Source organism: Ylistrum balloti, unplaced genomic scaffold, assembly GCF_031769215.1.
Source record: "Ylistrum balloti isolate Yb309-2 unplaced genomic scaffold, AGI_CSIRO_Ybal_v1 Utg370452, whole genome shotgun sequence".
Classification (NCBI taxonomy): domain Eukaryota; kingdom Metazoa; phylum Mollusca; class Bivalvia; order Pectinida; family Pectinidae; genus Ylistrum; species Ylistrum balloti.
In genome coordinates, this window is record NW_026782300.1 from 313,466 (window position 1) to 457,644 (window position 144,179).

Genomic DNA, 144,179 nt, shown 5'->3' on the forward strand with positions numbered 1-144,179 from the left:
TACAGGATCTTACTTGGTGGCGGGAGCTGGTGTGTGTTGAACACTAAGGGTGTGCTTGTTACACTGATTACAGATTAAGATATTGACTCTTTTTCCACTAGATTAGAAAGACGATTATTACAGTATTGATGGCGTTATGATTGTTTGTCACACTTTATAATTGTGTTCATTTTAACAAGAGAAGAATTTTTTCAATGTTTTATTCAAAACTGATAGTTATGCTGTTTATTTAATTTGTGCACAGTTAGTTCCATTGTACTAGTTTTAACAAATGTAAAAATATTTATTTATTCATATTAATTAATTTATTTATTTATCTATACAACATTGATGATCTTGCTGTTTTATACAAATATAACAGGTAGTACATATCTAGTTTGCACATGTACTTTACACCGACTAAACCCTTTTAAACGTTTCATGAAATAATCACAAGATTTGTGTAACCAAGTCTGATGCAGAATCGTGAAAACTATTTAGTGTTCGCTTTAGTTTGTCAAATGAAATTGCTGCAGGCTTGTACAAAGATACATCTCCAAAGCAATATTTCTTATCAAGCATCTTCTCAATTTTTTTCATGCCTAGATGAGAATTTGATCAGTGCTGTTGTTTCAGTGGAAGTTAGGTTCAATTCATCAGATGTTACGTCAGTAATGTAAATTTTTTGAAAGAGGCCATTTTGCTACAGTGGTCCGTGTGATGAGATATACTGCATTCGATTTCTGTAGATAAGTGATCACAGACACAAGTTCATCTCTCGTCCAAAGCAAATGTATTTTCCTCCCCTAAGACCTGACATTTTAGATGCACCTGCTGACAGATGTGTAATGGCGGACACAAGCGTTTTTAATGTTTAGAGATGGTGAGATGTCATTTGAGTACATATCAATTAAAAGAATTTTCTAATTAAGAGACTATGCTAATTTGCACTATCTTTTGTATTGTCCATCTGTTCTTGCGATTCAAACCAATTCATTTCCTAGTAGTGTTACAAAAACCATATTGACATCACACAAAACTCTATTAATCATTCCAACAATGTTTGACAAAAACACTTTAGTCATGTTATTTGAGTAGGATTTGTCAGTGGTTTTTATATTAAATAACATTTTTTAGATCCAGGTTACAAAATCATATCATAATTGTCAGGTTACAATAATGATTTAAATTATTATGTCAAAAGTCTAGGTTTCCTGTTCATCGACCATGAAAAGTATTTTAGGCAAGTATTGGAATATGACAAAAGAGACAGATGTACTTTCTTTATACATGATTTCTATAGGAAAATATATATACTGCGGTAAATTTGTTTTATCGTTTTGTCAAATCTTGCTTCTGTCATTGTGAAGTCATTGAAGCTTGACAGAAATTAAATCTGTATAGTAAGATGTTATGGTTGGGCTACTGACACCTGATGTTGACGATTTTCTGGGTGGTGAATTTCACAGGAAGTGATAAGTAATCGTGTGTCGAGTGTGTATCATCCCATGTTCTGAGTGAGCATTTAGTCGGCGATGATGACACAGGTTATGGTAGGTACAACTTTCATATGATATCTCTATTTAGTTACAATGTAGCAGCTGAAAGTTTAAACTTGGGCTTTGTTGGCTGTTTATATATATAGCCACACAGGACAGTAATTTTCAAAGCATGAAACATGACTAATGGAATTTAGAACATTGTTAGAAGTAGAAATTTATTTAACATAGAATCATTTAGCCTTCACCTGTTGGCAGTCAGATTTTTAACAGCTTGATCTGTTGTTCCGATTTGACTGTCATAACTGTTGATCAAACTTTAGAAGGGATAGACATTTTTCCATGGGCAGAGAAAGATACCGATATAATTTGTTTTAAAATATATTTCCAAGACATTTTACAATGACGCTATATGTGTTTAAGCCTTCACACAAATCAGAAAATAAATTTATATTATGATCAAAAAATGTTACTGAAGCTAACAATATTGGCTAAAAATTGTAGGAAATGTCAGTTACTCACAAGTTTAGGTCAGAGAAACACATCCCATATTGATGCTACAAGTTTGTTATTAGTCGTGATACGCTATTGATCAATTTTGCTAAACCACCATCCTTACCACTCGTCCCTTTTAGTTTAAACTTTGATCATTTGTTTCATTAGATTGTAGATCAGATGAAATAATATACAAAGCATATTTCCTAAACTTGTTATACAATATGATTTGCATTTAATTCATATAAGTTTGTTATTAAAATTAGCAATTGTACGTTTTAAACACACCATGCAGACTGTTGCAAACATTATACAGTTAGTCTGCTTGATGAGTTCGTTTTTTTGTTTATCGTCTATTTTCTTCAAAAACAGTTTTTGATGTATGATCTAGATATTCTGGTCACAGTTGATGAATTTAAAGCTGTCACAGATGCTTATATGGGAATTTTTAATTCAATATGTTTTTCTTTGTGTTGTTGAGTCACGCGAACCCTCTAAAGTCTGTATAGTTTTTAAAGATTTCACATTGTGTATACAAGTATTGTGACACTATGTGGTTAGATAGCATGTTGGAACTGTTGTGCGTAGAAGTATAGGTTACATGTGGCATGTACATTGACATCGTAAATGAAATGTATCTGCTCGGATCAGATAACTTTATTGGAAATTGATTCAGTGACATACATTACTGGTTGATGAAATGTGATCACCCAGAACATTTTTTTATATATGACACATGTGTATCATTTTGTATCAAAACACATTTTATGTATTGTATATTCTAAAGGTATTTTAAATCTAATTTCTGTTAAATAGATATAAAAATTATATCCCATAGATTTACAAGGTTAACTTCGACTTTTTATTTCGGTAGTATTCTAGCACTGATAATTACACCATTGTTGAACAAGTTATTATAATAATATAATTATACCAATCTTCTGGGGTCACAAACTTAAATGAGGCAAATTATGATAAATGTTTATCGATGATTTACTTTAACTGACTCACAAAGCGCGGCACTGGTGCATTTCTTCTATAAATCGTCAAATATCCTGTTTCACTGGCGTATACATGAATCAATTAATTCCATTGACAAAATCGGTAGATTTCATCGGTAAAAAAGCAATGCTGGTGCCATAAACATTGATACTTCGATATGGCGGTGTATAACAGTCGACATTTTAATTACGGAGTGACGCTGGTCATTTCTGGATGAACAAACACAACTTACGTCGAACAATAGCCCAACATTTGATCTGTATCCTGTGTTGTCATGTAATTGTACGATATCACATGATAGATGTATTGACCAAATATGGGAATGTTAGTTGCACCAGCTCAATTAACTTTGTCAATTAGTTGACTAATGTCACAATGAATAATGAGTTATAGATTTAACCTAGATAGATACAGATATAGCATACTGGGTTTCTGTGTGTAATGAATTATTTATCTCACTTCTTTGTTGGAGTTTTTTTCAGGTTCAGGTCAGAGAGAGAGAAAGAGAAATGAAAATGTTGAAAGATGCTTTGTCAATGAATGATATGCTGTAAAAATATGTTTTATTAATTAATCATTCAGTTGGTAAGAATTTATTAAGTTCATGCTGCCAAATGGATGTAACTTTATAGGTTGTATGTTTTGTTAACATAAAAAAAGGAATATCTGTAGATGAATATTCCATCCAGGACCCATAATAAAGAAAGACAAGTGGTCAGATTCTAAAGTAAGATATCAGAACTAGATGTCAGGTCCCTGTGTCTCTCAGTTTCCAATGTATAAGCTGGACTAATGGAAAGATCTCTTTGTAAGCCATTGGTCAGTTTCCTTTAGGTCAGATGTCAGGTTAGCTCACAGGTCCAAGTGTCAAACCATTTCTCAGGTTCCTGTATCAGGACTTCTGTCAGGTCCCTGTGTCAAACTGTGTCACTGTGTTGTCTTTGTGTCGGACTTCCTGTCAGGTCCCCGTGTTAGGCAAATGGTAAGATTCCATGGTGAGGTGTCAGGTCCCTCTGTCGGGCCTTCTATCAGGTCCCTGTGTTAGGCAAATTGAAAGATTCCATGGTGAGGTGTCAGGTCCCTGTGTCAGACCTTCTATCAGGTACCTGTGTTTGGCAAATTGAAAGATTCCATGGTGAGGTGTCAGGTCCCTGTGTCAGACCTTCTATCAGGTCCCTGTGTTAGGCCAATAGTAAGATTCCATGGTGAGGTGTCACGTCCCTGTGTTAGTGATTAGTCGGGGAAACACTGGTACAGCCTTTCACCTACAGTAATCACATGAAGTGGTCTGCTATAGGACAGTAACCGAGGACAGTAACCACAATGTTATACACAAATTCTGGTGTTATTTCTGTTATCCTATCCCCATCTGTAAATGTCATTGACTTTATTTAGGTTAGATTGTTGATGAATAAAATGACTTTCATATAACAAAAGGTACAGCTTCCATACAATGGAAAAGTGATACTGGACTTCCATATTGGTCAGGAAATATCACATGATCCTCCAGCAGTGTGTCTGAAATGATTTTCAGTTACGGTGTTACATTCTAATTGATTTTAATTCACCCACAAAACGAGACAAAACCAATGACACCGACATTATATCTAGTCGTTTATTTTAATCTGATTCTATTGTAAGGATCATGGTATGGATCATTTACTACCCTTCACAAGATTCTGGATTTCTCTGTTTATTTGGGAATGATATTTCAACCACAGATCTACACAGAATTATGTCCTATTGCTTTGGCTTAAGTTTTCACCTGATAACTTTCTATTTAAACAGGATCCTTTTTATTCTATATGCTTTTTATACCTTCTTAACCCTGACTCTTTCTAATGGTAGCTCCCACTATTAATACATACCTACTTAACCTCGACTTTTCTAATGGTATCTCCCACCATAAATACATACCTACTTAACCTCGACGCTTTCTAATGGTAGCTCCCACCATAAATACATACCTACTTAACCTCGACCCTTTCTAATGGTAGCTCCCTATGTTCCCTGATGACTCTAGCACTAGATATTTAATGATGTTGCCTGTTATAGATTGTGTTCAACTCAATTTCACATACAGCCATATTTGGAAAGTACAACATCATCCTCAGGTTTGTGATACAGATCTACATTGCCACCACCAACATGACATGAGGAATTTTCCTTCTTTTGGAATCAAAGGTCGCTATAATGACAATTTTCTAGAGTCAACATGCAGCGTTCGTGATGTGTACTGGTGTGTAATCAACACCAAACTTATAAATAATTAATCGATGCTGCAATTGATTTTGATAATATTGTTTCGAGTACTGGATTTCCTCCTGGGACTATTTGTATTTATTGAATATTCACTGTGTTAGACCTCCATTTTGAGTACAATCCCTCCCTGTCCAACCAATCACACTTACACAATTCATCAAACAGTCAAAAATATTATTTTGAATAAAGCCATTCTTTGATATAGGGATCACAGCTTCACTATACTGTAAAAATTTAACTTTTTAGGGGAATTTATTTTTGCTGGTACTCACAAATTCATGTATCCAAGAACTTTTAGAATAAGTATATGATACATTGAGCTATATATTCCACGAAATCAAATGCCAAGGGAACAGTACGTATTTTTTTTTTAACCACAAAAATAAAGCCTCCCAAAAAGATATGCTTTTACAGTAGGTTAGATGAAGATAGGATGAGGCCAATGAAAAGCTTGAGTGTCATCTCACTGAACTGTTGTAAACTGTATACAGTAGCATGACATATTAGTTTCCTGATGGGACAAACCAGAAACATGTTAATGAAGATGCTATAGAAAGCAAAGCAGGACCTTGATCTTCTAAATTTGAATTTACAAGTAATTTTCTTTTATCAACATCAAACACTACGATATGCAGTGAACTAATTTCCCGCGAGATTTGTTATAAACCCGTTTTATGGTATGTGTGAATAAGATTTCAGTATCAGAAGACATACGATTGAATGCATTTATAGAAAAACAATTCACACTTCGTAATTCTTTTTATAAATTCTGTTGTATAAATTCACAGCTGAGCTTGATGTTGGTCCCTGTAGCGTTTCTATTAGATATTGACTCCCAGCATAACGGCGGTAAACACAGATAATATGAACTAGATTGAACCACATAATTACAGATAAATGTAATGATTTCACTGTTTTCTATTGTAAAGGGCTCATCAGGTCTGTCTGTTTAGCAGATGTCACAGTTTATTTATCATACAAATACTTTATAACCTTCGGGAGGACATATTGATTTTTTTTGTTGATATGAGTATAAAACATCATCAATACAGCATTGAACGAATTATTTACCAAGCCATCATTAAATCTCGGGGCAGCAAATCTCCTTGAAGGCTAAATAGGTTTACCAACTAACAACATTGGGATAAGGTGAGAATTAACCTTTTTGAAGCAGATCAATATATATAATGGATTTGCAATTTTTCATCAGTATTTTTCTTTTTTATCTTTTTTTTAAATAACGTAGAGATTACCTCAGGTTACCATGAGGCAGTAAATACTTGCTGCTTACACAGAAGGCAGTGATATATATGAGCTCTGTCACCTTGGTACATACACAGTTTCACTATTCTAGATCACAATACACGTTTGTTTAAGGGATTGTAATATCTCTCTGGCCCATGTTATATATATATAATATGCTGTCTGTTAAAATGGAAAGTGTTAAAATAATCTGTGGGTTGTTTCCAACAAAGCATGGCTGATTGACGTTATTGTAAGACGAGTCTATTGGACTCATTGTGTAATGTGTAACGAGGACAGGTGTTCATTTTAAACCACCTCTCCAGGTAGGTCAGTAATTACTGGTGTCGTAAACAGGCTGGAAAAAACAGCTGCGGAAACAGACAGGACACGTAGTCATATGGCCACTTACAGAAACGAAGGCTTCAGATGCACATTGATGACAAGTGGCTGATTGTCTGGGTATCGACTTGTCAGATAGCGGTGAGGAACTAATGTTCCACCTGAGGGGGAATGATTTAATTCTACACTCGACCTCGTCAATACCGATGTTTATGGTACAGATTTATGATAGAATTATACATTTTTACCTGTGTGGATAGTGATTTTAAATCACTTGCCGTTTACATGTTAATGGACTGTTAGGAATGCGCTGGACTTGATCAAGGTGAGACCCTCTTTGATATTTACCTGGTTTATAAATATATTATATGCTGTCTTTGTCATCAAATGTGGGGATCATCTGTCTCCTGTCTGTGTCATGTCCATTTGATGACTTTGTCAGGAAATAATTGGATCACTATTAACATGCCAGGTTTGTAGTCTTTTTATGGCATGCTTTGTGAGTAAAGCTAAACAGGGAATGACTATTATTTTCTATAGATTTGTCTTATTTCCTGTGATCTAGACTTACATTTTGTCTAGTTGGCTCTATAAAAACAGATCAAGACAGTAATTATGTTTTTTTTTTAATCGATTACACATAATTATTCAGACTTCTATCAATCTTTAAACAAAGTTAAAGTAATGTTTAATTTCCAGTTACTTTTACTGAAAAAATATCAAACTTGAATTACCATCCATTAAACCCATGTCTATCATAATAAGCCCACTTGTATAACTTTTATTACCATCTGTTAAGTCCATGTCTAGTATAATAAGCCCACCTATATAGCTTATAATTATATAAAAATGTAACTAAAAAGAACTTTTTTGGTTTTGATAATAGATCCTGATCTATTGAGTTATATTATATATTAGACACTGTCTGATAATGACAACAAGTCTAAACCTTCAGACTGATATCTGTTATACTTGTATATGGTACATTTTAACTATCAATTAGTTAAATCTGCTAGTGAAATATGAACGAGGTAGGAAAATTTTGATACATTCCTCAACTTTTAAACTTTACAGCGTCAACTTAAAAACCTCTTTATCTGTCATCATGAAAATTTACCTGGTGTACCGTCTCCTCTCTGGCAGTACTGTTTTTAAAGTAGTGAACTGTCTCAACTTTCAACATCAGTGACAATATTGACAATTTTTGTTTCTCCTGTTGTTTGCCTTGTTTTGCCATTAGAGAACGTGACATTATTTTGGATTGATCAAGATTTACATGGTGAGTGTCTTTGATGAAGCAAAAGACACCTACCCTTCTGGAACATCATAGGTCTTATCGAAACTCCTTGTGCTTTTTTCATGAGTTTCCATCTTACTCTATCTGGTTGATACTTTGCCCTAGTTAAATTTGAATCAAGATTCTGTTGACATGTTGGTACTTTATATCCTGTCTCTTAGTGATGATATAAATATACCTAGAACATCATGAATGAGTGTATGTAATTCCACAATAAAAAGGAAAACAAATTAAACAAGGAGACCAATGAAATCAGTTTCCTAATAACAATGCTTATTAAGATTTGATCATTGTTTTAACCAAACACAAAAAGAATTAACAAACAAAAAATGTTCAATTTTTTTATGTACACAAAAGTGGAAATCTTAATTGTGAAAAGATAAATACAGAAAAATTATTTAGATTGTCAGATTCTTATCGTGGGTTTAATGTATTTATGAAGGAAACTTCGAATTAGGGTAATTTTTATTTCCTGTAGAAATATATCGATAACGTTACGTAACAATCTCATGTCGGACTTTGCATGTAATCCCTGGTAATGCCATTCAGGATTGGTGTCTAAGTAACCGTTTGATGATCCTGACATTGATGAACAATCACAGTGTATTGTGAAACAAATTAGCATTCTGCTTCCTAACAAATCTTCAGCTGGTTTTTGAAAAGACAGCTGAAAATTTTTTTTTCTCATTAGGCGAGTTTCCGATTTCAAAGACGTAGCTCAGCAAGTGTATATTGGTATCGATTGTTTTATCAAGGAGATGTTTACAAATTAATGTAGTCTATAAGATTATGATGAGGACTGGATAGTGGCCTCAGCGTTAATGATATTGCACATGTTATGTTGTATAGGGAACTTGTTTAATGGTGTAAAATCAATACCCTGGTCTAACAACAAAATCTTTTGTACATTGTGTCACCTTTCCTTTGAATATTTTAAATATTCACCAATATTGACTAATGTATTGGAAGTAATTATTTGCTGGAAAACAATTGTACACATGTGTGTCTACTTAAGTATTTATCTACTATTGGCTTATAGGCGTAGAAGTATCCACGGTCTGATATTGATCGAGTCTATATGACTATAGTTGTTTCATCGTTCTACCTTTAGAAATATTGGTATTTGGTTTTGAATTATTTAAACAGCATTGTTATATATTTTAATAGCTGTCTATAGTTATTTACTTGTCAGTATTGGGGGATTCGCTGTCTAATATTAACAGGCCTTCAAATTGAGTTGTAAAATGAATAAGAAATGAACAGGAATTTCCATTATTGTATAAAAGAGGCCTGCATGATCTAGATATTTCATTGTATCTGATCGTTTTGATAAAGTAACTGTTTTAACAGAATTACAATTTATGAAATTTCAGGCAAGGTTTTCTGTGGTGATGGTTTTGAAATTAACCTGTTTTCTTTTTATGAAAACTGTCTTTAAATTGGCATGATATTTCTTCAAAGAGATTTATCTTCAATGTAAAATGATTGTCTTAAAAAATGATCCAATATTCAGTCCTGGTTCTTGATAGTGTTTGCATGGGATGGGAGGGGGGGGTGGTCAAATGATACCCAATGCCCGCATTGATTCCTTCAAACAAATATTTAAGATTTTTGAGGTAAGTTTAGACAACAGTTTCAATAATAAACATAGGCTTGTATTACTGTTAATGATAAGATGCTATTTTAGAAAATCTCTGCCAAAGAAATTATGTGAATACTTTGTGACGGTCTCTAAACACATTCATTAACAAAACCTAATTTCTTTAAAGGCAATGTTTTCTTGCTGAAACTGTGTTTCTTCATGATTGATTTTACAAGATGACAAATATGGTATAATTGGCTATACAGTATTCCGGTAGATAAAATCATACTAGGTAAAAGTTCAAGTGCCATATAAGGATTTACGAGCATGTAAGAGTTTCAAAGTATCTGAAATAGCCAATAGACTTTGTGATGATCAGTGTTCAGAAATTTTATAGAGTAGTCGTTTGAGGTGTTTACAGTGACATGTTTGTATTTTTCTAATTACTAAATCAGAAATAGAATCTATGGTGACAGTGAAATACACAAAAAAAAGGACATAAAGATTGAAAGCATGAAGATTATCTTCTAAACTAACAATAGTAGATGTTGCCATGGTCGTTCAAAGGAACACCTGTCATAGTTTCATGGTTTTTCAGGTTTTTCGCTGATAAAAGTTGTGAGATTAAATATTGAGAAGGTTTAGAATAAGAAGATTTTCCTGTTATGGCATTTGAGCTGCTTAAATATTCCATCATATGGTAATGTAGGTGGGGATATGTTTTACCTTAGATATACACTTTGGGTTAGGAACCCTAAAAGCTTGTCTGAAATAAATTCACCTGTGGGTAACAAATTTTGCATGGGGGTACGGTTGGGAGGGAGGTCTGTTGGGTATTATCTGAGTTGGCAGTCATTGTGTATTGCACACAGCTTAGTTCACAAAATCATTTAAGTTTTTTGCCAGCTTCTGCCTACATCCTTACAGCAACTGATATTTGGTGCATCATCTAGGCACATACTTTAGACAATTAAATACCTTGTCACCTTTAGGTGATTGTTTTATCTCTTTCTCTCACTGTGACAATATCAGTATGCTATAGTTTTCCTGGTTGGTGCTGATTTAATCCTCCACAGCAACGTTTTCCTGACAGATTTGTGAGAATGATTGTGCCTCCCACTGAAATCTCCAAACAAGTTTTCCTCTGTTCAAATCAAAAGACAAACCATTATATTGAGAGGGATTGGTAAACACTGTGGTGGAAAGGATGAGGAAGAGTAGAATTTCTGAAGAAGTCTTAATGAAATTTTGTTGGCAAAGTTACAAAACTAATAGTCACATTCCAAAGGTGTAAACTTTAGTGTTTCTAAACAGAATAATTATCTTTGACAGATTTATTTCATCATACACAAGGGAGACTCTGTATTAGAATATTTCATCAATATGCTTAATACAATGTACATTTTACTGTCTATTTCATTGTACACGATTGTTATGGCAGCAAGATCTGCTTTGATATCAGATTACATAAAAGTTTCTTTCAACAAACTGCAATCTCTGAGATATTTGTAACAATTTTCTTACATAAATTATACACTTTAATTTTTCTTGAGGAGTGCCTCATTTTAACTGCTGCAATGACAACAAAATTACAAATGAATTTATTTATGCCAGATGAATTTATTAAGTAAAAAAAAAATTCTTCTGATGACACATTTTCCAATATTATATTTATCAGTGTTAACTGGGAGCTGAAACTATTAACTGATGAATATTTTAAAGATTCTGGATGAAAAATTAAATCTTTACAACATGAATAAAACATTATTGGGTGACAAAAATTGGAAATATGTTACATGACATTTTATTGCTATCTAATTAATCATGTAAATGTCAGAACACATTGCTGTAGCATTTTAGTATTAATAAAACATATGCTGGGACTGGAATTAAGATTGGTGATTAGAAAACTACATTTGGCAATTTAAATTTTAAAAATTTTCAGTATATACTTAAATCAAGCTTATATATAGAGAGATGCACAAACAATTTCCCTATTATAAGTTTTCTGAGTGAGGGGATATTAACAGGAAATGTCGGCCAGCCTGACTATTTCCGACTGACAGCCAGTGACTATGCAAGCCTTGGAAAGTAGCACACAGAAAGAACACAGCTGGATTGAAACATCCATGCATGAATGATTCTGAAATTAGCCAGTAGGACAGGCAGTGGGAAGTATAGTTTTTGAGGAAATCGGTTTTGGATTCTGTGGTTTAGTCATACTCGGATTAATCTTGTCAGCTCAGCCGGATGATACACATAATACCTATATAAGATTTCTCATCACTGTCCAATTTTTAGAATTCTTCAGGTGGTCGGGACATCCTTTGTGTGTGGTGAGGATTTAACTATTTTACTGTCTACATGGCTAAACACACTGACGTTTCACTGAGGACTTTGGGACCTTATTCATAGATATGTATAGTTAACCTGTCTTTATATTTGTCTGTCAGTCTTTCTATTCTTCTTCTTTATCCAGCTTTGAACTGTAGCCTTAAAATCCTCTATCAGTCGAGACCTTTCCCTGTCCATTTTTCTCTTCTTCTTCATCCATAAACAACTCTGAACTGTAGCCTTAAAGTCTTCTTTATTTTTCTGTCTGTCTATCCAACAGTCAAGATCTTTTCCTGTCCATTGTTTTTTTTCTTCTTTATCCACAAACAATTATGAACTGGGGTCATTAAGTCTTCTATATTTGTCTGTCTGTCTATCCAACAGTCAAGGCCTTTTCCTGTCCGTTTTTCTCTTCTTCTTTATCCATAAGCAGTTTGTGACCTTCAGAATGCCTATATTTGTCTGTCTGTGCAACAGTCGAGACATTTTTCCTGCCCATTTTTCTCTTCTTCTTTATCCATAAGCAGTTTGTGACCTTCAAAACGCCTATATTTGTCTGTCTGTGCAACAGTCGAGACATTGTTCCTGTCCATTTTTCTCTTCTTCTTTATCCATAAGCATTTCCAGCGTGTGACCTTAAAGTCTTCTTTATTTGTCTGTCTGTCCATCAGTCTATTTGTTTTACTGTCCATCTTAGATATTTCTGTGCAACACAAACCAGGATATGGATTTGTCTTCTGTTGATTTGTGTGCTTAATTTCCTTCCTAAAACATGTATTTAATATTCTGTAACGGTTACATCAGTGTAACATAATCTGTATACATCTTTCTATCAAACCTTATTTATAAATTTGTTTGTGTTTCATAGGATGTTGTTCCTGATGCCTGTGTGATACTGCTTTGTGTAGGTGTTCTGGAACTCCTAGTTATATGCACACCTTCTAAGTTTAAATCTTGTCCATTTCATCCGGGGTCAGATCTGTTTCTGATTCAAACGTTTGTTTTGTACAAATATAATTATAAGGTTTGTCAATCACCTGAATTATATGGTTGTTTACAAGAAATGAAACTGATCACATACACTTACGTATGTAAAATGGGATGTGTAGTCAATGGTATGCTGATGTCATAAAGTGTGACAAAGACACATCTAATATAACCTCAGTTACCTTTAGAGTGCGTTTCAACGACAGCTGGTACAACACTGATGATAACCCGCTTTGTCTAAGGACTGGATTCTAACATGGTGATGTGTTTATTTTACCTGCATTTGATTATCTGCCTTTTAACATCAGGAAGGACCTGCAACTATTAGACAATGAGTGGCAGGCTGTAAGGGGTGGGGGGAAAGTGGGGGAGGGATCAGATGTTGAGGAGGAGTGGGGGGGAGACCTGAGCCATGAAATCAGAAGATGTTCAATTCAGACTTGGAGTCAGCAGATTATAAATAGCATTAATTTATAGATCTAAGCTTTACAATATATATAACAGGAGTATTTATAAGAATGTAGTACAATTTGTACATAACTGTAAGTCCTTTGTTTTGGAAACAGGATATCATAATATCCTGTTATCACAGAAACAATTTAAGGTATCGGAAGCTGTCACCCATACAACGAGGTGAATCAGATTTAAAAGGATGTGGTTTATATACAAGCTCTGAACAAATGCAATTTATATATTTAAGCCCATCATAGATGAATTATTGTTAAACTAAACATTTTTGTTGTGCAGAAATTTTGACCATATGTTATAAATGACAAAACTTTTTAACAAAGTTCATATTATGAACTAGTTGTCCAGTTTATCCAGTACAGGTGTCCATATTGTGCAGGGTCAGATAGAAAGTTGGAATGAAGGCCTGGTCTGTGTTTATTAGGCAGGATAATAATGAAATATATATACGATGACTGAGTTATAGAGGAGAACTTATACAATAGTTGGGACATAGTAGAAGGTCTGGTTTATACAGGTGTCCAGATTATACAGGTTTATATAGAAATATGTAGGATGGGACTCTGTGAAAGGTCTGGTTTATACAGGTGTCCAGATTATACAGGTTTATATAGAAATATGTAGGATGGGACTCTGTGAAAGGTCTGGTTAATACAGGTGTCCAGATTATACAGGTTTATATAGAAATATGTAGGATGGGACTCTGTGAAAGGTCTGGTCTATACAGGTGTCCAGATTATACAGGTTTATATAGAAATATGTAGGATGGGACTCTGTGAAAGGTCTGGTTTATACAGGTGTCCAGATTATACAGGTTTATACAGGGAACTGTTTGTTTTTGTGGACATTTATAGACATTTTAACTGTAACATTTCAAGTAATGATCAGTATGCACCAGGCTTCAAATCAATTAGTCGAAACTCCTCAGAAAGTAAAGTAAGGTCAGGAGGTCCACCCTTATTTTATACATAACCAGTCCTGGCCCAACTGGTCAAACTGATAATGATGACAGCTCCAGTATCCAGATTCACAGAGCTACATGAAAATGTATAAAGTAGGTCACATAATCAAAGGTTGGGTTTATACAGGTGTCCAGATTATACAAGGTTCTGTTCAAACAGGTGTTTGTGAGGATTTTATGCGATGGAATATAAAAATGTCACATTGTCATGAATTCTGAAATATTTACATAATTAATTACCAAGATGGCAGGCATGAAAGTGATCCACACTCCCATATGAAAAATATATACCTCTATATCTTGTTAGCTAGTGATATTTAGATGATTATGTAAACATAGGTGGAGATTAAAATATAGGTAAACATTAGGGTTATTTCAGTGTATCTTCACTGAGGTCACAGATAGATGTGAGAAGCATTTTTACGGCAGGTTGTCTGGATATAACGTAGATAATACTGATATACATGTAGAAATCTCTGTGATTTCTCACTTCCCACTATGAAAAATTTCTAATACAAGTAAGTGTAATTATATCTCTACTTAATTTGATACTGTTCAGTTATTTTAAATAATGTATATTTTATTAGAAGTAAAGTAGATTTTTCAGAATGAAAAGTTCTTCAGTTATTTAAGACCTAATAGGATTGGTCATCAAACATTGTATAATGATTCTGTTGACTGCCATTTTGCCTTGACTTTGGCAGGTACTTTTTAATTGTTTTTTTTTTTTTTTCATTCATTCATTCATTCATTCTCACCATTTTAGACATTTCTGTCCCTACAGCAAGCCTATAGTCTCAATGATATAAAAGCCGTACAGAGCTATGGTCCACCTGGGCTATGAACCATTCGTTATTAAACCTTCAGTGTCTTTTTTTTTTTTTTTTACATTTGAACACACACCTGTGGAAAATCTCTAGCCCTGGTGCAATTAAATTGCTTTCTGTGTATGGAATATCGCGTGTGCACAAGTAGGTTTTAAACACAGTCGTGTGTTATCACATACGAGCTGAGGTTTATCCACAATCAAAACACACATTTTGGATCTGGTCACACGCAATACAGATTTAAACTTGCCGAGCATGAAGATAAGGGACTATTAATAACATCATACTAAAATAGAGAATATATCTACCATTACAACCTTTTTTTATTCAAATCTGGATAGAATAAACAACAACATTGAAGGTGTGTATATTTCCATTTGGATGGAAGTCAGGTGTGTTTGTGGGTTGATGTTGGTGAGAAGGATTGGGCAGATGTGTATAGTGTACCACCTGGGAGAATGCCTCTCAGGTATTAGTCATAATTTTGTAAAGTAAATGAAATGATAATGGTGGAAACATAAACGTCAAGTTGGAGATGCTATGTGTTATAAGTTATTTGTGTCCCTGAGGAAGTGTTGTCACACTTACTGTACAAATGTCTTCAGTCTGTTGAAGATTCCTTTAAGCATGGAGGAAGGCAGGCTTGGATCCAGTTTTATATAGTGTTTGCTGTATGAAGTAAATGAATTTGTTATATTGATAATGACTCTATTTTGCTTTAATTTGTGACACTGATAAACACTTAAATCTTTGATTAATGGATGAAACCGTTTAAAACGTTGATCGTGATTGTTGGATTGGTTGTGATGGATTTGCCTTTTCAAAACTTTGTCACTAATAGTTCAGGTTTCTTGAAAATAATCGGCAAATTCACTTCTGATTCTACATCAAAAGTAAAAACTTTCTTAATTTTCTTGTTTTCCAGATGGAGGAGATTAAAGAACAGAATAAAGATGTTTAAGAGCTAACCAGGATCAAGTCTTTGATAGTCTCAGAATGACTTAACGCAGCCAAGCCAGGACATCATTGATGCATGTGTGTGACTTGTGTGATTGACCATTCGGGAGCATGGAGAGAAAATGGATCTTGATGATGTGGGTGTGCAGCCTTGTGTTGCTAGGCGCCAAGTTGTTACATGGAGAAAATGTATACTCAAAACAAGAAGTGAACCTTCTACCAGCAATGGGAAGTAAAACTACACCATTCCTAAACCATATGGTGATACATGATAATCTCATATATATTAGCGGTGTCAACAGGATATTTAAACTTAGTTTCAATTTGTCAGTTTTGGCTAATGTATCAACGGGTCCACAAAACGATAGTGCCCTCTGTGACCTTCCCCCAACTGGAGATCGGTGCATGCATAAAAAATCCCTACGTGACAATGTTAACAAAGTGCTTCTTATCCATGAAAAAAAGGGGGAACTTCCCTTCCTTATAACGTGTGGCAGTATTTTCCAAGGGGCCTGTGAAACTCGACTTTCCAATAGCCTCCAACTAAACAGAAAGTACTACGGTCAGTTGGACAGTATGAGGAGTGATCTCCCTATACAGGATGTGTATGCCATTGCTGCAGATACAGAAAATGGTTCAACTGTTGCATATATTGCACCAGGAACAAAAGGCAATGATGTGATATACATTGCTTCTACATATACAGGTTCAAATGACCGCCTCATCCGACAAAACATTCCAGCTATAAGCATGCGTAAACTAGGTCCAGGGGACGAGATCTTTAGCTACAACAACATTGACACCTCACCAATCACACCACGTGCCTCAAGTGTTTCCATCAAAGCTAGTATACGTACCACTTTTCTCGTGAATTACGTGACTGGATTTACGTCTGGAAATTATAGTTACTTTGTAACGACGCAACCAAACTCACAAAGTAAAGAGAATCCAAATACGATCACAAAAATAATTCATTTGTGTCAACAAGATGAATGGCTTACTTCTTATGTGGATCTACCTTTAGTGTGCAAAAAAGAAAGCGGCAAAGTGTTCAACAAAGTGACGTCTGCCCGAGTCATTCAGCCTGCATTGATTCTCCAAAAGAACATGATGCTGCAGCCTGGTGCAGAGGAAGTTCTTGTTGCCACATTTACTGATGACAATGAAAAAAATTCAGCTGTGTGTGTGTTTGGGATGGGTGAGGTTCGCAGGAGAGTTGTGGCCAATGTGAGGCTCTGCAGAAAGGGGAACTCTTCAGCAAATGGAGACAGATATATAGAGGGTGGATCAGAGTGCAGATTTAGTGTGAGTATAGTCAATAATGTTTTACTTTGTGTTAATGTCAAAGTTGTAGTCAGTTATCAGTCTGTAAACAATTTCTGCTGTGGCTCTTTCTTGAAAAATACTGAATGTACAGTAAAACGATTAAATTTGGTACAGCCAATATCTAGCACTCTGGAGTCTGGGTACCTAGGTATACAGAGGGTATAGGTGTTTAAGTTGTGCGAGTTGGGAATTCCCGTTCTATATAGTACGTGATCTGGGCATTCAGAACAGGTGAACAGAATTACAGGTATGGTTCATCAGTTTTTCAGTATAATTACAATCACAGGTAGTATTGCATTGTTTTTCGTTCCCTCCGCAATATAGGATTTTCATCAGTATAGAAGCCTATAGTGCTTAAGCCTATTCACCTTGCATGGCTTGTAAGAGCCTGTGACATCATCACACAAAACAAAAAGCTCCTGATTAAGTCGTTTGAGACTACAGGAATATTAAATGTGTTGTAAAAACAACAGACTGTCCAAGCCATTAGACATTGTGTTACTGGTCTGTTGTACAAATTATTGGTGTCAATAAATCATTTCCAGTCTCCAACTTTTCGTTCATCTGTTTTAAGCATTATTGAAAATTTAGTGGTCATATCTATTTAACACTTCGATGGCTAGGCGTGAAAATTGCTAATGTTAAGTGAGCAGGTTCTTCTTGGTCCCTTAAGTTATGCTTTTTTGATTATGGGACTAATTAGAAAAACAAAATAACTGACCGTCGGCTAACTTGGATTTTGACAATGAATGTACTGGATGTATATTTCTCAACTTTACTAAGGTAACATGTATGTTCTTCATGGTCGCTAGTTGTGTCTATTTCATTTTGAGACTGATCAATGATACAAAATGGCTGACACAGGGCCATCTTGGATTTTGACAGCTGAAGTTTGTATCATTAGAAAAAAAAAGATATTTCTCAGATATGAGGTAAAGATTTTCCTTGATTGTAAATTGTTCCCATTCAATTTTTTTGTGTTAGCTCAAGAAAACGAAACGGTTGACTGGAGATTATCTGGGATTTTGACTGTTGAAGAAAGGTTCTTGTGAGCTCTTTCCTATATTTCATTTGTAGGATTCCTTTGTTATCAAATAAATAATAGGAAAAGGGGGAAAAACTGAAAAGTATAATAAGAAAGATCAGTCAGTGGTAGGTGCCAGGATCCCTGTGGGATCTCTTCTTTTCCTGTGCTTGTTGTTGTTGATCAGTCAGTGTTGGGTGCCAGGATCCCTCTGGGATCTCTTGTTCTCCTGTGCTTGTTGTTGTTGTTGGTCAGTCAGTGGTAGGTGCCAGGATCCCTGTGGGATCTCTTCTTTTCCTGTGCTTGTTGTTGTTGATCAGTCAGTGTTGGGTGCCAGGATCCCTCTGGGATCTCTTGTTCTCCTGTGCTTGTTGTTGTTGTTGGTCAGTCAGTGGTGGGTGCCAAGATCCCTCTGGGATCTCTTGTTCTCCTGTGCTTGTTGTTGTTGATCAGTCAGTGTTGGGGGCCAGGATCCCTGTGGGATCTCTTGTTCTCCTGTGCTTGTTGTTGTTGTTGGTCAGTCAGTGGTGGGTGCCAGGATCCCTCTGGGATCACTTGTTCTCCTGTACTTGTTGTTGTTGTTGGTCAGTCAGTGGTGGGTGCCAGGATCCCTCTGGGATCTCTTGTTCTCCTGTGCTTGTTGTTGTTGATCAGTCAGTGGTGGGTGCCAGGATCCCTCTGGGATCTCTTGTTCTCCTGTGCTTGTTGTTTTTATCAGTCAGTGGTGGGTGCCAGGACCCCTCTGGGATCTCTTGTTCTCCTGTGCTTGTTGTTGTTGTTGATCAGTCAGTGGTGGGTGCCAGGATCCCTGTGGGATCACTTGTTCTCCTGTACTTGTTGTTGTTGGTGGTCAGTCAGTGGTGGGTGCCAGGATCCCTCTGGGATCTCTTGTTCTCCTGTGCTTGTTGTTGTTGTTGGTCAGTCAGTGGTGGGTGCCAGGATCCCTCTGGGATCTCTTGTTCTCCTGTGCTTGTTGTTGTTGATCAGTCAGTGGTGGGTGCCAGAATCCCTCTGGGATCTCTTGTTCTCCTGTGCTTGTTGTTGTTGATCAGTCAGTGGTGGGTGCCAGGATCCCTCTGGGATCTCTTGTTCTCCTGTGCTTGTTGTTGTTGTTGATCAGTCAGTGGTGGGTGCCAGGATTCCTCTGGGATCTCTTGTTCTCCTGTGCTTGTTGTTGTTGTTGGTCAGTCAGTGGTGGGTGCCAGGACCCCTCTGGGATCTCTTGTTCTCCTGTGCTTGTTGTTGTTGTTGATCAGTCAGTGGTGGGTGCCAGGATCCCTGTGGGATCTCTTGTTCTCCTGTGCTTGTTGTTGTTGTTGATCAGTCAGTGGTGGGTGCCAGGATCCCTGTGGGAACTCTCGTTCTCCTGTTGTTGTTGACACAAGATATAAAGATATGTCTGCTACATCCATCAAGTTTCATTTCTTTTTCTGCGTTAATATTGTTCAATATTATTTTCTCTTTTTCATCGTATTGCTGAAAAGTGAGTTAATATTCATTTGGGGTACATAAGCAGACCAGCCGCTCTAAAAGTAATATCATCAAAGCATGGAACTTTATACTTTGAAATTTTTGCTACTGTTAAATTTTTACCCTTTTTGTCCATGAAAAAGGATGGTCATATTCAAGATGAGGGCCAACATTTTTAACACTTTTATAACCTTTTTATATAAGCCCCAGAGAATGAAATGAAAATGTGACAAGTTCATCCCAATATAAAGAATTACAGATCAATCACACATTGTCAGAAAAGTTCTATAATCTTACTCAAAAGGTTCACTGATCATCAGTTTTGCTCAGTTTTTGATTTTGGTTCTGCCCCAAATTCAAAACCTTAATAGAATTCCCAGACCCCTTCTTCTTCTTTTCCTGTGTTTGTTTTTTCTTTTAAAAAGACTTTTTTTACCCTGATTTCATGGCCTCCTGCACTAGATTTAACATAGATATTGATTACTAATTAATCTTTTAATCAGTTGATGATTAATTAATATAATGCAAGAAACTGACATTAAGGATTGTTGCCATGAAAATGCCCTATAAAAGACTGAATAAATGTATCAGTTTCATTGATAAAATATTTTTACAACCATTTAGGGTTGTTTTAGGACAAAAGCAATCTAGATCTGCTACCATTGAAGAATAACTTGGCCATCCCTATTTCTTGCACAATTTTACAAGCTTCAATTACAGTCAAAGAAAGACAACTCCTACTACTTATAGTTTGATTTTTTTTTACATTTTGGCTCCAGCATGCCTGTACAGTAGTAGTTACTATCTACATAGTAGGGTATGAATATCAAATCTTATTAATTTACCTATTCACATGAGTTATATCAATTTATCTACAGGAAGACATAATGGCTCAAACATTTAACCCCTGAAACATACAGGTCAATCAGTTTACCACTGATGTTTTCTCAAATTACGTATATACCTGATTCACCTGCCACATTTGTTTGTCAATTCAGAAATCATTAGCGCATCAGTCAAATCACAGACTTGTTATATCTATCTGGGTAAATAACAGATATTTTTCTTATTGTCAGAATATTAAAGGTTGTCTGCCCTTGTTTTTCTCAGGACAAAATGGAGAGTGATGAGTCGTTGCTGTGTTTTAAAGTCCGGTCACGGAGCTTCACTCGGATAGCAGGTATTCTACCAGCGGAAGCCCAGCCTGTCCTCACGTACAAAAATACGACCTTGACATCCATTGCCCTATCAACCACAACAGACTTTACTGTTGCTTTTCTCGGAACTAATCATGGTGACATCAAAAAGGTAAGCTAAAAATATCACAGGAAAACACCTGGTACTTTGGACTCATGATTGAAGTATACTTAATCAGAAAACTTGAGTTTGCAGAAAGTGTTTGTTTTCACGAAATGCTGGTAATAAATTTTGTTGAAATCTTGTTTCAACTTTGCTACTCAATTACACATCTGGAATGATATGTTAGAGTGAAATAAAAAGATTTTCAGGGCAGATAATTTAGGTTCTGTGTATGTTTATATAATCTCTTTTCTGCTGCCTGTGAAATAATATGACAATAAAACATACTCCTTGTCATCATCAGATTGTAATCAACTCCAATCTGAGTGCCACAGAATACGACCAGGACCTGCGGACAGACCTGACCATTGATGAAGGGAGTTCTATTAATAAGGATATGCAACTTGACGCCTCCAATCAGTACCTCTTGACAATGAGTGATAAAAAGGTACAGTTTCCTACTTTCCTTTACACAGTAATTGTGAGCTTAAGCCCAGTTTTGTCTTTGGGTAATGCAGAGTTATCTGTTCTTATTAGCAGATATTGATTGTAACGTCATTTGTTTTTGAGAGAAACATTTATAAGAAAACAACATAATTTTCTCACTCTAATGACGAAACAAGCAGTATCTGCTCACAAGAACAGATAACTCTGCATTATGGAAATAGTTCCTTTATAAGAAGAAATGCATCGACTTCTAACAACTTTTTATGGATACGGCTGTCTTACTACAGGTGGCCCAGTTGCGTGTAGAGAATTGTCAGCGCCATTCAAGCTGTTATGACTGTCTGTCCAGTCAGGATCCTTACTGTGGCTGGTGTACCCTGGAAAATCGGTAAGTTATTAGGACCAGACTTCAGGTCTAATTTGTGTACCCTGAAAAAATTGGTTAGTCAAGTAAGGACCAGACCTTGATTGTAAACCTAGTTAGATATGTAGGTCAATTATTCGATGCAACAATGTGAAAATTTTACTAAAAAGCAATTTTGTAAATGTACTATATATATATATATCAGTAAAAAATTATTGAACTAATCCGCTTAAGGAAATCTCCATAGAGCCTGTGTTGTTTAGAACTGAAATGTCACCCTGTTTTGTTCTGTTACCATTCAGATGTACTGTCCGAGGAGCCTGTTCCAACCCAGACGTTGACCGATGGGCATACGGTCAAGTTGGGAACTGTATAACAATCATGGACATTTCACCTCCCAGTGCCTCAGCCTCTGTGGTCATCAAGGTAACCTCTGACCTATGTGACCTTTCATCTTTTTAGGTTTTTAATCCTAATACTTTGATATTGTGGTTGGATAGTGTGTCTTAAGATTTGTTTGTGGGTAGTGTGTTTTTATTTTGTACACATTTTTTTTTAAGTTTTAATTGCACGGCCTTCTTATGAAATTGATTTCCAGAACGTCTTAAATGTGTTGATATCCACTCTGCTTAGTTAATTTTGCAAAATGATTGATATGAAAGTGAATGAATTTCAGTTTTATTTAAATAAGGCTCCAATGTATTGCGAGTGAAAAATTTAAAAAGTTTGAAGAAGATTGCAGGAATTGCATTGCTTGCAAGCTCAGGATTCTAAATATAACACAGGACTGAGATTGCAGACAGACAAATCTCTCAGTAATCCCATCCTATCTCAACCATCTCCTGAGATTAAGTTCTAATCTGAAACTATTTCCGTTGGTCCTAAAATATTTAATGTGACCTGCAGAAATTTCATCCTTCTGAAAACAAGCTATCTGTTTAAAAAGATTTATTTTGAACATGGGTTGTTTTGAATGGAAAGAATGTATAATCTGGATAAAATACAAAATTTGCATCAACATACAAGCAATTAAATTGTTTTAGAATTCTTAAGGAAATAAAAGTGTACTTTAGCATAAGGTTTACTATGACAGGAAGAATGAGGTGTTGTCTTGTGTCATGCATGATAACATGCATGCCTGGCATATATTTCTACTTTATAGATAAATTCCGTCCTTGTTTATTGCATGTTAGGCCTACTCAGAGTTAGTATTGTGAATCAGTGATATTCTGGATATGATTGTACAAAGTTTTGTTAGCTTCAAATTCTAATAACTGAGATTAAAAAAAAAATATTTTAACAGAAATTGTGTACCAGTATTCAGAGATTTAAAACTATTGTTTTTCAATATATATACAGAAAAAAAATCACAATTTATCACAAATTATTTCTCACAAAAATATTTTAAAAACATTTGGTGAACAAACATCTGAAACTGAGTTGTTGTCAGCTGCATTCATGTAATGATCCATTACATGTATCAAATTGTAATTTTGATTCCAAACTGTAGTTGTTTGAAGTCAAACTTTTAATTTTCCTTAATTTATTGGATATTCAATCTTCATACTTGTCATTATTCGATATTTTACTGTATTATGGTACCAACAAATCCAGAAAATCATGACTATTATATATATATCAAGTATTGTGTAGAATTGTATAATGTTGTTAATGTGATTGCCTATCTTCAGAGATAAAGGATATCTTGCCTGATTAGAAATATCATTATTTAGTGTAATGATTGGAAATTTTTATTTTGATACAGGTATAAATACTGTAATTGCAATGCGGTGATTTTTCAATCTGATCTGTATCTGATATGCTTTGTTGCACCTCAACTGTATTTCTGTCTTAAGGGACCTTCTTTGTCACCATGCACGTCAAGTTAAATTGCATGACTCCAATATTTTTATAAACTCAGTGCTCACAATATTTCAACAACATGATATTGTAATTCTACTTTATACAATACTTTGTGGGGACAATCTGATGTCTCCATGGGACACATAGAAATAAATTCATTTGTTGATGGGTCTGTAACAATCAAATTATATAAATCTTGTTAGGTACACCACATTTATTGTAATTAAATATATTGGAGAATTGCCTGTGCAGGAAATTAATGATAGGTCAGGTATTATTTTCTTGAAACAAAGAATGTGGTTGTTTACTTTAAATGCTACTGTGTATATACAGTTTAGTTTTCCAAAATCATCCGAAAAGAAATGTCGGATTAAAGTAAATGATTGATGAAAATTTTGAACTAAAAAAAAACTGGAAATAGTATCAATATCTACAATAAGTGACACAGAGGGTCCTACCAAGAGACAATGCTATCATATTTTATATTAAAAGATTGCATTTGTTTTATTTATAGTGTGTATTTTTATTGTGATAATCTGGTTTTGTTTATAGTTGAATGGTTCTTTGATTGTAAGTACTAATTCGCTGTCATCGTAGGTGTTCCTGGTGTGAGAAATATATACCATAACTTTTGCCGCTATTAAGCTATGCTGTCAATAAAGGGTTTATTCACAGTTTCGCTGGGTACCTCTCCTGACACCACTACTATTGGTAGTTAACCATCCATTCTAACATCACCATTACAGAATCAGAAATGAACAACATCACATGACAAAACACTAATGTACATTTCATGTATCATATAAATAATCACTTGCTAACTCTATTGGATATACCAGCTTTTCTCATTAATTAAATCGTCACATTCTTTAATCAAAGCTTATATTTAGTTTCATACATTTAACTTTATTTAACTAATAGTTAGAATATAATTCTTAAGACATCTGTTTTATTCAGCTTTCAAAAAATTAATTTTATAGAATGTTTACCTGTATACTTTCAAGTGGTGAAAATATTACAAGATCCTATATGAGTCTTCCAAAAGTATATCTGAGTTTTTACTCTTTTTTTTTCTCCGAACTGAGCATGTGAATTTCTTTAATATGATTATAGCCTGTATAAAAGGGCTTTCCAGCACTTTATCTGTATATCAGCACACTGTAGAAAAACTAACACTATGATTATAAAAAGGTATTTGATATTCTACAACTAACTCTCTTAAATTCCTTTTAAATTTGATATCTTTCCATGGACTAGTAGCTATTCTGATGAAACGTTGAGGTCTTTATTACAGAAACATATCTGTTGCCTAAATCTTCAGTGATATATAAGCTTATAAGATATCATAGATTTTGCTCATGATTTCATTTGTTAGTTTTAATCTTTTAAAAAAAGCCAATATTGGCCATTTTCCAATGTTTAAGTCGAATAGTTGTGCCTTTATTTCACATAACAAAATTTTAAAAAATCAAGTGATGAATTTTGACATAAACTTGCCAAATGGAACACTTAAACGATCTTTTGAGTTTAAGTTTTTAAGTAATTTTCAATGCAGCCAGCAGTGTAGTGATTAATGGTTACATGACTAAAGGTATTATGATAGCTAATTTAAGGAATTGTACTTCAGTTTATTCTTGGCATAATGCAGGTAATGGAGTTATCTCCCTTGTAGGATCATTTATTATACATAGGGGGCAGGCTGCACTGAAATGGTACACAGAAAACACTTTAATCATGTTGTCAAGAAATTGGTCACTTAAGGTGTGATGAGTTCGGGGTGTATGTGTCAATATTAAACTTAAAACGTCATGCAGAGATAATTACCCCAACATTTAATTAACTGGTACCAATAAAAAGATAAATGCCGGTTTTGTCAGACACGTTATAAACATACTACAGCATCAGGAAAGACCCTTATTAAGGAATGGTGTTACAAGTACAAGTTAACTTTTGTGCATCAGAACCTGACAACATGAATGTCCATATTACTGTAAAAACACCTTAATTTATCAATTACTTGGCCATTTCATTAAGCCCATCTTTTCTTATTCAGATTAAGGATTAAATTAGTTACAAACATATAGCCCTCAATCACTTGATTTACGAGCAAGGATTAGTTTGAAGAAGATGAACATTTTTTAACTAAAAATGAGAAATTGAAAATAATTCAGTATTCACCTGAATTACTGTCTAGGTTTTCTGAAAGTCTAGAGGTAAAGTTTCTTTTGTGTTTTAGAGGTTATGTCCTATGAAGTCTTCAATTTCTTGTTAAAAATCATACATTTTCTAATGTATCTTTGCTCATTGTTGACTATGATTAAGATATTGATATATTCTAATTGAATTTCCCATGTAGATCAAACGCTTTACAGAGCTGGCCGTCATGAGCCTCACTTTGGTCTGTCATTAAGCATGTGTCTTTATGTAGCATGACTTATAGTTTGTGTACATTTAAAGCATGACAAGGTCCCAGAGTTAACACCTTCCAATAGCTAGTTTAGTTATATCCCTATCTGCCTAGATAAAAATTGTTGACTATCACACGGTATGCTAGAAAAAAAGTTGTTAACCATCAAGCTATTTCTGTAAGCAATGTTTTCAAAACATTTCAAGAATTTACAAATGTCTTTAAGGCTGTTTTCTTCCTGAATTGGTGTGAGGAAAGAAACAAGTTTACACCACACAGTACTGTAGATAGGTTTTAATAGGAACACATCAATTTTAGCCTTACAGACACTTTGAGCTGTTTTCTTGAAAACTATATGATTTTCTTTTATTTCCAAGCCTTCTAAATAAATAAAATTGGAACAAAACTGCAGTTTCATTTATGAAATCTTTTGAAGTTTTATGATTTTGTTCACTTGGTTGTTTCACTAAGTATTTGAAGTTGATAATTAAAAGGTCAAAGTTGATGCTCTCCATATGCTCTTTCATTAAATGAATAATTCATTATGTTGTTGACCCACAGGTCCATTTGTCCATCCTGAAACTGCCTAGGATGACCAACTACAGCTGTGTCTTTGCTCTGGATACTGGACCCTGGTCAGTCCCAGCAGAGAGGTGGTCCTATGGACTGACCTGTCAGACTCCGAATGTCACCAATTTTGGCCTTCTGTTTGGAGAAGCAGGTACAATGCATTACTAATTATGTCTGCTTTGTTATACATAAATCACGCCAAGAATTCCGTGTACCAATTTCATGAGATCTCTTTTTTTAAATATAATAATAAAAATACATCTTCCTGGCTGTCTGTGTTGACTCTTGCTTCTAGATTGATAAGAACCTCTTGGGAAGATTGTAACCCAGTATGATGTCTAGAGATATGTCTCAATTACCAACAATTCTTTCAAATAAGATAAGTTGTCCAAAATCAGCGGACGTCATCAGTGATCTTTTCTCTTGTTAGTGTAAGATGTTGTCTTAAAGACACAGACTGTCTCTCAGTAAATTCAATTTGCTGATCAATTGTGGAAAAAGAAAAACTTCTTGAAAGAAATTTTTATGATGATTCATTTATTTCAGAATTTTTTTTTTAAAGATCTTCTATGTTAAAGGAATCTGGCAACATGCAAAGTCAATGAAAGGCCTTTATACAATAATTTCTGGCTTGTTTGAATTTGTTCCGAGTCCAGAAATAAAGGAAGTTTGATAATCAGGCATACTAACTTATATATGTCGTCTGTTTCTAGGTCATCGCGATATCAAATTATCAATCAACTCTACAGAGACAGGCAAACTGTTTGTGTCCAAAAATTTCACCTTCTACAACTGTGGAGCATTCAAAAGGTAAACTTTTGCACTAAATGAAACTTTTATCAATATTTTAGCTGTAGATTTTGCAAGAACCACGGTAAAGAGGTTTCTCTAATCAATTTATTTTTAACAATCCTCCATTCTTTGACACACAAGTGCTAAGTATGACTGTAATATCAAAGTAACTATATTAAGATAAAATCTGTGGTCTCAGGATATACTGTCTCCAGAGATTGGGGGCAGTTTGTGGTCTCTGATATACTGTCTCCAGAGATTGGGGGCAATTTGTGGTCTCTGATATACTGTCTCCAGAGATTGGGGGCAATTTGTGGTCTCTGATATACTGTCTCCAGAGATTGGGGGCAATTTGTGGTCTCTGATATACTGTCTCCAGAGATTGGGGGCAATTTGTCGTCTCTGATATACTTTTTTTTTCTTAAGAGATTGGGGCAATTTTTGGATGGAGCCAAAATACTGAAACAACAAAAACATTTCAATACATTTGGAATTATTTTGTAGACATATGCATTTGATAGTTTCTGGAAATGATGCATAGGTTTTGTTTGCCAAGTTTTAATGTCATTGGGTCAAAGTTTTATAACATTCAGAAGAAGTAAAACTGCCAACTTTCTCTAAAATCTGTTAGTTTTTGTATAGGAATACAAATTGAAAAGTTGTAGGAAATAATGTAAAAATTATTTTGGACCAAGTTCCAAGGTTAAAGGTCATTTAGACTTGGAAGTATTTAAACTGTCATTTTATCCAAACTGTTATCATTTTGTATAAGAATATGTATTTGAAACTTTAATTTTTATGTCACACCACATCCTTAAACAACACTTAGGCTGAATACCAGATGGAGGCTAATTTTGGCCATGCCACTATTAGTTTTGGGAAGTAATTTGACTGCCTAATGAAAAATACCGACAGACATGAGAATTTTAACTCTTTGCTCCATGAACTCTGGTGACTATCAAGGCACAATGAGCCTCTTGTTGTTTGTATATTCTACTTGTGTTTTTATCTTTTACCTGTATTTTACTAGTGTTCTACCTGTATTTTACTTGTAGATGTATTTACTAAGTTTTACCTGTGTTTAATCTTGCTATATGAATCTGTATTTAATTAACAGCTGCAGTCCATGTACAGACAACCGATGGTCATGTGACTGGTGTATCTACGAAAACAAGTGTTTGTTTAACTCTGGCAACTGTGACACACTTGGCATCATCGTGAGTCGAAATGTACGTTCTGTATTGTATCACACTTGTTTTAATTAGACACAACCTATCCTATAATACTCACATTTTTATTTGGTTTTTCAATGTTCCACCCAATGTTTCAATGTTGTCAGAGTGAAATCTTGTTGATGGACTAACAACACATGGAATGTAAAGAAGTAAAATCATTTCAGTTTCATAGAGATTATAATGGGATCTAAAATGGATGAGAATAAAATGTTTTAATGCGAACAGGTCTTGGTTTACAGATGTAGGAACGAAAAACATGTATTATGAGATGTTTTATATATATAAAGAAAGAAAACCTGCTTATATCCATGCTTTGGAAGCATTCGTTTGCTGTATACTATTTTCTGTTATGAGAAATGAGTTTTTTCTTTTTAGACAGTTTTGATATTTTGCGCATATTGTTCTGTAGGCAGATACAGTATAAGTACTGCTTGTACTTGAACGTATGGGGCAGACATTTATACCGAGTTAGCATGCAATTACATTTAAGAATCAGGCATTTGTAGAATGGTAGAAAGCATAAGAGGATCAGGATATAGTAATGGAATAGAATAGCTGGAGAATTATGGGTTAGATATATTACAATTTAGTCAAGGCTGAAAATATGCTTTGTTGATAAAATGTAGCCAGTCGTGATCTGTCGAGAAGTGGGTATCGCAGCACTGGTAGCTGATCTACTTTTGGTTGCCAGGAAGCGTTTTGACACAACCACTTTTATCAAATCTGTCAATTTATTGGTGAGGAATTTGGTGTGAAAAATTGGAATCCTTACGTTTAACAGCATGATGATAGTTTTGTCTTTTTATCGTTGTTCAAGTTTTGTTTGATACTGTTTCAGTTATTAGCACATTTCAATTCATGCGAGCTTTAAGCATTTTCATCATGAGTTTTTCCATGAGGTGCTCACCACAAATTAACATGTTAAATAATCATTTTTATTTATTCATTTTTTTGTCCTTGCTGTCATTATGGTTTATTATTTGCTTAAGTTTTCATTTGCTTTTTGAATCTGGTGTAAAACAGGGGTTGACATAACTGTAACCCTTAGCACTGTTACATTGTTCATTGACCGGTTTTATAAGATTCTTAAAATTACAAATTTTCAGGAAACAGATGATGATAACTCGACAGTAAGTTGGCTGAAGTATATGTTATTATATCATTATAGATATATAGCTCCTCTTGCGTATAAAATTTTTGTCTGAATGACTTCATAGGAACAGTTTTATTAATAATGTCGTTTATATATTTGATGTGAATTTGTTTTCTTTTTCGATTTTCTGTAATGGATATAAATTTGTAAAGTATACCTGTTTTCTGGCAAGTCATTTTTTTTTCCCCTCAAAATGAACGTTTTTTCTTATTCAAAGTATGCTGTTTAGTATTTTTTAGATAAAAGTTTGTACCGTTTTCTAAACAAGTAAAGCATGGTACTGTTACATCATATCTAAGGGAATTTCAGTCATGAAGAAACTTAGAACATACTGCATGGCATGTATCTATCAGAATGTCAAAATTTTACTGGTTCACAAATAATCCAAAATCCGATATTATAAAAATCATTGAGAGAATATTATTCCTCAATATTGTGCATGTTAATACCATGCCATGTCTATAATTTTGTCAGTTAAGGGTATGAGCCACAAAGATATCATGACCTTGGTAACCAGGGATATCTGGACATTTGTGGATATTGAGTTAACTATAGATACTTTGGAATCATGATATCTGGGTACTTCTGGATATCTGGGATGTAGGATATCTAGTAAAATGTGGATGTATTGGAAAATATTGGTTGTAGATAAATGGTAAACATGAATATGTGGATAATTGGGAATATTTGAGTAATTGTGAATATCTTAGTAACTGAAGATAACTGGGTCATTGTGGATATTAAGGTGACTGGATATTGAGGTAGCCATGGATAATTAGGTAAAGTTTGATATCTTGGCAATCATGATATCACAATGTATAACTCGTGTTTCAGCAATAAGAGTTGCCTGCCCTTTCTATACTGGTTTTTGAAAAACTAAGAGGTTTTGAAGGCAATTCACATGGAAGAAATCATCTTCAGTTGACAAGATTAACTGTTGTCACTTCCACACTATAAAAAAATTCTTTTGTTGAAAAAATACAATCCTTCTGTATTTTAAAACTTGTGTTTTGTTGACAAGAGTTATCCCCTTCCTCGCTGTTGATGATTACAAGTCAGTTGCTGGATTTAATGACACAGTCTGAAGTTTTCTTTAATATGTTTCAAATAAATGGTTTCTATTTCAGAAGAGGATTAATAACATTACTAACACTGCCTTGCCTGGAGAACAGAATTCATATCAATGTTTTTTTTTCCCGCATGTACAATTCTTCTGTGCATTTTCGACTTTTTTAACAACAGACTTTTTGCATTTTGAATTGATAATGTAGGAAAAGTAGTAAAATAATAATAGAAATGGAATTAATATAGGTTATAATTTATGACATTTGATGTAGGTAGAATAATATCTGCATGCTGATCAAGTGACAATCATTACGAAATCTTAAACAGGCTTGGTGTGATTTCATATTAAAAAAGGATATATTTAAGAAGGAAGTCTATACTATTTAGTTTGTGCATGTTCAAACTTTGGATTTTTATGTAAAGATTTGTCTGAAATCTCACTTAACCTTTTCCCAACATATCCCACTTTGGTTGAAGACCTAGCATGGCCAAATAAAGAATATGAAACATAGGTATAAAACCTAAAAACCAAATGGCCAGCAAAGACCTGTTGTTTAAGTTTCCACAGAACATTTGGAAGTCAAAAAACATCACTTGTCCAAATTACCACTACATCTACAAGTGTGTATCAAAAACCTATCCTTACCATAAAATATGTACATAGAGAAAAGGCAAAATTGATTTACAATCTACAACATGTATGTAATATGGAGTCGTGGTATTAAGATCAAGATATATTAAAAGCTGGGTGGTTAAATAAATCCAGTTGACTTCTCCATTGCACTGTAATTTCTGTGTAAAAAGCTAACTTGTTAGTTCTTGTTTGCAGAAATATTCAGGTGAGGGGAGAAGAGGGCCTAATCATTGTCCACGTGTGGATAGAAACAAGACTGAGCCCGTCTACATTCCCAATGAGAAAGCAAAGCCTATCACTATACAAGGATTCAACTTTCCCGAGCGTCGCGTAAGATAAAAATTATTATTTTTTGACAAAATTTAATTATATCAAGATATCAATAACATTAAGATGAACTCAGAAATGAAAGGTTTATCAATATGATGAAATAGTGAAAAGATGCTCACTTACTGTCTGTAAAGGCTAAATGGGACCTTGCTGCTTTTATTTGGGAACAAAAACTACTGGTATCAAAACTTAAATATATTCATACACATACATACATGCATTAGTTACCAAGTTTAAGAATGTAGGAAGAAAAAGAGGATTTTAGTATTTTTTTGAGGTGGGAAATGTAACGATGTTAAAATGTAATGTCATTTTTTTTCTCTCCAATTTTAGGATTTATTTTGTTGACTTTAATATAACCAAACATAAAGCAGAGCATAAAACTTCAACTTATTTATATCTGTATAATAACAGCCTGGAATGAAGGGATATCGCTGTGAGATTCAGATTCGGGATCCCCCATCTGTTGTGAGGGCCCATTGTGACCGACTGGATAGTGAGATCATCAGGTGCCATATTCCACAGGTAAGATATGAACTGGTAGTGACAGAATATAAATACATTTTAAAATATATTGGATACCTCTATTGCTTTAGCTATTTAATTAGATCATGTCGAAGTTTACCTCTTTTACCAAACAGGAGTTTAATATCCAGGTCCAGAATATTGTCAGTATCCTTCAACCCATGTTACATACAATAAACTTAGGATTTTTTTCATAAAATATCAATAATAATATTTTCAATGTTTAAAAGGAAATAATTTGAATATAGCTTTTAATATTCTGGTATAAATTTGACTTACAAAATGTTTATCTTTTTTATGGTAAAGTGTACAGGTCAAATGATTTCTGTCATGTCATTTATTTTGTAGAATTCTTACACATTCAAGACGGGCAAATTCAGAGCAGATCTCAAGATATTTTTTGGAAATAACACTGAGGTGGAAAATGACGCAACTCAAGGTATGGACAATGATTGAATTATATATAGATCCAAACTTAAAATAAAACATGGCAGTGTTATGTTGTTTCATACAATGAAAGGAAAAGAAGACAAATCTTAATTGATATGAAAGCAGTTAATTTTATGTTTTAAGAAAAATTGACTATGAAACAATTTCTTTTTTTTCTGAATGACCTAATTTACACAAATATGATTGGTTGATTATGTAAATGAAATAATCTTGCTAAGACTTGATTCACCGGTGAATTGACCTAATTTGCACTGGTATGACTGACTGATTGAATTACCTACAATTTACTGATTGGATGATTTTGACCTTTGCCCTTTGTAACAGTAACTATTTACAGCTGTATGTAGCTAGGTAATGGTGACTGTATCTACTGATATGATTGGCTGATTTTGACTTTTGCCATAGGTTATAGTGACCATTTACAGCTGTACGAAGCTATGTAATGGTGATTGTATCTACTGATGCGATTGGCTGATTTTGACCTTTGCCCTATGTTACAGTGACTATTTACAGCTGTATGAAGCTAGGTAATGGTGACTGTAGCTACTGTAAGTACATGCAGCACTATGAGATACAGCTTGACTGTGCCTGGTGCCAGGGCACATGCGAGTATCGTGAGTTCTGTGCAGACACACGAGCCAAATTGTGGAGTAGTGGAGACTCCTGTCCACCACCTGAAATCCAAACTGTGAGTATTGTAACCTGTAACCCACCTATTATCATACTGACACCACTTGTTTGGTGATATTTTGGCATTATAAAGAGGAAGCTATTATAAAGAAAGGAAAAATAGATGTGAAAATGTTTCAGAGGTGAAGTGGTGAATGATGAGAGGTTCATGGTTCTTTTAACATCAAAATATAACAATGATACCTTATATAGATTTTAATTTTGTGTGTAGAAAACACAATGTATCCAATGATGAGATGATATTTGTTATGCCCCCGCCATTTATGGCCGGGGGCATATAGCGTTGCCCATGTCCGTCCGTCCCTTCCCGTCGCGTCGCGTCATGTCCCATCCCGTCCCGTCGCATCGCGTCCCAAATTAGTATATACCACCTAACAACTTCATTCGGAAGGCAATTTTCATGAAACTTCATACAAATATCAAGTATGGAAAGACCTCATGCAGTGTTGAATTTCTCGGCATTCTAAAAAATAATGGCCACTAGGGGGAGATAACTCAAAAAAGAGGAACATCATCTTATTTCTACATAATTTGGTACTTGTGGGTTTTAAGGCATAAGGAACTAATATACTCCCTCATTTTTTCCAGAGAACAAAATTCCAAATTCATGTACGTTAAATTGTCAATTTAAGTATGAAACTTAAGTTGTACATAGTTGCATACAAATTAACAAAATCATCTCTTTCGGACCTTTCACTATTATTTCACATGGGGGGGCGGGGGCATTCATGTCTTACTGACATTTTCTAGTTATTAATACTTTGTTCAGTTGATTTGCTATCAATAAGGATGCAGTAAGTTTTTCATTTGCAATAAATCTTACGATTACAAATGGTTGTTACAAACTGTTCCACATATCTCCATCCACTGCCTATTTAAAGCATAGTCTGAGTGCTGGCATTCAGGAGGAATGTTTCATTTATTTTTGTTTCATATAAATGTATGTATTACAGATCAACCCTAACAATGGACCCAAATTGGGAGGCACACGTGTGACCTTGACTGGGTTTAACCTTGGTACAGAGTTCAAGGACATTCAGAACAATGTATCCATAGCTGGTGTACCATGTAAGCCCATCCGAGAACTCTACAGACCTTCACAAAGGTAAAAAGTCTAATGGTTTCTGTATTTACAATTTAAAATTTATGTTAACTTCACTCAACTCAGCATTAAATCAATTTCTGATGGGAATCGGTTCCAATAAAATTGATATTGAAAAATGCACATATAATGAAAAAATAAGACAATACATATTTTACATTAAAATAAATTGTCATAGAATGAATGTTTGTTTGTAGGATTGTGTGTGTCATTGGTGCCAGTGAACATGGAGATAAGACAGGAGGTGTAACTGTGCTCACATATGTCTTCAACAAAGTGAAATTCCACTATCTGGTAAGTCACTGAAAAACATTTTACTTGTGTATCAGTATAAACACAGGGAAAAGTATTCGGCTTGATGTCAGTGATTAAAATCATAATGGTTTTCCTTGTAAAACTTGACTGTCTTTTAAATTCTGTATTTAGGAATGTTTAGCAGAAATAAACACTGGAGAAGTTTTAACTAAGTTGTGGTGATCATGCTGTACATTTCCCCCCCTAACAGAGCCCCTCCATAGAGAAGGTTACACCTGCCCATGGCCCCAAGTCTGGCGGCTCTCTCATCACCATCACAGGATTACACCTCAATGCTGGTAACGGAATCTCAATCTCCATCAACAATCGTACCTGTCAAATTGTTGGGTAAGAAAGTAAAAATATTCTGTTTTAGTCTTGTTAATTTATAGTTGATTAGTCACTCCAAACTTACTGCAGTTAAGCGGAATTTTAAAAATCACACATTATTGTCTTGTCATCAATTTTACCTTTCATCATTGTTTGAGATAATAGGTATAGCCCTCTAACTTGTTTCTAGATGAATACGAAATATTGAAAGCTTTGGAAATTTGTAAAAATAAAACTTAAATAAATTTGTAGCTCACATGAAACGAAGTTATCATATAATAATAAGTGAAGGAGTTACATCACAAGCATTGTCCTGTAATATGCCCACCCTGACCCCTACTTGCTTCACTGGTCATGTGCTTGTCCACTGGTCTTATCACAAGGAGGACAGCGATAGCCTGCACAACCTCGGGTAAGATTCAAGATGTGTGGTTCAGTGCTCCCTACTCGTCACAGTTTGTTTTTCTCAGAAAGCTGAGAAATGGGCTGACCTGTGCAGCCATGGTTGTGTACTTGGGCAAGACAATTTACTCTTAATTGCTCTTGATGGTATGTGAAGGACCATTTGTATGTTGTAAAAAATTTTGTCTCTTGTTCAGGTTTAATGAATGATTTGTCTTTTTTTCTGAAGTTCTTGATTTGACAGTGAAGGTTTTTTTACAATTGACAGGGTTGTAGGTCAGAGGTCAGTGACCTGCACCACACCTTCCAGTCTCCAGACAGGAGATGAAATGATTCGAGCGAGTATTGACGGTAATGACATCTATGGTTCACTCATGTTCCGTTACTATGACGACCCAACAATAAAGAGTATCTCTCCTGTACGGAGCTTCGTTAGGTAAGAATCGTTACCAAACAAGTGACAAAGGGACACTGGGCATGCTTAAACAGAAAATTGTAATGAAAATCTATATTTAGATATCTTTTATCATTTCCTCACTTAAACAAATGTCCTCTTTTGTACATTTCTATTCAAGTCCCTGAAAGTTATTTCAAAAGTTTTTGATGCATGGACAATAAATTTGGTATACAGATGTAATGATCAGGGGCATTGTACCAAAATTATGTCACCATGACTTTTATTTGACTTTTCACTTCAAAATGTATCGTGGTAATACAAGAAATAACTGGAATGTAGAAGAGAATTTGAATGTGATTTTTGATATCTTATCGTTCAATTTGTATCCGAAGAAATTCTTATCAGATTTGTTTGTGTTGATTTTCAGTGGTGGAAGGAACATTACAGTGATAGGCACAAACTTCACCTGTATACAGCGACCACGAATGTTTACCATCTTTGAATCTCGTCGCAGCAAGGAATGTGTATGTACTTTGACAGAAGTCTGTTGTGGAAATACTTTTTTTCATCTAACTTTCGAATATTCTCTCAATATTCGGTTATATAAGGAATGCCTGTACTTATTTACATGTGTTGATATAAAGCTGTATCTTTGTGTTGGTATCAAAATATAAAATAAATAGTGGTTACCTCCCTCATAATATTTCTATGCTTTATCTGTAAAAGCCACAATGTACAGTATCATAGAGTTGCTCATGTGTTTCCACAGGATTGCTACATATTCAACTCTACAATGATGAAGTGTCCGACGCCTCATATGAACTCTGCTGATGAATTGGAGCGACTTAATCGTCTTAAGCGATCAACACAGCAACTGTCTGCAGAGATTGGCTTCATCATGGATAATGTGTTGTCGGTGCAGAATTTGTCTCGTAATTTCCCTGGAGTGGCAAGCTCCCTGGAATACTTCTCTGACCCACAAGTGTATAACTTCACAGAGCAGGGATCAGTGAAAGAATTTAAGGGGGAGGTGCTCATTATCAGAGTAAGTATTATTTTTTATCCAATCTTTCATTCCCATCTGACTTTGATTTAATATCGAAAATAGAAAATGTTTTGATAAAAATTTGTATTGGGACAGAAAGAATGCAAGACATTTGTAAAATGAAAAGTTCTGATGAGACTTATATGGAGATTAAATTTTTATTCTTTGTATCTATAGGGAAAAGGTTTGAATGTAGCAGCCAGCAAAGAGGATGTGACTGTAATGATTGGAGAGAAGATGTGTAATGTCACAAATCTCGCTGAAAATGAGATTTACTGCACACCGCCTACCACCCAGCCTCAGACCATACAGCGTAATGGGGTTATCTCCCACAGCAATGCTCCACAAGTGATTGTAAGTATTAATTAAACACTTTTTGAAAAACATGCCCACAGTAGCAATGTTTTAATTTCTATTTGCATAAATATTTATAGGCGATAAAGTACATATTTATAGGCGATAAAGTACATATTTATAGGAGATAAAGTACATATTTATAGGAGATAAAGTACATATTTATAAGAGATAAAGTACATATTTATAGGAGATAAAGAACATATTTATAAGAGATAAAGTACATATTTATAGGCGATAAAGTACATATTTATAGGCGATAAAGTACATATTTATAAGAGATAAAGTACATATTTATAAGAGATAAAGTACATATTTATAGGAGATAAAGAACATAATTATAAGAGATAAAGTACATATTTATAGGCAATAAAGTACATATTTATAGGAGATAAAGAACAATTTTATTTTTTCATGTGATATTGATCATTAAGAAAACATTTACAGAATCAACACAGGTTGTGTGTTATTAGTATAATTTTAAACTTATTTTTAATTTCCTAACAGTTGTTCACCTAAAGTATGTATCCTGCACTAAGCGCGGGGTTCAAACAAATTCCTTTTATCTTACTCAAAGTATTTCAGCTTGGGGCTATTCCAGTAAAACATCTATCTCACCCAAGGAATACACTGGAGCACTGTACCACCCATAGAATTTGATTTAATTAAGGATTTGTTAAGAAGTAATGTGCAGGAAATTGAAAAAATGGACAAAAGTGATTTATTTAGATTCCTTGGGTCACATGGACGTATTACTGGAATAGCCCTCTACTTTTGCATGGGCTTATTATCAAACATGGTTCTATTTTGGAATAAACACTGTAATGACTTTATAATCTTTCATTCAGGTGAAGATTGGAAATCGGGAGTACCAGATTGGATTTCTGGCCTATGAATTGCCGACCTCTGAAGGAAGCATGATTGTGTACATAATCATCGGTGTTGTGGCCATTGTGGTTGTTATCATACTGGCAGTCATCTTGTTTACATGGTTCTACCACCGCCAAAAGACACGCTCAAGACGAGAGTTCAGGAAAATGCAAATCCAACTTGATTCTCTTGAAAGCAATGTCCGTAATGAATGTCGCCAAGGTAATAACACGATATAGTGACACCACTAAACAATTCTCCCAAATCAAAATCGAAATAGAAGATTAAATAAGCACAAGAACATTTAAAAAGTGAACTTATTTAAGAAGTAGTAGTTTCCAGATGTCTGGAATTACTGAAATATCACAATGTTAAACTTATACAAAATGGTAATATGCAGAATGATTGTAAGATTGAAGGTGAAGGTCAGTGTTTCTAAAAATAGAATGGGGATGATGTACAATGAGGCACACAGTGCTCTGACTGTTCAACATTCTGGTTTAAATTATCACTCAGATCATGTCAGATTCTATTTGGTATCATCAACAATTTTTAACCTGCATCCTTCATGTTTTTACGAAAGGTAGTGAGCGTAATACTGAAAACTGGAGGGTAGCATTATTTCTCTTTTAACTGATATTTAAATGAACAGACAGTTGCCTTCATCACCACATTTTGATTATGATTAAGAAAAAATTGTCATGATAAAAAGAAAAGTTGTTCATAAAAAGTACATTTGGATTTAAACTGTATTCCAGCATTTGCGGAGCTGCAAACAGACATGACTGACCTGACAAATGACCTTGATGCCAGTAAAAAGCCATTTTACAGCTTTGAGAGTTATACCTTTAACGTTCTGTTTCCGGGCATGTTGGACCATGTCATTCTTCACCCGCCTATGGTATGTTACCTGTCAAGTTGCAATTTTTCAAAAATTCACAAAATTTGATGTCGGTTTTCAATCCCTTCTTCTATCATGAAATGTTAATGGCATGTAAAACTGAAATTTCATTTTAGACAAGAAATAATCTACATTTCAACATAGATTTCATATGAGCCCTGTACTTAGATGTTTTTCCTGAAATACACAACTTGTATTTGCTGAAAATGAAAGTTGCTTTCCTGTTTTTCTCAGCAAAAGAATGGAAACATTGATCGCCATCCAGACATTGGTATTGCTCACTTCAGCCAGCTGTTACAGAACAAACATTTCCTCCTCTTGCTCATCCGAACTCTGGAGAGACAGAAAAGCTTCAGTATCAGAGACAAGTATGTAAACCATCCGTCAGTATAAAGAAGCTTCATAGTGGAAAAGTGGCGTTATAATAAGGTTTCAAAAATGACGGCAGTTCATTAACATTTTAACTGGTTTTCCTTCTATGTTGTACTGTGTATGTTGGCAGGATATTAATATTATACTATACCAGAAAGCAGTTAATGTTTCAGTGGCAGTATAACACAGTTTAACTGTTCAGTTGTGGCGACGTAGCTATAATTTACTGTTCATTGTTGGCAGTATAATCAGGCTTTACTCTTTAAGATTGGCAATATATTAAGGTTTTAATGTTCAATTATGGCAAATTAACAAGATTTTACCGTTCAATGTAGGCAGGACATCAAAATTTTATGTGTGTATTTGTGGCAGTATAACAAGGTTTGGCTGTCTAAAGGCCACATCCTGCCAGAACATAACTACAGAGATGGCAATATAATGAAAATTCCTCCTATAGATAATGGTTCCTTTGTTATTTCAGGTCCAATGTAGCCTCCCTGTTGATGATACTCTACCAGAATAACATGGAATATGCTACAGAGTAAGTGTATATTCACATTGTCAGTACATTTTTATGTAGCGTCAGATCAGGACTTACGATCAGATAAGGAATCGTATACTTCTATTTGATGTGCCTATGTCTATAACAACGGAAATCACCTGTAAGTGTCACTACCATTTAAATAAGGACATTTTTAGCAGCATTACAGTTAATAAAAAATTGTTCTACAATTTACCATAATTACTACAGGTGACAATAACTTAAAGGAAGCAAATTTTAGTTTGTTTTAGAGAATCCTCAACTAATTGTTGATTTGTTTTTTTATTTTTTGCAGAATTTTGAAAACTCTGCTGTCAGATCTGATAGAGAAATCGGTTGACAGCAAACATCCAAAGCTCATGCTGAGGAGGTCAGTCAATTACACTTGTAATTCTTTATACTAAAATGTACTCAACAATCACAGAAAATTTACTTATTCATTTGATTTTATAATGATATAAAGATGTGTTGAAAAATAGATTTCTGTTGGAAATAACAATATCCATATGCATAGTGACATAATTTTTGTGTTAAAGTGAAATTTTACCAATATCATAACTAATTACTGAGTAAGTATATACATACCTACATATTTTTTTTATATATATTATTTTTTTCATTCTGTGTTTTAGGACGGAATCTGTTGTGGAAAAACTGTTGGCAAATTGGCTGTCTCTGTGTTTGTATAAATACCTAGTGGTAAGTAAAACAATGACAAGTAAGAGTTGTCTCCCATTAGAAAACTGACGATGAATCTCATAAACATATTTAACCAGGTCTGTATCAAATACTGTTCCTTTCTAACAGGTATCAATTGTTGTTGCCAACTTTTGAATAAAAGGTTGTAAGAAAGAAATAATGTGTCACTGAAAGAAAAAAAATTACTATTCAATAATGAGAATCTGAAAGGAAACGTTATTTGAACAGAACGGTAAGATATTATGAGTGAAAAAAACGATAGCAGTAGATATTGTAAAAGTTAGTGTACAGGAATCAGTTAAGCAAAGGTAGCCTGTTTTGAATTTTAAGAGGATATCAAAATATGTTAGGTTTCTGCAGATTTCTAACAAAATTCTGTTTTATGAGTTTTCGTAATATTGGTATTTGCATAGAATCTCAGAGCTGAAGTCATAAGTATGGAAAGTTTTATGAAGCTTACCATTTAAACATAAGGCTGCTACTGTTTCCTGTATACTGAGCCAGAGATCTAATGTGCTTGGTTGATCTACTACATTGTACTTTGTGGCGTTAGCTAACGCTTTGTAGAATAATTCCTAGAAAGCAATTTTGTCATTGAAAGTCACTTGTGAAAACTCTCATGCAAGAAATTTATTTTCAGTATGTTTTTAGATGTATCCGATATGTTCTATATACCGGTACTGTTTAAACGGTTTTTAGTAAATAAATCAAGATCCTTCTGTTTATTTGTTCAGTATTTCTCTAGAAATTGTTGTTATTGGTACTCCTGTTAAAAGAAATTATTTCTTTAATTTAATTTTTTTTTTTTTTTTAAATTGATCTGGAGGCCCTTGAAATAGTTGAAACAAGTTTTCAAGTAAAATTATTTGTCTTAATGAATTTGTAAACAAAGGTCATTGTATTAGTGCTCTGTCTAAATCAGACTCTGTCCATTCTAGATTTCATATATAATTTGAACTAGTAGAGTCAAGTGGTCAAGGATTGTCTAATGTCTGGTTTGGACAGAGTTTACTGAAGAAAACATCTTCTCAAGAGGTAGAAGAAATTTTTTTAAAAGAAGATGTAATAAAGTGAACAGTATAAATATTGCTAGATCCCAGTCTGAAATTGAGATGTTCTTCACTTTCAGGAAGAGTCGAATTTCCCAGTAAGTGTGTGTTGAGTGGACAAATATCATCTCATGTATATTCATAAGCTAATTATACGCAAGCCAGTGCTTTTCAGGAGTTGTGCCCCTTTAGTGAGATGTCAAATTTCTGTTTAGCTCAAATGTATTATGTAGAATTTCAATTAACTCAAAGATGCTTCTTAATCCCTTTATTGCCATCCATAGTGTAATAACACGCTGCAGCTACATAAACTATAGTTATATAGATATACCTTACAGTAATCTAGATAATATCATTGAAAAAATATCAGTAAAATTAGATATCTTGTTTATAAGTCTGCTACCAACAAAATTATTTCATTATTTGCTGCAATTGACACAGAGTTCATGTACTTTTTATGCATAATTTGTAATAAGGATTAAATGATACCTTTTATTGCACAGTTACTGTCTAAAACTGCATCAATGTCTTATCTACCATACAAAGCCTCAAATGTAGCAGCTACACAGGCATATAGAATAGAGCACAGTTTGAATGAATGTCTGGTGATTCAGGTGTTGCTGTTTGCTTTAAATCATATTCAAGATCGTCAGAGAATGAGGACTTCCAATAAGGTTATTTATACTAACCAAATCCAATTACATCAGTCTCTAAAGTCTAGGGAAGAACTTCAAAGTTCTAAAATATTCTAAAATCGTTCATTGTATCAGTAGAAAAATTCATTATTTTTTTCTTTTTAAAAAATCAATGTCGCCAAATTATGCTTCCTGTTGCATAAATTTCCACACACTAGACAGAAAATTTTTAACGTAGTGCAAAAAGCAAAATTGGGATTTTGTTGCACTTTGGCCAATCTTAGTTAGAAATGACAGAAAATATTAATATTTACTTATTAAGACTTTTCAAAAACTATTTAGTACTATATGTAATTAACCCAACTAATACGACACGTTGTAATCTAACAGATATTGTATTGTACACAAAGCCGAGAGATTTGTCCTTTGTTTCTGGGTGTATGTGTCTAATTGGCATTGATGTCTCCATGTTGTCATAATGATACTCGGTGTTGGAGAAATGATAAAGAAATGGTCTTTTGATGACAAAAATGATTATTTATGTGTGATATGATAATGCGAGGGGGAAAATAATGACACATTCATAATGAAGTATACACAGGAATGGGATGTCTGGACACCTAGTTTTTTCAACCTTTGGCATCTTATCATTCATTGACAACAGCAATTGGCTTACGAGTAGGTTATTTAAAAAAGAAAGAAAGAAAAGAAAGTTTCTTTAGAGCTGTAGATCTGAAAACTCACTCCTGGACATTTTTCCTGATAATGTTTATGTGGAAAATTCATCCATGCTGTTAATATGCTCGGAGACAATAACGTACAGAAATTCATAGACTCATCAATCATTACACGTTTTGATTTCCTACCTGTTTGATATGATTTGAAATTTTGTTTCGAACAGAAGCAATGCATTTTGATTACCTGGACGGTTTGAGTTTGTTTGAATGAATTAGAAAAGTTTTAGCACATGAATATTCATCACAGCACTTTAGCACCAATCACAAGCCATGCATTTAGGTAATGTGTTGGAAAATAGAGATCCCGCAGCAAATGGGTTTGATGCTATCCCACATCCTTAGATTTGAACTTTTAGATCCGGAAAAAATGGTTGAATTCCTACTGATATAGCTATATATCTGAGGAACTAGGATTAAACAGAAATATTTAAGTTCCTAGATATATGTCGAAGAGATTTCTCGATTAATGATGTAAGTTTTCCGGATGCACCGTTCATGCTTGTCCTTGACAAATTCTTGAACATTGGTAGTTTTTTTTTATTTTCTATTTTTCTGTTGCTGTGTTTCTTAAGTAGATCTAAACGATGTAATTTAGATACTCTAGGCTAACCTCCATCATTAGTAATCAGGTAATGATTGTGTCTCCAATCGTCAGAATTCTTAGTATATGAACAGTTGGAGATGCAAATCAACCAAATTTAACTGAAAATAGCTGAGATTTTGATAGCTAGATTGTAGTACAAGGTAGGATTTAGATTGTACAAGTTCTGATTTAGATTGTAGTACAAGGTAGGATTTAGATTGTACAAGTTCTGATTTAGATTGTAGTACAAGGTAGGATTTAGATTGTACGAGATAGGATTTAGATTGTAGTACAAGGTAGGATTTAGATTGTACGAGATAGGATTTAGATTGTAGTACAAGGTAGGATTTAGATTGTACGAGATAGGATTTAGATTGTACGAGATAGGATTTAGATTGTACGAGATAGGATTTAGATTGTACGAGATAGGATTTAGATTGTACGAGATAGGATTTAGATTGTACGAGATAGGATTTAGATTGTACGAGATAGGATTTAGATTGTACGAGATAGGATTTAGATTGTACAAGGTACAATTAAGATTAAGCAAGGATATAGACTGGCTGGAAATTTAAGAATTAAGATTAGATGATTGAATTAGATTAATGTTGATTTGATAATGTTAGGAGAGATGTAATATAGAATATAGAATTACTCCGTCTCTGCTTCAATATTATATCAAATTTGAAAATCTTTTTCTAGAACTTAACAATGATTTTGAATATCAAATCATACATCATTGTAATTGACTGCTGAATGAAAAAATGTGTAAACATAAGAGATTCTAATGTCAGGCTGCTATCACTGTCCCTAGTTTCTGTATTTTAGTTTCATTATTCCTTTGCTGTCTCACCAGTTGTTGGTTCAGCAGTGATGTTTGTCATAAACTTTTTCAACTTAAAAGGTATTAAGTCTTATCATTGGCTACAACAGAAGATTTCATAACAGTCTTTATTGAAACTACTTTGTATTACTGTTCACAAAAATGCTGAGATGTAATTTTTGGAATATTGTGATTTAAAAAATGAAATGGAGGTGGAAAGGTTTTGTTTGAGATAATGATAAGATATATATAATGTTATATTCAAAGAGCCACCAAAATGAAATTGAAAGAAAACTACAGTTAGGATATTATATATAGGTTTAAAAGGATTTGAAACAGTACTATTCATGTGTATTGGAAGGTCAATAATACCTTATGTAGCATTTTCTATCAGCATTCACTTTAGCAACTGTACAAATTATATAAAGAACGCCATTAATAGCTATGATGAATGTTGAACATTCAGTGTCAATTGACCTATAATAAGCCCATGGGACACTTTTAGCCCTTTTTGAAATGGAATGAAATGCATGGGTTTGGGGTTCACTCCTTTTCAAGTGTACAGGCTATAAACATAGGACTATGGGCTTATTAGTGTTTGTTTTTACTTTGATACCTTGTCTCGTTTTCTGTACCCGTTTTTTATACCTATCATTTCACCTGTTTCAGGACTCTGCAGGCTCGTCACTTTACATACTATATAAGGCCATCAAGGTGCAGGTGGAGAAAGGCCCAATAGATCATGTGACCTGTGATGCGCGGTATTCATTGTCAGAGGACCGTCTGCTCAGGACAGAGTGTAAACTTGAAGTAGAAATGCTGGTTAGTAAATGTTCATAAGCCATACCACATACTTTTAATCTTTGAAATATTTTTTTTTTTTTTTTTTTACCTTGTGGTTCTTTATTTAACAAACTTTGATACATTCAGATGATAGGCAGATGAATTTTCTTACTAACACAGTATTTCTTAAATGAGACTCAGGGTAAGCTTCTTGTGGTTTATACTTGTAGAACTTGAATGTGGAGTTTGAGGGTAAGCGATACAAGTGCCGTGTTTTAGACTGTGATACTATTACACAAGCCAAAGAGAAGATGCTGGACACAATATTCCGAAACTTTGCCTATTCCCAGAGGCCATTAGCAGTAGAACTTGATTTAGGTATGTATGATTCAGTCGCCATGTTTATGCCATCTAGCTGCTTGTCTAAAATCTGTTTACTTGTCAGAGCTTTACTTGTCAAAAATCTGATGACAGAGTTCTAGTTCAAAATTTATCTACTAGTCCATAATTACAATTTTACTAGTCTTTAAATAAGTCCAAACTTTAAATAATAGTCCAAACTTTAAATAAAAGTCCAAAATTGATTTACTTTTTACAAATCCGAAATCCATTTATTAGTACAAAATCAGAACTTTACTAACCCAAAATCTCAAAAATAGTCAAAAATCTGTTTACCTGTCCAAAATTATTTACAAGAGCAAACTCATTTGCCAGGACAACATCTATTTACTAATATCTAGGACAAAATCTAGCTTCTAGTACAGTACTCTGTGAATGATATTTTGTTCTGGTTACAGAATTAAGTAACAGTGGCCGTATGATGTTGGACGAGGATAACACAACAATAAAAGTGGACGGCTGGAAACAGCTCAATACATTACAACATTACAAAGTGTTGGACCATTCAGAGATGGTTCTTACTCATCATCAGAACTGTCGAACTATGCCACGCTCACCCAATGGTAGGTTGTGATACAGCCATATACCTATATCAACAGGTTGTTTGTTTTTCTCGTAGACAGCTGCTTCTGACTTTTCAACAAATTTTAATCTATCTCAAAAAAAGGTTGATGATCAACTTCGATCTTTAAGTACTGTATAACAGGTTTATCCTGCACAAAATTTGCTTTTTGGTGGCAAAACCAGAATTTTGTAATTTTAGCTATGTCATATTTTTGCCATTGTAGAGCAGGAAGTTTAAATTTATATGATAGCTGTTAATTTAAAAATTGATTGGTTTAATTTTGGGAAAATGCAGTGAAGGGTGAAAAATTTTCTTCTCTTTTCATTATGTAGGTCAAAGAGATTATTGCTTTTCTGTTTCAGGTTCTGTCCACTCCATGGGCTTCCAACACAGGGATGCAGCTCCCATTGCTCGAAATGAAAATGAGGTTGGCACCAAGATCTGGCATCTGGTGAGTTACCTCCCTTCCTTAAATTGTTCATGTACAACATTATATATACTTAACTCCATTAGGGTTTCTTTTTACAACATACTTTTTTTTTTTAAATTGTCAAATTTTAATACTCAAGTTATAAATGTAATAATTATTTGTCAATATTGTTTTTAACAAAGCAAAATATAATGTCTATCTAATTAGTTCTTAGGGTACAAAGGTTTTATTAGGAAGGTTTCATAGGTTTCATCTGGATATTAAATAACAAAGAATATCTGACCAATTATTCTTATAGGTGAAACAACATGATGATTCTAACAATGGAGGAGGTCTTAAGATGAGCTCGGAGATTTATCTCACACGGCTGCTGGCCACCAAGGTAACTATAAGTTAATATCATCAGCTGTAACTTTCCAGCTTGCTTACGGGATCATTGTACTCAGAAAAAATTGTTTTCAATTTCAAACCTACATAGACTTTCAAATATTAACATATAAAATGTTTTTTAAGTCATCAAAAGTTTTTAGAAGCATGTGTTTCAGAGTTTTAATTATACTGTTCTTTGTAAACCATTTGGATTCTATGGTGGTTTTTTTACATCTTTTACAGGGAACGCTGAAACAGTACATAGATGATTTCTTTGAGATGGTCCTCAAGGTGGACAGCACCATGCCACCGGTGATTAAATACTTGTTTGATATGATGGATCAGGCAGCTCATCACTATAACATCACTGACCCTGATGTCGTCCATACCTGGAAGTGTAACAGGTAAGAAATGGAAAATATCTACAGCTCCAAAAGATATAGAAATCTCTATAACTGTAAGGAATGACATATTTATATATAATCCTCTATAAATGTAGAGACCCCAAAGGCTTATAGATAATTCTCTATAGATTTAGGGAACCAATTGCTTAAAATAGATTCTTGTAAATGTAAGGAACCAATTTTTAGAGAGAAGTCTCATTAAACATATTGAACCATGGGAATTTTTTATATTAATGTAAGGTACTAAATATAAGGGGAGAATGAAACAAAATAGTGATTTAAACAGAAAATTTCCATTGATGATATTGATAATATATTCATTAAAATCTTCTACATTTATGTATGTTATGAAATGAGACATGTATGAAAAATTCTTTTCTAGATATCCTGTCATTTTCAAGTGTGATGATTTTTGTCAGTTTTATTATAATTATTGAAGTTCCATGTGTAGATCTCCACTGTGATAATATATGTTGAGTACAGATGTATTATGAATGTCTTTATCTATACTTATTTTCATTTCAAGTTTGTTGTTGCGGTTTTGGGTTAACATTATAAAGAATCCCAACTTTGTATATGACATACAAAAACCAAGCATTGTGGATTCCTGTCTCTCAGTGGTAGCACAAACCTTCATGGACAGTTGCTCAACCTCAGAACACAGACTTGGCAAGGTGTGTCATTTTTGTTTCCTTTCTCTGACAGTTGACACAAAAATACAGATATGATTATTGTTTAATTAAATCAAAGGTTAAAGTCACTATCTTGGAAGAATATAGTAGTGAAATTAAAATTTCAAATAGATAAAAGATAATACAGATCACTTGAAAAAAAATGTAATAATATTAATTTATGTTAAATATGCTATATGGAATACAATTTTAACATATTTCTATTATCACTACAGGATTCTCCTTCAAACAAGCTTCTGTTTGCCAAAGATATTCCAAAATACCGCAAGTGGGTTGAGAAGTACTTCAGTGACATCCAGGCAATGCCGGCTGTCAGTGACCAAGACCTCAATGCTTACCTGGCCGACGTTTCTCGGGTACATAATTATCTATCACATTGTGAAAGTTAGGGCGTGGTAAATTTTCCTGTGGAGTAGAAACTTTGACTTACTACACCATGAATCCATTGAACATTAATCCTCTTGTTGAACAACATGATAAAGATGGTTGCAATGTGTGGTACAGGATGATGTTCTTCCTTTTATTTTGGTGGTCTTTTTTATGTCAGCAGCTTTCTATCAGCATTTTGTCCTTTCACTGATAACTTTGCTCCAGAAAGCTAGGAAAATGTTATTTCCTTTCCATTTTTTAATTTTTGTTAAATGTCATGCACTAATGATTTTTTTTTTTTTTTTTTTAAATATTAGTCATGCATGCATTTAATTATCAAATTTTTTTTTGCTATTGTTGTCCTTTGATATCTACATACATAAGTAATGTTGCACTTAAAATGATGTATTTGTTACAGATGAGCACGGGCCATTTTACCAAGCAAAATGCCTTGTATGAGTTGTACAACTACGTACAGAAATACAATAATGAGGTATGGTCATATGTTCTGAAAAGAAAAGATAAAATCATTTCAAACAAAGAATTGAATTTTCATGTTTAAAGAAACCTTAATTTACTGAAACCTTTGCTGATTGACACCTGTTTTTTATAAACCTCAGACCTGACCATCATTTTGGTTATCCCAGAATTGTCTGTGAATTTAATTGTTGCTGTTATGTTATTTGTAATTGTTCATTATTTTCATTTCAGATAAATGAGAGTTTGGAATTGGATGGTTTTGCCAGTGCCCAACAACTTCCCGCCAAATTAGGTCATGTGATCACTGCAATGGAAGGGCCAAGTCGGTATATGCCAGACTATGTATGACCGGTTCAGAGGTCATGACCTCATGTTCACCTTCACCAGATATTCACCAATGCCGTGTCTTTCATCTTTTTGGGAACAGTATCACATCGCGACTACTGAACATGTTTGTAAAGCATCTTAACGTGTGTGTTGTACGACTGTGGGCAGATCTAATCATAGATTGCGTGTACCTGTATCGATATGCCATGTGTCGAGGTGTATTTGTATATTTTGATTTTTACCAAGGAGATATGTTCTATCATCATTTATTTAAATGTACGTGTATGTATACATCACTTGGTCATGTGATAGGTGTCTAATACACCACTACGTGTAGATTAATATATAACATATATATATATATGTTCATTACGATTGTAAGCGTCAATGTCATTGTCCTGTCCATTATAGTTCATTACTAACATGATGGTCTATGCAGAAACTTTGTTCAATAATTACCAAAGACTATAGAATAACTAAAGCCGTTTCCTTTTGAAAGTGTGCAACATTAGAGTTATATGTATACAATATGGATATTCTACAAATAAATTGAGAGAGAACTATTCATCTACAAAACCAAATTTAGATACAGTGCTGATTTGTAGTCAAACTGCTGATTGTTGTAAATCTACAAAATGTTCACGTTGTAGATAGGGCATAATTGATTTTCATTTACCAGCTTCATACACGTTCATGCATATTCATCAACAAATATACATATGAATATACATACATGAGATTCATGTATACTAAAGTCACTATTATATGTATTCATTCTCATGTGTTCAAATCATTACATATTAAAATGAATTTGAACATTTATGAATATTCATAAATGATGAGTCACTAATATATAAATGTTCATAATATCAAATAGTCATATAAACATGGGAGTAAATTATGAATATTCATGCATCATAATTCGCAAATGAATATTCATGCATATTTTTAATTATGCAATAGTCATACTTGTTTATTCATATTCATATGCAATATCACCTGGTGATATTCATAGATGTCAATAAGTATTTGTATTAATTTCCAAAACAGATGTAAAATATCATACGATATAATTAGAACATATTTATGTATAGAAATCGGGCTCATTGATAAAACCATACAACTTGGTGCTTTTATTTGTCTTTGTATTGCAGTTGTGTTTAGCTAGTATGTCTGTAAGCAATTTAAAATGCTTATAACACCAATATGTATCTCGGTGCATTATTTATAGGATTGGTAAAATGCAGATTTGAAGGTATATGCACCTTTGATTAGCATGTTAGCTCAGAAGAGGTCAACATTTGACAATACCCAACAAATGCAAATCGTCAAAACCTTCTCTTCTACTTATCAAACTGATATTTATTATCACCATGACAACTAAACTTAGTTTGATCAAGAGTATAATATTTTGTTTCTCTTTGACTTTGACTTTAGTATGATAAAAATGTGAATGTTGACAATTTTCTATATCTCACCTCTTGGCTCTCTCAGGTAATGATTTTGTATTACTTTTATCACAGAGTTTGTTAATTTGATAGTTTTGTTTGTGTGACTTTGTTAAATGTTCCTCTATATACACATTCTTTACATGTGTAATATTTCAGCTCAGCTGATCTGAATAAGTGAGATCATGCCATGGTGCCATGTTGGTCTATCTGTCAATTTCTAGCTCACCACAAAATCATATATTCAAATAACATTCAGATTTATTTTTCTGATGGGAGTAGCCATGTAGAAGATTCAAAAAAAGGGGCGAAATTAATTCTTTTAATAAGGATGCCTTCTCCTAATAATGTTAAAACAGATGATGTATTCAGTTAGAACTTTTTAAACTATATAATATATGAGATGCTTACTTATGTTAGCTTTAATTAATCCTGGTAAGCTATAATTTCAACTGGGCCTATTGTTTCATTGAACTACAAGTTTCAGGTCGGTTTCACTACAATTAAGTCTTTAACTTTTAAATCAATGGCTGACTCTCTTATCGAATCACAGTTTTTACCTTTGTCATTGAGATTAGATGTCATGCTGATAAAACAAAGTTTACGTTACAATAAGCCCAGGGACCCAGAGCATAACCTCGCAAATTATGGATGTGGGTTTTCCATTTTACAACCTTTCTGCTGATTGTACAATCTGGTGTTTTTTTTTCTTGGAAGCAGGCTGGATAAGTAGGGTAAAGTCAATCTGGTGTGTACGTATAAGTTGTATATGCCTTACACATGTACTCAGTAACCTCTAATTTGATGTTTTTCTATATAGTCCTATTTACTGTATACCGTGAAATTTTTGCCCTCGTTTTATTTTCAGTGTTTTCGTCCACGATTAGGGAGGCAGAATTTAAGATGGAGGCAAAATTTTGTTACACTTATATAACCCTTTTAATGGGCGAAATGAACATGTAGTGAATAAGTGTATAATAGTACATTAAAGGTGAAAATAACCCAGAACAAAAATATCTCAGTATACAGTATTCTCATTATGGGATAATATGTCATATTGTATGAGAATGTGTATTCCTATGCTAAAAAAATATGATTTGATCTTAGAGATGTTTTACTTGTACAAGATATGTTCTTAAGAATACTTTTTAGGTGCATTGCTGATTTTAAAATGTTAACACCATCATAAAGATATTGAAATTTTGCTGATATGCAGATTCGATATATCAACATCACAATCTTAAACCATTTGTTTATTTGTATGTTGATTTCAGAAACAATTCATTCTTGATTATGACATAATAACAAATACAAACAATCATTATGATATTATTGCATTATTTCGTTTTCAATGATGGAATAAAAATTCTAAATGTAAATTGATATACTAGGCAATATTAGCATTGAATGCCTTTTTCGGTACGGGAGCTGAAAGATGTGGGGAGAGAGAGAGATCGTGTGTAGCTGTTAAAACACAGTTTTAAATTTCTATTATTGTACATTTGCTATAATTATTTATCAAATTTGTTCAAAATGTTCCTGTTTAAATATATTTGTTTATATCTATATAGCCCGAATGTGTTCTATGTAAATGTTAAGTTCCTGGTCCATTGTATGTCATTCTCAATGTTAAATCTTTGCTGTCTACCCCTTTCACAGTTAGTTAACATATGCACTTGAGTCAACTTATGGCATGTACACTGTTGACATCATTGATGAATCCAGGAGAGAGAAAATTTGACCCTTTTTTTTCCTCTAAATTGATGGTTAAAAGTCTTTTTGTATGGTGAGGTTCCCCAAGACCCTGCCTTGCTAAGTTAAACAAAAATCTGAAATTTGGGCCTCCTGCTGTGGAAATATCCTGGATCTATCAATGAAGTGATGAAAGGACTTGATAATTACATCATATGCTTATTGGTTAATATTCTGTTTTGTGTTTTTGATGTTTAATATTTGTATCACTCTCTGCAAACTTATGTGCCAAAAATATGATTATACTATTTGTATAGTGTTTGACTGTAGATCTTGTTATGTCATATCTGTGTATCAGTGGTTTTATTTCACCTGGTGGTCAGATCAGAAATTATCTCAATTTTTCTCGTTAGTACTATGTGACAGCAAAGCAAGAATTCTTCCATTATAAACAATGATATACAATAGAAGACGTAACAATAAAACCAAAGTACATATTGTTAAGATCAAATAAAATTTCCATTGAAAGTAGATTTTTTCTGTATCAGAAAGAAAACTGAATTCTTTGATAAATGCCAAACTTCATGTGTGAATTTCTTCATCTAGACCCTCAAATCAGGAAGATGTAGCAGATCAGAGCAGTATATTTTATAAGTTCTAAGTCTTTGAAGATGAAAATTTTCTTGATAGATAATTCAACTCATTTTACACAAAAAGTGTTTTTAATCTACATACATAGCGTACCAAAAAGGTACCATTTTGTGTTTTCTATTCAACAAATATTTTAAATTCATTTATTTTCATGAATTTTATTCTTGATTTTGACAAGATTAAAGACCTTATTTTATTTTTACTGTTTTTTATATGTATTTATCCCTTTCCACTTACACCAATAGCTGTTGAATTTTAAGGTATTTTTCCTATCAATGAATAGTTGATAATTTGTAATGGTGACCACTTTCTGCTTTAAAAAAAATTTTCCTGGCACATTTTTTGATATTTGGGAGATTTTTTATCATTTAATAGTGACATCTATTGACGAGACAACATTGGAAGCTTCTGCTGTCATGGCAACCTTTTCATGTTCAGTCATCTCTTAGTCACACCTCTTGTTTGCCTGTGTACAAAGGGAATGGCGTGTTGTTAAGTCACAGCATACATCAGTGTAATACTATGAAAGGGTCAATTCACCACACAAAATCAAATTTTTTTTCATTTTTAAAGATAATTACAATCAAATGTTTTACTGGTGATTTTGCTGGGTTATATAGGATATAGGGTTAGAAATGTGAGACAAGGATTCAGTCCTTCGATGTTTTGTATGTTTTTGTCAGCGTCATGTGACACCTTAGTCACTAGTCACATGACCTTTTTTTGTACACAAGGTGAGAGTAGAGGATCATGTGACTTTTATAGCCCAGAACCAAGTGATCACGAAAACATTTAAACATCACAAATGAACTTTACATAAATATACAACCACCAGAATTTTAGATTTGTCGTAACTGATAATCACACATCAATATTTCAAGGTCACATGATCATGCAATATTTTCAATATAATTTGGTCATGTGACTGTTTGTATCAGATGCTTGATGACCATTGTAATGTCATGTGATCTGACCACTACTGACCACTGGTCAGTTCTTAGCCATTATGACACTTTCTCTAGATGCCTTCATTACCTGTTTACTCATGTACATTTCAGTAATTTGCATATTATATGATACTAGTAGAAAACCAAGTGTACTTGACAAGAAAATTAAAAGAAATATGATTTTCCTATATAATACAACCTGTTGTTTGTTTTCTTTTATTTATCCATCAAAGGATTTTTTTAATAGAAAATAAATCCTTTAATTTGGAACATATCACCCCAGAGATGAAAAATATGACAATGGATGCAAATGTATAATATTTTATTCATGATCTTAGTGACTGGGATACAAATTAATATTAGCAGGATGGGTCAGACTGCATCTCTGTTGGGGTTCATACAGATAAGGGATGTAAGTGGCCAATGCTGAACAGAGAGAAATGTTTGGCATGTCAAACACACCACAATGCTGAACAGAGGGAAATGTTTGGCATGTCAAACACAGGACAATGCTGAACAGAGGGACATGTGTGGCATGTCAATCATAGGACAATGCTGAACAGAGAGAAATGTTTGGCATGTCAAACACATGACAATGCTGAACAGAGAGAAATGTTTGGCATGTCAAATACAGGACAATGCTGAACAGAGAGAAATGTTTGGCATGTCAAACAGGACAATGCTGAACAGAGAGAAATGTTTGGCATGTCAAACACAGGACAATGCTGAACAGAGAGAAATGTTTGGCATGTCAAACACAGGACAATGCTGAACAGAGAGAAATGTGTGGCATGTCAAACACAGGACAATGCTGAACAGAGAGAAATGTTTGGCATGTCAAACACAGGACATTGCTGAACAGAGAGAAATGTTTGGCATGTCAAACACAGGACAATGCTGAACAGAGAGAAATATTTGGCATGTCAAACACAGGACAGAAATGTTTGGCATGTCAAACACAGGACAATGCTGAACAGAGTGAAATGTTTGGCATGTCAAACACAGGACAATGCTGAACTGAGGGAAATGTTTGGCATGTCAAACACAGGAAAAGCATTACAAGAGGGACATGTTTGGCATGTCAAACACAGGACAATGCTGAACAGAGAGAAATGTTTGGCATGTCAAACACAGGACAATGCTGAACAGAGAGAAATGTTTGGCATGTCAAACACAGGACAATGCTGAACAGAGAGAAATGTTTGGCATGTCAAACACAGGACAATGCTGAACAGAGAGAAATGTTGGCATGTCAAACACAGGACATGTCAAATGTCAAACACAGGACAATGCTGAACAGAGAGAAATGTTTGGCATGTCAAACACAGGACAATGCTGAACAGAGAGAAATGTTTGGAATGTTTGGCATGTCAAACAGGACAATGCTGAACAGAGAGAAATGTTTGGCATGTCAAACACAGGACAATGCTGAACAGAGGGAAATGTTTGGCATGTCAAACACAGGACAAGGCTTAACAGAGGGAAATGTTTGGCATGTCAAACACAGGACAATGCTGAACAGAGAGAAATGTTTGGCATGTCAAACACAGGACAATGCTGAACAGAGAGAAATGTTTGGCATGTCAAACACAGGACAATGCTGAACAGAGAGAAATGTTTGGCATGTCAAACAGGACAATGCTGAACAGAGAGAAATGTTTGGCATGTCAAACAGGACAATGCTGAACAGAGAGAAATGTTTGGCAAGTCAAACAGGACAATGCTGAACAGAGAGAAATGTTTGGCATGTCAAACACAGGAACAGAGAGAAATGTTTGGCATGTCAAACACAGGACAATGCTGAACAGAGAGAAATGTTTGGCATGTCAAACACAGGACAATGCTGAACAGAGAGAAATGTTTGGCATGTCAAACACAGGACAATGCTGAACAGAGAGAAATGTTTGGCATGTCAAACACAGGACAATGCTGAACTGAGGGAAATGTTTGGCATGTCAAACACAGGACAATGCTGAACAGAGGGACATTTGTGGCATGTCAATAACAAGACAATGCTGAACAGAGAGAAATGTTTGGCATGTCAAACACAGGACAATGCTGAACAGAGAGAAATGTTTGGCATGTCAAACAGGACAATGCTGAACAGAGAGAAATGTTTGGCATGTCAAACACAGGACAATGCTGAACAGAGAGAAATGTTTGGCATGTCAAACACAGGACAATGCTGAACAGAGAGAAATGTTTGGCATGTCAAACACAGGACAATGCTGAACAGAGAGAAATGTTTGGCATGTCAAACACAGGACAATGCTGAACAGAGAGAAATGTTTGGCATGTCAAACACAGGACAATGCTGAACAGAGAGAAATGTTTGGCATGTCAAACACAGGACAATGCTGAACAGAGAGAAATGTTTGGCATGTCAAACACAGGACAATGCTGAACAGAGAGAAATGTTTGGCATGTCAAACACAGGACAATGCTGAACAGAGAGAAATGTTTGGCACAAACACAGGACAATGCTGAACAGAGAGAAATGTTTGGCATGTCAAACACAGGACAATGCTGAACAGAGAGAAATGTTTGGCATGTCAAACACAGGACAATGCTGAACAGAGAGAAATGTTTGGCATGTCAAACACAGGACAATGCTGAACAGAGAGAAATGTTTGGCATGTCAAACACAGGACAATGCTGAACAGAGAGAAATGTTTGGCATGTCAAACACAGGACAATGCTGAACAGAGAGAAATGTTTGGCATGTCAAACAGGACAATGCTGAACAGAGAGAAATGTTTGGCATGTCAAACACAGGACAATGCTGAACAGAGAGAAATGTTTGGCATGTCAAACAGGACAATGCTGAACAGAGAGAAATGTTTGGCATGTCAAACAGGACAATGCTGAACAGAGAGAAATGTTTGGCATGTCAATCACAGGACAATGCTGAACAGAGGGAAATGTTTGGCATGTCAAACACAGGACAAGGCTTAACAGAGGGAAATGTTTGGCATGTCAATCACAGAACAATGCTGAACAGAGGGAAATGTTTGTCATGTCAAATACAGGACAAGGCTTAACAGAGGGAAATGTTTGGAATGACAAACACAGGACAATGCTGAACAGAAGGAAATGTTTGGCATGACAAACACAGGACAAGGCTTAACAGAGGGAAATATGTGGCATGTCAAACACAGGACAATGCTGAACAGAGAGAAATGTTTGGCATGTCAAACACAGGACAATGCTGAACAGAGAGAAATGTTTGGCATGTCAAACACAGGACAAGGCTTAACAGAGGGAAATGTTTGGCATGTCAAACACAGGACAATGCTGAACAGAGAGAAATGTTTGGCATGTCAAACACAGGACAAGGCTTAACAGAGGGAAATGTTTGGCATGTCAAACACAGGACAATGCTGAACTGAGGGAAATGTTTGGCATGTCAAACACAAGACAATGCTGAACAGAGGGAAATGTTTGGCATGGCAAACACAGGACAATGCTGAACAGAAGGCATTGCTGGACAAATGGCAATGCTTGACAGAAAGCAATGCTGGACAAAGGGCAATGCAAAGAGACACAAATGGCCTTGTGGCCTTGATAGTCATCTGAGATAAGTAATATTGAATGTAAAGGTTAAAGGATAGTTATCAAGTGTCAAGAAACAGAAATTGTGATACGGAATATAGTAAGCCAGTGTTAGTACATGCATACCATCGAAACAGTGATGTATACTAATGATTCTTACAAAGTTATTTCCAGTGGGAAATAACCAACATTATGTTCAAAATGCATTTTTTCTATGAAAATTAAAGTAAATTCTATAAAACTTTCCTTCCCAGAAACAAATGTGAGACTCATTTGGGTAATTAAAGCACCTTAGGATGCTTCCATTAATACAGAGCATTTAATTTTACCATATCTGAATGTTGAGAATAAGATTTTTGAAATTAAAGTCAATTTGACCCCTTTTGGTTTCATCCATCAGCCCCTGGTGGGCAGTCATTATCAAAATGGGCATACCATCAAGCTGTCATCCTTCACTCATAATTCTAAACAAGTTTGAAATATTTTCAATGGAAACAAATAATGCTAAAAATCTAATTTTCCTTTATAAACTGTAGTAAACTTTACCCCCATCCACGGGGAAATGTGAGACCCTGGGGCCATGAAATTAACAATTTTGGAAAAGCACCTTATGATGTTTTCATCTATGAATAGTATTTGATTTTACCATACCTGGGTGATGAGAAGAACATTTTCAAATTTAAATCAATTTGACTCCTTTTGGCCCCGCCCCTCAGGCCCCTGTGGAGTGGGGACTGCACCATTCACAATTGTGGTTCAATTATAGGTCAGGGAAAGTTTCTGCAAAATTTCATGGAAATCGGATCACGGGTTTTTTTTAATTGTTTACGTACGCACGATGCCGGATGAAGGTGATCGCAATAGACTTAATCTCAGATGACCTAAAATCTTGACGGAAGATAAAACTGAACAGGGCAAACAAAGAGCAATACTGTAGAGGGCTATGATTATCATAGGTCCTTGATGGACAAAAGGAAATGCTTGTAAAAGGGTGATGGTTGACAGGGCAAAGAAGAAAAAGCTGGACAAACAGCAAATCTTGACAGCTTAAATAAAGGGCAAGTTTGATAGGGCAAACAAAGAGCACTTATGGACAGATGGCAATCTGGGCAAAGAGCAATGCTTTAGGGGGCAAAAAGGAAAAAGCTGGATATGATAGGATAGGATAATATTGGGCGGAGGGCAATGCTGGTCATGGCAAAGAGAGGACAGTGCTTGACAAGGCAAAGTGGAAAAGGGTGGACAGAAGACAAACAAAAAACAATTCCGGACTATGCTTGACGGGGCAAGCAAAAAGGTAATGCTGGACCAAGGAAAATGCACGGACGAAGACGATATAGGACAGATGACTATCGGAGGGTAGTGATGGACAGAGGACATTGCAGGGCACGTGACAAATTAGCAGGACCACAACAAAAAAACATGCTCCTTTGGACCAGGAGATCTAAACATGGCTCACAGATGGTCATCTTTTATTCAAACCAGTAAAGCAGCTTGGCAGTTTTATCTTACTTTTAAATAAAGATTGTCAATCACTCCAACAAACTTGACTGCGCTTAATCCAAATATGGTGCTTGACGACCTTGAGTGTACTGTCTGAGATGTTTGAAGATTTTAATGCTTTAGATCTGTTTCACAGCGGAAGTGGGTCAAGACCGTTCATTTCAAGTTTCAAGTCTTATCAAAATTTCAGGAGTTGACATTTGTCAAATATCATGGTCTTTTGATAGTAGGCCTACAGAAGAAAACGTTGTAAGATGCACGGTTATTTACTTCACCAAACTCAAATACCATTCATCCCAATATACCACAGGATAAATATGATAAGGCCAACAATTTTGATAGCTTGTCGTCTTGATAGAGGGCATATGATCCTGAGACCTTGGAAATTGATAAAGGTCATGTATTTAAACAAATGTGATAGCACTCCATATCAGAACGCCAAATAGCATTAACTTTGGGGTCTTTACTTATATTTCTTCACTCAGTAGTAAAACTAAGATACATGGTATAACGAGCCTTTTGAAATGTCCAAAGCTTACATTATACAGTGCATATCCTTGTTTGTAATAACAGTAAAACATAATGTTTTACGATGAAAATAGAAGTGATATTTTCACTGAATGAAAATAAAAGTTTTGGCCTGTTATTTTCGCTCGTTTTAGACCAATAAGATAATACCATTTCCTGTGAATATCAATTCTCCCAAGGTGCATTGCAGACTTCAGAAACGACGTTCCAACTCTGGTAAAAACAGTGAAAAAATACGCACGTGAAATGGTAAGATGTTTTTGCTATGATTTATGTATTAGTACTGTTCAATCTTAATCAGTCATTGGCGTGTTTTATGTGTTGTATCTACTGGCAAGTGCTTAATGTCAAATTATAATGAGACATAGATGTGAAATGATGTTATTTGGTGGAGAACATGTTGTACATGTGTATACACAAAACAGCAAAAAATTCAAAGTGGCATCAACGAAAGGTGTGAAAATGTTATACAGCTTGTATTTCATCTCGAGGGGTTTAGACTGATATTTTTACGGGTGTGCAAATATCAAAGTTTCAGTCCCGCTCGATGCAAATTTAGATTTCATTCGTCAAAAAATAAACAATATTCTATATATTCTATATTCCTATGGCTATGCTTGGTTATAACCGGAACATTGACGTAAATCTACATCAGACGATCAAGGAACAATTATAACACCGTTTCATTTAATATGTACAACACGTGATTAATTAGCAGATTAGCCTTAGTCAGGAACTGTAAGACTGTTTCTCGTACCTATTACAATAAGGATATATTGAAAAACAGATGAAATTAATGGGAAAAAAACTAGTAATTAAAACTATCACGGTATAAAGATCGTTATAAGTTATAAATTACATATGTATTTCCACTTGATTGCTACTTTATGACGTTAACTTCACATAGTTTTACATTAACGATTCTGTAAATTTCATGGTTATATACAGGATTTGACATAATTTCTACATATTGTCAATTGTAATGTGGTCCTGTACACTTAAATACACTGGGAAGACCATCAGACTACGCTCAGTCCAAACCTACCTGGCTTGTTGAAAGTAAATGTCACAAGTTTTTAAAGAAATAATCGAAATCGGAACCAGGTAACCAGCGATCAGAACGTTTTTACAAGACTAGTAGTTAGAAAGAAATATTAAAAAATAACAGGAAATTCCATCATATACCAAATGGGCATTAATAATCATTTTCAGTAAAAAAAAATCAGGATCTATTGTCAAATGGTCAACTGTACTTCAGCTCTTGGTGGTGCTTGGGGAATGGACTGCAGATATTCTACAATGTATATTACGGAGATGAAATCGACGTCAGTTGCATGTGGAGTTCATAAATGGCGTTTGACAAGGTTATAAATCGCAGACTACAGAGTTCTAGTAAAAGTAGTTAAGCCGTTAATTGCGTACATTCAAATGTTTGTTGTATTAATGGAACCAGGAAGTATATAAAGGGATACTTTAAGGAAGTTTTTTTTATAAAGTAAAAGACGTTGAAACTGGCAGTAATGAGAGTTCATCGAAGGACCATCATGAAGGCAATTATGGGTAATTATTCCGACAGTGACTTCAGATGATTCAGAGGAGATACAACTATTGTCTACAAAAAAACGAACAATTTTCACAATATGATGCAAAAAAAAGAGATTGCCACACAGACATCATACATTCCTTTAGATTCAGGATTGACATTGATCTTGGGCAGCCTCCCAGATGCGGTTATACAGGCAACAACAATTAGAGACTTTGACTATCGGGTTGGACATCAATTGGAAAAGTCATCCCATGCATGCGTATACCAGGTTACGTACTTCCGTCATACGGAGCGTCTGTACATCTAATCATGCGCAGTAATGTGTGGGCGTATACCAGGTTACGTATTTTCATAATACGGAATGTTTGTACCTATAACCAAGTGCAGTGATATGCGTGCGTATACCAAGCTACGTACTATCATTCTACTGAGTGTTTGTAAATCTAACCATCTCGGATAACATTTATCGTTTCAAAATAAATATGATAGAAACGCATATAAATACATACCAAAAGTGTACAAAATTACGTACCCTCATTCTATTAGAGGGATAGGAGACTGTCTATATACCCCTTTGTAAATCTACAGCAAAAATATTCGAAATAGATAGGGTAAAGGTAAATAGCAACTGTGAGGTGAGAAGATTTTGATGAGCTCACGGCGCAGTGAACAAGCACAAATGTTAACGCTTAAGAAGCCACCATTAGGTCTCGTTTCTTTTCTAGAGCCTATATTATATATTACATACATGTCTGGATAATGTGTATATGTGCCACTGTGGTGGCCACCATATCTTTATGTTACATGAAATCCTTATTGACTTATAGATACCGATGACGGGATTTCAGAGATGCTGAGAAATCCAAAACGAAAGTGTAAGGTCTAAAAATAGAACGGACAAACAGCCTCGCTTTGAATTAATACAGGAAGTCACATGAACGCTGGCAGTCAGAGAAAACAGGACGAAGGCAATACTAACTGCCTTAGTAACTTTTGTTTTGATGTCAAACATGTTTTATTAAGTTTTTTTTTTACCAACATTCAAACAAACTTTGAAATTTGTTAGCTGCGGCGAGGAATATGTGCGAGTATTCCATGTCTTCTATGATATGAGCTGTGATCACGCGCTGGATTTATTTTTTGAACAGGTATTTGTTTAGTACACCGGAGACACTTTCGAAATTCAATAAAGCGGAGCTACACTTGACTTAGCAAGTTAAATGGAAGATGACAACATGTGACTTTACATCCGATTATGGTACAAAACCATAAAATCCAAACATGACAGGCGATTTTTGACAGACTTGAAAAGTAGGAGAAAAACATTCCATTTCAAACGGATCCAACAATATGAGTAACACGTATGATGATCCAGCGGCCCGCCCACTGTTTGGCGATCCGCAGCCACGGGTATGTAAAAAAAAAAAACCAAACAATTGACACATGTACTGAGGTTGGACATTCAACAAGTACCCAATCTAATCAGAGTTGATTCTGTAATTGATGTATTATCACTGTTGTATCGAATATCCATGATAAAGATTAACAGCAATTTCATAATCTGCTTAATTAACACCACAAACCAAAACTGGATATACACTGCAACAAGATATTATATCTATGATATATTAAAGAGCAGTATGTCCAACAGTGCCTTTAAAACATGCAGTCACACACATAGAATATAAGTGTGGGCCAGTATTCTTTGAAAAGGGGCAATCTTAATCAGCATTGACATTACTTATAGCCTTGTTCAGCTAAGTTAAGTGGACCTTTTTCAGAGTAGAATTCTCAGGAATAAATCTCATCAGAAATATATGTTTCATTATAATAGCCACACCATTATAAATGTTGATAGAAACCCAAATATCCACGACTAGAATAAGTCCTGGTTGGACCATATCATCTATTTCACCTACTTCAATCAAATCCAGTAAAAAAAATGGTTTATACTTCATACAGGAGTAGTAAATTAGTTCAACGAGACTGAGCTTGGATATTATGCTTTAACGCTGATAATTTTCATTATTTTATCAGAGAAAGTTAAGCACAATATGTACACATTGTTTAGTTATTTCATTGCAGTAATAAAATCTTATTTCTTCATATATAGGATCGGATGCTGAACCTTGTGGTTGCGGTATTTACCAGTATTATAGTTGCTGTAAGTATAAATCCTGATTCACAAATTATGTAATGGAACTTAGAGCCATAACGTTAGAATGTTGATATATATTTCCTGTAGACCTTGGTGTAATGTTAATGTGTAGATTTCTTATGGGTAATTCTTTCAAGTCTAGGATATTCCTGAAAAATTTGTCTGATTATTTTGGCATTAGTCCCCTACCAGTGACACTGGGGGAACTATAGCTCTCCTGTCTGTCTGTAAATCTGAGTAAATATATACATACATGTATGTATTACCAACATTTGTCATTGCTCCAGCAGTTTCATTCCTCGAGGGATATTCCTCATACTTTACACACTTATGAATTGTCATAATATCTTGAACAAACGTAAGCTTCAGGGTGGTTGGGTTAAGGTCAAGATAAATATTACTATATATAGAAAATTGTTGTCAGCATTTAGCAGCTTTATTTTTTATGGGATTTTGACCAAACGTCACATATCAACAAATGACCATAACATCTTGGACAAGTTCGTGTTTCAGGGTTGTTGCATCAAGTTTAAATCCGGGTTACTATATTTTAAATCATTGTCAGCACTCTAGTGGTTTGATTCCTTTAGAAATATTCTTATGAAGTATGAGTATATCAAGATCATCATTGCTCATGGGATTTTGATCCCACACTTACAAACAACTTAAAATTCTCTGAGACATTTTGAATTTCATGGTTCTTGGGTCAAGGTCACTGTTACCATTTTTAGAATGTTTTGTCTGTTTCCAACCAACCTCACTTATTCAAGGATTTTCATGTATTTTCACAAACATTTACAGCACTAAAATATCTTAAATCGATCTGTGCTCTTAAAAATGACCATATGACATTATTACACATTAATAATGAAATTGTATTGTCAGATTGTAATAAATATATATTGCATTGCTATGTTAAAATCAGTATAAATCTTCACTTTGTATACTGAGGGGTCCAGAATGCGAGTGTATTGTTTTAGCAGAATTTGATAAGCTTTGTTATAGGAGTATGTATTCAATAAACTCTGTACCAATGTAAAAAGGAGTAGAGAGAATGTCTGAATAATTCAGGTCACTGTCCAATATAAACAACTATGTACCTTGTAATTAAGTCCAAGAGAAACAAGTAAATGTCTATTTACAGAGGTTAAACTATACAGTTAAAATTCAAGGCTGAGGTACAAAAACTTTCAATTACAATTGTTTTCTTTTTTACCTTTTCTTTGAAGAATGTCATGTCTCGAACATGATTATGATACACACAGTGCTTGTTGTACTTCTAACCAAAATTTGTGTTTAAGACATTTTTTTTTATCATTTCAGGTGACTTTGATTAGTGCTTTCGTCTTTCCAAACTGGCCACCTGGTGGAACCAATGTCTTCTTTGCTGTTATTATAGTTTTGATCTGTGCTTCACATTTACTTCTGGTATTTACCTTTGATTTGAACATACCATTTTCATTGATCAATTATAATTCTGATTTTTAGCAAACCTGGCCTGAAAGGCCAAGTGAGCTATAGGGATACCAATGTGTCTGTCGTCTGTCAACTGTTACTATATATTGCAACCATTCGTGAAGGACTGAGCAGATTTTACTCAAATTTGGTCTGAAGCAACCTTGGAGAAAGGGGAACCAATTTTGTGCAAATGATGGGTCTCTGCCCTCACTCATCAGGGCTTGAGGAGTGGGGCTCATTAGGGAAAATCAATCAATTTCTTTAAAATCTCTATCTTGTTCTTTAGGAATTCCAGGATATTGTCCAAATTTGGTCTGAAGCATGCTTTGAAGAAGAAAAATCAGTTTTGTATAAACCTTAGGTCTTGGCTCCCTGGGACCAGAGGGGCAGGGCCCAATAGGAAAAATATATCAATTTTGTTGAAATCTATCTTGTTCTTCAGGAATTGCAGGATATTTTCTAAAATTGGTCTGAAGCATACTTAGAGGAAAGGAAATCAGTTTTTTTTTATAAATGATAGGTCTTTGTCGCTGGGGTTAGAGGGGCGGCGCCCAACATGGAAAATCTATGAATTTCTAAAAAATGTATATTCTTCTTACAGAATGGTAGGATATTGTCTATAATTGGTCTGAAGCATGCATGGGTGAAGGGAAATCAGTTTTGTGTAAAGTGTGGGTTTAGACCCCCTTGGGCCAGTTGGGTGAGGCCCAGCAGGGAAAATCTAACCCTCAAGAAGATTTAGTTCATTTTCATATAATTGCATTGTACCATCAACAATTCATTTGGATCTTTGGCTCTTTGAAACAGTTGTGATCATCACTGAATAACTATAGCATTGCTGATCATCAAGAGATAGACACAATTATAACTGATAATTTGTCCTGGGGTCTGGTCCCACTCCAGGACAGATTATATCTTTGAAACCATTGAGATTACCATCCCATAACTTGATAGCATTGCTGGACATCAAGAGATTATCAAGTGATCTTTGCCCATGTCCCTAAGGAATTTGAAGCTGTATCTGTGGGGTGAGGACCATTGGGGGAAATGGTTTCCTTGTAAAGAAATGTAAAGTTTTGCATTATTGACTTAAATTTTCAGATGAGCAATACAGGCCCTCTGGACCTCTTGTTGTTTTTAGAATGCCTTTCGTTCAATTCACTTCAGACTCTCTTTCAGTAGATCTGTTTTAAAGAATTATTCAGTGTATGTCCATGATATTTGCTTTGTGGTAGCAAAAGTCACCAAGGTGTTAAAACACTCTATCAGAAAAATATTTTATGATGAACCAAGAGGCCAACAGTTGTTATTGCCTAATAGGTTCCTAAGATTAAGTATGACTACGATATTTTGTGAAAAAATGACTTTGACCCATATTCAACATCTAAGGATTCAAAGTTGTCAAAATATTCAAACGACTTCTGTTGCTTAGAATGTGTGAAATAATTAATTTTCATGGTGGTTTTATTTTCCATCATTTCATGGTTACCCTTAACAAGAAATTCATATGTCCACAAACTTTCAAATTAAGTGTAAATAAATTTATTGAACGGTATTAATCATGAATTGCCCATGAAATTGTTATTTTTTGACATACAATGAAAATTAAGGCCAACTAATATATCTGATTCTGCAGTGATGATATTGAAGGTTTTGCCTTATTCAGTTTACTTAATTTCTTTATCTGTTATTATTAAAAGCACTGATTTGTTATGTTGCAGATTTATTGGTACAGACAAGGGGACCTTGAGCCAAAGTTTAGGACCATGATCATTTACAATGCATTTACCATCATTTTACTGTGTGTATGTGGTAACTTATACATTCATGAAATTGGGATTAAAAAAAATCCAAAATAACTTAAATAGTGTCATGCCAGCCATGTCAATTGCTTGTTCAAAACTGTTGACTTTATGCCATGCCTCGACGTCTAGTATGACACCAAGTTCTTCATGACACAAAATGTTAAACATTTACGGTACTGTGAAAGGGGTCAATGGAAATAATCCATGAAAAGAAGAGGTATCCTCTGGATGAAAGCATCCTGGAATAGGTTAGAACATTTCTATATTACATATGTTCAATTCTGTAAAATTTCTGAAGTTCAGTTAAGCTTTACTGTCAATATGCTATGACTTACATATGTTGTATACATTAACCACAAAGTTATTGGGTCTCCACAGTTAATGTGCATCTGTTTTTATTGTAAATATTTCCTATTTATTTGATTTGGTCATTGGCGAGTGTATTTAATACTTCAAACTTCAGTAAATTCTCTCTTTTCTCTGGCTGGGGTAATGTTATTTATTTCTTTGTACTAAACATTCCAACTTACTTTATTCAAATACTTGGATAAGTCGAAGTTTCCTACAGTGGCGCTGATTTTGAGATAACGAGGTTCAAATATATATATATATATATATATTTAAATTCTATGTACATGTTTATGTATCAATCATTTCAAAAACACAGCTAATGTTTAGAAATGTTTTAAATACATCTATAGCTTGAAACCTAATCACCATTGATTTTCTTCATTTTCAAGTTATTACTTTAAAACTTGACACAACTGAATAAGTTGTGATGTTTATGTATGATATAATGTAGATTACAGATCTGACAACCCTATTACAGGGCTGACCATACTAACCTGTATCCAACTCTATTATGTTTGGTGGAGTGGTAAGTATTACCATTGGTTACCAATGATAATTTATATGAATGTACAGATGGTGCTTTCCTTGGTTAAAAATACATTTGTATCTATGTTTGATTGTGTACATCTATATTAATACTGATGTGTGGAGAATGTACTGAAATGATGGTATGTATTGATGTGAAAAACACTTCAAATTTTGTTCTTTTAAATTCAGAGAATTTTTTTTCAACTTTCCACAAAGAAATTATAATTGAATGTCTTATACTTAAGCTTAATTCTTGGCAATAATTGCTGTAATATTCTTTTTCTTGTGGATATGCAAAATATACACGACTTCAATGCCAGGCAGTTCTGTTCAATTATGTACCCGGTGAGTCAGTGCTTTACAATTACAATTTTCTTTAACCTTATCTACACTAAAGAGCTGTTGTTGAAAATGTTCTATATATTGACGGATGGTTTAAAACTGAGGAGTCATTTCAGTGTGAAATGTTACATCATGAGATCTTGTCCAAGTAGCCACTGTATACTTTATTGATTTGACATGCATACTTCTTCATGAACTTCCAAATATTTACTTTATGAATTTATATATTGTCTGGAAGAAATATCTGTTTGCAGTTTCTTTATAGGATTTATCCAAGTATGGTATGTGACATATGATACAAAATGTTAGCTATGTTGTAATTGATTTCATAGAACTAGGGATTAAAACCTCTGAAAAGTCTAAATTGGTTCTGACCTAAATTTTTCACATTATTTTAAAGTTTCCTTATCCATTATGTAAGCATATGACAATATTAATTTATATATGCTGAGTGATGCACATACATGACATCAATCCAATGCTTTACATTTATTCAAAACAGTTTAGATTTTAACACAATTTATTAACCAAACACTACTAATGCCATGAAATGTCTTGCTGTCTAGTCCATCTCTTGAAGGACAGACAGGCACTTTGTCATACCTAATCAATCCTGACATTAAGGTGACATCACAGTTAAACAATTAAACAAATTTTTTTTTAATAAGTTATCACCTGAGACACCTATTGTGATCCCTTTTTGTCTGGTGTCGTGCATTGTAAACCTTTAATATTTTTGACTTTTTATGGAAAACTCTTGAGCAGATTTCAATGGGGTTTTTTTTTTACGAAAAACCTTACATGACTAAAGGCATATCAAAATTGTAAATTATTTGGTCACCAACCCCAGGGCCAAAAAGGGAAAATTGATTTAAACTTCAGAAATCTTCTTCTCAAATCCCAGGTATTTTAGAATCAGAATGGATGGAAAAGTCTTCAAATGCTTTACCAAAATAGTAAATTTCAGGACCCCAGGGTCTTGCATTTGGCCCAGTGGAGGGGGTAAACTCCATTGTAGTGTATATAGGAAAATTACATGTCTGAACATTATTTATTTTCTATTGGAAATAATTCAAACCTGGTTAGAATTATTAGTTTAAGCTGACAGTTTGAAAAGATGCACATATCAATTTTGACCGACCCCCAGGGGGCTGATGGGTGGGGCCAAAAGGGGTCAAATTGACTGAAATTCAAAGATGTTCTACTATTTCTGGATGCAAGATTTTTTTATAGTGAAATTCAAATATTGGGTGTAATTTCTTTTAATTTAAACTTGGTTAGAAGCCTTAGCATGGGACAGTAGTTAATGTATACAGGAGTTACATTTGCATTATATGTACAATATAGTTAAAATTATATCACTGTTTTGAACAAAATCATTTCTATGTCATGTTACAAGAAGCCTTGTGACTCAGGTGACCATTAAGGCCCTAGGTCCTCTTGTTTATTATTGCATATATATATCAAATATATTTGACATTGGAAATTGACTGTGAATATTTGGATAGCATAGAAACAGAAAACGAAGTATAATAACCATGTACAAACAATAACAAAATGAATGTTTTACTGTGATGTCCCTTTAAATTCTACTGGTTTATCATGTATTGATTAAATATTGAATTGTTAATATTGATTTGTTATTGTTTGATGTACAATTCAAAAATTAAAATGTTCTTGAAGTAAGTCTTTTGGAATATAATCTCAAAAGATAAATGTGAAACACTCTGTATACCTAACACGTTATCAGTATGTTAGTTTATGGACCAAGAAAATATCAAGGTAACTTGTGTAAAAAATGTTGATGATTATAATACAATATATTATATATTTTAAAATTGTGAATACATTTCTGTGTTTGTAAAATTTGTAGATAATGTGCAGGTGAGTATAATCTCAAAGATTATTGTTAACACATACTTTATATCACTTTTGGTTATATAATGCCTTCCATGTCAATTTTAATAGGGTTATCTCCCCCTTTTTAAAAAAGTTTTTCACCAATAATGAATTGTTCAAGTCTATAACCACAGATTATGTCTAGCCTAAAATCTGTTGACATGAAGACAAAATAACCATGTAGCTTGTGTCCATTAACTTATCTCTGACAAACCCAACTGCTGATTAAAGCCAATACCTTGCTAAAGGCCTAAATGACCTCTATATGAAAAATTTTGTGTTTAAAATTCCAGTTTTCACTGCATCCACACTAAAAAGAATTGATCTATGGATTTGTAACAACTGATAGCAGACTGTATTTACCACACTAATAAGATATTTCACAGAAGCTAGTATGCTGTTACATGGCATAGGTCTATCAGAATGATTTAATTATGCATTGATAGATTTTTTTTTTTTGAGTTCTTGCTGGTATGAAAGAGATACCTATTTGCAAACTGAATGAAAGTGTGTAGTGCATTCAGTGTTTTTTATTTGAGAAATGAAGAGAAAAATCGACAATTGAGAAAGCTGCATTTTGCATACAAACAATGAAAATTAATTATTATCACAGTGAGTAAAATTCCTGAGAATTTTTAATATTCAATGACTATTTGAATTTCCAAAGTAGACTTACTTTGAAAGTGAATATAATTCATTGTTTTGATTGAATTTGAGTCAACTAGAACTTTCTCGGGGGAGATAACTCTTAACAAAAAGAGGTATGATGACATATATCCTTAATAAAAATCTGTGAATTTCATGCTTGTTTGAAATCATTATATGTATGTGCAGAATAGAAGATGCTACAAATAAAGGCGGTGTTTGAAAGTTGAATCTTAATTATTAAACTTATTTTACGCAAGTGTATTGGTGTTGTATGATGTTATTAAGTCACCTGAGACAAAATCTAAGGTGACCTATTGCGATCACCTTTTGTCAGAATTATCTGTCATGCATCATAAACAATTTACATTTTCAGCCTCTTCTCAATAGCTCAAAGGCCCAGAGTCATGGTATTGTGCCAGTAACATGCTGGGGTAAAAGGCTACCAAGTTTGTTCAAATGACTTTCTTTCAAGGTCAGAGTGCTCAAAGGAGTTAAAATATTTCAAGGAATTCTTCTGAATAACCAAAAAGCACAGGGTGCTAAAAATGGGTCTGTAGCCAGATACAAAGTGTGTTAATATTATTGACAATAACAAACTTTCTAGGTCACAGGTGTCAAATATGTTCAAAAGTTAAAACAATCTCTTCTAAATGGCCCAGGGTGCTGATAATGGGTCTGTAGCATGATGGAATGAAGGGCTACTAAGTTTGTTCATATGAACTTCTCAATAACAAAAAGGTCCAGGATGCTGATATTGGGCCTTTAGCATGAACAAATGAAGAGCTACCATGTTTGTAAATATTACTGACCTTGGCCTACTTTTAAGGCCAAAGGTATGAAATATGTGAAAATCTTTTAAATGACATCTTCTCAATCACCAAAAGGTCCATGGTACTGATTCGGCCTTTAGTATGATGGGATGAAGGGTTACCAAGTTTGTTCACCTTGACAAACTGTAAAGGTCACAGGGGTCAAATGTGTTGAAATGTGTTAGCAACTTCTCAACAACCAAAAGGTCCAGGGTGCTGACATTGGACTTGTAGTATGACGGGATGAATGACTACCAAGAATGCTCATATGACCTAAAAATATGATTTCAAGTTTGCAAGAAATGTCTTTATGAACCAACCAATGTCTTCTATGTAGACTGGACTTTAGTTGAGCAGTTTACTTTTGGCCTATTTGGCCTCTTTCATATAGGTCTTATAGTTGGTTGACCCTTAAGGCCTCTGACTGAAGTCAAAGCACCATACATTACCCCTGCAAATTCCACTGTTGCAGTGTTTTCTAGCTGTACAGACTGATAGGTGTTTGATGACTTGCAATAATGACCCAGAATATAAGCATTCAAATAATATCATCTTTATTAAATAAAGATCTTTACTGTAAACAAGACAATAAATCATACAATGGATAACCACAACAAAATTGAGCAAAAATTTGTATCACACAAATAAAAATACAGGTGAATTTTACGGATATATAAATAAGGGAAATAAGTTACATGTACAAGTATATTATTATATTCATGTGTAAGCATTCATATAGGCAAAACTCTTTCACAAGTAGCACCCTAGATGAAATCACTTGAGTTTCTTTTCTCCTAGAAAAACATAATGGAATGGACTTCCTACAATGCAAGCTATAGCAATACTGGGAAATATGCCATCAGAAAGACTGACCCCCAACTTATATTAAACTGTCTAGCTCCTTTACCCTGCCAATCCTTAACATTTCTTACAAAGTGCCAAAAATTTTGCTTTTCAAATTTAAAGGAATGGTTTTGTGTTAAGGTAAATGTACTAAATTAATGGTTATTAAATTTGATCACTAATACTTTTTGACAAATTAGTGTAATGTTGAATTCATGCATCAGTAATAACTGCTATATATATACAACATACAGAAGTGACAATTACGGCAATGGAGCACCATACTTTCTGTGCGAAAAGTGCTAAAGTAAGATTACTTCTAAAATATATACATTTACACAACTTTTTTACATCTAGTTTATGTATATAATTCAATGAAAAATACATTTCTTCTTTAGTTAGGAGGGTCTGTATTTCTTCAATAACATTCAAGCAGTATTTCTAAGTCATATAATTTGATGTGCCAATAGGGATATTAGTAATTAGTATTTTTTGAAGAGGTGCAATGTGAAAAAATGATTATGTGAAGCCGAGCGAGAGGTAAATATCACAGTTTGGGTGAAGATTTAGAAAGAGTAGCAACAACTGATTATGTCATGGTTTGTATCTTTTTATTACAGAATCTTATTTATTCTGATAACAGGCTTTATTGTATTCATCTCTGTCGAAACAATAAAATAACAAAGTCTAAATCTCAAGGTAATCATCTCAAAGTGCTAAATATCACAGCTCAAGCATGTACATGTACCCCTCAATGCTATTGTCCAGAGATGAATGCTTGCTGGGTTCATTGCTCTGTGAACAGGTCATTTGAAGCAGGGCCTCCTTTTAGTAGCTGCTGGCTTCCTCAACTAACAACACAAGGAATGCCAACGGCATGCCATCAAGAACAAATGGGGTGCAGTGTTCTGACCTTGGACACAAACCTGACATTGTAGACTGGTCTGTTCCTCAGATTCCTTAGAAACTCCAACCCCCATAGTTAGGAAACTGTCAAACTACACACCTCCAATCTTCACCTGAGGTTATGCAGACCATTGCTTTACATATTGAGCTATTGCAATCCCCTATGACAAGCTCACATACCCAATACCATCTGGAATCTGACATGCTTTAGGGAGGATGAGGTATGACAAAAAAGACTGATATAAACTCTCAGATCATTCATACATAAGTTTGGTAAATTCAGATAACATTTAAAAAGAGTTTATCCCTAAAACAAATCTCAAAAATGTTCCTCTATTCAATGTCATCATACTCACAAGTTTTTCAACAGGTCAAATTCAACAAAGTGGATTAACACACGTTTAACCGGTATATGATTTAACCATAAATTTTCTTAAAAAAAATAGTATCAAGAAACATCAAAGCGTTATCTTAATAAATATCACATGAACTTCACTAGAATAGAGCAGTATGTTAACTGTCGGCTCCATTGATGTCAGAACTAGTGATGTCTGTGTCAGTCTCACAGATCTGACCATGAGTTTTCTCCCCTTCCACGTCAGATGACGACCCAATCAAGTCGGACCCTCCAGAAGGTAACATGGGATCTGCATTAAGAAAAACAGAAAATGTTCATCACAATTAAGTCTACAAAACATGCATCACAGCATAGAACGCTTAAACACAATCACGCCTTCCAGAAGATGATGTTTTCTTTTATTTGATAAATATAACCATGACCATAACATATGACATCTGTTCTATACTTATCCCCGGATAGTATACTAGTTTAAAACTTACAAACTATAAATTATAAAGTCAAGATGAATATTCTTCAAACTAAAAAAACATTTTACTGCTTAACAGCAACAAAACCAACAAAAATTCCGTTGCATCAAATCTGTTGTTCGTTATCCTAATTTTTATCCTTTCTACAAAGCACGAAATACCATATTAAATCTCCATGTGGTCAATATATGACCAAATCCACTTAAAGGGAGCTTATTAAAGACCACTCACAGGACAGTTTTTGGACATTTTCATTTCATAATTACAACAATATCATCTTTAATACTACATCCTTAATGTCTTTTTTTTCCATAAAATGTAATGCCAATTCAAATATTGTTTTTGAAAGATGAAATACAGGATTAAATGAACCTAATTGTTTAATCTGTGGACATACCTGACAGAGAAGACATGAGTTCACTACTGGTGGTCTGGACAAAAGACGGGGAGGTCGTACTGACCATTACCAGGTCAACTGTGTCTGCAGTCGAGCTTCCTATGTTGGTCTCCTGTGTATTGAAAATAAAAATTGGTCTGAAGACATCAATACCATTATTTTAACTACTTTTGATTTAAGATAACTCCATCTAAAATAATCAGATTAATGTGAAATGTATATATGAAGAAGGAATCAAGCATTTTATATATTACCTCAGCTTCAAATATTTTTGAGATAATTTGACCTCGAGTGGTCAATTGGTCATTGCTGTCTAGCCCAGTCCCTGGGATATCACCCTCATCTCCTGGCAGCTGGTCATCCTGACTTAACGTCTGCAGATCTTCAGAAATAGAATTTAAGAAATTATTAGAAACACCAGGTCACTATATGCAAAAGTTTTGAATCCATAAAATTAATAAAATAAATTGTTCTGGAGACATTTGTTCAGCAATATTTCTTAAATGAAATTATCAATTCTATTTCAATATATGCTTTCCATTAAAGCACACCAGCTATACGCATAATGTGAAAGTCATCCATGAAACTTATGTTGGAGACTAACCTGGATCTGACTCTGTGATTGTGTCAGTCAGCTGTATGGAGCTGGTCATCTCACTACCGTCCAGTGTGGCCACCACCTCTGACACTCCATCCTGTGAAGAGCCAGTACTCAGTATAACTGGTGTTGGGTTCATCTGCACCGTTACATTCTCATTGCCTCTTATCGTGGTTGTCTGGTAACAATCAACACAAAACATTTTCATGCTAAATTATATAGGCCTGATGTAAGTCAAATGAAACATTTTTTGGTTTAATAACCTGCAATATTTTATTTTTTCCACTCCAAGATATAATTTGATTTTGCTGTTGATCTGTAAACTAACAACTTTATAATTATCACCTTAATTCCATATGTTTTGATTTGGTTCTGAAATTTACATAGAACTTTCAATGCCTTCTACTTTGAGTTGTATCTCTTTATAGCAATGATATGATCTGCACTTTTCCTAATACCACTAAGGAAGGTAACTGCACTATAAGTACACTTTAGTGCATTAATTACCCACTTGTAAGGTGTTTACAATAATATGATCCATTCCCTTGTCTACATCACAAGGAAGATAATTGCAATATATTGTGACATTTAGTCACAGGGTTTTACAGCATTACTCACTGGTAGAGTGTGAACAATGATGTGATCTGTCCCCATGGCAGCACCACTAAGGGAGATAACTGGACTATTTTGAGGCTGTGTGATAAGGAAGGTTCCAGAACTTGTCTGATGTAGTACCTCAAATGTCTGAAAAGCAGTGTCTCCTTCAGCAGATCCTGTGTCTAGGGAACCTGCTATGGAGAGATGTGTAAACATTCATAAAAACTGACCAATATAAACCTCATTCATTAAGAAAACTACAGTGTTCTGACAATATGAATTCATTCCAAACAAAGTGTCTGGATTTTTTATTAGTTTGATTATTGAACCTCATAATCAAAAAGAAGTGATTTAGTCCAAAAATACTGGTTGCAAACTGGACACTGACTCAAAAGTAGGTGGACTACTATTTCTGAGTTTTCTATTGGAATATGTTCTATGGGCACCATAAGAAATAATCCTATTATAACACCGAATCTTATTTTTACTCTACACATACTTACCAGTCTGTATGGGAAGAGAATGCATGTTAGAGTTAAGAGACATGGGGATTTGTAGTGTTGTCATATCTGTGGCTGATACCGGTCGGGGCAAACCAATGTGTGAAAGTCGCATACCAGACGATGTTACAGGATTCTTCATCCGTACATTTTGTAAATGTACATTTTTAAGAAATATAATCAGATCTGAAAATTAAGTAAAATTCCATTACTTTACATATGATGATATACTCGAATCATTAGGGAAACCAACAACATATGAAAAATTATTTTTGAACTTTGAACAAGTATCTTTATTTACATCTCATCCATTAAACAGATTTCTGTGCATAAATAGAATCATACAAATTAAAATAAGTCCATACCTGAGAATGACAGTAACTGATAATCTGGAACATGCCTCTTGAGAGACCACCACTTTCCTCTTAGCCACTGTGGAGATCGTACACTACCAAAGAAATAGCATATATTCATCTTGTGATTTGTTTTCATGACACACGACACACAATAGGCTATGTACATTGTATCTTGTCATTTGTCTCCATCCAAACTCTGCCTACTGATATGCCATTGCAACCTTTCAAATGTGTGTTTTCTTGCTTACATGGTTTCTACATTGTGATATCAACATGATAAAGAACATAATGAAACCTGCAATTTCTGAACAGTCAATAAACATGTTAGTGTTTCAAAAATCATGTTAAAATTAACACATTTTCAAATATTCTGAACTGGCTGTAGTCTTTACTTATTCGTAGTTTCATGCCTTGTTTGCATGTCTTTAAATACTTTGCCATGATTAGGAGCAATGTCAACTCTGAGAGCTCATACTCTTATTTATTTTCACAAGTATATTTTTGAAACTATATTTCTGAATTCTGTTTAGACTGACAGAAGGTTTACTGTATCTTTGACCTGTGTAAGGTAGCAGAAACAACCTTGCACTGTACCTGTATCTGATATTAAGGGAGTATATATTTTACAGATTACAAAATATATTGAACGTAAACTGTTCCAGTAATTAATATAATCATTCGTGTGCTTTTAATTCTCTGAGATAAGCCACAAGTGAAACAATTATCAAAGCATCATTCCAATGATATTGAACTATATCCAAATTTAACATTTAATAAAGCACATCTTTGACAGATTTTCTTGATATGAAACTGTATTAGAGGCTGACATTACTCTTACAAGAAAACAATGAGAAGACAATTATTACTTTCATTTTTCCATGATTTGTAGGAATTCTCAAACTTAAACGTACAACAATGCCACTGTAATTACCTTGGCCAGTTCTTGGCTAGCTCTGTCCAGTCAATCTCTGTGTCATCTGACACACCCAAGTTGGCAATTCTAGAACCAGAAATTTTATGTTCAATTGAAAATTGCTTTATTTATAACATATTAATTTGATTTATAATAAGTTATAAAACAAAGTACTGTAGTATGTATAAAGAGTTTACTGGATGTAAAGTTTGATGAAGATTTGACTTGTTGAATAAAAAAAAAAACCAAAGTAAGATTTAGCCTGACTGATCTTCATGGCCAACCTTTAATACACACTCAGCAAGCTTTATCTATATCCAATAGAACCGACCACAGAGATTAAAGTTATTATCTAACAATCACACAAAAATAACATGTAACAATTTTGTATTTGTAGACAGACTCAAATATTCTATCTACTGCATAATCCACGAGATACATACTTAAGGACAAGATTGATGTCATCCTCCCTTGTCCAGTCTGTCCCACCCTTCTGTTTCCAGTTGAGGAAGTTTAACCACTTTGTTCGACACTGTTTCTCTGAGCGTGTGAGAACTCTCTCTGCTACAGATGCCCATGAAAGTCCACTGGTGACATTCTCACCTACAACAAATAAGCTCCATTGTAAATTGTGTCCCTTGGAATTAGCAATGCCTCTAATCCTACCTCTTTTCAAACAATTACACAATAACTGAAGACGGAAACTCTCAAATAACTCACTTATTCCACACGAAGATAATCCAAAACATGACTATTTATATTATGATTCGAAATTAAAAGTATTCTAATCAAAATAAGTTTACATCTCACCGACTTTTAATTTTAAATAATTAATCAATAGCATGACAGGTAATGCAGGGTTTGTTTAGTTCTGTCTGGTGTACATGCTAACACTACCTAGGTAAGGTGACAGACTAGAACTCCTGAACCAGAAAGGGTCAATATTATCAAGGACATTGATAAGGGAGAGTTCTACCAGGATAATACATTCTCCAAGACATTATTCTTCTCTGTATAGTCTATATATATAAGACTATATAAAATAGACATCCTTACCTAACCTTCTCAATGTTGTGATTTTTGTTAATATATCAAGATATTTCTCAAGGTTTTGTGGGAAGGCTAAGTAAGTAGTAAACATATTGAGAATGCATTAACAATGTAAAATCAACATTATTATATATTTACAGTACCTGGTTTGACACCTGCAAGTTCATAAACAGCTGATGAAAGGCGATGTTCTTCTTCTGGCAACCATTTACCTGTAATTCATACAACATAAGGTAAATCTATGCACAAACATGATTGTTACAGATACAGGCAAGTTTACACATTAAAGAAACAATACAGGTGAAAAACAATATTTATTTATTTATTTTATTTACTTATTTATTTTGTCTACACATTTTACTTCAACAAAACCATTTTACCTGAATTACAGGTATCCCTCATTAGACGACATTTATCTTTGACAGATGAAGCACTCCTTCCCAACACAGACCCTATGGAAGCCCAGTCATTGCCATATTTACCACGTAATCTACAAAAGATACATTTAACTAACAATTGATGCTTGCAAAATGAGTCCTCGAATTAAAAAAAAAGCCTTATATTGTTACATCTGATCATGATCATCCATACAGAAACATCAAAATTTTCACACGTCATTACCATGTAATAACAAATTGTCAAGGAATCTCCTAGACGCTGTGTATGATGTATATTGAAATAAAGGAAGTGATATACCAATATTAAACGGTATACAACCTTGAGTGATTGGTCACACTGATTATATATATATATTATATGAAGGTTCAAGACATATCATCATGATAAGATCTTCATATGATCATTATTGTAGATGAGTGTGATTAGAGAGGTAATGTCCAGTCAAATGTGACTTTCAGTGAAGTGCATAGTTATAGGCCACTGAAGGTTTAAATATTTCCTTACATTCATGGAGATGGGTTGAGATTTCACTGGCTTATAACTGATCAATTATTTGCTTGTTTCGCTGTCGTTCTTTCTATTCTTTTAAATATATTACACAATGATGACCTATAACATTTCATCAGTTCATAGCTTGTTTGAGCACTGCACATTATTAGGTCTCAAATACAAAGGGTATATTTTAAACTGATATGTCCTCCTGAAACCAGAAGTTGTAGAAGTTACTCACTCCCTAAGTTTTGCCATTTCCTCAGGAGAATATTTGCCCATGTGATTTTTCTGGTCATACATTCTGGTAACACGTCTATAAACAGAAAACAATGGACGCTGCAATCCTTTAGCAACTGTCCTATAAAAGTCTTTTCTTTCATCTTTGGACATTCCAAATATGATTTCAGTAGGTTCATTTATTCCACGTTCCTGTAACATAAGAATCATTTAACATGTATGATAGTTGATATCAACAAAAAACATGTTTTAATGTCTGTTGAATTATCAGGATCAATACAGAAATAGTAAAATCAAAAACAGGAGTACACATTCATTGGATCATACTCTGTCGTGGAGAAGTTTTTGTCAGGGTATTTGGCATAATTACAGTTTAGATAGTTCTTTTCTTTTATTGATTTTGCTTCTGATTTGTGACTCTACATGATCACGATTTTGCCTATGATTTGTGACTCTACATGATCATGATTTTGCCTCTGATTTTTGACTCTACATGATCATGACTTTGCCTCTGATTTGTGACTCTACATGATCATGATTTTGCCTCTGATTTGTGACTCTACATGATCATGACTTTGCCTACGATTTGTGACTCTACATGATCATGACTTTACCTACGATTTGTGACTCTACATGATCATGACTTTGCCTCTGATTTGTGACTCTACATGATCATGACTTTGCCTATGATTTGTGACTCTACATGATCATGACTTTGCCTCTGATTTGTGACTCTACATGATCATGACTTTGCCTATGATTTGTGACTCTACATGATCATGATTTTGCCTATGATTTGTGACTCTACATGATCATGATTTTGCCTCTGATTTGTGACTCTACATGATCATGATTTTGCCTCTGATTTGTGACTCTACATGATCATGATTTTGCCTATGATTTGTGACTCTACATGATCATGACTTTGCCTACGATTTGTGACTCTACATGATCATGACTTTACCTACGATTTGTGACTCTACATGATCATGACTTTGCCTATGATTTGTGACTCTACATGATCATGATTTTGCCTATGATTTGTGACTCTACATGATCATGACTTTGCCTATGATTTGTGACTCTACATGATCATGACTTTGCCTATGATTTGTGACTCTACATGATCATGACTTTGCCTATGATTTGTGACGCTACATGATCATGATTTTGCCTCTGATTTGTGACTCTACATGATCATGATTTTGCCTCTGATTTGTGACTCTACATGATCATGACTTTGCCTCTGATTTGTGACTCTACATGATCATGACTTTGCCTATGATTTGTGACTCTACATGATCATGACTTTGCCTCTGATTTGTGATTCTACATGATCATGACTTTGCCTATGATTTGTGACTCTACATGATCATGATATTCTACAATTGATGACGGTTGACTATCACATTATAAAACAATTGAAATTTACAGCAGACCTGAAAAGTCGTGAAGTGAACAATTTCACTCTACCATGCGTCACCAGTTTGATGAATGGTAAATATTTTGGAAACACTCTATTCAGGTTGTGATAAACTAATAATCAACCATAGATCATTCCAGAACTGATGTCAGATGATAAGTGATTAATTTTGTAGCAATTCCTAGCATTTTCAACAGCATTAGAGACCCCCTTCTTGTAACATTGACCAAGCAGTGAATTAGGCTCTAATTGTAACAGTGACATAGGAGTGCAGTAAGTTTTTCTTTTAACATTGAGATAAGAGTGCATTTGGTTCTTTTTGTAACGTTAATCTAGGAGTGCATATAGGTAACCAAGAAAGATCACAGGCATGATGAATTACCACACACACTCAGACACTTTGTCATGTATAAAAATACATAGAAACATAGACACTAAATTCAATAAAATTATAATCAAGAGCAATATTTCATGTTGGAAAATCACAAAGAAGGACTCAATACTGCTGAAATATATTGGTATACGCTATCTATTTGAGAAATCAATATTAAGATATATACCCGACAATATCCATCAATGTTACTCTGTAAAACATCTATCTCTTCTTTAGTCCATTGGCCTTGCTTCCAGCTGGCTCCTGTAACATATCATTCAACAGAAGTGTTTATTCTTAAAAGTTATAGTAACATTACTATCACATTAATGGTGATACATGTATCTTTACTTTGTATGATGAATATTTTTTATGATTTACACAGTTGATGCCTATACTATGAATGATGAAATTTTCGAAGAAGTTTCGTATTGGCAGCATCTTTACTTTGTACAATGTACTTTTTATAGATCTAAATTGGTAACAGTTTTACTTTGAACAATGAACTTCTTAAAGATTTATCCGTCGATTGCCTTACTTTGTATGACGAACTTTTTAATGATTTATATGGGTAAAACATTTACTTTTAATGATGAACTTTTTAATGATTAATACCCATAACACCTTTACTTTGAATGATGACCTTTTTTAATGATTAATACCCGTAACAACTTTACTTTGAATGATGAACATTTTTAATGACTTATACGGGTGTCATGTTTACTTTGAATGATAGACCTCTTTTATGATTTAAACAGGTGATACCTTTACTCTGCATGGCAACCTTGTCAAACCGAGTGGTGAACCATGCCTGTGTTACATCAGAGTTGCCCGGTGACTTCTTGCCCGTGTTACTTGGTCCCAACAGTTGCTCAGATACTGATGGGGTGGTCGTTACCAAAGGAACAGTTACAGCTGTAGCCATTGCTGTTGCCACAGGAAGCTGTTGTTCTTCCAGCTGTCAAGTCAAAGGAACATATATCAAACTTGTGCAGCATATATAATAATATTACACAGAATATATACATTTAAATACAATCAGTGTTCAAAATTTAGGAAGTGTCCTTACCCATTCTATCATCTAACAATTTCATACTGAATTGTTCCAATTGTGATGCATATTTAGTAACGAACTAAAAAATAAAGGACTGGAAAGATACTTGCAGAAGACCAAAAAAAGCCAAACTCAGCTCCCTTTCTCATCAGTTTACATAATTCAACTCTGATTTGTATTTTATGAGAATAAGAACCAACAATTTGGTTTAATTTTCAGTGAGGCTACCTCAACTGCAGCTGAGGCTTGAATCTTCTGCTGGTCGTCCAGTGTAATGTCTGCATTCTCTGCAGTCGTGCTGTCTGCAACAGTCAGGACATATGATTGTCCATCCTCACCCTGGAACCTAAATCGTTTGTTGGCAGGCTCAGTGACATCTGTCTCCACAGTAGCTGTAGCTGAGTTCATACCCAAAGAAGCTACAAGTAGAAAACAGAACATATACAAAAGTGTTGTGTATCAATCCAAATGAACTGAAAATAAATTAATTAGTAGAAAATGTTTAACACTGTATCACAAAGTGTCCAACAAACAGTGAACTTATCATGTCTAAGAATACATTTTCAGAACAAGGTATTAAATACAGTAAATTACAGTTTGAGTTATTATCTATGGTTTTCCTGAACGAATCAAAGGTCTACTCCAATTTAAAACATCTATATATTTTATCTAGTAATACACTGCTCCAAATATCACTTATTTTTTATCTAGTGTACCTGTAGATTGTTTCCATTTCCTATAGAGAAAGAGTAGAAAAAATACATATGTAAAAGATTTTTATTAACCATAATTCTTAAAATATCCTACCAGGAAACCAAAAATAGCAAGTAGCAACTCTATGGGCACTGTTATATGGTGCTTGTCACAATGACATAACATAAAAATTGCAAAAAGCATACATGTATGTGGCATGTGCAGCTCACCAATAAAAATGAAAATCTCAGCGTAAACACCAGATAGTACTGGACAGACAAACTTTGTTTGGCACTCTTAGACTTTGAGTGAGACTCCTTGTTTTCAAAAACAATGTGCATCAATTAAAGGACATGCTGGTCCAAAAACCTACAAAACAGACTGTATACCTGCTGCTTCTCTAGATAATATGATGTAACCATCAGCAATGCCGGACTCAAACCGCAGAACATTTTCTGAGGTGGGTAAGGTTTCTTCCCCAGGTACTTCTTTCTTGATAATGGCACACACACTGTCACTGCCTATACCACTTTCCTCAGGCTCTTTGACTGGGGGCACTATAGACTCTCCTATTTCTCCTTCACACAGATCCCCAACAGTACTGCCGATGTTCACTGAGGCCAGGTCTGTCATACTTGTGGTGTCCACCGATGAAAGGTCTGAGGAGTTCTCCTCTGACAGAACCTCCATGCTGTGCAAGTATTACTGCTCTATTTCTGAAAAATAAAACAAATTCTTTAAGACAAAAAATCCACCACACCACCAGGATATCACTGACCAGACAATATATCTATGTGAACATTTTATCTGCTGGTGCTTTGATAGATTTCACAAGAGGCCCTTAGGCCTAAATCCTCATCCGAATATATGACCTGTGAATTATAAATTAACAAAAATAGTGGGGAAAATAATGAAATGATTAAAACAGTTTGGAATAGTGAAAAAATATTAATTAACTTTCACCGAGAAATGTGCGAGATAACGGCGGTTTAATTATCACATACACTCTAATTAAGTCTCTCAGGATAAAACTAGCAGACTTTTCTTTTCTTGCTTGGGATGGTGATTTATTGTACGACTCAAATTTTCTGTGCTCATACAACATGATTTCAGAGCTATGCATTCAGTTGTAAGACTCACTCTATTATTAAGTCATCAATGAGGCAGGCCCGATATTTGAATTTGGAACAGGTGACAAGATTTTCATACAAGAGAACACTGCAGTTATCTGACTTTTAAAATAAACAGTTCTAACAAATATCAATATAAATTGCCTTAGCTACTCAGAGTGATAATTCCAACAGGCATATGGGCTGATTTGCTTTGCAGTAAAATGTCTGGGGATTTCTTTTAATGGCTGATCAGTTTTATTTGTAAACCTCCAGTTGTAGTTAGTAACAGCCAATTTTTCAGATGAAATTTACACAACTTTCTGCCAATTATATCACGTCATTTTTCCTGGTTGATTTCTATATTCTCATTTTCAAATAGGTTTAACTTAGAAGAATTAATGCTTTTCTTATTAAAAAATCATAGCCTGCGGTCATTGATTGCACACTACTTCTACTTATATCTAGGATGTATTTATCTCTTACCAATTTATTACAATAACAAACAGTGTGATCATTAGCTACAGATTACCTTTATATTACCACTGGCAGCCATAAAATAATTTTCAGACTGACCAGTGACAATTTTACTCAAACCAACTTAGAAACTTGCACTGCATCTATTTATGTTTATGATGTATCCGTTTTCTTTCTTTTTATTCCAATACCAGAAAGACATCAGAATGAAACTGCAAGAATTTACCTCTGAATTAAGCGTACTCTACTCTGTTTCATCGATAAACATTATGTTATTATGTCCCGATTGTTACACCTGTCGGGTCGGTGGAAATTTTTGTGCAACGGTAGAATAAAAATTAAAACTCCTCATTTATATTAGTGTCTGAGCATACGCCATTTTGTTTCAGAAGTTTTGTCGGAAACACGAATATCTAAATGGGAGTTGGTCAATTAATGAGTTTCTGACATGATTTAATTCTTTCACATCTTTTGACAGTTGTGTCCTCTTTACCACGTGGGTAAGCCGAGAATCTTACTTCGATGTTTTCGTCCGGGTGTTTCATCAAGAACCAGGATGAGCAAGGACCAGGATGGCGGATGAACAATTTTTTTTGTATCGATTTTTTTCTGTAATGAATTAAATTTGCGAAGTAAATAACAAAATCAGTAATCGATAAGAAACTACGGTTATAATTTGCATTGTATGACATGAATAATAGTAGGAAATACCAAAATGCCATACATTGCAGAAGGAACTATATCAGAACTTTATTTTCATGCGTAACACAATAGATTACCGATGTAAAGAGGCTAGTAACAAGGTCTCGCGAGATTACAGACATGGCTGCGCCTATGCAGATATTGCGGTCGTCCATGCGACTTTCGTCGTATCGATGCTTATGCAAAGGGAGATGGAATCGCAAGGTTGGCAACAATACTATATTATAATATGTACAATTTGGGTGCATACCATAGTTCAATTGCAAACCCTTTTTATCGAAATCGATATAATGATTTCTTCTCACGTAACCAGTGTTCTTACTTGGTTTACCTCGGACTTTACCATTAATAATATACATGGGATATCGGATCCGAATAATCAACTGTCAGACGAATCTTATCTAAGTAGGCCAGGGCATCGTGTCAGTTTGACGGTCGTGTCGCGAACTTATGAAATGAACTACACAGAATTACTTTGTGGAGTTGCAGATATATATATATATATGCCCATGGTTAAGGCATAAAAATAAAGAATGGTCGGGACTATCGTCACGTTTGTATTTTGTGATTTGTCATTTTCAACTGCAGTAAGAACAAAAATTAAAGTTACTGAAAATTTCAGGATTCTCTCGCCTCCCAGATTTTTTTTTTTTGTAATCCGCCAAATTTCTCATTTGAGGTAAATCGCTCGGAATCTACTGTTCTTTAGCAGTCACTGAAGTCTACATTGTCTATATTAGCTTTGCCACTTTACTAAATAATCCAAACTCACTATTTGGGACATTCGTCTTACTTGATGTTCACAAAAGAAGTGTGAACCACCATGATTTTGCGGTCCGCATATGGGAAATATTTCCAAAAAGGAACAAATCAATTTGGCTGTCATTGATACAGGTTTATTTGCATAAATAATAAACATCAGCAAATGACAGAGATAACAGAAGCAATGAAACAGGTGGTAGGGTATGAAAACCAAAGGGTAGTAATCTGGATTAAGAGTTTTTTTTTTTTTTTTGGAGAGGGGGGCGGGTGCAGGAGAGGAAATAGTCACATATAACTGAATTCATTTTGTAATATGTATTAAACATTGAATTCCATTTCATTTTGACATTCTTAATACTCCATGTGTTCTAGAGTTTATATCCAATTAACACAATAAGGAAAAAATCCATTTTCTTGATTTATAATTTCAAAGCAAAAAAAAAGCATCTATCAATATCAGATGTACCAATCATGTACACTAATTCAAACTGGATATAAAATTAGTTGTGCGATTGCAAAAGTTTTCAGGGTTAATTACAAAGCTTATGTTATATATACAGCTTAGAAATGACCGTTTTAGAATAATATAATTAATGGAAGCACAACTGATCTTTATAGTGTATAATGATATAGATATGGAAGCATTTCACAGGATGCATCCATTAATCAACTCTCCTCATTGTTACTTAAAATTGTTGTCTATGTTTTTTTTTTAATTAGTTAACTTTTCAATTTCAGGTCAAATGGGTGTATACAGTGTTTCTATACTCAATTTGATATTGATTAAATTATATACATAAGTTTGTTTGTTTGTTTGGTTTTTTTTTTTTTTTTTTTTGTTTACTCTCCCTTGCCATTCTACTGAGAAATACATTGGTTCATTGGAGCCAGGGAAATCTACTACATGTTAGATATACATTGTTCAGTCCCCCTGACTTCCCTGTCAGGATTCACACTAATGCACTCTCCCTTCTCCCTGCTAGGATTCACACAGGTTCAAAGAACATTAACCTTACCTCTGTGTGGAGATGAATGATATAATGTTAGTTTTGTAGTAACTGTTATATTCTAAGTACCAGTACTTGCCCTTTTCTGGAGATATTCATTATAGTCAGGTCACAAGCATTGAAGGAGCATGCTCATTTTATTATCAGGAAGACTTATTCAGCTCAAAATATTGTATATTATTTTCTGGGGAATTAATGTTGACTTTTTGTAATAAGCTCTTGATTTTAATCAAATTTTAATCAGTATTTTTGTTTGCATAAAAAATTGTGTTATCTTATGTTAGAAGATGATTGAGACAAGTTCTGAATGTTTTCTATATCCTGTCAACATTTTTGTGCAGTGGAATAATTGTATTAGAATTTACTGGATTACAGATCTGTTTTTCATTGGTTTTATTTACAGGCAGCTGCTGTAACTATACCATCTCGAAATCTCAACCTACAAGAATACCAAAGTAAGAAGTTAATGGATGATGGAGGCGTGTCTGTACAGAAATTTGTGATGGTCAGCAGTCCTGAGGAGGCTAAAGATGCCGCAGAAAAATTAAGTAGGCATCACTTTATACTTTGGTTGAAAAAATTAGAAATATGTTCAAAGGCTGTTGATATACATGAATAAATTAGGCAATGCTGAAAAAATGTGTTATGAACAGGTGACACAGATATTTCAGTCTTGGACTTTGACTTTTACGTAGGCACTTTCATCGCCAATGTTGAAAATGCACTACTTGTATATCTCAGGTAAGACCCCCCAATAGATGCATGGTGTTTATTTTCTAAGAATAATTTATCCATTATAAGCATTTTGTCAAAAGGCAATAAATCAAGCGCTCCATCTTTATTGCAGGTATATTGAGATGTTTAAAGAGGGTTTTAGGCTGAAGGTAACACAGTTACTGTTACAGTCTGTTGTCACAGCCTTTGGAACTAGTTGTTACTACCAATCCTAGCTTTTTGATTAGTGGAAATATTCCAATGATTTCCCAGTAATCCCTAAAGGCAGTCGTTAGCTTTGGCCATGCCGCCATCTTTCAAACCTGTGTCATGCATCATACTGTCACTATGAGACAATCAAGTATTATAAAATATTTCTAAAAACTTCCTAAAATTGACAGACTAGGTGTTCACAAAATTATTCAGATTGAGATTTGTATAAATCACAAACTAGCATTACTCTGGTTTGCAGAGAATTCTCCAAGGCAGGACAATATGGTGGAATGCACTGAATTATGGGATCATTAACATCTATTCTTACTGGTCTATCTAAAAGTCTGCAACAAGTGATAATCAGCTTAATTAAGAGTCACAAAGACTCTTCAGAAATTTTATTTTAACATAAACAATACTGTGAGCGTTGGCACTATACATGGTGTATCACACTTCAGGAAAGCATCTTCAATTATATATCTTAAAATACTAAATAAAGAAAGTGACATTAAAAGATCTATACTTGATATGATTATTACTACCGATGAAGGGAAGGTGTGAACGTTTCAAGTACTGTAGTACTGAACAAAGTATTGATAGTATTGTATTGAAGTACTTCACCAATCGAATTCCTTAAATTTATGCAACAAGCTCTCTGATTGGCAGAGCCAAGTCTAGATCGATTGTGGGTGGAGCCAGGTGAAAAAATACTGTGCAGACATCGGCATTTTACAAACACTCGACTGTCGCGAGAGGTTAATTGGAAGAGTCCAAGTCACAGGTGGCTTCAGATCAGACCTAATTGGGTTGTCCCATTTGTTTCGTTCTACACCCAATGATACTTTGCTTTTCCATCGATGGTACAACGAGAAAACGAAAGTTACTCAGTACTAAACTAATTTACGTACAAAATATATATCAACAGGTTAGATCACTGGGACCGGAGAATTCATAACATCTTAACAGTGAATGTAGTCACATAGTCATTCTGTACTAGTTTTATTTATTTATTTATTTTTTTGAAAGGGGGGAGGGTTGGCTCAAAATATTTCGGTTTAAGCCCAAGCTCTATTATATGTAACAAAGAATTACGAATTACCTGGGACCTCCTGATATATGCCGATAATTCATACTGCATTAAAAAATAAAGGAATTCTGTGGTCTCATATATTTTTTATTTTATTTTTTATCTTTCCATCGAAAATTATACATATCCGCAACATGTGAAAAAACTTTGAAGTTGGTTGGGCGGAATATCTAGAGCATTTACTACTGCAAGTTCCAGAAATTCTGACACAAGTCGGGTATATTTGCCCGAAGCCTCTGTCTCATGACATTGAATACATATTCAGTTACGTTGTATTCCGGGGAATAAGGCGGCTGAAAAACCAGGGACACGCCATATTCTTTCAGCATATTTCTTAAAATGCGCTCTCCTGTCTATGGTGATGGAATCCACAATTATCCATCACAACCACATCGCCTTGTACAAAAACAGGATTCCCCATATCGTTCGTATCGGACATAATTTCGTCCAAGAAAATTTTGCGTACTGTTGTCGTCGTCGGACATTTTTCCAGCGATTACTTAGTACTTGTTATGTAACTGATAGTGTACATTAACTCCGCCTACCGGAACAAATTGGGTGTCAGATCAACTATTCAGGTTGTCTAAACTCCGCCCCCGACCAATCACAGAGGTCGTTGTATACTTGACTCGATTATTTGAATACTTCAATACAATAGTATCAATACTTTGTTCAATACTATAGTAAGTGTGTCGTTCACACCTTCCCTTCATCGGTAGTAATACATTAATATACAAAGTTTCTGATTCATATACGAAAAATGGCCGAGTTATGAAGATGTTACTCTAACAAAAATAACAGCTTGTCACATTTTTTTTTTTGCTTTGCGTTTCCTTTTTTAAAATTCTGTTTTTGTTTTTTTTTTTTTTTTTTTTTGTAGTTGTTTTTAGTTTTCAATATTGAGTTAAGAACTATTCATATCTCTAGTATTTTTGAATTTCTCAATAAAATTAGTTGTAATTTGATATGTTTGTTTTATAATGATTTCTTTTAATTCATTTCAGAGGTGGATGAATATGTAATTAAAGCTCAGATTCTGGCAGGAGGAAGAGGCAAGGGAACATTCTCCAATGGCTTCAAGGGAGGAGTACATTTAACCAAAGAGTAAGTGTCAGAAATTAAGTAAAACCCACCATTATATATTTCTTATAATGCTTAAATTTTCAGTTATTTGTTCAACATTTCTACTTAAGCAGATATAAGATGTAAGAAAACAGAAATTACCTGTTTATTATACCATGTAGTGTAAGAAATAAGAAGAGAAGTTTAAATCTAAAACTGGCCTACAGAGAATTATTTTGTTTTCTGAATCATATGTATACAACATATTGACAATGGCCTTCTACAAATAGTTCATTTATCATAATCTAAGATTTTATTTGTAATTCAGGTATCCCATCATGCTTAATTAATATGCATGTGCTTCCTCCCTCATACCATCAGTAACAATTATTGATCAAGGTGACTTTGTCTTACATGTTTGCCCATACCTCTCCTAATATTTCACATTAGACAATTGGGCATCATTGTGATATTTCTGTTTTCTAGATGTTAAAAGTTTTTTCTTTGAATTTTAGTCCTTCCAAAGTGAAGGGAATTGTTGACAACATGCTTGGTCACAAACTGACAACGAAACAGACACATGCTGATGGGGTCAAGGTCAATCAGGTTAGTAATAGCATTGAGATTAACAGTTTAATGCTGATATGATATCTTGTTATTTATGAAATTAGCTACATTTGTAGTAGGTTTAACCAGACTGAAAATTTATCAAATATTATGAGTTTTCTACATCAGCAGTTCATGGAAAAGTATATACCTTCTACCATTCTACATCTGATTTGGAAATTAAACCATGACTGTTTTGATGAAAGCTGGCTTTTCCATTGAAAGGCCATAATAGTGGACCTAAACCCGTTAAATAAGTAGATAAATAGATAAAACTGTACAACCAGGCCACCTGGTTCAATTTTAAGCTCTGTGGAGATGGAGCCACTTTTCAGAACAAGAATCAGTAGGTAAAGTTTATATATCTAAAAAAAATTCTCTGGTTTTATGTCACCTAGGTGATGGGATCAGAATGTCAGGATGTTTCCAAGGATACATTTTAATGGAAAATTTTCAAGCTTCTATCACTTAGTTCATGGTCTTTGAATCTGTAGATATTTCCATGGAAACTTAACCAGATTTGTGGTTTCCTGCCTGATGATATCAGAATCTTGGGATATTTCTGAATCACTTAATCATTGTTACATCTGATAGAGATGATTCCAACTTCCGTAATGTAGCATCATAATATTACTTTACTTGGATGGAGTATAACAAACTTTGTGGTACCAAGACACTTTATTTCCAAAGATAGTTGAATCCACTCTCTGAATTGTGTTGTGTAGGTGATGGTCGCAGAAGCTCTGGACATCGCCAAGGAGACCTACTTTGCCATTGTGATGGACCGAGGTTTCAATGGTCCTGTCATGGTGGGTAGTAAACACGGAGGTGTAGACATTGAGGAGACGGCGGAGAGAGATCCAGATTCAATAATCAAGGTATAGAGTCAGTAACATTAATTGAAACACTAATCAAAGGGATCATTAAAAAGACACTAGTCTAAAGTTTAAAAATTCATAAAAGGACATGTGTTGTCCTTCTGATCACTAGTAAACATGATCAAATAATTAATGTTGTCACTTGATACTTAAATCCTCAAAATCTCCTTAGAGCTATTCCAGTAAAACATCTATTAGATCTCAGGACTCAAAAATACTTTTATATATGGTTCGGTTTCCTGCCTGTTACTTACAAGCAAATTATCAGTTGAATTCCATAGGTGGTATACCCCAACATAATCTGGAGTTTTAGAGTGGGATAAATGTTTTGGATTAGCCCTAATATTAACACAATGTTTTCAGAAAGAATCCATTGCTATTTAAGTCATTCACTGGCTAGGTATACGAAAGAGTGAACTAATTACATCAGTGAGACCTACACTACTATGAAGCAATCATTTGCTTTTGAAATAATTTCAAGTCTCTGCAATGAAATTAAGTTTGGACTGGGGAACTATGACCCATTAGCCCTAATCTTATGGGTGGGTACATTACAAAATATTTCAGATAGGCATGTGTTATTGTTAGACAAAGATAAGGTTTTAGATATAACAGACAACATATGATGAAATCTGTATCATCTGAGGAAGGAGACATTGTGACTAGTGTAACATGAAATCTGTATCATTATTAGGAGGCAGTAGACATTGTGACTGGTATAACATAATATCTGTATCATTGGGGGCAGTAGACATTGTGACTGGTATAACATGAAATCTGTATCATCTGAGGAAGGAGACATTGTGACTGGTATAACATGATATCTGTATCATTGGAGGCAGTAGACATTGTGACTGGTATAACATGATATCTGTATCATTGGAGGCAGTAGACATTGTGACTGGTATAACATGAAATCTGTATCATTGGAGGCAGTAGACATTGTGACTGGTATAACATGAAATCTGTATCATTGGAGGCAGTAGACATTGTGACTGGTATAACATGAAATCTATCATTATTAGGAGGCAGTAGACATTGTGACTGGTATAACATGATATCTGTATCATTGGAGACAGTAGACATTGTGACTAGTATAACATGAAATCTGTATCATTGGAGGCAGTAGACATTGTGACTGGTATAACATGATATCTGTATCATTGGAGGCAGTAGACATTGTGACTGGTATAACAAGAAATCTGTATCATTGGGGGCAGTAGACATTGTGACTGGTATAACATGATATCTGTATCATTGGAGGCAGTAGACATTGTGACTGGTATAACATGAAATCTGTATCACTGGAGGCAGTAGACATTGTGACTGGTATAACATGAAATCTGTATCATTGGAGGCAGTAGACATTGTGACTGGTATAACATGAAATCTGTATCATTGGAGGCAGTAGACATTGTGACTGGTATAACATGAAATCTGTTTCATTATTAGGAGGCAGTAGACATCGTGACTGGTATAACAGAGGAGCAGGCTCTCAGAATGGCAGAAAAGTTAGACTTCACTGGGGAACATCTTCAAGAGGTATGATGTCAAGATAGAAACACATTTAGTCAGTGTTATTATTGTGAATCTGTACATAGTTAAACAATGATAAAAACAATAAATAATATTTTACAAAATACAGCTTGCATGCAACATTGTCTGTATGAAAATGTAAATGTTTCCAGGATGAACACTTATCAATACCAAAACATGAGTCTAACTAAAGAGTCCTTTTAATTAAAGGACAGTAAGGTTAAAATCATTGTAGTTCTTTATGTTTTAGTGCATATGATATACTGGTTTCTCTTTGGTAAAGACAGATGTAGGGTTAAGTTTTGTTTTGTTTTGTGTTTTTTACTCTTAATTTCTTTGGATAGATTTGTTTATCAGAATATTCAAAGCAATGAAAACTTGTAGCTTTCACAATTCTTATCGGTTTATTGCAGGCAGCAACACAAATCACTCGTCTCTATAACCTGTTCGTGAAGGTAGACGCCACACAGTTGGAGATCAATCCTTTTGGAGAAACACCAGATGGTAGAGGTAAGTCTATTGATGATTGGATACACTTTAGAAACTACTTGTGTAGAAATGTCAACATTTTTTCTCTTTTGCTTATTACCTTATTTCCCAGTAAACATTTTCCTTTCATTCTTAATTTACAGTGGTCTGCTTTGATGCTAAGTTGAATTTTGATGACAATGCAGCATTCCGACAAAAGGAAATATTTGATATGGAAGACACGAGTGAAACAGATCCTCGTGAGATAGAAGCAAACAGACTCAAGCTAAACTACATTGGTTTGGATGGTAGCATTGGATGTTTAGGTATATATACATTGTTATAATAGTTTATTTGTTATCAACATTTTATCATGGTTAAGTTTGAATAATTTCCACTGGGAAGTTTAGCATTAATTCTGTCCCCACATAGACAACTTTCTTACTATTTTTTCTTTCATTAATCAGTCTTGTTTGGTAATTGAAAATCTGAAAGTAAGTAAATCAATTTCCACATACTGTGTGCTATTACCAGCTGATTAAGGGTTTCACTAGCAGAAAATGACTTTAGTCCACTTCCAAGCTGTTCTTGTAGGACAGGTGATATTCAGCCAGTTAATGGGTACAAGTGGAAGCTTTCAGAAAGTCATTTAAACTTTCCTTGAATAGTCGATCATACTTTTATATATTCTACAGTCATGATCTTTAACTTTGATCCAAGTCTGAGGAAATGGGATATTGAAGCAATTTCAATTTAATAATTATTTGGATTACCTCCCTTCATCTATCTTTCGTAGTGAATGGAGCTGGTCTTGCTATGGCAACCATGGACATCATCAAACTACATGGCGGAGAACCAGCCAACTTTCTGGATGTAGGAGGCGGAGTATCAGAACAGCAAGTTTATGATGCCTTCCAACTTCTTACAGCAGATTCTCATGTAAGTATTGCCAAAATTTCTATTAACACATGTGGACAGTCTATAATTGGTCTTCCTCGATACTCCAGAGGTTACAATAACTTTTGCTCTCTGTACCTCCGGATCATGTCATGGCAGAATTGCAGACATAAGCGAAGCAATTTGATTAGTTCCAAGAGAAAAAATTTGACCAATCACAAGCTGATATTCATCTTTTGAAGATTACAGAGGAGCAACACCCATCTTTAAAGCCATTACAATATACTGTTATGAGACATTGAGATTTGTGTCATGTTTATCATAGGAACAAACTGATATTTTTGTCTTGTCCACAAGGTGTTGCACATTGAAACTTCAGTTTTGCTATGACATATTTCAGGAGTGCAGAGAGCAAAAGTGATTTCAAACCCTGGAGTATTGAGGATAACAACTGATATTCCAGTGTTTCATTGTCAATTTTAATTTCAGTTTTTTTAATTCTTTTATGTTACGACATCACTTTGTAAGAAACTTTATCAAAAATTTACTTTGAAGAAGCAGAAACTTAATTTTCTGAAATCAGGTTAATCACAAAAACCAAGACTAATATGCAATCTACTTCAATGTTAGTCACTATTTTATGAATGAGAAAAGTTAATCATTAAAAGCCATCCAGATTATCAAATAACGATGTATTTAATGTGAGGATTTTAGTAACAGAAGGAAATATCTTACATTATTTCTAAATATATTTTAATGATTATGCTCAAGCATTGAAAAAGAAAGAATTAATTGCAAATTTCAAAACCTCTGTAATAAATTGTATATTTAAAACGTGTATGCTAATACATTCTTATAATATGAGTTTTTATTTTTTACCTTTTTTAGGTGAAGGGAATTCTTGTCAATGTATTTGGTGGCATTGTAAACTGTGCAACTGTTGCAACGGGTATCCTTAAGGCCTGTCAGCGTATCAACCTGAAGCTCCCCCTGGTGGTACGACTAGAAGGTAACAAAGATTAGTTAATAGGTCCCATTGCTGTTTGTATACACTGCTGTAACATGAAGCTAATAATCAAGTCACTTTTATTTTCTGCTGTAAAAGGAATGGGACCACTTTCTAAAGAAAACTCTTAACTGCGCTGGTAATCAGTCATTTAGTAGTCTTCAAATGGATTTGTGGTGGGAAGGGTAATAAACACTATGTCCATGTATAATTTGATAGAATCATTCTTGGATATGAGATGATTTTTTTTTCTCTTACCCTTGAAAGGTTTATAAACACCTTTTATAGTGTGAGGTTTCTGAGTTTCACTCCAGGATTGAGAAGTGGTCAGGGGGGAGGGATGGGGGTTACCTTTCATAACTATGAATTAACATCAACAAAGCAGGGCAACAGCAGATTAAGGCTGGTAGGATAAGAGAAAAATGGTTCTTTGTTTGCTGAATTTTACCCCCTTGTTGGTAAACCTCGTGTGGAAATAACTAAGTTTCAATCACTCAGCAAGTGTCATGTGTGCCAACTTAGTAATTTCCCCCTTTGGAAAAGATCCCCCTATTTCACCCCAAGAGAGAAAGATTTGTTAATCTTAACCTGAAGGGAAGATCTTTTATTTTGAAAACACGAGTTTGAAAATTCACTCACTTTTAAAATGAAAAAAACATGTACATTTCATAAATATGTCAGATTAAACTAGTGTGAAAATCAACTGCTGGTTCCAATGTATACTTATGTGTCAGTGTGTAGTTATTGTAGTGATAACTAACAGGGATGTTCTGTATATAATTGTGTTATTTTTTTCCCAGGACAAAATGTAGAAGCAGGAAGAAAAATTTTAGAAGAAAGTAACCTTCCTATAAAAGCAGCTTTTGGATTTGAGGAAGCAGCAAAGTTGGCAGTAGCCAGTGTGAAGTAGAATGTATGAGATTTTGTACAGTGGGTTTTCAGGTATGTCTGTTGCAACATGGTACAGGACTGATGAAAATCATTTGAATTTTTGCCATCAAATTCAGTTTAGAGTTTTTGAGGTTTTTTCCTCTTTAAAAAAATTGGATTCAGAATAATAACAAATAAGAACAATAAAAAATTATTGCATTTTATTGAAATAGATCTTACAAATTTTTATGTTTAAGTTTTGTTTTTTTGGCATTTTCAGATATATTTGCAGTAACAGACACATAGATGTTTAGAAAATATGGTTTAGCCAGGGTTTTATCCATTGGTATGTAGTTGAATAATCGGTTTTGTCAATGATTTGCACACTGAATGTGATCTTTTAAATGATGTACATTGTACAAGGTTTAGAAGGCAGCAAATGTAAATTATATCTGGGAAATACTATGTATAACAGTATAAAATTGTTTTTTAAGTGATACTGTAAATCCATTTTGGAAGTGATAATTATATTTCAACATTTTAATTGCCAATTATGTAAGTGCTGAAGTATTATAATTACTTGATAACAAAAAGCATGTATCATTGTGTTCTAGATAGCTGCAGCACCAAGTCATGATTTGTGTTATCAAAACATTTTCACTAATAGGTTAAAATTTGAGTGTTAAAGTACATCCATTTTTATAGGTAATCAGTGTCATCTTTTCATAAAATTTAGGACTATGTTCTTAAAATAGCAGATTTCTGTTTTTGTGATTTGACCACCATCTCCTGGATGGAAAAACAAGAAGACTTTTTTTAATACTGCCATATTTTTTGTTAGTGTGTTGCATAAGCAAATTCTGAGTCATGCTACGTAGAAATTCCAATATGTCATCTTTTAACATTTTCTTCTACCATTAAGCCATCAATCAGGAATGGTAAAGATTGTTGTCATGGAAAAAAAGCATGTTCAGCATTTTGTCACATCAATGGATTACTATCTAAATGGTATATTGACCATCAGAAACAATGACATCATGAAACAATGAGATTAGATAATAATGACAACGTTAAAAAAATACACCAGAGAATAATGACATCATGAAACAAAGATGTCAGAAAATGATGACATCATTAAACAAGACATCTGAAAATGATGACATCATCAAACAAAGATATCAGACAAAGGTTACATCATGAAGGGATGACTCCAGGAAATGATAGCATCACATCTATGATTTCAACAATTATCATATTGCTAACATTTCTCTGGAATCATATGTTGCTGTCATAAAAATCAACAACAAATAGAGATAAAAATTAGATATGATATCAACAAGAATTGCTGAAGGTAGCTAAAAAAAATATGTCATTGCTATAAAAAAGTATTTTAAACAACTCTTTTCATTATTTTACAGCTGGGTATTCAATATCAGTCATGAATTTGATCCATCTGATGTGTTAGATGATCAGTTAGGAAATTTCATTTGAATTCCAGATCACTAGAAACTATATGTACTCTCAGGGCTTCATAAACATACAACTGATTTGTTTACTGGGGCGTTCTTCTCTGGTTGTTGGTTTGTGATTTGTGATGAAATCATTTTCATAAAATTTGTGATAATTAATTAAATGTGGTGAGAGTATGTAAGATTTACATGTAAAGTCACGGTTTCTTTTCAAGTGAAATCTGAATTATAGAGAAATTGTTGCTTGTAATATGGTAATTAAGGTTCATAAGAATGTAATTAAAGATATTTAATTTGATTTGTTTATACTTGTCATTGTATTTCTTTTTTCTCTGTAATTGTTCAATACAAAATTACTGTGATGTTGATATGTAATTTTAGGGGATATTTTTAATTTTGTTCAGTCAGTCAATACTTATTAGGTACTCATCAGTTCCATATTAAAAGAAAAGACAGAAAGAATGAAATGATGTCATCGTCTTTCAGGGCTTTACCTTAACACATCTACTTGACCTATAGCCATGGTTCGGTTTCTAGTCTATTATTTAATGAATAGTATATGTACTCCAATACAAAATCATAAGTCTTAGGATGATAGATGTTTTACTAGAATATAACTTAGATTATGTTGTGTAATGTTTAATTAACTCACAGCCCTGATGACGGAATTTTGATAATTCATTTAAAATCGCATGTTATTAGCAATTATTATCATTTTTTTTCTTTCTTTTTGTTAACTGCTGAAAAGGTTCTTGAATATTGTTTATTTCATATAAAATAGATCGAACTAGTCATGAAGTTAGTGCTCCCTTAAATGAAAACTTTCGTCACTTATTTCATAAATCTCTATAAATTATAATATTAAATGTTAGCTTTTCATGTCACTTCTGTATAAAAAGAAGTACTTGTTTTAGTAATTCTGCTGTATCATGGAAATCATGTCAACGATTTGAGGGGGAATATTTTTATTCAGACTTTGTGTTTAAATTACTTATGCAAAAAGTGATAGTGATCAATTTCAGTTTTGCCGTATTTCCTTAACATGTAGTTAGAAGGTAATGGGTTCACAGAAACTTTTACTAGAGATGGAAGTAACAATGGTTTAAAATCAAATGTATATATTCAAGAGAAACATATTGTCCAGGGCATTTAAGCTATGATTTAGGGATGAAGATAGAGGATGTTTCTGAAAAGTTACTAATATATATTATCAACATGTTTAGCCTTTCAGTAATTTAAGTACTTTAATTTATGTTGTGATTTCAACAATGACTTCTCAAATCTTCCTACCAACTACAGCCCATCAAAGAAATATCAATATCTATGTTTTTCTCATCAAGTCAATATATTTGTAATGTGAACATTGAATTGAAAATAATTGAACTGATAACCTTTTTGTTTACACTCCTCTTGTGTTCCATTTTGTTTGATAATAAAAACATTGTAATTCAAAATCTAAACTTTTCTAAAATGGTTATCTACAGACCTGAATAGAGATATTGGGCTCTGTGTAGTGTTGGTGTCTCCCTTTCTCTTTGGCTTATGAAACCACATACTCACCTGAACTAGGTCTGTAATTGGTAGAAATAGATCTACTAACTATATATAGCAGTCACCCGTACAAATGGCCCTAATATACTTATGTTACTTCTCCAGAACTATTTGTTATAGTGATCTCTCTCATGTCTTCATCTTCAAGTTCAAGTTCACAACAAGAGGCCAGAGGTCATTTTTTTTAATCAACTTGTTATAAAACTTGAGTATTTACTAGCTGTCTGTTGGGACTTGTGTATTGTATGTCAGTATCTGGTACTTGATGTATTTTTACATAGACTTGCATTGTGAAGGCCTGCTGATTTTGTTATGAATTTATGTCATCCATATGTGTATGAAGTAGTCTTGTATATCCATATAATCACATTACGCAGCTAGACCTGTCTATAACGACCACCCGAGAAGCAAGCCTGTATATAATGTCCACCTGACAGAAATGTCATTGAAAGACATATTTTAATAAACAGGAAGTTGGCTACAGACATGGTTTTATAGGCAGTTTTACTCATTCTATCCCCAAGAGTTACTTCACTTTGTTTAACACTAACAGTAATAATGTATAGCAATTAGCTTGACAGCCAATGGGGGCCAAAAATGTTTCTACAATGGCCTTTACAGACAAGTCTTTGCTTTACAGACAAGTCTTTGCTATATACAATTGCACTTTATAGGTAATTTTGCTATGGGACAATTATTTTTATAGAAAGGTTTTGCTTAACAGGGGTGATTATTGTAGACAGCCTTTTGTATACATGTGTGACCTATATAGACAAGTTTATGCTGTACTGGGGTGACCTTTATAACATATTTATGCTCTACTGGGGTGATCTTTATAACATATTTATGCTAATAAATATTTATGCTATACTGGGGTGATCTTTATAACATATTTATGCTATACTGGGATGACTTTTATAACTGGGGTGACCTTTATAACATATTTATGCTAATAACATATTTATGCTATACTAGGGTGACCTTTATAACATATTTATGCTATACTAGGGTGATCTTTATAACATATTTATGCTATACTAGGGTGACCTTTATAACATATTTATGCTGTACTGGGGTGACCTTTATAACATATTTATGCTATACTAGGGTGACATTTATAACATATTTATGCTATACTAGGGTGATCTTTATAACATATTTATGCTGTACCTTTATAACATATTTATGCTATAGGGTGACCTTTGACATATTTAACATATTTATGCTATTTATGCTATACTGGGGTGACCTTTATAACATATTTATGCTTTACTAGGGTGATCTTTATAACATATCTATGCTATACTGGGACTGGGGTGACCTTTATAACATATTTATGCCATACTGGGGTGACCTTTATAACATATTTATGCTGTACTGGGGTGACCTTTATAACATATTTATGCTGTACTGGGGTGACCTTTATAACATATTTATGCCATACCGGGATGACCTTGATAGACAGAGCTTTTATGTACACAGATTTAGTCTATACCTGCTTTGCTATACATGAGTTATATTATAGAGAGGATTTGCTTTACACAGATGTCTTTTATTAACATGATTTTGTTATACACAGGTGACCAGAATAGACAGGTACATCCTATGCAGTTTTTGCCTTGACTTACAGGTATTCTCTCTAGTGACTGGCATGGGTTGGACAGGTGTTATTATTTTCATTACAGAGGTGTTCTTTGTCGACAGGGATTTGATTCTAGAACATTTACAGGAACCAAATGGGTAAATATGATGATTTATGTAAAAGGATAAATACATATGTGCCAATCAGACAGAATGTGTTTTAGTTTTCATTTCCTTGGATTGTTTAATTGTCATCTAAAATGACATGGGAGTTAACAGACTTTACTTAAGTTATCAGAAGACAGTTCTTCCTAAGAACTAATAGTCTTTTTCAGAGATTTGATCACTTATGAATTCCTTAAGTTTGAAATTGGTCATGTGTTTCTCTGAAACACTGTATTAAATTAATGATACTCAGTTGGTGAGCATCATTGTGATTTGTATATGACATAATTTGAGATGAAAATGATAGCATTTTTGTTTTCAATAAGCACTGGTATCTCTATTACAGTATGTTTTACTGAGATCATTATTCTTATTTCATCAATAAATAAGTAAATAAACGGATAAACAAAATAATATAAGTTGTCAAAGTGGAAACATTTTGCGCATTTTTTGCTCAAATAGCATGGTATCCTCACCAATTATAATAATTAGCTGTTTGTCAGCCTTTCTTGATTCAAAAAGGTGATTGAATGATCGGTACTTCCCATATATAATCATTTATCAGAAAATCGATTTGTTTCATTGTTAGAATGTTATTTCTGTAGGGCCAGAAGAGTGCATGTCTATGAACTTTTTAAATTGTCCCATACTTCAATTAGAAAAGTTTCCGGGACTACTTTAATTTACTTAAGTGTTATTCACGAAATCAAAATGTTCTTCAGCAGTGGAAAGCTTAGACTATCCTCGTGTCATGTTTTTGAAAATTGTTTTAAAGTGACTTAAGAAATTGGATATACCCCTTCATTGTTTTTTTTATGAGATGGATCATTCTAGCTTGACAAACAGTTATAATATTCAACAATACCGTCAGTTTATTCCTTTTTTCTCTCCTCAGTATCGTTTAAATTAGACTTTTAATAAGGGACAAACACGCCTTAAGGGATATAAATTTAAGGTAAAACGATACCATGAAGTCAAAACGGTCAAAGCCAGACGTTTGAACTCTGGAATTTATAGATATTTAAAGTTGAAGGTAAATAGATAAAGTGATAGGTCTGTTGAAGAGGTGTGAACTGTTTGATTCCAGTTGAAGTGACACTAGCATAAAAGCCCCCTGCAATGAACAGTATCGAGTCTCTACAAACTAATTTGTTGTCACCTTGGTGTAAGCGAGACAAATGGATATCGTCTAAACCCCGTTAGGGCAGTGCCTGGTAAGGTTATTTCGTACGTTCACCGATATCTGTGTTTTCAAGTTCAACACGGAACAAGATACAAATCTGCGAAAATGTTTAGTCATAAATAACATGACATACGAAAACGTTATGTGTGTGTGGGTGTGTACATTTTATTATTTTAAAACTGAACTAATTATCGAAATTATAACTTTCAAATCACACTTTGGTTTCAATAATTTTATATTAATTAACAGTTGTTAGGGGATAATCATAGGTAGTACCACGGAAAACACCATTGCCATCTCCAAAATATTTGCATCGCGTCTTAAAATCGTCAAAAGAGTAGAGACCGGAGAAAAGGTTTCATTGAAGGCAAGTTTTGTTTTAAGGTCGTGTCAAGTTGTAATATCAGACATGTCAACTAAACCACCCACTATCAAAAGATTACAGGATATGATCAGAGTGTCAATCAGATGATGTACATTTAGGTGTGGAGATAATGAATATTTGTTTTTAACAACTTCAGTGCTGTTTTTTTTCATTTATCGTGATTATGGATAAGTTCGTAGCTTTACAAATCAGGCTTAATATTTCATTTGAGATGATATCGCAAGATAACAACAACAGATCGTATAAATTATGTTCTAATTAATTAACCGGATCTTTATAAGTACTCATGTTGTGGTTATAGGCCTAACAGTCACTTCGTTAATGTAGGGAGTCAATCCATTAACGATGAACTGCTGACATTGGCAGGTTATGATCAAAACATCCGGTTATCCTGTCTTTTTTCCTTAATACATGTACTACCATTACATGGTGGCTTCGCAACGCTGCACAAGTACCCGCTGACATATGAATGAATTGGTCACGCACGAGCAATTAAGACGAAAACAATGACTTGGGTGATGGTTAAAGATGAAGATTGCCAGGTCTGTAGGGACAAGTCCGTATTCATATAATTTCACGGAATTAATCATAAAATAATGGATTTTTTTGTTTCGCATCACGATGTCGGGTCCATCACAAATTACATCGTGAATGTAGTAATTGGTTTGGTTTCTTGTTTAAATAATCATCATTGAATGGGTTAAAGGGAAGGGAAGGTTGGACGGAAGGACGGGAGTGGCCTTGCATTGCCCAGAACGCAAAAGTAAGTACAATGCGATCAGAATGTGCAGGCAGAGGAGGAAAATAAAAAGAAATTTGTGTGTCAATGCCAGGTAGCAGATGGTAATCAGTTTGTGTTCGAGCAGAATAGAGAAGTTGAGAAAGGCGCCAGTAAACCTGGCAGTAGGCTTTAAATTATATATGCTATACCACTTATTAATAATATGAAAAATAAAGCATGAGTATTATTTTCAAATGTAAACCATACAGACAGAACCTGTTCACAACAGCTGGATGTATCGATCGCTTTGCTTCTGCAAAATGAATATTGTATATCATTACTTTGAAAATCCTTTGGTTCAGATGTACTGGAGAACTTCCAACACGTGTCATTTACAGCCGTAAATACATTAAAACAAAACAAGGATAAGATTAAAGCATGTAGTGTTAGTCGGGATCAATATGGACAAATCGAAATAAGAGTTATCGACCCTGGAACAATGCGTGGGGTGCGTGCACAGAGGTGGTCCGACAATGTCTATACCCCACAGAATGACATTACACGGGCACACCTATGTCTGCATCATGTTACAAAATCCTTGTTTCATTTTGATTTCATCAAAGTAATCCTTAATGCTAATTTATTTAAAGCGTCTTTCTTTAGTGGTCGTTCTTTTGTAGATAATTGACAAGATAGTAAACTCCTCCGACCGAACCACATATTTTACATGATCGTGCATTAAGTATGCATATGTATATTAGAACGATGTGGGTAATGCGATATTTGTGAAACCTCTTTAGATTTAAATGTTTCTTTATGCAATTTGAATGATACAAAAAAGGACTGAACGCTGCGAACCGCTATCGACAGTACCATGTAATTCAGGTGGAATTTCTCATGTGCTGCGTTTCAGTGACAGAACGAATCATTCATTAAAAGGACGTTCCCGTCTCTGATTCTTTCATAAGAACAACGTTTCCAGAACAGCACGTGCCATTCATAAAATAATACGCCGTTCCTACTACAAATGGAGTCATTTATCCAGCCGTTAAAATAGACGTTCAAGTCACAGAATGATTCGTTCATGGAAAAAAGAACTAAGTTCCTGGTGCTGATCCAGCCATTTATAAGCACGTCGTTTCCAACACAAAAAGTGTCGTTCATAAAACATTACGCCGTTCAGACCTTAGAAAGAGTAATTCATTGAGCCGTCCATAAACATGACGTCTTATAACTAGTCGTTCACAAAACGACGTTCCGCTCAATAATTTAAGAATGATATATCCGTGACTGAAAGAATCAGTTCAAAAGAACCAAAGTAAATATGACGTCCTTGCATTTGGGCGATCTATGGATATACACACAGAATTCTTTCGATGAGGTCATTACTACGATGTTTCCACCACATAAACATTCATAGAATGAAACGTCACTGGATTTTCTCGTCATAGAGCCACCAATATTTATTGATAAGACATTGTGTAATTAATCACAAAACAATTAGAATCAAATACTAAAGAATAAAATGTATCATGTATCTTACTGTATTTTTCTAGACGGACGTTTCATCAATTACTTTTATTGATTCAAAGAACAGAAGGATTTCTTTCTACGAGCGAATTCCTGACCAAGGTCACTGTTTCATTATCCTAGATCGTATATAGACCGTAATGGACGCGTTAATATTCAACAGATAACCATCCTTAGCACGATACAGCAGTAATATAAAGCTGTTTTATGACCAGTAGGTATTGTACTTTATGTTATTGGCCCTCGGAGATCTCAGGAATCGGCCAAAACATATTTAAGTCACAGAACGGTTCATCTATTATTACGCAGTTCTCTCCATAGTCTGAACCATTTTCTTCTTTTGAATATCACCGAAACGACGTCCCCACCATAGAATTACCTATTCACCGAAACGACGTCCCCACCATAGAAATACCAATTCACCGAAACGACGTGCCCGCCATAGAATTACCTATTCACTAAAACTACTTCCCCACCATAGAAATACCTATTCACCGAAACGACGTCCCCGCCATAGAAATTCCTATTCACCGAAACTACGTTCCCGCCATAGAATTACCTATTCACCGAAACGACATGCCCGCCATAGAATTACCTATTCACTAAAACTACGTTCCCGCCATAGAATTACCTATTCACCGAAACGACGTGCCCGCCATAGAACTACCTATTCACCGAAACGACGTGCCCGTCATAGAATTACCTATTCACTAAAACTACGTCCCAGCCATAGAATTACCTATTCACTAAAACGACGTTCCCGCCATAGAAATACCTATTCACTAAAACTACGTCCCCGCCATAGAATTATCTATTCACTAAAACTACGTTCTCGCCATAGAAAAACCTATTCACTAAAACTACGTCCCCACTATAGAATGACCAATTCGCCAAATACGACGTTCCTAACATTAACGAAAACCATGCTCCCGACGTAGTATGACCCATTTACTGAAAACCGTATTCCCGTTAGAGATTGACCCATTCATCAGAAAAGACGTCGCCATTCCTAAAGTTACCAAATCATTAAACGACGTTTCAGCTATAAATTAACACATTCGTTAAAAACGGTGGTTCGGCTATTTATAGTATCATATTCATCAAAACGGCATTCTTGCCATAGAATGATATATACCATATATCCACACATAAGATCTGCCTTCTGTTACCGAACCAGGATTTTGAGAATTTGGTGTGAAAAATGAATAAAAAGTGTAATATATATAAAAGGCACACAATGTTTATATCACGTTCATTAGAAAGTGATAACAATGAAAATATCTTTAATCCCTGAAATATTTGATAAATACCAAGTTTTCAATCAATTCTAGCTATTATTTTCATTGATTCGGCATCAGATAGTTACACAATGAATTGTTTGAGCTCGACTATGTATGATAAAGGTTGACATGACATGTCCCTGACCAAAGCGTGCTGTCCCACTAACCTGTATTAGACTACCGTATGTGGACCGTGAGGGCTCGTTAATATTGAACAGATACTCATCCCAAACACGACTCGGTAGTTTCATGGAGCTGTTTTATGGCTGGTAAGTATTGTACGCTTTTGTTATTGGTCTTCTGAGAGCTTACTGCAAGTCAGCGAAAAACTCGATATTTTGTCCACTCCCCACAACAAGTACTAGATAAAGGACAGATCGCTCTAAAATGATTGATTGATCTCATCCAATCACATATTCCTAAAACTTCCTCATCAATAATTAATTGTTTGAGAAATAAAAAACAAAGAAATCATTCGCGTTTAGCAAAGGTTTTTGTCACCTATTAGATATCATTTTATATGAGTATTTGTGTTATTTGTGTGTGTGTGTGTGTGTGTGTGTGTGTGTGTGTGTAATATTCTCATGTCCATTGAAGACAAAAGTGAATAGTACCATTTATACAAATTTAGAGGTATATACAGTGAAGTCAAACAATGAATTTAGCTGCATCATACAGCTGTTTTGTCCTTCTTGGACTCCTCAATGATGATGATTGTCTAAATCTCATAAGCCTAGGAGGTGATTGAGGTAAATCCTAAGGGATCAATATTTTTTCAAATTTTCATATATCTAATAGGTTTAGAACAACATCATGTGCATGTGCATAGTCGATACCATGCCAATGAACTAACACATTGCAGGTAGGTTACGGCAAACCTCGAGGACTAAAATTTCACCAGTTCACCTGTTCACCAGCAATGACTACCTGAAAGGGAGACAGAGTGATTCTATAGAATTTAAGAAGAAAACCTAAAACCTAAACACACGAACAATGATTGTACCAAGACAAGTGAACAGCAGTTTTCTGTACAACTCTAAAAATTAGATACAGTAAAGCTATATAATGAATTCAACATACTGTTATTTCATCATTCTAGGAGTCGTCAGTAATCTAAGGGAATAAAATGTTGTAACCACGGAAACGACTGTGGGAAATCGAAATTGACAGAAGAAATAAAAAAAGAAACGAATTTCAATAAATTTCACAATCTTAAATATTTAATTGTTTTAAAAGTATGTTAAATACTCGTGTATATTCTGAACCGTGGGTCTGATAAAATATATTAAAGTGACATACAGTATACGACAAACCTTGGCGACAAAAGCCCATCAGCAGAGTCTACCACCTGCAATCTCGAAAACTGTAGAAAATGCATACACATGAAACTGAATATTAAACGTATTGCTATATTAAAAATACAACGTAGTTGCTATTTAAGAAAATCTCATCTTAATTAAAAGCATGCATATCCTTACCATTGCATCTACATCAAAGGTAAAGGAACAGTTTGATTATTATGCAAAGATTCCGCTGATGTACATGCTAGTTGAACGAATGTGTATATGAATACAAAGCTTTTGATTCCGGAGTACATCATGCCATAGATCCGCAGTTCTTTGTCACATCTATAGTTTTGAAGGTTACGACCGATCTTTTATTATCTTCTAAAAGTCCTCTCTGATAGCTGTGGGTTGATGTTTGTTGCTGTTTCATGAAGGATTATAACCTCTTGTTTCTTTTATGTTCTGTTTTGGTCTTTGCTACTTTTTCTCGTGTAAAGTTGTGAGTTTTGCATCCACCCGCCACTAGTTCACTTTGTGTACACAGAGAGCAGTCTCTTAGTCACTATGTCAATGCTGTCAGTTCTTTCTCTAGACCATCGAAGTCTTATGCAGCTGTTCAATAGTCCTAATTATTTCGTTGGCCAGCGTCTCATTTTGGTGACTTACTTGTTTACAAAGCAGGAAGAAAACTTCCATTAATCAATGCCTTGTGAAGATCGCTATCTATATTACGAGGTCCTTTTAACACCCGACACTCGTTTTGTGGCCACCCGTAACAGACATGACTGCCAAAATCAATAACACAGACTATTGTCCAGCAGGGAAAGTTCTCGTCCGAAAAAGTTAATAGAAATACGACACATTTTCTCATAATTGATTTCTCCGCTATGTCTTGGATTAGTTTCCAAATTGGCAGTATAAACACTATACATACATTTATTACTTTAATTCTATTGAAACGATTCCAAGTGGAATTTTTGTCAACCTCTTTCTTCTTTATTTCTTGTCGCCTTTTGTTATGAATTTTTACCAACATTTAACATATGCTGTTCAGTTTGTTATTTGAACACTTGAAATGGTTTTATTGTCACTAAGAATGTGATGTCATCTTCCATGAACCTGTGATACATCTTTGTCAACATATTACCTGAGGTATCATATAACCGTTACACTTCACGATCTGTATAAATTCGTCTTTGACCTCACGAGAACTGTATGAATTCGTCTTTGACATAGCCAGGGATGCAAGTTTGTCGGCGACCTCGCAAGGAATGCAGTTTTGTCTTTGATCTCGCAAGGAATATGAATTTGTCTTTTATCTGAGCCTTACTTATTTAGTCAATGCAAAGTTGTTTAAATGATGAAATGCGTTGGCTTTTTTCCTTCAGGAATTCTGACTTTACCTAAGACCAACATTTCTAGTTAAGATTACTCCTGCCAAAGTAAGTTTTAAACTTTACATTTGCTGAAGTTAATTAGAGATCCAATCGCAAAATGGTCTGTTAATTGCCCTAAGAGAACAAAATTAAACCCCAGAAATATTGACCTTAGTGTTGTAATATGATTCGAAACCTTCATGAAGCGCTTGATTCATTTCAGGGACATACAGGCAGAAGACCTGTCGAACAGCTGGGGATATGGCTAGCGGCACGCTAATTTGCAGTGCTTATCAGCTGTTATGTAGACTAGGATAAATATTGAAACGTTAACCGAGTCACTCGATTAAATCCGCGATTGTCTGTTGATTTTCAATCAGTTTGGAAGACTAGACAGTCATTAATGAGATTTGTCTGAAACCAAACTTCTCTAGACAGCTGTTTCTGGTATCTGATTGGTACTTGTATCAATATCTAGTACACACACCAAATCCACAATGACGGGGTAGCGTTTTAAATTTAAGCTCCCGAATCAAAGGTCCAAGATAGATAATTTTTCATTTTACTAGAACTTTTTCATCCTCAACAGCAACTCTTGATATGTCATCCATAATATAACCTTGTTTAGACAATTAAAACTGATAATCTGCCGTTTACTTTTGATGTGAAGTTTTGAATATTGTCATTTATTGACAAACGGGTTTAGTATTGAAGAGACTAAGCAAAGCATCTACTGGAGTTCAGACCAAGAAAATTAATTTCTGTATCTACCGCAATATGTATGAAACAATCGGCCATACACAAGCTAAGGTTATATGCCACCTGTGACGAATGTTATTGTTTCATAAATTTCATAAGTCGATCCACATTTGAAGGACAATGAACATGATTTGAATCACTTTTGACAAAAATCATTCTTTAAAACGACAAATATTTGGAAATTTGGTCAGAAATACAACTAGAACATTCGGCGCAGATATTATAATAACGTCTTTACAGAAAATTTCTTCATTACATTTTCCTTGAAATCCCTATTTAGAATACATATTCTATCGAACAATTGAACAAGATATGATCAAAATATATGTGAAAATAATATCACAGATAATTATGTATAATGGAGATTTTACGTCGTTTGCCGGAAATTAAGTATTTTGTCTCAAAGCTACAGGTAAAAACACCGGTATATAATTAATGTTAGTTGTCTGTTATTCAAAGGTAAAGTAAGAGATTAATAATCAGTCAACAGAAGAAGGCTGTGTAAGACACATTAATTTTGTAACATTATACATACATGCTGAAGGAAGCTGAATGATAACTATTCAATAACGAGATTGTTTTTTCTATAGCATAACTAATGTTACGTCCAACTATTTATCATCTGATGACGCTGTGTGCTTGCAGAAGCGGTCGACAGATTCGTAATAAAATCGTTTCATTTGTTTATTGATTAGTTTCACTGTTTATTGATTGTTTTCAACTGTTTATTGATTATATCTGTTTATCGATTGGTTTCATCTGTTTATTGATTGGTTTCATCGGTTTATTGATTGGTGTCATCTGTTTATTGATTGGTTTCATCGGTTTATTGATTGGTGTCATCTGTTTATTGATTGGTTTCATCTGTTTATTGTTTAGATTTATCTATTTATTGATTGGTTTCATCTGTTTATTAATTGGTTTCATCTGTTTATTGATTGGTGTCATCTGTTTATTGATTGGTTTCATCTGTTTATTGATTGGTGTCATCTGTTTATTGATTGGTTTCATCTGTTTATTGTTTAGATTTATCTATTTATTGATTGGTTTCATCTGTTTATTAATTGGTTTCATCTGTTTATTGTTTAGATTTATCTATTTATTGATTGGTTTCATCTGTTTATTGATTGGTTTCATTTGTTTATTGATTGGTTTCATCTGTTTATTGATTGGTTTCATCTGTTTGTTGATTGGTTTCATCTATTTATTGATTGGTGTCATCTGTTTATTGATTGGTTTCATCTGTTTATTGTTTAGATTTATCTATTTATTGATTGGTTTCATCTGTTTATTAATTGGTTTCATCTGTTTATTGTTTAGATTTATCTATTTATTGATTGGTTTCATCTGTTTATTGATTGGTTTCATCTGTTTATTGATTGGTTTCATCTGTTTATTGATTGGTTTCATTTCTTTATTGATTAGATTTATCTATTTATTGACGTTATTTGTTTATTGATTAGCTTCAGCTGCTTATTGATTCGAATGATTTGTTGATTGATTGGTTTCATCTGTATATAGATTGGTTTCGTATGTTTATCTAAAGGTTGGTAAGCAAATAAGCAAGTATCATGCAATCTATATTAGGTATATGCTCAATTTTTACAGTAAATCACAAAACATCTCTCATTATCTCTTTATAATTCCAATGTATCCCCTCAAGAGCATGGAATGAAAGAAATCACTTTTTCAGCTCATATTTCCTACTTTTATTACAACAGTTACTGTCACTTCAATAACCTCATTACCACACTGTATTACATCTACATCATCGTATCACAATTTGTGTACGTATTTAATGAGCCCGAGTAATACTGTAACAACAATTATCTCATTTCCATCACACTGTATACCATACATCAGCTGTTATATCGACCAACCCCCTACTAAGCTGTATGAAAATTGGCCCGTTATAGCAAGGTCTCAACATTCTACCAAACAGTATGAAACATGACGACTGAAATTTCTCGATTATTTACTTTCTTTCCACTAGTAATAACCACCTGAATTTTATACGTAGCTCTTTTCAAAAGTGTTCTAGCAAGAAGTGTGTTCTAGTTAAATAAATGGCGTACACTGGATGTTACACCTGAGTTACTTAACATAATCATTTTATCAAATTATGTTAATCTTGATGACTTGCTTTCTAATTAAGAAGATTTTTCCTACTTTGAATTAGTATTCGAATATATATCACCTATCTTGTCTTCAACACTACCTATGTTCAGTTACCAGATTTATCAGAGATATGCTTTACGTTTGCATACTTGTTCGTTACAAACATCCCACAGATGGATTTGTATTTTACATTTGCCACTCATGGTGAAGAAGTGATTGTCACTTACATCGGTAGTCACCCATATATCTTTAAAAGGATGTTTTGTGAAAACGTATCTAAAGAGGATGTTTAAAGTGATATCTGCATTCATTTCATATAAGAGTATGAAAAAAATTAAGAAAGACAGAACAGAAAAAGAATTGTTCGTCATTTTTCTATGGGACTAATTTTGTTTTCCATGTCATTTTACCATCGGATCTAGTTCACAGAAATTGTTGGTTATACTCTTGTATATTAAAGTAACTGTGAATAGGATCGTGAAAGAAAATACATATCATTTTTAAGTACCATCTTCACTGTGTTTTAACAAAACTGCCTTGCCCCATGTGGGTCGTTATTGGTATGGAGTGACATGTTTTGTCAATACCGAGAGTGGCCTCCGAGAGTCGACCAATTGACAGCTCTATTGACATTGAACATTAATGCCAACATATCAAGTATTATATGTTTGCCCATACTGAAGAGAATCAAAAATAACAATTTGATTTTAATGTCAGAATATGTCCACCCACACCCTGGGTGAGCTAGAGATATATCGATGTGTAAATCTGTGACAACATGAGAAATTGATCCCAACTTCAACAAGGAGATGTTAAAATCGGCAGGAGGAGAAATTTAATGGCATTCTGGTATTTCAAAATTCACCAGAATTAATATTGGTAATAGCGCAAGTAATCATGATTGAAAATATCAGTTAGAAAAATCTTGAATATTGTTTTCTTAGTTTCCCAAACAGTGGAGAAGACACAAACGCTTTCACTTATTATATACTTATATATATAAATATTCTGATAAAGGAATACGAAGGTTTTCCTGTCTCTGTTAATATACTTATAAAATCTACCTGTGGACAACAATAGTATTATCCGCAAAGTTGTACTATACGGAAAACAATAGAGGTTTCTTAACAGAAAATTGGAGTTAATTAAAAACAAAAAATCTCTATCAAACCTTTGCCGAAACAACTCACTACCATTGTTAGCACTATCAAATCTAGGTTATAGTCTTATTGCGATACTGTTCAAGAAGTGGAATTACTAGTATGTGAATTTCAGAGAACTCAAAAGAGCTTTCGAAAAATCTTCAACGCTCTCCTCTTCAAAAAATTGTTTTATAAGAACATTTGATTTTTTCACTCTGTACACCATTCTTAGGTCCAAATCAAAGAGGAAATATACAGAGAATGAAATCATGAAAATGATAGCATTTCTGGTTGACAACATCTTTGTCGAGTTTGGTGAAAGATCTTCAAATAGACTATTGACATATCTATGAAAGCTGTATTCCTCTGTTGGCTGACTTGATTTTAAGACTGAATGATCTAAGAGCTTATAAAACAGGTCACACAAACCTGGATCGTTTAATTTCACTTTCAGATATATTGTCTTTAAATAACAAAAACAGTATTGACCACGTGCATATTGAGCGTGTAAAAACTAAGAACGGAAATACAAGACAAATAAAATGTATCGAACGCTGTATGTGTGCAACTATGTCACAGTCTATTCTCAAGCACTCTGTTTCATGTGTTCTTATCAAAGACTAAGATGAACATACCGGCTATACCAGGACACTGGTAGTAAGTAAACTGATAGCAGATTGTATAACAGACATAAACGAATAATACATTTTAATACAAATTTAGAGTTAGTTGTAGTACAACAAAAATAAATAAATAAATAAATAAATAAACTACATCATGCAACTGCTTAGTCCTTCTAGGATTCGTCAATGAGGCTAAGGACATGTCATGTAAGCCTAAGGGTGACTGAGGAAAACCAAAATTGTTCAAATGAAATGTCAAAACCAAGATGAGGAGAGGCACTAGTCCCACAATTCAATAATATTCCTACTTTTCCTATATCTGAAAATATCAAAGTGTATGTGCATATTCTAAAGTGTGCTACTATTCGGATGAATTAAAACGTAGCATGCACATTACTGCAAACCGCGGGGACTAAAAGTCGGCCAGCAGTGACCAATTTTAACATTACTGCCTCGACCAGACATATGTAGGCGGTTAGTAATTGGCCGAAGATTATTGATATGAGTATCTCAACAGAGAGCACCTAGGATTTACCTAAGCTAATATACTACTGTAATGACATGGAGTGGTAAGTATCCTAATCAGTGCAAGTTATTGGCATACATCAGTATCGCTACTTATATAAACATAGGTCATTAACAATAATTCATATCATTATCACTATAAACGGAGACCCCTCGCACTACCCCTCTTTAAATCGCATTCATGTCCGCAAGCAGAAGTACATCATACCTCATTTGAATGTTCAGAGGACACACAAGAGAATATCCCATTTCTATACAAATTTAGAATTAGATGTAGTAAAGTCGTATAATTTTACTGCATCATACAGCTGTTCCGTCCTGTTTCGTCAGGGATGTTAATGGAATATAGTGTTGAAATCAATGAGGTGACTGAGGAAATTAAGATTGGTCGGAAAATTAGAAAAATACAGATTTGATGGCGCACTACCCCCATGATCGCACAAAAACATATAATCCACTTCGATCTTTATTTTTATTCTTCTCTCTGAGATATAAACCCTTCTTACTCATCTAAGATATTACCGGACGTTTAATTGACCAATACTATTGTAATTTGTGTGACTGCAAAATCATGAACTGTCTGTGTAAAATTTCAATATAATGTAGGACGATGATTTAATTCAACGACCCCACTATCCCAGGCACGTTATTAACATTACAAATATTTTCGTGGTTTTGTCATTACGGAAATAACATGACATATATTTATTTTACGATCTTATTCTCATGAATTATTTAAAGGAACCTACATCACAATCAATTCGGCTTTTCACAAATGACCCAATTACATGTAATGTATACACTTTTGTCAATTTAAAATTAGACTCTGTATATCAAGTATTGAGTTTACTGAAATCAGTAAATATCACAATACATATGAACTTCGAAAAAATCTATGAAACATATACGTTTCAATCGATCTTCAAGTTGCACGTGTTATCTAGATAATCTTACATTATGAAACAATAAAGAATATTTTCACATTATCTAAAGGCATTTTGTCTTCGTATAGTCACATACAAATTTGAATATGCCAGGAATTCATGACAATATTTTTTTTGATATGCCTCCTATGAGAAATATTAACCTTTGTCTGTCATATAAATATTTGTCAAGCTCTTTTTAGAAGTATATCTAAATTTGCTGTACGTACCCCTATTTATTTACAATACCTTAGGTTTTCTTAGCGAGAATTCATTGACAATTTAAATTTAACGGACGTGTCTCCTCATGAATCAACAAAACAATTTATTACCTGTGGAAATAGATTATTTTTATAGTTTTCTGCTTGCCTTGTACTTGATAAGATCCTTGAAACCAGCTGACCATGCTAATTGTGTGGTCAGGAATTAGGACATTGTCACACATAACCACACATTACTGATCATTATCTTAAAGAAGACATTTATCAAAATCACAAAGTAAACAAACCTTAGACATTTAATGTTCTGTATTTCTTATATAATGCTAAAATAACAAAAATACTCTCACTAGATGGGACGTTAAACCACAAACTGCTGTCCAATATCGAGTACAACGTTATGTACAAATACATTTCTGTCGCATTGACATTAGCAGTGAATGAGTAAGGTATATACCGTTTAAAAGCGAATATGAATGGACCAAACACAATACACCAAACAGGTATCGATAAACAGGTATATCAACACATCAATAATAAATCAAATATTGTTTACGGTTTCTCTCGACGTTCTGCAGGATTAACGCACACCATTTACGTGAAAGTGATACGATCTCTGGTTTCGTTTGATGCTTGTGAAATCTGAGGTGAATGGTGCTATAACGAGCAACAGTTAGTGGTTGTATTTGGCCAAGACCATCGATAAATTGTGTAACCTTTAACGTAATAGGTCGGAAGCCATGCTTTAACATCTTACCACTTACACCTCACGAGACGCTGAGTCAGACTAATCACATTGCGTCACGTCATAGCACAGAGATAACAAGGTCATATGTGCAAGTGTAAGTCATGTACTGTGTCCTGTTAAGCTCCGAAAACATTCTAGCATTTGCACATGAAGTAGCTTACTATTAAATTGATATGATGAGATCATTTGTCTCATTAATCCCTAAGACCTTGCTATGGGGTAACAATTAAATCGGAAACACAAAACAGTTCTGCTCTGTACAAACTCAACATAAGTAAACTACTAGAGAAACTGCAAATATTGCACAGATAAGGATCATGAATCCTGGCATAACCCGCCCACATTCATATTTGGAAACGTTTCGAGATTGGATACGCAGGTCTACCACACTACACACAAGTTTGGTATATTTTGAGATTTGATACCCAGGTCAACCACACTACACACAAATTTGGTACATTTTGAGATTTGATACCCAGGTTAACCACACTACACACAAATTTGGTACATTTTGAGATTTGATACCCAGGTTAACCACACTACACACAAATTTGGTACATTTTGAGATTTGGTACCCATTCATATCCCACCGCACAAGGTGACATATCCCACCACACAAGGTGACATATCCCACCACACACATCTTTCTTATACATATACCTTATCACACACAACTTTGTTATATGTATACATCATACATATATTTATTGAGATTTATAAGTATAAACAAGTTTACATTGAGATTTAATGTCTGGAAAGGAAACAAATTGAATGAAACCTTTGAAAAAGTATATTTTAAAAGAAGAGAGTGCTTCACCAAAATACAAATGACAAAATGGACAGTGTTCTAATTTTTGACCGCGGTTGGTCTACGAAGATGTAAAGTGCCTACTCCCCGATTTGTATACGAGATAGAGGACCTTGATGCCGCTTTTGTGACTGCTATCATAGCCGCCCACACTACCGTGTATTCTCAAGGACTTACCACCGTCGCAAAAGTCGAAAAGTAAGCGACACGTCATCTCGGCTGCTAGTACAAGTGAGGAGTGGTTATTATTTGAATGACGCTGGACATGTGGACGTTATAAAAGTGACCAACACGCCTGAAGCAGTGGTTCTTATTGCTATAAAGAAACTAGCCGTTCGTGAAGAAAACATAAAATAAACTGCTTTCCACTACAGTGGATGACTCTGTAGGAGCAGTGTTCGACCTACTATGAACGGTCATTTAATTTTTTCAGGAAAAATCGATAGCCATCGATCATCACCTAAATAACGACCTCACGGACGAATGGGATAGGAAGAGGTCGAAGCCGCAGCCAACAGCTCGCATTCTTTCTGAGGACTACAGAACTCTTGACTTCGCAATCAACGCCAAAACCAAAAGTTCATGGCCGACACAAGATGTCAGAGTTGTCTCTGAAAGTAAAGTCATTCATCGTCTGGGATGAAAGCAATCTAGCCTCATTTCCTTAACAATGAAAATGCATACTGCCGAAGATAAGAGCATCAGAATCCTTGGAACTAGTGGGAATGTTATGGAGACCAGACAAATGACTTACATCACAGACAACTCTGACAGAACTGGAGAACATGTCGCACACTAATGTTTTACTTCTATGATCTCCAGAGCTGAAGCATCTGTCTTCTGGCTTGGAATCACACCTAACATCAAAGCAACGCGGACTGGATGTAAGACGTGTAGCCGCAACATACCTTCCTATCCTAGTGCACCAACGACACTAACCCAGATTACCCCTTCCAGTATATCTGCGCAGATGTTTTCATTTATACGGAGGCAACATACCTAGCAATCATATATTAATATCAAAATTGGCCGATATTTGAAAAAAAACTATTGGGGGAGAAAAAAGGAGTCATTACTTGTCTGAGATGAGCATTTGTCACCTTTAGAATCCCCGAATAACTTGCCTCAGGCAGGTACCCCGAGTTCACCTCCGAAGCAACTAGACAATTCCTCGTGAACTGGAACGTACATCACCGTTTGTCATCTGTAGCTTCCCTCCACAGCAACTGCCGAGCTGAAATTGGGTGCTAAAACCATTAAACGTTTTGTCATTGACTATACCGGGCCAAGTGGCGACCTTAATACAGATGTCTTTCAGCGTGCGATGCTCCAGTACCGTAACATGCCGGAAAGGGACACGAACAAGTCCCCTGCAATGCGTATATCTGGACATCGATTCGTGACTTCATATCCATCTTGCCAGGCGAATAAAAGTCTCATAACACCTGGGTTGAAGTCTTATCTGCTAAGGAAGTGGCACTTCGGAACCGACACATGAAAATGCAGACCTCTGGTCGGAACACACAAGGAGATTACCAGTGCTAGTCGTTGGCGATCATGTGCGGATACAGAATCAGATGGGACCACATCCACCTCAGTGGAATACGATTGGTATCATTATGGAAGTATGTTGTTAAGGTTGATGGATCTGGAAGAGTAATGTTGCGAAATAATGAATTTCTTAGGCAACGCGTTCCACTTCAAATGCAGTCTCAACGCAGAACGATAATATAGTGTTCCATCAGAAACGTGTTCCTCAGGGCACGTGTATCAACCCCCAACACAAACCAATCCCCTCGCTAAAGCAAAAATACCAGGGTAACTGCAGCTGAACTTAACGTCCCTCTGCATTTGTCATTGATCCAAGCAGTATCAAAAGTATTGCGATTACCTGATAGTACAACCTGAACGTATCCCCACGGCGACCCGTGATCTTTTTTTCCACTTCACCAATAAACAAATGACCAAATAGACAGTGTTCTTATTCAATATCCATCGTCATTTGCTGTAAAATCATAATTTCATGATTTAAAAAACAAAACTTGATTTCGTGGATAAGTATAGCTCAATAAATCAGCTTATACTTATCTTAATGGTGAATTGACATTATATCGTGGAATAAGAATACCGTCGAAATAACGAAAACATATGCCAAAGAAAATCAATGGTTTTACAGTATTCCATTTTGGTATCTGTTGATCGCCATACCTTGGGGAAGCAGAGTTGTTACTATCTAAAAACGCAAAAATCGCAAACGGGAATTCGACATTACATTTATGATACAGCTTGGTGGGGAGCTGTCCCTATTGGTTTCGTTGTTAGAAAGTAAAAAAGAAAGTGACTAACGTTAAAGAAATATACGATGGACATAGTCAATATTTTTTAAATTCAAAGACATCACCAGTATATAGGTGAAATTGAAGAATTTGATTTGATTGATAAGCTCTCCGATGAAATCGACTTTGTATTAGAGCAAAACCATTAGCCAGGAGACGGGAAGTTTGTTCTTATAACAAATCCACCTGTATAAACTTAATGAACCTAACGTTTATAAGATCACACGTCGATAAGGTTACATTATGACGTCAGAATTAGATAATGATACAATTTGTATACATAAACAAATAATCACAACTAATAATATTTAAACACAAACAAACATACTTTCATCACTCACGCAATGTTTTCAACCACGTGTGCAGCAAAAAAGTCATTTAAAAGAGCATCTAGGTTAAGATATTTTCTAACGAAGAAGTGGATGTACAAAAGTGAATATAAAACAGGAACGCACCATCATATACATAAACAATAATGCAATACAATGCATTACAGGTACGAAGAAGATTTCTACAGCAACTTCTATTTCAAGTTAAATATTAATTTAGATTAATACATTTTATGAAAAGAATAATTGTATAAAGCGGAAAATGTCATTAAATGACCAATCACATCATGGAATTAGAAGCCAATACATTGCTATTTATTGTGTATCCACAAATTGGCTAGTTGCCAAACTTGACTTCCCGAGTTGGCTTCTAATGGTATTATTACTCAGTATAAAAATCGACGTTTCAATGCCTCGAGTCACCTGGACTAAGAATAGGTCAGAATATACTGACCAATTACGTTTACCGTGAAATGACACGTTGATTAAGACAGTTTGGAAGAGGTGAAGGGTCAGAAGAGTCTGTAGTATAGAGACATCAATTATCAGCCTTATAGTACATACTATGTCTACCTAACAGGCAGAAGAAAGGCGAATCTTAATTCATGTATGATAGGATCAGGTGATCTGGGCTAAAAGTCTGAGTATTCAATGCTTTAATGCCCTAAATCTGGCTTGTTATTCCTTTAACTGTTACACAGACGATGCCATTACTGAAATTACCGTTAACACTTACAGACATTTAAAATGGAACAAAAAGCCCCAAACTACGTCACTACGTCTACCTGTATACAGGTGAAAGACAGGTGATTTGTAATCAAGTTCGTACCTTACCAGGTATATATATGCATGTGTAAACAACATTTTTCTTCACCCCATTGAAAACAAAACAAACTTCGACCAGTATACATTTCTAAAATCAATACTTGGGACTACCCAATCCACACCGCTGATAAACTATCCATTACGCATACCATGGAAAATCAGGCAGTTCTACATGCTTTTGTTGTCGATTTTACGGGGTGAAATGTTCATCAAGAAGTACATAACCATTTGTATGTATAAGTGAATATCTATTGCGCTTAACAAGTGAAATTATCCATTTAGCATTTTGAATAACAACAGAGTACCACGTGTTTCTATTAGCAAGTATTGATGTGGCACATGCAGTGTCAATAATGCAATAGATCAGCACAAAACTCCATGTGACCTGTTAGATATTCTGGATCTTATCGTTCTGTGATTACACCTACATTAATGGAGATCTATGTATGTATTGTACAACGAAACTCTATGACTATGACCAGGGGTGATTCGTTCTATAACAGGTAAGTCTTGTATATTGCATTTAATATATAGAACCTTTCGCAAAGTATATTTGTAATACGTAGAATAATATTGGTATATTATTTCTATTTTTCTCCATATCTGTTGATGATTTTTCATCAGCATTTTTTAATCACAAAATATTCTGTATCGAAACCATTGCAATGTAAAATTTAGTTGTTATTTGTGTAATAATAGTAGTGTTGATTTTGATAACGGTTGACTGGCTGTGTGATGTATTTATTATCATTGATGTCTACCTAGTATGAGATAAAACGTCAATACAGTGACTTACTCAGGGGAATTAAGCTGGAAATGGATGTCGTAAACAGTATGAACATATATGACATAGTTAAGGTTTGAATACTTGTTTAGCTCCATTGAAATTATAACAGAAACCAACATGAAGGTAATGCGCTTGCGGTTTAGAATACTGAAGAAATAATCAAGCTCCCTCATAGTCTCTCTTGTTCATGCAAATTTCAAATAAGTGAGACTTTCTTTCTGCTGAAGAACATTTCATATATTGAAGAAGGTTGACAATGGTCTAATATGGAGAACTTCATTACTTAAAGTTACTTTGCCATGATCTCGTTTGGAAATACTCACTGGTATGCCTGATGGTTATGGTGTTATGCGTTTAGTTTTTATAGTAGGATCTTATATGACCTAGTTGGATTGACCAATCTTTAAAATTTCATTTTCCGTGGAAGAAGCATTTTTTGTCATATAGTTATGGTTTTAATTTGCTTTTAATGTTTCCTGAAGTTCAATATAGCCCGTTAATTTTTCTTTTCTGTAGTTTTCGTTCCATCAATTAGTTTGAATTAAGATTATGACTTTTGTGAACTTGTCAGTATTGTTTTAATGCCATCATGACTAGTATGTTAGCTGTGTGTTACTTCTGTTTTATGACCATATTCTAAAGAGATTCGTTTTTCTATTCAATTTTATGTTTTTGATCGTCTATGACAACAAATGCAAAAATGTTCAAATCACCAAATGATTTGAACATCGTTCAAAATTATATTATTTAAGGAGGATAAAAGCAAATCTATTCGATGCTCTACCGAACCATAAAATTAAGAAAGGACCACTTTTTCCGATAATATACAGTTCAGTTACTCATAGCAAAAGAATACGTGCAGTAATTTATATTGAACCATCACGGAACATAAGCAATTTAAAATAGCTTTTTAATTCGGCCAAGCCAAAGTCGTGATTAAAATTTGAAGCATCTTTATACGACAACTTTGACATTTTAAAACTAAGTCTAGTCTAGTTCAATAATGCAGTTAAGGTGTATCCGGATGTTCCATTGAGATGTAATTTAGACTTTCGCTTTTCAACATATTTTTTCTTTACAGTCGGTCCGGAAAGAACTTTGTCTTTTTTACCTGGATTAGCATGGCTCATTTAAATATTGTCATTTCGGAATTAGTGTTAGCCACTTCTTGAATATGTCATAATCCTTTGCAAACATTGTTTGATCTCGTTCATAAATTCAGTGAGAACAAGAAAATACTGTTTAAATACAAATAGTTAATAATGATGCCACTCACACGTTTTAGTAAAAAAAACTTACCAAGTAATTACCTTCCGACTTAATTATATTTAATTGTTCCAGCACCCATATATATATAGAGAGAGTGAGATATTTTGTTCTTATTTCTTCAGGACATTTGACACAATTGAAATAAATGGCTGTTATACCCATTCATTTCTATTTCTCGAGTACTGCTGATGGCTTTAACTCTGTCATTCATTTAATGAAGTTCTATGCAAGTTTGTCTATTCTCTGAAATCTTTGAAGGTGACTTGGTGCATTCAGGAACCTTTTCATAATTTAAATCCATAAGGACTAAAATGACTGTACACTATATCGATGTGTTTGATCACTGTAAATGTTCTCCAGAGATTTACGGTTGAAGGGTTTTATTGAAAATACGAAATATACTGCCAGCTTGTGTAAGGATTACGAGGCTTTCCGCCAAAGCTACAGTGACAACAGCATTATGATATATGATATTTATGAGAATGAGTTTTTGTTGTTTAGTGTCACCCAGGTGTTATTTTCATTCAAATTAAAACCTTTCGATTGGTTATGTTTATATAAGTTTTAAACGTGATTTTAATTGCGAAAAAGGTTCAATGACATTTCCCTTTCTAATTTAATTTTCTGGTTGATATACGATTTGGTTATACATATCCGTGTTTATTGTTATATAACAGCTGAAACCAATATGAAACATACACATTAACATGATGTTTCTCAACTAAACAATCATTTGTCAACAGGGTTTATAATATGTAACAGGTTTTATTGTGCGATGATGACGTCATATAAAACAATCATCATTGATTTCGGTAGATTATTAAGCATTTTTTAACAAATGAGAAACAGAATCTCTGTGGTCGGGTGGCGCAGTGTTAACGCACTCGCCTTTCACCTAGCCGACCGGGGTTCGATTCCCGGAACGGACGTGAAAAGGTAAGGGGTCACCTGTCCGACCGCGTGGGTTTTCCCCGGGTACTCCGGTTTCCTCCCACAATAAGGCCCCTCGCGCGCTTACATCCGGGCCAACAAGAGTGATTAGTATAAGTTTAAATAACTTGTTTCGCAATTGTTGTAAAACAAATAAAGTTTATATTTTTTTTTTTTTTTTAGAATCTCTGCTTTGATGGCGTTAAACTTGAGACGAGAACAAGCATAAACTTGCCAACGTGGTTAGTGTTAAATTTCAGTTAAGCATATCTACACTAAAACTTTTTATCTTCATTGCTGAATGTTTTCGGTTAATAACATAAACTTTTCTTTAAGAAGCCAAAGTTGGTCTCAGAAAGGCGTCTGATCACCTGTTGTGGAAATTCACCCAAATCTTGATGAAAACATTTCAGATATTAATCGTTTCAAGAAGTTTAAATTTGTACCACTAACCAGAGAATGCAAAGTTAATCTATCTGTTATATGGTTAAGGATCACATATCATTGTCTGTTCAGTGCTTTTACCTGTTTTGAACCATGAAATGAACTCGATATTTTTAATATCAGTTTATGTATTTATATAATTATTGTTATCATTATTTTATTTTCGGTATCTATTTAATCCTCGAAGGATACAATCCTCCAAAATATGTACCTCTATGGAAACAGACACGTTACAAGAACGCGCACCGATACAGATACCGATATAGATATCCTATATTCAGGCAGCGGATACACACTAGTAGGTTGAGAACGGCGAACACAACGGAAACATGACATTTGCATTATTGCTTTGGAAGGGTAAAATAATGCCATGGAATACAAACATGTCTAATTGTGATAAACATGTGTGTTAATGCATAATTTACTTAATCGAATAAAAGAGTTAGATGAAGTTTATTGGGATACAACAATTGTAAATCGGTGACACGGAATGATCACTTTAGTTCTGTGTGTGAAACACAACTCCTACAATCTCTGTTTTACGCTTGTTTAACGCGTGTTAAGCACATACAATTGTAACAGAAGTCGTATTACTGCAATCGTAAATATGTCACTCTATGTATGCTCTCTATATAAGGAAATGTGCCCGTCATCTCAGAAATCTTGGTGTATGAATTTAACGGTGCTTAACACTCGGGAAATGTCTCATTTGATATACATGGGAAACATTAATTGACCGTATGTTTACAATATAATACAACATGTTGTTTAATACAAACTGGGCAGTCATATCTAAAATCACACATTTTGTTGTATGTTTTTATACTACCAATCATAAGTTGTTCGCTCGGGAAATATATTTGTACATAATTTTTGTTACACTAAAATCAATTTGAATATAATGTATGAAGTAAACATTCGTTATTGATAAGCTGAATGGGGAATTAAGTGCAGGAACCTATGAATAACCAAAGTAGCAGTTTAGCTGAATCAGTCTTGGAGAGTTAGGAATATACAGGATTTTGTGATAAGCGTAACATTGTCGAAATAAATATATATATATGTGTGTGTGTGTAATTAGTAAATGTTTGTAATAGGCATCACAACTTTGAAGTGATTTCAGCACCTAATGGAAACCAGATTATTTAAACATTTCACGTTTAACTCGATGTTTTTGCATTATTTCAAGAAGAATATGGAGATTACAAGGATATGGTACTGTAATTAGGTATCTCATTATATTTCATTTTGTCTATCATGAGTAAAAGTTCTCGTTACAAAGGAATGGAAGTGATCCACTTAATTGATATGACAGACATTGGAAAACGTAAAATGTTTGGACAGAGGAACTTCTTCCGAAGAAATATCTTAACCGAAAGATCTATTGGGTTCTTTATAATCTCTATTCAACGAATTCCACATCTCTAGGAAATATGTTACCTTGATAACTGCGAGCAGGATAACGTCTTATTTGAACTCAACCTGTAATCTAACAATTTGTAAAACAGAACATAATGCCAAATATCTGAGAATGGATATTGTGTGATTTAAAACAAAAAGAAAAAACCCGCATGCATATAATCAAGTTATTGAATACTATCGACACATCCACATATCTTACGTGCAACTTGTCAAGTTTGCAGCTCAACAAAACGACATGATCGCTGACATCTACCCTAAGCGTAAATTAAATTAATTTGCCCTCCTTTTAGCCAGCATATGAAGTAAAGTGTTTAGTAGTTATTTATATATATTTTTATTGACTTGCATTCTATTTGACGGTAGGAGTCTCCCGATCACTTTAACTCTTTATCCAACAGCTCGTAATAATACATTCTAGACAATATTAAGATCTCTTCCAGCAACAACGTGCCAGCTGAACCATTCTTGAATGGGGATCTATATATAAAGAACGTGCCATAACGGTTGTTCTAATCATTTATAAAAGAGTTTTGTGTAAGAGACGATAACTATACCTTCAATACCGAAGTACTGGCAAAATGTTTGTCTGGTATAAAATTAATCGAATATGAATTTGAAGTAGGTGGCCAGACGTTGTAAATAGAGAGACTGGAGATCAAGTGTTTGTTCACCCAGTGTGGTCACCTTGGACAACGGAATGTCAATAATAACGCCAGCTTGGTGTGTTAGGGACATTTCTTAATTCAACAGAAGGACCAGATCGATATAGAAAACACACATACACTAAATGGCCGATAATTAGACAAAGTAAAACCCGTGTCAAAATGAACAAGAAGACGATAGCCAGGGTGAATATATCGTGCTGCTAAGGGGACATCTAACCAGTCGAGTGGAATCCAGATTTTTAGAGATTTATTTTTCATTTCAATCATTTGTTCTGTACTTATGTGTTTGATAGATATATAATCTTTACAATTTTCATGATGATTTCAAAACGATAGATTGGCTTCTAATGCGTCAGAATAATGTCAATTTATTTCAAAATGAGAAAATGCAGCGTACCAGCGTTTTCTTTAGTTGTGCAACCTTTTCGGATTGCAGGTATTTAGCTCTTTCGGTGGACGTTAGTCTCCCATTTTTGCTGTGACCTGCATGTCACGTTTCAATCTATTTGCATAGTGGTACGGCTCAGATTATACACGTACTCGGAATACGTTTGAAAGAAAATCACGAAATTTATTAAAGTTTGTGGTTAATAACTTCCCTATATGGTTTTGGACATTTATTTCGACTAACATTGATATTCTGCAGTCGCTTCATAAGTTTCAACATTTTATACTTTTAAATCACTTAAAAGTCGTAGAAGGACAAAGCGAAGCAGCTTTGTAAAGAATTAAGTCCATTATTTGGCTCTGTGGTTACTAATTCTCAAATTGTTTTGAAAATAAAGTATGTACCTGTGTCATGTGATGAGGAAAATCGTGTATTAATGAACCCAAACGATGCAGGAAAAATGTTATTAAAAGTGCCGTTTGTTTTCCGTTTTCTCTTATGTGATGATTGCATATCACTAAAATTAAAACGAAACGAAATCTCGTTTTCAGGTTTCCATGCACACCACTGAGAACAATGCAAACTGATCGTAAAAATGAGAAAAATCTAAATAGCGAGAAGCAATTGCTCAATATTTCTTAATATCCTTGTGTCTTGTAATTTCCAAGGAACATTCAACTCGCAAAAAAGAGTTTCAAGATCAAAAATGTCATTTCAGAAATATATTTCTAACCACACGAGGCACTTTAGGGGTGTTACGTATCGGTTTATGAATCACTTAATAGGAAACTAAAACCTTGTAGTTCACAAGAATAAATCGTTATCAAACAAGTAGAAGGATAATCATAGTTACCATAGTAACCAATATAATGTCAGTTGATATTTTCTTTCATTAAAACGGTTTTTCATGTACAATGACATTAGTTAATGCTAACTATAAGTGACGAATTATCCATTTAATCATTATGATTACTAATTAGCAGTTAATTCAGTGTGTAAATGTATATTTTAGACGCGCCATCGCTTTGTATTGGCGATATTGATGATGTCTCTTTAACAAACTGCGTTTCCACCCTTGCTCAATCCTCAACTGTTCTTGAAACGCTGATACCGGAATGAAAAGGTGAAATGCTGTCGTTTTGCAACAAATGCGGTTAAAAACAGTTAAACATTTTATTTTATTGTAGAGGTGCTTGTGCGCCTCTTCTCATAAAAGTGTCTTCAGCTAAAAAGCTTTCATGACAATATATTGTGAAAAAGATGGATTTTTTTTCTCAATGTTTTCGTATACAATTCTCTATTGGATAGTGTTATGGTTATAGTAGTTTGAAAAAGCATATCTGGTCTTTATACTTTTGTGAAAAATCTCTTCATATACTTCACTTGTAAGATGCAGGCTGATACAAAAATTCATTGTAGCTAACTTCATCTACTTTGTGATATTGATTATCGTTAAAATGTGTTGAAGAAAGGTAAGAACTAAGTAAGTAACACAAACTTAATAGTGTTAGTGTAATATGTAAATGCATTAGAAATCGCAAGAAGTAGTCGCTTCTTTCACAGCAGGAACTATCAAATAGCAAAAGATATTTTGGATGTAACACATCATTGTTATTCATTAGTAATTTGTGCCGACTTAAAAAAAATCTCCCTTATCTCGGTCGACAAGTATCAAGATATCAGTATAATTGTTGGTTCTCATTACATGTTTGTGTCTTTTGTGCAATCGTTGTTAGGTAGTGATGTTATTGTCTACACATCTAGATAAGGATAAGTGAGCTTAATTATGTAAACATTGGAACGACTTTTGGGACATATTAATTTAAAGTGGTAATTCAGTCTCTCTTTTTTTGTTTCACTATTCTTTTTGACAGCATTTCTACTGCCGAACTATTAATCCTTAAAACCAGACATTCTAAATATCAGTGTCAATCAAAGACATCTACCTGAAAGAATGACCAGTTCTGTTGGCAGAGATCGTATGATACAAAACAATTAGGTCTGCGTGTAGGTAAACATCATTTGTCTGGTTGTTACAATGTTAAACTAATATGGATTCATTTATGTCATAGTCTATTCAAGCAGATGTTCTACAGTTTGAGTGCTGATTGAGCAGAAATAATATAGGATTACACAAAGTGAGTTCGTTTTTGATTACGTCATTTGTACCAATACAATATTTCTAGTATGGCAGATCGATTGGTGAAGCGACAACTATACTCATTTAACCATTGTATAGCAAGAACTATGTTTACTACAAACATAAAGAGACATCAACTTAATATGTCTGTGAAAGTTAAAACTGAAGTATGTATTAGTAACAATATTTTTCTATATTGTAAGCTATCATAAACATTAATTAAAGTCCAATATCATACATGATTTTTTTTTCAATGGTCACACTACCAGTCTCTCTTAATGTCATTAAAGCTACATACCTTATTTGACCATTCTACCTCTGTTTGTATTTGAGTATTGCTTTCATATATATAAATCATATACCCCAAGAACTGAACATTGCAGCATTTTTGATATTTGTTAAAGTTTCAGAATGATATATTTACATTTGGCATGATTGCTTCCCATGAACTCAGTGTTAATCTGGGTTGTAATCACAGGAGAAGTGATGCAATCTGGACCACAAGTCAATGACATGACGTTTATTTCGTTCTATGCTGACCGACGTTACGTTGATGCTTTACACGTCGCCTCAGATAACACTTATTATAGCTTTATGTTAATCATTTAGCCGATGACGATTTCCAGCTTTTCAATATGTAACAGTTATTTCTCAACGTTTTCTATAAATCTGGGTATGACCACATGAATCTGACTACCAATTTCACGAGTCAACAACGTTGTCAAAACTAACGTATTTTATTTCCACTTTAAGAGTCTCATTTAACGAATAGCAATATTTTGCTGTGTACGGTTGACATCAGATTGGTCGTCAAATGGAATTTTTTTCTTGTTTGTTTTGTTTTTGTTTAAATATTTCTTTGCAATTTCGACCTATTGTATAAGCTCGACTGATAAAACAGTGACTTCTGTGAAATACATTTTTTAAAATTAAGCTAAACAAATATTTCTTTTCATGTTTTATTTTATGAGTAAATCAGGTACCGACATTTCTAATAACGACATCTGTTCCTATCTTTATGAATGACATGAGTATATTGTATCTTCAGATAACAACATGGCGTGGTATCTGTTATATATATATTTATAGATATGGCTTTATTGATGTCCATTGCCCTATATAACGACGCTTTATATAGTGTATCGCTTTTAGTGGGTAAATCATGAACATTTGTATTACTCAGCAACAAAAGAATCGGACAAAGTGTGTAAAGCTTGACCACCAGATGAACCCAGAAAACTAAGTAAATAATGTCGAGTTATATGTAAAAGTATTAATTAAATAGATTCTCCGTCTGACGGATAACGCTAGATAATTAGTCCCTATTGTCACCAAGGACAAATTAAGCCTCTGCTGGATACAGTTTGGACTTAATGTAAAACCTGAGTATCATCCTACATTGTAAAGGAGCTATCCATAACAAATATTGCACACATGACCATGCAATCAACAAAATAAGCCCCCCTCTCTCACCCAACTCCTCCCGAAAAAATATTGTGTTCGTGATATACCTTATGTTTAGGAACTAAAGGGTTTACCGAAAGCAATCTTTAAAAACGGACAAAATATACCCCGAAAAATTGTCGTACCACATCTTTTTCTTACCGATTCTAAAACGATATTGTCATGGAATCAATTATCAAGCTGACATTGATAATTTTACCGACTGTTTGCCACCTGTGTGATGTAGGTAAATATCAACGATAATAAAGCCTTTGGGAATGTTGTTGTAGTTAGTGTAAATAGCATGTTTGTTTGGGTTAAAATCCGCCCAATAACCGCAAGGTATACCCGCTTTGTATACGGAAGTGAGGTATCGCGAGATAATGCAGGCAAAATCATCTATGATTATTACAGTCGTCTAATTTTCAAAATTGATTGTTTTGGCTTTGATATACTTAAAATTCAACACTATATCAAAATTTGATGATGTATGTGACATAGAACGGTAGCAATATATTGCATTCCGATTTCACCACCAATTGCTTACTATGAAGTTTCAAAGTACCGTTTTGTGAATATGAATTTAGTAGTATCCAGTCCATCAATTAACCAATCAAAGATTAGTAGAATCGATAAATAATCACCAAAATAAATCGATCTTTGAAAGAATCAAGCAATCAATACACCCATGTATTTCATGTTTTAGAAATGAGATTATTCCTTTCAACGATCGACAACCTCTATGTAGTAGCGATGAATTTATTCTATCCGTCTATACCGCCCTATGGAAGCCCATTGGTGTGGATTATTTAATCACATACCATCGCTTGACATCTCTGTATGGTACCATGCCATATTACCGAAATCTTGTATTTTTATATAAAGATATATTACTTGTCCTATTTAAAAAATGGTAACATTATTTTCAAGATGGTCCCGTTGTAGTATATAAATATCAAAGAAAAACAAGGATTATCCAAATATTCAGACAATAGTATGTACACTGTATATCAACTTAGTTCGCGAATTTCTGTTCCCCATTAAAGTTTACCATATTAAAAATTAGCGAGGCTGGGATTGGAACAACAGAAACTACTATATTTCGTTTAATTGTATGCGCGGTGAAATGAATGAATGAACTATAAAAAATGATCTATAGGAATTTAGAGATCTACAACTAAATCTTCCTATGTGTATCTCAGCAGGTCGAAATCAACTAATTACATGTAAAGCCTGACGTTAATAGTATAATCTGGAATTGAAACTCAATCTTGAATTACAATTACAATAGGATCTTCTACCATGTTATTCACTACGGCTTATGATAGAAACGGGGTCTCTCTTTTACGATAAAAGTGAAATGATGTCCGTTAAAAGCTTTCATACATGATCTTAATCGTCTGCTCCAAATTATGTTTGACCAGAAATCCGGGTTTTGTATGCATGACCGGGGTCAACCAGTGTGGACAATATTCTACTTAATTGTTATCGATGAGTATGAAATATTCGATCGTGATCAAGAGATTTCTCACAATGCAATATTGACCTACTATTGTAAAGACTAGAGTGCTTACATCGGCCTTCGTTCTAGAGATACATACTGGCACACACTACTTTTCTTATTCATATCGGGTATTTAACTCGCTTCTATTTACTTAATCTCTTGAGCCTGTTGACATCTTTAATCATACGGTTTTGACGATACACAGATGTAGTAGTATAATTTTATATAATGAGTGTCTTGTTATACATACGATATAGGCCTCTTTTAAAAAGCTAATGCAAAGATGAATAGATGTTGACATTAAACACAAGCTCACTTTTAGTTACTTCTAATCTGGTTCAAATCCTACTTTGCTGTCAGCTGCTAAGTCGTTGTATAGAGATTAGTTTTAGAAACAAGAATTTATTTACCCAGATACTACGACATTGTAACAATGTTTAAAATATTCAAAGATTACGTATTGGTGTAGAAGGCAATGTAGTGCCTGGATATCTATAAGTGTCGTATGAGGCTTTCAATAGCTTATACTTGGCTGGTTTTGAATGTTACCGAGTAGATACACTCAAAGTTTAGGTGCAAAATGTATGAGATACATCATATGTTAACGCATTCTAAATTGTTCTTGAATATCTTAATTGCTTTCAGAGACTGGGAAGAATGTGTCTGTGTTGTTAAAAGTTGTGATAAACTTATTTCAGTTTTAGATACAGGTTTCCCTCTATAATAATTTTGGATGTAATTTCATTCGTAAGTTCAATCGTTTTAAAAGTGTTTGTATGTTTTAACGGTAAACCCTTTAAGTTTTCAGAGATTCATACTTTATTTTGATATTAAGTTTAAAATTATTCATAACTGTCAAATCGTGCTTACAAGTACTGTAAAGCTATACCACGGTTCTCAGGTAATATATAATGATATAATAGATGATATTAAGAAATTAAATAGGAAATCATCACAATATTGATGTCGATATCGCGATCATTTTCACGCATTTAATACAGATAAATTATTTCAGCCTTGGGAATTCCGACTTGTTCAATAGATAAAGCTATGAACTTTATAAACAAAATTTCAAAAACTTGACCTGTTTGGTAGGTATGAATTACAAAGTACAGTATCTGCACTGTCCTAGGTCTCAGGTAAAGTGTTGCTCACGTATATTAGGAATACACCCTTCACACATAGGTACGTTCTTCTCAGGAACAGAGCCAGACCTCTATACAAGTTCAACAGTCAATGCCACCTGTAACACTACTACCGAGAAGTGGAAGTATGCTATTTTTAGCCGTCATTTAACGATACTGTAAATTATCTCATTTTAGTGCAAGCAAATTTGAGAGGACCATTAATCTTCAATTGATTAGCACAATAATGAATTTGGACGTTAATAATGATTGTTTTGGTAAGTATTAACGTAAACCAGAGACTACAATTAGCATAGTCGTACTTTAGCTCAATACTCTGTGTGCGTAAAGCGCGAAAATAATATCATCGCTAAAATAGGAACATTTATGATATATTAAGTGCGGTGGTCCATGATTGCCTGAACTGTCAATAATAAACATGCAAATATGCATCAAGTTTTATGCACATTTGATATCACCAGACCTACCTCGTCTGATATATTTTTTTTACTGATGAGAAGGCTTCCAGTTATATGCAACCACTGCAGATCCCCACTCAGACAGATTCCAAGATGTCGGGCTCCAAACATGTATAATCATTGTATCGGTAATTAGGCGCCATTATTTTAAAATGTTAATTTGTATTTAATTCTATAAAACAATGGTAATTACTTTTTGACTTGCCTCAAGTTCTGTTTTATTTCCTTACATATAACACCGTGTTAAAACTATATTTTAAGCAGCATTAGGAATTTTGGCATCAGGATTCGAACCCAAGCTACCTACTAGATTCCTAAAAAGACCAGTTGCTGTTTACCGACCTGAGCTGGCAATGTTTACTTTTCTATAATCAATTCATTTCAAGATAAAGTTTAATGTTTTCAAGGCATCACGGTGTAGCGTTATCAAAATGTTCTTATCGGAAATATTTTTTGCGATAACTCTATAACACAAGACTTTATTTGTATAATTAATCATACCACGACGTCTGTCATTCAGTGCAGAAAACATTTAGAAACATTTTACCGTATCCAATCTACTATTAAGAAATGAAAGTCTGGTATTTTGTAAAGGATTTTAGTTTTTAGAGTCAAGCCTTTGTGACATCGAGCCGATACAATATACACAACAATACAGCTTCATAAATATCAATAATGTCCCTGACATGACAATAACAAGGTATACGTAAACTGGAGTTTTCTACAATTATGTATTATGTGGTTTTGTGCAGCAAGTTTGCTCTCTATTGTGAGCAAAGAACTAGATATTGATCGAAGCTTACTATTAAATTCTATAAAACGATATAACGAGGACAAAAGTTGGCCTGATGAAAACACTATTAGAACAAGTCTGAGGCAGTTTGTAAATGGAGGTAACGGCGACAAAGCTTTAGGGAAACCAACCCGAACTTAAATTGCACACGAACACTATTATAAAATATTATTATTTCCAACTGTGAATTGCGGGTTAGAAATGTAATCAAGAAACACTTTCTATAGTATTTAGATATTTTAGTTATCAAATCATCTTATCGGATTTTTCTTATTTGTTTTGCTTGAACATTAGGATATTTATCTTTTTGAAAGCGCCACTCCATATATTTCTAAGCTGTCAAGATAAGGATTGAGTTTTAGCTTTGTGTATACCTGCTACCTGACCCGTAGAAAATACATCAATGTTTGTTGTATTGGTTTGTGTGAATGAATTCCAATGTCACTATGTTATAGGAACTGAAAGGAACGAGAACTTCATATTTGTTATAGCCAAATGAGGCACATACAAGGATCATATTAGTTATAGATAGGTATGTATTTTGTAATGTTACTTGCATGAATGATCAGTCTATGGCCAACAAGATCGGTAAGTACATTTCATCTTCAAACTTATCTTTCGATTATGAATAATTCAATAACTTAAGTGGGGGAAAAGTGCTTTGAACAAATTTGTATTTATAAAGCTGTCAAAATCAAATGATCATCCGAAATGAAGTTATTGAACGACAACCATTCAGTATAAATCCGATATAATATCTGTATAATATCACAAAGAGATTATTTCTTAGCAGTTAGGGTTTATATGATGCTATGGAAATCAGCATTATCAATTATCAATATTACACTCCTAATTTGTTTGCTAATTAGCCTTATTATTATGTATAATCTGTTTTACGGTGTTATGATACAAAATAGGAAACTTCTGTACTGTACTACGTCAACGTGAATACCTTATCGTTTGACTTAGAATGTATTGATGGCTTATGAAAACCATATGGTTTCAATGATAATGTTAAAAGAAAAGACAACTTCATGTTTTTATTCAAGAGAAACTTCTCATAAGTTCTTGAGAAGTGTTTATTCTTGTATTGAATTAAAGGAGTTCTACATTCTTCATGTTTTTAAACAGTAAGATTTTGTTGTTAAAATAATAAAAATATTGTTTGTAATTCCATTAAATGCTGTGCTCCGCCTTCTGTCGAGCCTTTTTCAAGCGTTTGATATCTATCGATTTTATATGGTGACTGAGAAAATAATGTTTATTATTAACTTCGTGAAATAAACTCAGAAAATAGATATTTATATTTGAACTAATTCAAATATAATTTCATACTTATCCCTCTTGACAACATTATTGATACTGGTAAAGCGTTATGCTCCTCTGTTATAATCATCTCTATCATAAAAGGGGAGATATCATGTGAGATCTATTTTTGGATATGATGCAATAGTATTATACTAACAAGTATAAAACTTGATTAAATGTTAATAGTGTTGTGCAAAAAAATACAGTTTGTATATGATCTAATGTATTGTATACAATGACATCATCTAATGATATTATTATGTAATAACAGAGACTTTAAGTACTAAAGTAGTGTGTTGTACAGTTTTAAACACAACCTGATTAAAAAATATTATCTATTGAAGTCCAGAAGAGAAATGGTTATTCATTTACTATTTCTTTGTATAAACGCGCTATGTAATGTTTTTGCACGAATATCATATCGGCAATGTTAGTTAAAACTGACTTATAAAATCTGCCACGAATTCTAAATTTTTGCTGATTAGAAATCAATTACGTAGATAAAAAAGATCTTCCCACAGTTGCTTCAGAAATCTTGAAATTAATTTTACGTTGATGCGAGATATTACATGTTGAATAACGTTAGCACCACATAGTAACTTTAATTTTACTCTGTCAGATTTCATAGCGATAAGATTGTGAAATTCTTGAATGAACTTTGTCTTTAAGTGAAATACTAACTGTTCCTTATTCTAGTCATGAACTACATAAACAGTTTAAGGCCGGTCTTGAAAATAAATTTTTTTTAAAAAACTGTATTATTTGAAAAAAATGTATAAATGAAATATCAATCAAGACATAATCAGAAAAAAAATGCTGTTACCTCCAAGTCACCTAATTTCATACAGAAGTCATGGCCAAATATATTTTTACGGCATTTTATAGTTGATATAGTTAAACACGTATCGAGCTGGTATAGAAAGTTAAAGAGTAAACATTGATTATTTTCTCGTTCTTTATAAATAGAAGCGTTAACAAACAAAGAAGTGTTTTGTGCCGTGAATACATTGGTACTGTGTTACGTCTGTCATTACAACAGGTGCTTTAAACACTGCTGTGAGACACATGGACACTAATAGTACATTTTTCATCTTTCTGATACATCAAATAAAAATAATAACATGGACACTATTGGGAACAAAGCCATATGTTATTTGTCCTTTTGCATGTTAAAACAATACAATCTGAATTAAAAATCTAAGAATAAATTACGTGACAATGTTTTAGGGTTATCAGTAAAATCTCATGTTTGATACCTTAAAGCCCTTATGTTAGAGGACACCACATGTCTAGGGGTCCTATCCATTCATACATTTGCTCGACTGCCCACTTAGCTGAACGATGACTATAATTCTCTCTGGGTGTACGTAACGGGATCTGTCACGCTGGATGATTCTATTTGAATAAATTCTAACCGATTTCAGAGGATTTGCCTCATAAAGAATATAGAATCATTCCATGCTATCATATTCAGCCAACAGGTTCTTCTCTAGATATGTAATCCTTCATTCTGCTACAATTGCAGGTATTCAAGCGATTACTAAGTCTTACCGTTTCTTATCACTTCCATCTCCAGCTTGTGTCTGATTGTCCGTAAACGAGACATTGTAAATTGACGAGTTAAATTTTGATCGAATAAAGGATTCCTCCGTATAGCGGCGCTCACTAATTACAGCATTTAATATATACACGATATTAAATGCCTTACCTACCAGTCTATATGGGCTCCTGGCCACGTACCTGGTCATAGGTACCGCGTGGATTATTTTTACTTACGTGCGTCAGTTCCATCTCCCCGGGCTGGACATTTAAATTTAAAATATTTTATTTTAATAACATACGTCTCAGTCAAAATCTGGAGAGAAGTTATCACATTTAACCATGGATTCGTTTTCTCTTAAAGGATAAACACTCCTTGAGGTAGGTACATATCTTTATATATTCTGTAGTTTGAATAATTAACATGTCTTCGTGATACTTACACAAGTATTCAAACATGTTAATTCATCAAAATGCATTTTATTCTCTTGATTGTGTTTCGTTGTTTTGCTGGAGGGATACTAACAAATGTACACAAACTGCAACATTTACCATAGTCAGTTTCACTGGGTTTCATATTTCCTAATACGTATAATGTTTATTTTGATAGAAAACATAGTAGATAAGCGACATAATATAACATAATATCTCGTTAGGCATGGAACAACTGCCATAAACTACAGATACTTATCACAAAACCAATATATCCTTTTTTATTATCACTTTGCGAATAGGAACCGCTATATCTGTTCTATCTTAATTGATATAAGTTCACACCTACGTATCTAAATAATTTATCTTGCCTACCTTTAAACTTCAACTTGTGAATGCGGGACATCAAACGGAGGTACCAAATGAGCAAACTAAATATATTAGTGTCAGGGTGTTTGTGAAATATATAGATCGATTCCGAATGTTGCTAATGTCTATATATCAAGAAAAAGTAGAAGAAAACTTGAAATTGATCTTTGTTGTTCAGGTGTTCTGAGATTTAAGATTTAAATAATTGTTTCGTTAACTGTCTGCCCTATAACAATGACTTGCTTTTGTGTAAGTGTCAAATGTTTTAATTTGATACTTTGATAGTACAGTATTCAATGTTTTTTTTCCATTGTGTGACACATAAATCTAAAGAATGAATCTAATCCTAAATTAATGGGGTTGAGAAAGAACTATGAAAACGATCGGTCTTATCTCATCATCGTCTCACTGTCTCCCTAAACATACTATTAATATACTTGCTGGCATTCTCATAAAACACCAAAAATACAAGGAATGACGTTCAGCATCATTTTGATGGCGGTGTTGGAACAGTGATTTCTTTTTAGAAGATCAAACATGTTGAATACGGATCTTGGAGTCTTTAAATTTCAATATCGTGTGGTATTGATATGTGAGGCCATTTCTCTAATTTGTACTTGCATTTACTCAAATATTTCTGTACTTCAAATTTTCAAATTTCAACACGTTAGAGTTACTAGGTTTACAGTCGGTTTGTAAGGGTTCGTCAAGCTTGTCCTTTTCTTTTAGATTTGCTTCCATAACTTTATACTTTTCATGGGAACATGTTCAATTCATAAATATATTATAAATGTTTCTACCGATCCGGAAGACTTTTTCAACAAATTGAAGACAAATGATTAGCGTTACTAACCTACAATATCTTATTACTGACATGTTGCCTGTGTGACGTCAGCATGTCCTCTTTTGTTGTACTGGCATCTTATTGGCAAAGTCTACACTTATCTTCTATTATTAGCTTATGATAGTCAGTATATGAACAAACAAATGTAAATTAACTGTTCAGTCATATGACCAAGTCTGCCACTGAACAAAATCAGGTGCCAGGTGACAAGGGTCTCTTAGAGGTCATCGCCCATGGAAAATGGTGTCTCTTCCATCTAGGTCTTTCGATTATCGATTATAGTAGTAAACTTTTACAACAAATATATATGCATATATATATAAAGATTACATTTACGAAGCATAAGTTGTGTTTTAATGACTTATATACTCATGATATAGAAAGCGTTTCTTTTTCAACACAACGATTATATTTCATATACCAAATATTATGATACTCTTAATCTGTTTATGTTGCATGTAGTTTCATCCATGCGTTCATCCAAAGGCAACCCATCTTTAAATGCCTTTATCCACAGATTGCTATATTTAAATATTAAATAGAATAGAATAGTTGACGAGAGAAGTTTTTTCTAGCTTCAGGGGGGTAACTTTTTCTAAAACGTAAATATCACGCAATCATTCCAGTTTTTCACGCGCTGAACATTTCTCGCATGTTGTGTATTTAGAACTCCTAGACTGACGTGTTAAGAATTATCATCAATAAAAGTTTTGAATGTTTGCTTATGTCACAGCAAAGTCACGATTGCTAATCCAACTCATGTAAATCCGGTAATAAGTCGATTATTGAATCTCATGTACAATAATAAGGTCATTTTTTCGACCACTTACATGCCAGTTTGGACAATGATCCTGCAAAATAATTATAGTCTGTGCCAAAACCCGGACGTCAACTGATACAATTGAGATAATGTTTTACTGCTGAAACTGGCCGCAGGACTAATTTTTTGTGTTATATATTATTTTTAAATTGTGACCGGATATCCGCTAGTGTCAACTCTGGTAAGTCACTGACTCAACCTTAAGTATATAGTCATTAGGTGTATCTGTTTTTGTTTGTTTTGTTTTGTTTTTGTTTTTGTTTTGTTTTTGTTTTTTTTGGGGGGGGGGGGGTATATTGGTTTGTGGGGTTTTTTTTTACAGATGAATACCATGGATTCTATTGTAATTAGCTAAATCAAAAATAAAATGATGTTTTGAAATTTCAGTTTATCATCCATGGACTAAACAGCACAGCTTTAAACATGTACAAATATGAAGTTGTTTTTTGGGTTTTTATTTTATTTTATGGGGGGGGGGGGGGGTAAAGGACACTGTTCGGGAGACATCAATCAGTTTGAAAGTATACAAGAGTCAATTTCCTTTATTAAACAATACATACAAATATTCTTTGAACGTTTAATTATACTTAAGGTAGATGGATATAATCTATCATCTATTAATGTATACAAAACCAGAAAGGAAATACTCACATATTAATCCAAGCTCCAAATCAGAGAGAATAGAGACAAAATATGAATAAAAAGAAATATTTACAACGATGATATGTTGCAAAACAAAAAGAAAATACCAATAAGTAATAATTAAATTTGATAAAACGATTAAAAAGTGTAAGCATCTTCTGCTTCACCGCCGACACCAACCATGCAATCCAATTAAGTAATGTCACGTTCTCAAATGAGAATAAGATACACAACATGGAACCAACAAGCAAACTAACAAGCGCCAAACACGTCTAGCTTCATATCACACAAAGAAATAGAATATTTCTCAATGAGATCACCATTAAAGGTAATTTAGTACCCGATAGTCCATAATACAAAAAATATATCGTTAGCTAATTCGGTTGCGTATAAATTTGTGAATTAATAGTACTTATGAAATTTGCGAACTTTAAAACCTCAAAAAGTTGCAGTTTTTACAATAAACGCGTCAGATATTTCTTTTTCTCTTGTTATTATGTTTCCACGTAAATCCTTTTATATCATTGTTTAGTATTAATTCGTGTTTTGTCCATGTCGGCTGACATACTAAAGTCTAGTACATTATGCAGTCGTATATATGTATCCTTTTGGTTAGATTTTTAATTATAATCATAACGTTTCACAGTTTGTTTTCACGTTGATTTTAGAGATACACATGTGTGAAAATCTAGAGAAGTACCTGTCAAATCTTAATTAACCTAAACTATTATAAGCATGTTATAGGGGGAGATCACCTTAATCTGATGCGTCTTTAAAATTTGCAAGGTAAGGTGGTCGATTTTTGTAGGTTAAATGTTTTCGGGCATATGCATAGACTAAAAATAATCGAGACTGGTACAAAACCCTAAAGAAAGACAACATGGGCACATCGCCTACGCTCTTACAAGCACTTATCAAATATTGAATCATGATCTCCAGTTGAAAATAACTTCATTTTATCTGTCTGCTACAAATATGCATACAGCGTATGCATTTAATCAGGGCCATTTAAACTAAACGTCCAATTTGAATTATGACACAATGTTAATTTATCAAATGTATATAGTATCGGTTGCAATCTAGTCTACATTAGTGGGTTTGATGTCTCCCTTTGAATAGCCAATTATGTAGTAGAGTTTCACAAAGGCAATCAAAAATCAATATAAGATAGTATCTAAAGAAAAAGTACGAGGCATAGACAAGAATATTTGCTTTTTTATTTTAAATAACCCAATAATCTCCCATTAGCATCGCATATCAGTAAGTATCACTTTACTGTCAATGAAACACCAAGGCAGTTTTTTCTCTCTTTTCTAATAGTCGTTTTCAAAATGATAATGAACATAGTTAATATTGATCTAAAACCAAGGATTTTTAAATCCCTTTACAGAATTGGTATTCTAATGAATTAGTCAAGTATTGCATAAATCATTGCACGCAGTCACTAATATCTCAAACCAATGTTTGAGCTACTTTTCATGTTTGGTAAGCAGAGCAAAGGTAACAAACAGCAAATTTTTCCTATGGGAATTTATAACTTAACTGTGTCATTGATGTTTTTTATTCTTTTACCATTCAAAAGCACGGTCACGAAGATCAATTTCCATATAAAGACCTACTGACCCGACTCACATTATAACAAATTTGAAATTATGTTCACTGAGTGTATGAAATGTTCCATGTGAAATACATTTTAATTTGAAATCATTTGAAGTGTATGTCATATGTATATATATATATGTGTGTGTGTGTGTGTTTGTGTGTGTGTATGTGTCTTTAACACATGGATATAAAGACAAGTGACCGTATTTAGATCTATGGTCTTGTATGAACTATTGAGATTAAACACTGTGTTGGAACACTACTTAAACCAGTACAGTTATAAACATTTTCGAATAGTGAATTTCATAATTCATATATATAAAAGAGTGTTTTATGTTTTTATGGGTTTTTTTATATAAATATACAGAAATATCAGAGTGATGTCACATCCTTTTCTCGACAGTGACTGATTATGAGAAAAGAACTATGAAATCGGTATTTACTTTGTTCCTAACAACACGAGTTTTCTTTAATGAATAGCATACTGACCTGTACGTATCAATTGTAAACGCTGGTTTTAATAACATATGTCTTTATTTATTGTTTCCTGTAACCAACATAAATGCAAACTTTTATCAATAGCACCTTACCCTGAAAAATTACCTTCTTATGCTTTACGAGGAAAATGGAGAATGTTGATTTCAAATATGTGATGTTCCTGGTATCTGGGAGCCTTTCCTACTGAGGAAAGGGCTTGGCACGCAATATTACAGTACTCTTTTTCAGATGCCTTCTTAAATTTAACCTTCTTGAACGAATAATTAATCTTTGCTATTAACCTGGGCGGAATATGGTTCATTGACGTCACTTATATCTTGAGTTACGTGATTGAATGTATCATATTGCTGATGTGTAAGTGTAGTGACTTAATGCTCCATTCTTTAAAGGTAATAAGAAATATATTATTACATTATTAAATATTAGATTTTATCACATATACATTTTATATATTAGTTTTGTCAATTAATTTTGAATTAAAAGTCCTGTCTATACATGTACTTAACTCCTGCCAAAGAAATGAAATTCCTTGGATCATGTATTTGTCCAGATTTGGACATCTTTTCTTTCAATCACTGTGGATTTTCCTCATATCATCATATGGACGAAGCAGTTGTATGATGTAGTTTAATTCATTCTTTGGATCTACTGTATTTAACTCTAAATTTGTCTTTAAAGATGATATTCACATTTCGTTTTGTACTATCTACAGTTCTTATCAAAGTGCTTATCACACGAGTTCTGTAGAATTCGAATTGACGTCATTCTAGTAGTTAATGAAAAAAGAGTGTGATTATGTTGTTAAAGTAATCAGGAATGATATTGTGCAAACGAATGGATCCATCAAAATGATAATTTAGTAATGGGACGATTCTTTAAACTTCCAATGATTTATGCTATTTCCTCCGTTTATATTTCAATAAATGAGGTAAATGATTAATCGAGTTTCACCGAAGCGAATAATTATTTTTCGTCTTCATTTTTTGTAAAGTTCGAAATAGTTGTGTTGAATTTTTTGGCAAATTGCATGCTATAATGTACTTCCTTCACTATCGCATGGACTGTAAGTAGATAACAAGCATTAAGTCTAAAATTGCGTACTTTGATAGAGATTTTTGTGCGTTTATGCATTATACATCTAATCACAAATATTAAACTATCGTAAATTGCATCTAAATCTAAATTTTAAAAGGGGTATTTAACTCGTACGGTTTTTTCTGAAGAAAAGATTACACGAAGGATTGTGCCAAAGTGACGCAAGTGAACAGCACCAACATAAATTTAGATAAGATACAATATAATAAATAAATGAATTACACTACACCATACAACTTCTCGTCCTTCTCGTAGTCCTCACTCTGTTAACGATACTTTCAAAGTGTTGACAACTAGGAAGCAACTTAGGAAAATTAAAACTGACCACGTTATATATTATCTAAATATCAAATGTCAAAGGAACATCAAGGGCCATTGCATGTTTTTAAAAAGTTAGACATTACAGGAGGAGTAAGCCATGGGGACAAGAGTTCATCAGCAAAGTCTTCGCGTGTAATCCTATATTTTCGTACAAAGGTATATGTGTTAACCTTGATCATTAACAAATTTAGAACAAAGCCTCATGATAAATCAAATCGAATTATACAGCTGTTCCATCCTTCCTCGCCAGTGATGCAAGGAGTGTTAAGTGTTGAATCCTAGGAGGCGAGTTTAAAAAATAAAAGTTGTCCGAAAATAATTTTCAAGATCTAGATGAATAGGTGTTCTAACCCCATATCAAGTTTATAATTTTCATGATTGGATGTTTTTTTTATTCGCGACATTTGCATCTCTTTACTAAGGTTTCATGAGGCTTCATATTGTCATTCGGTATACTGACTGATAACAGTGTTGTCAAGTCTTCGAATATTCTACTTCTATGTCAACTTGAATATCTTTCCTACGTTCTATAGATAAATGCTATTATCGTAGTTAAATCATTAAATGGAAATATGCCAATATTTGCATGTCCTTGAAAACATTTGGAATGCGTATGTTTGTTTAACAAAGAGTGGAAAAAGCATAAATGGTTTATTGTGAAAATATTGGTATTAGATTAATGCTTAAGTATT

General features: G+C 34.0%; 4 protein-coding genes across 7 annotated transcripts; 3 read left to right on the forward strand and 1 right to left on the reverse strand.

Annotated features, from left to right (window-relative positions):
* The first annotated feature begins 16,345 nt into the window (after positions 1-16,345).
* Positions 16,346-54,766, forward strand: LOC132555123 (plexin-B-like). Its single transcript, XM_060219466.1, has 38 exons — positions 16,346-17,539; positions 21,165-21,362; positions 21,658-21,801; positions 22,088-22,188; positions 22,467-22,590; positions 24,580-24,597; positions 26,996-27,155; positions 27,718-27,814; positions 28,914-29,025; positions 30,138-30,161; positions 32,079-32,213; positions 32,628-32,738; positions 33,087-33,177; positions 33,689-33,876; positions 34,832-34,983; positions 35,178-35,274; positions 35,486-35,622; positions 36,275-36,442; positions 36,831-36,927; positions 37,173-37,448; positions 37,626-37,802; positions 38,651-38,894; positions 39,431-39,573; positions 39,808-39,941; positions 40,427-40,486; positions 40,782-40,856; positions 41,119-41,185; positions 42,315-42,332; positions 45,682-45,834; positions 46,026-46,173; positions 46,593-46,757; positions 47,122-47,210; positions 47,488-47,571; positions 47,802-47,962; positions 48,489-48,636; positions 48,870-49,010; positions 49,442-49,516; positions 49,735-54,766. The coding sequence occupies exons 1-38, from the start codon at positions 16,346-16,348 to the stop codon at positions 49,849-49,851; spliced, it is 5,823 nt and encodes a 1,940-aa protein (XP_060075449.1). The 3' UTR covers positions 49,852-54,766.
* Positions 54,767-62,676: 7,910 nt separating this feature from the next.
* On the forward strand, positions 62,677-71,145 carry LOC132555091 (transmembrane protein 243-like). Of its 2 annotated transcripts, XR_009554412.1 has the most exons (5): positions 62,677-63,107; positions 63,811-63,861; positions 65,179-65,283; positions 67,035-67,366; positions 67,948-71,145. XR_009554412.1 is itself a non-coding variant. In XM_060219431.1 (4 exons), exons 1-4 carry the CDS (start codon positions 63,048-63,050, stop codon positions 67,170-67,172), a joined length of 354 nt encoding a protein of 117 aa, XP_060075414.1. In that variant the 5' UTR covers positions 62,677-63,047; the 3' UTR covers positions 67,173-71,145. The 2 variants fall into 2 exon arrangements, 1 of the variants encoding a protein (XP_060075414.1); XM_060219431.1 differs by having other exon boundaries at positions 67,035-71,145.
* A 1,163-nt stretch (positions 71,146-72,308) lies between these two features.
* On the reverse strand, positions 72,309-85,484 carry LOC132555097 (cyclin-D-binding Myb-like transcription factor 1). Of its 3 annotated transcripts, none has more exons than XM_060219438.1 (17): positions 85,459-85,484; positions 83,744-84,070; positions 82,890-83,080; positions 82,373-82,565; positions 81,795-81,871; positions 79,813-80,003; positions 79,064-79,173; positions 78,827-78,895; positions 78,077-78,236; positions 77,652-77,720; positions 76,730-76,812; positions 76,368-76,550; positions 75,886-76,058; positions 75,274-75,445; positions 74,924-75,051; positions 74,670-74,781; positions 72,309-74,091 (listed from the first exon to the last, which is right to left on the reverse strand). In XM_060219438.1, the coding sequence occupies exons 2-17, from the start codon at positions 84,042-84,044 to the stop codon at positions 73,958-73,960; spliced, it is 2,346 nt and encodes a 781-aa protein (XP_060075421.1). In that variant the 5' UTR covers positions 84,045-84,070; positions 85,459-85,484; the 3' UTR covers positions 72,309-73,957. The 3 variants fall into 3 exon arrangements, with proteins under 3 accessions (XP_060075421.1, XP_060075422.1, XP_060075420.1); XM_060219439.1 differs by lacking the exon at positions 85,459-85,484 and adding an exon at positions 85,167-85,180 and having other exon boundaries at positions 75,886-76,055; XM_060219437.1 differs by lacking the exon at positions 85,459-85,484 and adding an exon at positions 85,167-85,180.
* Positions 85,485-85,762: 278 nt separating this feature from the next.
* On the forward strand, positions 85,763-98,469 carry LOC132555099 (succinate--CoA ligase [GDP-forming] subunit beta, mitochondrial-like). Its single transcript, XM_060219441.1, has 12 exons — positions 85,763-85,846; positions 87,815-87,959; positions 90,430-90,529; positions 91,003-91,093; positions 91,819-91,971; positions 93,424-93,513; positions 93,921-94,017; positions 94,140-94,301; positions 94,772-94,914; positions 95,761-95,881; positions 96,679-96,820; positions 97,029-98,469. Exons 1-11 carry the CDS (start codon positions 85,763-85,765, stop codon positions 96,786-96,788), a joined length of 1,296 nt encoding a protein of 431 aa, XP_060075424.1. The 3' UTR covers positions 96,789-96,820; positions 97,029-98,469.
* The last annotated feature ends 45,710 nt before the right edge of the window (positions 98,470-144,179 follow it).

Coding starts and splice junctions, on each gene's coding strand:
- LOC132555123 (XM_060219466.1), top strand. CDS start 16,346: ATGGAGAGAAAATGGATCTTGATGATGTGGGTGTGCAGCCTTGTGTTG. Junction 32,739..33,086: donor TCAGGTGCCATATTCCACAG/GTAAGATATGAA, acceptor TTTATTTTGTAG/AATTCTTACACATTCAAGAC. Junction 46,758..47,121: donor TATGCCACGCTCACCCAATG/GTAGGTTGTGAT, acceptor TTTCTGTTTCAG/GTTCTGTCCACTCCATGGGC.
- LOC132555091 (XM_060219431.1), top strand. CDS start 63,048: ATGAGTAACACGTATGATGATCCAGCGGCCCGCCCACTGTTTGGCGAT. Junction 63,108..63,810: donor TTGGCGATCCGCAGCCACGG/GTATGTAAAAAA, acceptor CTTCATATATAG/GATCGGATGCTGAACCTTGT. Junction 65,284..67,034: donor GTGCTTCACATTTACTTCTG/GTATTTACCTTT, acceptor GTTATGTTGCAG/ATTTATTGGTACAGACAAGG.
- LOC132555097 (XM_060219438.1), bottom strand. CDS start 84,044: ATGGAGGTTCTGTCAGAGGAGAACTCCTCAGACCTTTCATCGGTGGAC. Junction 79,174..79,812: donor GAAATGGCAAAACTTAGGGA/GTGAGTAACTTC, acceptor TATCTTTTGTAG/ATTACGTGGTAAATATGGCA. Junction 74,782..74,923: donor CAAAAATATTTGAAGCTGAG/GTAATATATAAA, acceptor TTCAATACACAG/GAGACCAACATAGGAAGCTC.
- LOC132555099 (XM_060219441.1), top strand. CDS start 85,763: ATGGCTGCGCCTATGCAGATATTGCGGTCGTCCATGCGACTTTCGTCG. Junction 91,972..93,423: donor ATCCAGATTCAATAATCAAG/GTATAGAGTCAG, acceptor TTTCATTATTAG/GAGGCAGTAGACATCGTGAC. Junction 94,915..95,760: donor TTCTTACAGCAGATTCTCAT/GTAAGTATTGCC, acceptor TACCTTTTTTAG/GTGAAGGGAATTCTTGTCAA.